Consider the following 118,418-nt stretch of genomic DNA (forward strand, 5'->3'; position numbering starts at 1 on the left):
CAGTCCCAGTGCCCCTTCCCTCAACCTCCCCAAGGCAAGAGCTAAAACAACTAGCACCCCCACCCACCCCTAGCACAGAGGGGCAGGCAGACCCCAATCCCGGAGCTGCTTCAGCCGCTTGGAGCGGGCATCCTCTCCAAGCTCACCTGCTTCACCCAAACAAGAAAAGAGAAAAGTAAAGTTTTAGGAGGCATTTGTGCCTGAAGCAACACCTATCCATTAGGAAACTCTAGCCTCTCTATTCGAGATGATGTTTTTTCAACTTTTTTGACTTTCAAATATCCCTTCTTTTATGAAGTGAAGCTGAGAGCCAGGGGTGGCTTTCCTTCAGCACCCTTCTGTGGCAAAATTAATAGCGGACAACTTTATGCGGGACCCCACATAAGAGGCACAAAACTGTCCCCACCCCTCCTCAACAACACCTGTGGGCCCCCAGGCTGGACTCAGATGCTGGATGAAAGGGGGCACTCCCCTCATTTCTGCCTCAGCTCTGCCAGCAACTTGGAACGACCCAGGACGAGCTCCTTTCTCTCCCCAGCCCTGGTTCGTCTCCCTGTCTGCTATGTGGGCGGTTGGACAAAGGTTCTTTCTCAGCCTATGATTCTAGACTCACTCTGACCTTTCACCTGGGTACCCCCACCCCTCCTGCACCCTTCACCCCCAAGCTGAGAGGACCACAGGTGGATGCTGACCTGCCAATAGAGCAGGCCAGCCCTGGGGGGTAAGCTCTAACTGGCCTGAATGCCCTTTTGCCAGACTCCATGAGAGACATCTCCGAGCTGGGGGCAGAGATGGGAGGGGAGTCTTCAACCTTTGGCTAAGGGGACCTTCTGTGATGCGCCAGGGAGGGAGAGAAGGATTTGTCTCAGGGGCTCAGGGGAGGCTGAGTTCTTGGGACCCCCTCCTCCCCCTGCCCCCAAGGCTTGGCTGGAGCACAAGGGGCCCCTTTGTGGGGCCTAATCTCAAAGCACGGCGGCTTTAGCGACCTTCAGGGATGAAAGCGCCAGGAGCTGGCGGCCGGGAGGTGGTGCGGGGGCAGCCCCACTAATCCCCGAGCTTTCGCCAAACAAAGCTGCCAGGAGGGGCTGGCTCCCAGGAGATGATCCAGGGAACCAATTCCTGGAGCCTAACCCGCTCTGACAGCCCAAAAAGGAGAGGCCTGCCACCGCCCCAGTGGCCCCAGCTTGGCCATGGGGGATGAGGGAGGCCTGGCCTAAGACCTTCCGGACCTCATCCTGTCCACTCCTCTCCCTGTCCGTGAGGTCGCATTCTTCTACTTCCTCTCCCTCCCAACCCAGCTGTGCTGGCCCCTAGTTCCTCAGCCCCAAACACCTTAACCTCTGTTCAGGCCCTGGTACCCTAGTCCCTCAACACCTGGTTCTTTGCCTTTGGCCTCCAAGTGCCCCAGTATCCCATTTCTCAGTATCCCAGACCCAAATCCTTTAGCTCCCAATCCCCTGTCCCCTAATTCCTCACCCCAGTCCCATCTCCCAGGCTCCCAATCTCCACCTCTCCTGCCCCAGCCCCTAACTCTCCAAGTCTCATGGCCCTCTGGCTCTCATCCCCCTAGACCCCACCTCCCGCCAGCCCCTACTCTCCCAGCACCGCCCTCCCTTGTCTGACCCGACAACACCCCTGCGGTTCCACGGTGTGTCTGGCTGTCTCTGCCTCCTTCCATTCCATCTGACCGGTGCTCAGCTTGGCCATGGGGAATACTGAGGAGGGAAATGATTCTGACTCAACCTTGATGAAACCCCGAGACTCCCACCAGACACTCCCTCCAGCTAGGATCACCCTGGAATCCTGATGCTTCAGCCCAGGCTCCCAGGTGAGCACAGCATCATGGCCAGAGGAAAGGGCAGGGGCCCTGCCGGCTGAGGAAAGCTGCCCAGAGGCCTAGCTTCCCAGGGCAGGGGGTGTCGGCAGGGTGGGGCTCTGCGCTACTCTGTCTCTCCTCTAGGCTGAGAAGATCCAGGATGCAGAAATCTCCACCAGATCCAGGGAGAGCCAGGTGCTGGGGGTCACCCAGGCGAGGCAGAGGCCACTGAAGAGCCAGGATGACTTTGGGGCCTGCAGGGAGGGACTGGGCAGGGCAAGAGGGTTGAATTCCCAGGAGAGGGGTGGGGGCCTGGCCAGCCCAAAGCATTTTCCCACCACAGCCTCTGCCGCCTCCACTCCACTAATCTGATTACGATATTTACCAACCTCCCGTGGCCTGCTTAGGGCGGAGGGGGGTGTTGCATCGAGGATCTCAGCTCTAGTTCCCAGCATAATGGGAGGCCCAGAAAGGTGTTTTTGGGCCCTGAAATGACTATGCCAGGCCATCCCTCCTGCCCACCAGGTCTCAGGGCTGTCTAAAAGACCCCTCCCCAACAAGTTTAGCCTCTGTCAGTAGGTCTCCTTGGCCACCCTCTGTCTCTAGATGCCTGGGTCCTCTCCAAGCCATTTCTGGGCCCTTAGTGCTATCCCACCCAGAGCCATAATTATTAAGATATTATTGAATTCTCGAGGCAGTGCCTTCCTTCCTAAGTTTATGTGAGCTTTTAGGGACCAAGGACAAAGAGAATGGTGGTGCAGGCACCAAGAGGCTGCCCCTCGTGCTTGGAGTCAATGTCACTCACACTTGCTTTAAGTCCACACCCAGGTTCAGGCCCTTCTTGAAGGGGGGGTGTGTGTCCCACAGACCCTGGTGGGTATTTCACTGAGAAAAGAACCTAAGGAACCTTGCTGTCTCTCTCTCTCACACCACACACCTGTGCACACACACGCACATATTCTTTATTAAAATGTCACAGAGACTGCCACACTGTCACACAAGGAAGGTCCACCCGTCCCAGTCCCTCCCTCACTTCTGTACCAGTGAGCACCAGACAGGTCTGCTGGAGACACAGCAGTGGGGGGGGGGCGCTGGCATGGGCTTGCTCCCTCCCCAGGCTGATGTAGGTGTGAGAGTCCATGAAGGGAGGACACTGCCTGGAGATGAGAAGGAAGCACTCTTAAGGGGGCGAGAGGGGAGGTGCTGCCAGCCTCCCTAAGGGCGAAGGACGGTGCAGGTGGCCCTCCCCAGAGGAATGACAGCACCTCTTCCTCCTCCCTCTCCCCAGAGGTCTAAGGCCCCAAGTTCATTCATCCCTTGCAGGATTTCAAATAGAGAAGTTATTCTGAGCAACAGGCAAGAGTTTCTTTAAAAAGTTAACAATACAAGGCCAACTTCAGACGAGGACAAAGCTGGCCCCCTCCTGAGGGTTCCCACCCACGGTGAGCTCAACACTTACTTACCCTTTGGATTATTCTAGCTACGAGTGATTTCGGCGATGCGTTCTGAGACTAGAGAAAGCATTGGGCGCCCCCTGCTGTCTGACCTTCAGAACTGCGCCTTCTCCCTAGAGTACCCCAGCCAGGACTCTTCTGGAACCCACCCTGCCCCACCCCAATCATGCAAGACCTCTTCCTCTCACCTCCCACCTCCAGATGGCCTTGGCTGGGGCAAAAAAACCCTATCCTGCTTGGGCTCCAATTTCCCCCTGGAAGCCACCTGAAAAAGGGGATAGATAGCCAGGCTAAGGTTGGAGTGGTTGCTAGGGAGATGAAGTTCCAAAGGCTGAGTCTTCGCTTTTTGCTCCCTAAGGGACTGAGGGAGACTAACAGGAAAATGGCTAAGAGAGGAGAAGAAGGACTGACCCAGAGACTGGGGAGGAGGGGCCAAGGAGAGGAATCTGATGAGGGAGGAGAGAGGGGTCAGATCAGAGGGGCATAGGTGAGAAGAGACAGTGAACAGCACAGGTGAGGTGGGCACGGGTGATGGGAAAAAGAGAGAGATGTACAGGTGAGGACACGGGTGAGCTGGGGAAGAGCAAACCGGGCAGGAAGGATGCAGAGTGAAAGGAAGCCTCCAAGGGCTCATGAGCAGGAGTCAGCGCCCCCTGCTGCCCGCCATCTACTGGGCCACATCCCACCCTGTGTGTCCAGCCAGCCCTGTGACTGATGGCCAGGCCCCTGCTGGGGCACTGAGGGCAAGCACTCAGCAGAGGCAAACAACGGGGATGTCTGTGGCCTCTGGACTATGGGGCATGGCAGCGGCAGTGGGCAGAACAGATTTAGCTCAGTGCTGTGGTGAGAAGCCCAGACCCGGGGGAAGGGGGTATGGGAGGGCCTGTGGCTGTTCCTCTTCTTTCCCCTCCTCAGCATCTGCTTGGCCCAGGCAGGGTCAGCCTCTCTCTTATTTCAAAGCCCAGAGGGGAGCCTCGTCCTTCTGGGCAGGAGTCAGGGGAGCTTAGGCTTCTAGCCTGCCACTTACATTCAGGCCAGAAAAGATCCCACTGAGTGGTGTACCCCACTCAGACAGCTAGGCCCAAGGAAGAGAGTGTGGAGGGGGTCTTAATTAGACCATTCTTTGAGATAGTCCAGCCCAAAATTAATGAGTCTAGCTGAGCAAAGTGTAACTCTCCCATGGTCACCCACCCAGGAGAGAAGCCAGGCTAGGACTCGGGTGTCCTGCACTTGCCCGGGGCTCTGCCCCCTATCTCCTCTGCCTCTCCAGGGCCCAAGAGCCGGTCTAGCCATCTGCCTTAGAACCTTTCCACACACACAGTACACAAAGGCCAGAAGATCTATGGCCATGAGGAAGGGCGAGGACCAGGAGAAAAGACTTTGTACAGACCTTCTGTCTCCAAATCCCTTGAGGCTGTCTTGGTCATGGGGTAAGTCTTCTAAGGGGGTCTAGGGCCCTGGTACCAAGAAAGGCCAATCAGTGTCCCAGATGAGGGAGCACTAAAGCAATGAGGTAGCTGGGGAGGTGCTGAGCTTACCATGCCTGGGAGAGTTCAAGAAGAGGCTGGAGAAGGGAGGCTGGATGGGATGCTTCTTGAAGTTCCTTCCAAACCTTGGGCCCTGGGATGCTTCTAGTAGGAAAGGGAAAGGTCATTCACCTTCAGACCATCCCCCCCCCATTACCCCTCTCCTCCCCAGACACATGGTCTAGAGAAGTGTCTGAGTGGCCTCATTTCTCCAGCTTCCCTTCCCCCACCTCCATGTTCCGAAGGGAGCCCAGTGTCCAGGCTTAAAGATGTCCTAGCCTAACCCCTCAGCAGCCTCCCTCCTTGCTCCCCACTAGGCCCCTTGCTGTGCCTGGCTGAGTGGGGATGGGGACGCCAAGGGGCCCAGAAAGGGGCTCATCAACAGTGCTGCTAATAGACCATCTTCAGCCACATCCTATTACCGCACCGCCCCTCCCCAGTCCCCCAGCCTGGCTGGCCTGCGTCTCTCCGCAGCCCCGGGGACCAGGCATCAGATTGGAGTCAAGATTCCGAGAGTGTCATTTGCCGCCGCTGATGGTGCTGATAATAGGGATGGGCTGGCGGGCGGAAAGCAGAGGCACAGAGGCCGATTCTCTATTAAGGCTTCTCCCTCTCATCGCAGCAGCAAGTGGGAGGCCAGAGCCGGCACTGGGCAGACAAGGCAGGGAGAGTTCTATGATGGGCTGGGTGGCTTGCCTCTGCCATTAGCACAGACCAGGTAGGGAGGCAGGGAGGTAGAGAGGACTGGATAGTTATTGGGTCAGAGGAAGCCAAATCCCAGAAGGACAGGGCTGGAAAAATGGAAAGCCCCAGCCCAGCCCTCTGCTCCATGATGGCCTGGGAGTCTGCCTGTTTCTATCCCACTTCACTACTGCTGGGGACCTAAAGCCTCCTGCTGGGAAGCAGATGGGGAGGTCTTTGCTCTCCTGTCTGCTTGCATAGCAGAACTTTACAGAAGACCAGTCACCCTTACCCTCTGCCCAGAGAAACCTGGCAGAGCCTCTCCTGTGCTGCTGGGAGCCACAGGCCCTGCTGGGAACTCGGCTAGTGGGTATTCCTGGAGCAGGACCTCACTGACCTCACTCCCCGACACCTCCTCACCCCCTCAGAGAGCTCCTGCATGACTGCCATCCCTCACCTCTGTAGTCACCATTACTGGTACCCAGCTCCCTCCCTTACCATCCTCCACAGGCACCCAGCACTCACTCCTGCTCTCCCCAACTCTACCTAGGTCTCCAGCCAGCAAGGGGTCAAGGGCATAGCTCTGGAGCTCCTCCAGTTTCTAGCTGTGTTACCTTCGATCACCTATTTCAACCCTCCTTTAAAATGGGGATGGTATCAGCTACCTCTTAGGGTTAAAAAGGATTCAACAAGTTACTACATATGAAGTGCTTGGAATAGTGCAGGGCATATCGTCAGCACTCCATTAAACTGCACAGTTGTTATTCCCATCCCTGCTCCCACCACAATCTCACTGCCACCCTCTCTATCCGTCCTCATCATTACCATCCCCACCACCTGCAGGCCCTGCTCTAAGTGAGATTGTTATCTTTATTTTACAGAAAAGGAAACTGGTGCACAGAAGAGTTAAAGAACTTGCCGAGGGTCGTGCAGGTAGCACGTGTCAGAGCGAGGAGGAGTCAAAGGAAGGCCAAATTATTAGCTACTAGGCCAAGCAATGTCCCACCAGGGCTTACTTCCTTGCCTAAGCACTGCCACTGCCACCTTTTGGCCATTGCCATCACTTCCCCATCACCTCCACCATTATCAACACCCCTACGCCCTCCCCGTCTCTATGAGCACGTGAGCCCCACCACCATGTCCAGGGCTGTCTCTGTCCCATCTCCACAATCATCATCCCCATGTCAGTCTCAACCTCCATGAGATTCTCAGCACTGATACAGCCTGCCCAGAACAGAGTCTTTTTTCTGCCCTCCCTAGGCCCTAGGTGTGAGCGTTCACTGAGATGCAGATCCGTTAATATGGCCAGACTTGGAAAAGACAGAGAGAAATTTAAATTGCTACAAAGCTATTCGGGTGCCAGCTAGAATTTAAGGTCAGCCGGAGCCTGCAAGACATGCTTTGCAAAGCTGACTTCTCAGTTTCCCCAGGAGGCCCAGGATGGTTTAAACACCCTTTTAGCATTCTGAGAGCCTCTGATGTGGAAAGATACCTTCCATCTCACAAATAGCTTGGCTGAGAACAGATTTGTCAACACAGACACAATCCCCTCCATTTGGCCACTTAGAAGTCTGTCTTTTCAACCTATTGAAAGCCTTGAGGGTGGGGACACAGCCTCATTCCTCTCCTTGTCCCATTTCTTCTCCAGTACATCCCCAACCTCCATCCCCAACCCCAGCACACACCAGCACACAGGACAGATGAGCCTAGTTTAGTCTGGAAGGGATGGATCTTGCTGTCCATGGTACTGAGACAGTCTTGCTCTTTAGAGAGCAGCAGGTTCCTTCTTGTCCTTTACAGGTAAGAAAGAGTCTTCAATTTTTCCAAGGCCCTCACAACTTGCCACACCCATCACTATCTGCAAAGCACATTACCATTTGCAGAGCCTGTCCTTATTCACCAGGCCCATTATTGTTTGCAGAGCCTAGCACTGTTGGCAGAGCCTGAAATTGTATGCCAAACTCATCAGTGTTTGCAGAGTGCATTACCACCCCTGATTTCTGAGCCTATCACTGCTACAGATCCCATCGTAATTTTCAGAGTATCTTATATTTTCAGAGACTTCATGAAGACCATCCTTCTAGAAAAAATAAATTTATTTAGGGACGCCTGGGTGTCTCAGTGGGTTAAGCCTCTGCCTTCAGCTCAGGTCATGATCCCGGGGTCCTGGGATCGAGCCCCGCATGGGGTTGTCTGCTCAGCAGGGAGCCTGCTTCCCCTTCTCTCTCTCTCTGTCTGCCTCTCTGCCTACTTGTGATCTCTGTCTGTCAAATAAATAAAAGATTTTATTTATTTATTTGAATGAGAGAGAGAACAAGCAGGGGTAGTGGGGGAGGGCAGACAGAGAGGAAGAAGCAGACTCCCCACCCAGCAGGGAGCCCCATGTGGGGCTCGATCCCAGAACCCTGGGATCACGACCTGAGCTGAAGGCAGATACTTAACAGACTGAGCCACCCGGGCGCCCCTACACAAAGACCATCCTAATTTGCAGAGCCAAACTCTCTCCTAGAGACAGAGAAAGACAGAAGGAAAGAAAGGAGATGAGCAATGAGAAAATCTGTATTCATTCAACAAGACTCCTATGGGCTGATGCTTCTGCTGGGCTCTGGAAACAAATGGGGAAATGCAATAAAAATGACTTCCAGTTCTTTAAACCAGGCTCTGTCAAGTGCTTTAGTCATGATCTCATTTTGCCTTCACCACAATCAATCCGGAGACGTAGGCACTGACCTGTTCCTGTCCCCACTTCTGAGGAGAACGTCCCGGACTGGAAGAGATCAAATAACTTACCCATTCCCATAGAGTTTATTCATAGCAGGTCCAGAATTTGAACATGGGGTTGGTTGGCTGGTTGGTTTTTACTCCAAAAGCCATCTCTCCCCCTTACCCTGTGGTAGAAACAGAGGAAAAGGGAAGCTGGAGGATAACAGAGAGATGGGCTACCTTTCTGAACAGAGAAAAAGCCTTGCCTTTGAAACAGGCGAAAGCGGAGGTAAAACCTTTGAAAGAGTTCAGAGGGTCTCTGACCTAACTCAGACTGGGTACAAGTGCAAACTCTGAAGGACAAAGCCTCCCAGAGGGCGCACTGCCATCCAGGACACCCTGTCTCCCAGCCTCGGAACCAGCCAGCTTGAACTCTTGAGCTGCAGCAACCTTCGAACCTGACCATACAGACCTCATCGAGCCACACAGAGGCTTATCCAGGGTGAAAGGCAAGCCTGGAGCCGGGGTGGAGAGACACAGACGGAGAAACACCAGGATTCAGACACAGGAAATCAGAGAGAAGGCGAGACAAGCAAGAGCCAGAGAGAGTCGCAGATACAGAGAGAGATCCAGAGTCAGAGACAGAGACAGAGACACCGACTCACAGGGCCATGGAGAGATAGAGTCAAACATGGGGAATGGGGAGACACCGAGAGATGGAAATAGAGACCCAGAGAGACCCAGAGCCACAGAGCGGGGTGACAGGGGTTGGGAGGGCAGAGGTGGGACAGGGCTCATGGGCAGCAGTTGGGAGGAGCACCTGTTCAGGCCCAAATCAGGCTCTACGGCAGCTGGCGAAGGTGAGGGAGGTTCTTACTAAAGAGGTAAAAGAAGTCCTTCCCAGGGTGCTCTGGATGTAGGCTGTTAAGAATCTACTGGATATGACCCCAGTCCTGGGTAAGACTGCACACACAGCCCAAGCCCAGGGTTTAGGCTCACCTCTGTTCCCCTTGGGGGTGACTCAAGATATGGCCTCCTTCTGGGCCTGGAATTTGGTAGACAAATGCTTTCCCTGAGCTTGACCCCAGGGTAGTGCCTTGGGGGCTTAAGGGCTTTGGCCCTGTCCTTCATCACCAACAATGCCAATTCGCCCCAAACAGGCAGGCAGTCTTCATAAAACTGCACGCTTGTTTGCGAGGCAATCCCAGCAGGCCGGGTCTCACGTCCCACCCCTTCTCTCCAGTCAGCCACCCCAGCAGCCCCCTGTAGGGAAATCCTCCCATTCCCACTGCCAGGTCTTGCCCCCCAGGCTAGACAATTGGATGACTTTCTTGAAAAGGCCCCTGCTGGTTTCCAGCTGTGTCAAAGGCACAAAGTAAACAGGAGCCTCTTGAGGGCCTAGCACACAGTAGGTGAGATCAGTTATGGAGGTGCTGTGGACAGAGACCACTTACCCTTTGCCAATCCCGCCCCCCACCCATGTCCAAACTGGAGAAGAGCAGGCTAGACTCTGCCTTTTCACCTGGTCAGAGAAAGGGAAGCGGGGAGGCACCGAGGCCTCCGGCGGCCCTGGAGCCTCATTCCAATCTGTACTCCACTCGCTCCTGCCCCAAGCCTCAGATGGGCCACGGGCTTCTCTCTCCAGGAAGGTAATGGCTTTTGGCCTGAAACAACTGAGCCGCCGAGCCACTACAGACTGGCTTCTCTCTCCCCATCCACTCCTCAGACATAGACTTGGGCTGGAAGGGGGTAGTTCAGGCTCCCTTCCCCTCAGGGCAGGCTGCTCAGACTGACTCCCATCCTCTCTGTGTTTTCCTAGGTAATAAGCCTGAGTGGGGGAGGGAGGAATTGCAGTGGGGCCCAATGTCTCCCTTCTCCCCAGCCTCCCTCCTGTTTGTGGGGATGGGAGGGAACCGAGATACCATTGGCTGTTGGATCCCTTCTGCAGTCGGCTCTTCTGAAGGAATAATAATAATAGTAACACAGTGCTCACAGCGTGGGCACCTAGGATCTGTCAGCCCCTCTGCTACAGGCTTTACATTTATATGGATCCCATGAGGAAGGGATTATTTTATCCCCATTTTAAAGTTGAGCCCCCCCCCCAGGCCGACAAAGGTTAAGTACCTTACCCAAGGATACACAGCCACGAAGGGATGCAGCAGAATTTGGACCAGGACAGGCTGGCTAAGGACTCCTGAGGTGCCACCGAGCCCCCACCTGGAGGTCCCCTGGGTGTTTGGAGGCTGGGAAGCTTTTTCCTATCCTCACCCCCGCTAGTCCTACAGTCCTACCTGTGCACTGCTGTGGTGGGATTCTGCCCAGGAGGCTCCTCCCCATGGCCTTGTCGCTGATTATTTCTGACCAAGCCCTCCCTGCAGCCAAGGAGTGGGATCTGCCCCATTGGTGGCCAGAGGAATCCTTCGTGAGCATGAAACTGAGCCTGATTGCTGCACGAGGGGCTGGGCACCTCAATGGGGGTGAGGAGTCAGGCCTATTGGCAGGTGCTGTCCAGTGGGTCAGAGATGCCCTGGAGAATTTCTTCTTGAGGTTCTGACTACCCCAGCCTCTCCTCCAGTGGATTTAGGACCAGAAGGGATGGATCAAAAAAGGCCAGTGAGGGACTTGGGCCCAGACTCGGTTAGGGCTTGGCTGTGGTTACACAGGGAGGGGAATATCCCCCTACCATCCCCAAGCAGTCTGAAATGCCAGAGCACATCTCCACCCTACCAAAGACCCCCTCTCCCCCAACGGAGCAGGATCCAGGGGTCAGCCCTGACTACCTCTAGGGGGATCCCAGATTCTGAGGATAACTTTCTCCTGCCACACACACATATGCTCCTCCCAATGACAATGGTGTGTGCGATGGCCATGCAGTCACACATCTGCGAGCAGCATGCGGTGAGGGACAGCAGCCAGTGCTCTGTTTGTTGCAGATTCATTAACCTTGACCCCCACTGGCTGAGTCAGCCGCAGGGTAACTCTATCACTGCCTAGGGCGTGGGATGTGGTGCCCTCTGCGCCACCGTGATTGCCCTCTGCCACCCAGCCAGCAGCTGTGGGAACTGAGAAGGTTACTCCGCTTAGTGTTCACTACCTGTGTGTGCAAAGGATTGGCCTCTCTTAGAGCCTCAGTGTGTGTGTGCGTGTGTGCGTTAAAGTATGTGCTCATGGTCATTTCATGTATGCAGGATGAGTACCTGTCTGTGGACAGTGTGTGTCCACAGTTATTATATATGGCTGTGGTATTTGTTTGAAGGGTGTGAGGCTGGGGATACACATAGCAGCGACCACAAACACACACTGTCCAAAAGCATACACACGTTATCACGGACATACACAAGGACTGTGGACAGACACTGAGCATGAAAGTATGTATGTTCCCTGGACACACGCTGATCCCACACACTGAATATTTTCCAGATGAAAAGAGACTGGGCTTTCCTGAAATCCTGCCTTTGGTGGGCTGCTAGCTGTCTTCTGTGCCTTTTTCCCAGATATATAGATATAGATATAGATATAGATATAGATATAGATATAGATATAGATATAGATATCTATCTATCTATATATATAGCTACCAACCTCTCTCCAACCACCTCCCTTCCTGACTGCACCTCAAAGAAGCAGTAGGCCCAGAGGGCAAGGAAAGTCTTGGACTCCCAAGCCTGCAGAGAGAATCCCAGCACCTCCACACCTCCCCAGCCAGAGTAATCCAGGGGAATCAGCCTATTGCCCAGCTCATACCTCATTTGCTCCCTCCTGCCTGCCCTGAGAAGGCTCCATTGCAAAAGCCCAAGAGTGAGCCAAGACTCTAGACATATGGGCTATCTGGCAGGCTCACACTCAAACATACACACATTCACAGACACCAGCACACACTTGCCTTTAGGGTCCTTTGGAGGGAAAGAGTGGGGGAGGCCTGGAGAGAGCGCAAGTTGGGGGACTGTGCCCCTGGCCACATCTCTGAATGGGCTGTAGTGTAGCTGAAGTCATGGTCCTGTGGCATGGGGTTTCTATCCATTTATCCATTCTGCCATCTAGGATGGCAGGAGGCAGGGCATCTGGAGGATTGTGCGTCTGTGAGTGGTAGGGGGTCTGCCTGCGTCTGCGAGCGTGACATGACCAGGAGCCAGGGTTGCACGCCTGTGTAAGCAGTGGTGGGCCTGGCTTCTGTGGGATGCCGAGCCTGGGTGCTATGTGAGCACGCCTCCAGGTGTTCTCGACTGGTTTTGCCTCTTGGGAGGATAATGGTGGGGGGTTTTGTGTGCTTAGGGTTATTGTAGGCCGCGGTGTGCCACTCTTTGCGTGTGCGCGCGCGCGTGTGCCTGAAAAAGTGTGACTGTGGCTGTGGCCGCGTCTCCGTGGGCGCACGCCCCACCTCGGCTCCCCTCCCAGGCCCATCCGACCCGCCTCCCTGCACCCGGCTGGGAGCCGTGCGGCCGCCCGCCCGGGGGAGTCCCGCCCCCTCCGCCCGAGTAAACTTTTCCCAAATCCCCGAGCCGCTTAGGGCGAAGCCGCCCCCGCGGCCTAATCCGCGCCCCCCGCGGATCTGCATAATCGGGTTAGCGGCCGCGCTCCCTCCCGCTCCCGCCGCCGCCGCCGCCGCGCGCGATTCTCTCGCTGTCACTTAGGGAGGCTCAGCGCGATTTGCGGCCTAATCCCCCGGGATCGCTCGGCCGCCGCTCCCCGAGGGGCCGCCAGATTGTTCCCTTCATAATTGATTGACTCTATTTGCCGGATTGGGACTTCAAAGCGCCGGCGGCGCGGGGGCGCCTGGGAAGGAGCGGGGCCAGCGGCGGGTCGGCGGGCTGGGCCGGGAGAGGCCCCTGCCCCGGCGGGCGCCTGCCACCCCGCAGCCCTGTCCTCGGGCCCGGGAGGCCGGAGCACGAAATTCGCCCGCAGTGGCGGTGGCGACGGCGACGCGGACGGCTCGGATGGCGTCGTCACCGCCGCTGCTGGCGAGGTCTGGGCCGGGCACGGTGCCCAGCGCTTCTGGGGCCCGCGCTTTAAATCTCCCTGCCAGGCTGGGAGCCTGCAGGGTATTAATATCCCCATTTCACAGGTGAGGAAGCGGCTTCAGAGACGGCCCGCCCTTCCTTCTCGGCACACCTTCTGTGGGCAGCGCTGTTTTCGGTTCCGGGACCCAGCTGGGGCCAGACGGACCCTGTCTGTGGCTCCAAAGGGAACTTTATTCTGGTGAAGGAGGCAGGTGGCCACACAAGAAACAAGAAATACAGGAAGGGAAAACCACGCCAAGGGCTGTGCCAGTGCCTAGGGAGGAAAATTCGACTGAGAGCTCAGGGAAAGCTTCTGCTTCTTGGTTTCCCCTGAAACCAAGCCGTGAGGAGCTGGGGGAATGGCCTGCAGCAGAGGGGAAGGCCCTGGGGCAAGGCACGCCCTTAGCAGGTAGTAAAGCCAAGGGGAACGCTCAGGGCTGCTGGCCTGCAGATCCGAGAGGCTGAATCCCAGTCCCTTTTCCACCTGCCCAGCCTCGACTAACCACCAACTTCTCCACAGGCTGAGCCCCTCACAGAAATGTCTGGCCCGCCAGGCCCAGGCACCTGTCCAGCTCCACATAACCCACTGTGGGCTCCTCCTGTAAGTGAGGAGGATTGGCCTGTAAGTGCAGGAGCCCGTGGGTTTCCATATCCCATTGATCAAAGACCGCCTTGGTGGGCAGCCCTACACCCAGAGCCTTTTGGAGCCTGCTGCTTCCTCCACTCCTAAGGAGACAGGGGCAGGGCAGGGGGTGGAGCTGGAGGGGCCCAGTACCCTGCCCAGCCACAGCCCAGCTCCCAGGAATCCCCAGCCCAGACTCGGGAATCCTCGGAAACGCTTAATTAATTCTTGATTACCCACTGTCTCTGCAGCTGCCATTAGCCACCTTCCCAGCCTGGGCCCGGTTAGGCCAAGTAATTAAATTAGCGTAGGGAGAACTCTTCCAGGCAGGAGCAAGGTACTTCTCCCGCTGAGCCTCCTAGAAGTTGGGGGGTGGGGTGCGCTGAGGAGGAAGGCTCAGAAACACCAAGGGGACCATACAGGGTCACACAGTGGGACTATAACTGGGGCTCCAATGGAACTCCTCAAAATTAGTTCTGCCCCCCCATCCCACCTCTCTTGAGACCTCTACTCTCAGCACATATTTTAAACCTTAAGTGTCTTTAAAATGACAAGAGATTTGCTGCTGTCCTTAATTAAATTTATGCCGATTCATGGAGCTTTTGGAGAGATGGATTTGGGACAGGGGAGGGGAGAGCGCGATTTCCATGGGGTAGGAAGCAGAGGACTGGGGGTTTGAAGCACGAAGGCATCTCCCACTTTCAGGTCAAAGGGGTGGGGCTGGAGGAGGTGGGAGCAGCAGGGTGGTGGCAGGGGAAGGAGGAGAGGGGGACATTAGAAAACTGAGGCTCTGGCCGCAGCAGGTCCTCTAGGGGAAAGTGGGGCATCCCTTTCTTTTTTATGAGAGAGACCAGAGAGAGTAGCCTTAAAGACCGCCCTGAGGGTGGAAATGGAAGCCATAAACCAAGGCGGAAGGCTGAGGAATTGGGGCCTATACATAGTGAGGGGGACCTAGCCTTCTCTATGGCCACATCCCAGGAGCCAGGATTCCCTCCCTGCATCCTTCCCTCCCTCAATCCTGGGAGATGCTGGCTGACAGCCCTCCCTCCCCCCAAACCCAGCTCCTTGTCACTTCAGAAAATCAGAAATAAGCCTTAGTGATTAGAGGGAGACTCGAGTGAGATGGGGCTTAGAGGCCCAGGCTCAGGGAGGTGTTAAGAGGCGAGTGGGACTCAGAGTATTAGGGGGGCAGAGCTAATAGCTTCTCTGGATGCTCCTCCCCCCAGGACTGTAGTACTCAGGGGAGGAGGGGGAAGGAGAAGGGGACAGGCAAGGGATGAGAAGATATGGGGAAGAGACTGGAAAGAAGATGTGGAAGAAGAGACGGAGGCCAGGAAAGAGAAGAGCTGAAGGAGGGAGAGGGGAAGGTGGCAGTGGAATGGAGAAGGAGGTAGTGAGACACGAAAGTCAAGGTGAAGAGAAAAAGTAGGTGAGGTGTGAAAAGTACAAATTAAACAAGATCCTATGTGATTGAGGAAAAAAAAATAAATGTTATAAAGCTAATACCCAATGTTGATGAGAGTAGGGACATGGACACTTGGGGTACGCACCAGCACAACCTTGGAGGGTCTGGAGATGGAGGGCATTTGGGCGATAATCATCAGAATTTTAAAGATTTTATTTATTTATTTATTTATTTATTTGACAGAGAGAGACACAGTGAGAGAGGGAACACAAGCAGAGGGAGAGGGAGAAGCAGGCTTCCCACCAAGCAGGGTGACCTGAAGGCAGACGCTCAATGACTGAGCCACCCAGGCACCCCAATCATCAGAATTTTAAATATGCATCCCCAGAGGCCAACCAATTGCACATCTGAGCATCTGTGCCACAGCCACCCTGGCCCGTGTGCCGGGGAGGCACAAGGACAGAGACAGTCACTGCCAGGATGTGGTGCCCCGAGCAAGGACCAGCCACACACATCATGGCACAGCCTTCCCACAGAAGACTAGGTCCCCGGGAAGAAGGAGGAGCTAGAGCTGAGACTGGGCTTGCATGCTGGTCAGCCACTAGACTAGGTCATTAAACAATAGGAATAGTAGGGTTCCAAATGTTGTTTTTTTTTTTTTTTAAAGCACTTAAAACTCTATGGGAGATGTGTGTGTGTAAATATATGCAATCGACTATTTGGAAGAAAGGAGAGCCTTAATTACTGTCAGGGGCATATATGGGGTAGGTATGGGGGAGCATTTAGTTTTTCCACTTTGTATTCTTTTGCTTTATGTTTCTATAAGATTTTTTTTTTTAATTTAAGAGAGTGAGAGAGAGAGCACAAGCAGGAGGAGCAGCAGGCAGAAGGAGAAGCAGGCTCCCCATTGAGCAAGGAGACCCATGCCAGACTCGATCATGAACCTGAGCCAATCATGAACCTGAGCCAAAGGCAGACGCTTAACCGACTGGGCCACCCAGGCAACCCTGCATTATGGTTTTAGAACAAGTTTGTTTTTTTTTTCTCCTCAAACCATGTATTAGTATGTACACTTAAGAATAATGATTTTCTAGGAGGGGTGAGGAAGGAAAGGCAGGCAGGAGGAAAGAAGGAAAGAAGGTGTCAGGGCCAGAGGGAGAGCGGTGGAAAGCAGGCTGGCCCCAGGCAGGAATAGTGATGCATGGTTGGGTGGGGGGTGTTTTGCCTCCAGGAAGGTGGGTACCTCCCAAGCAGGCAGCGCCCCAAAGTGCCCAAACACATTCCTTACCCCTGTCCCCACCACAGAAAATCTGGCTGAGGCCTGAGTAATTGAAGGCTAATTGGGTTTTAGGCTTGTTAATGCTCCAGAGGATGTTTGCAAGAAGGAGAGCCAGTCGATCCGGATAAATGACTCCCTGTGGGACTCCGGTGCGGGAAGAAACACTGAGGAGAAAGGGAGCAGGAGGCAGAGTTTCTCAGCTCACTCCAGAGAGGTGTGGGAGGGGGTACTGTGCCCGGTGAAAGCTGAGGAGCCCTTGGACTTCCTGGGGCAGGGGAAGTGGATGGAGAAGCCAGTCCTGGGAAGTTCAGGCCCTAGTCCGGGCAGGATTCTGACACGCAGCAGTGGGGACTGGCCACCCCAGCCAGAACCCTAGGCACTGCAGCAGGGGGGTTCCTGTCTTCAAAGGGAGGGAGAGGATAAGTCAAGCTACCTGTGATAGGCAAGGGGGAAACACTGGAGATTCTGCCCTTCCCCAGGAGCAAATTATTTGTCTCACAAGGAGATGGGGACCCTCTCAGAACTAGCTCTTGGGCTATGCTGAAGGGCATCCCATGACCCAGCCCCTTTATACCCTCTGAAGCCTCCTGTACCTCCAGGCCTATCTCACAGCCCTCTCTCCCACACTCCCCACCACTGCATCCTGCTGCAGAGCCTTCCAGCAAGGAGACAGCTTGCCTGCTGGGCTGGCCAGTCTCTATGTCTCCCCATTCTCTGACCTGTGGACATCATTGGCTTCTGACTGTTGAGCTTTTTGGAGGCTCCTGACTCTAGCATAAACGTGTGGACGGCAGGGACGGACCAGAGGAAGGTGGCCTCTTTAGGTCTCCCTGAAGAGACCAGCTGAGGCCAGAGGAGCCCCCAGGAAGGGCAGCCAGGCCCAGGCAGCTAAGGAAGAGAGAGGGAGACTCTTAGAGAACATGAAAAGGTTGTGTTTTGCAAAGTTACAGCTTGAGGGGAGCTCCGTGTACTATTTGGGAGCTGGAAATCCCGACTCTGGAGGAACCCACGGTGAGGCCCTCCCCCCACCATAATCCCCACCCTCCATAATCCCCTTCTCTTCTCCAGGGGTCAGAAATACAGGATGTGCTTTTAAAGGATCAGCTGCACATTTGTTTCCTCCTCCTCCTCCTCCTCCTTCTCCTTCGCCTCCTCCTCCCCAGGCCTGACTCGGGGACTCAGGCCCCTGTGACAAGGCAGGGAAACATTTAATGAGTTTGTACCCCTGAGAGTCCAATGACTGACAGCCGCCCCGGGGGTCACCACTCTTCTTGTCCTGGAAGAGGATGGAGCAGCTGCGGGGCTCTGTGTGTGCATGTGAGTACACGCCTGTGCTCACTGGGCATGCACACCTGGGGCTCTGGCAGAAGGACTGGCCAGGACCACCCTTCCTGGGAACAGAAGCCTCTTTGAGGGTCTGGGGAAAAGGGAAGGACTTGGGGGACTTCTTGGGGTCCTTTCCAGGAGTGCCTCTAGCCACAAACCTCCACCCTCGCCCTGGTCTCCTCAGGTTACCCTCCACACACTCCACTTAGGCCAGGCTGGTGGGAGGGAGGCCTGAGGCTGCCCACAGTGGGGTTTGAAGGAATTGGGGGGCATGGTCGATGGGAAGGCCTGAGTCTGCATGGGTAATGAGGCCAGGGACTGGCTTGTCAATAGCATTTAAGTACTTTTCTCCCATTTTCAGGCCAGACTGAATTATTTATTCGTTTCTGGTCAATCGCTGGTAATGTCATTAACATTTGTCCATCAGAGGTAGGGAACAGAGTGGGAGCGTTCCCCCGCCCCTGACCCCCGCATCCCAAACTGACTCTCAGAGGTCAGTCCATCCAGTTCCAGTTCCCTGCCCCTGCTCTCAAGTTACCCTTGGACCAGAATTTCTCAGAGGCCCTGCATCCAGGATGGTCTCTATCTGCACATATCAGTGTCAAGCCTCGTGGAGCTAGGGAGCTAGGGAGCCAGGTCGTGGGCGTCCGTCCTATTCTTCTCACGTGTACGTGGGTCATTAACTTAGAAAGTCAGTTTTCCCACATCCAGGCATCACCCCAGCTGGCTGGCCCCTTGGAAGGCAAGCCAGGCCTGGCAAAGGAAGCTGTGGAGGGACAGTGCGGCGGAAGGCCCCGAGAACGGGCCGTCTACGTAGGGTCCTGCCTCTTCTCTTGGTCCATAGCCTTCTCCAATTCCTCCAACTCAGCACCTCACATGTTGTTCTTCCTTCCTTCCCCCTCAAACGAGGCTCCCAAGTCTAGGTTCTACTTCTCCCCTCAGACCAGGCTCACGGGAGGTGACCTGCCTTCTCCTTCAGATTAAACTCTCGGGCCAAGGTTCCTTCTCTTTCCTCAGTCAGCTCTCCAGACAGGGGAGCTTGCCTCCTCTTTCAGGCTAAGCCCCCAGGCTGGTCTCCAAGGTAAGACCTCCCTCCCCGCTCAGTCCACAGGACTGCCTACACAGTGAAACCAGAGGCCTCTTCCCCCCACCAGGATTCATCCTCAGGGAAGGGACTGCCAGTCCTGGCCTGGCTGAGCTGTGGGCCTCTAAATCAGAAACTCCTAAATTCAAACCCTTCAGTGACCAACTGAATCTTCCATCCTCAACCTTAGGACTTAAAAAAGCCAGCAAAGGGCAAGACTTCCTAAGGAGATCCGGGAAGAGACCGCACAAAGGGCTCAAAATGGCGGGAACAGGACTGGACAGAGGGAGAGGCCCAACCGTGGTTCAGTGGCAACAAGGGCCTCAGCCAGCCCCACGGGAAGCTTGAGGCAAGGGGCCAGAACTAGGACTCCTGTACCAACCAAGCCGCCCCCAGGGAAAGGGCAGAACCTGGGGTGAGGCAACTGAGGACCAGTCCCCACAGAGGAAGCTGACCCCAAGCCACGAGTGGCCAGCCCTCGGTAGCGGCCGGAGGAGGGAGGGGGTGGATGGAGCAGCAGGGGTCTCAGCGGGATGGCTCGGTCTGTGGAGATGTAGGTGGTTATAAAAGTCGGGGAGGTGGCTACAGAAGGCAGTTTGGATGGGCATGGCAGGATGAAAAGTTTTGGGGTGACAAAGAGGGCTGGGGTCGTGTGAGAGGACAGGGCAGAGATGGCACGGAGGAACAGCAGTGGACCCAAAGTTTGGAAGACAGAGGTGGTGAGGGGGTCTTCATGCTCCTCCTGCCCAGGCTGGGCCAGGGCTTGAGAGCTGGCCAGGTCCAGGCAGCCGGAGTGGAAGGAAGGCCCCTCCTCAGCACCGTAGGCTCCTCAGTCACTAAGCAGGATTAGCCTCCTCTTCCTCAGGAGGAGGGGCTCGGCTCCTGCCTCAGCTACCAGCTCTGGCCCTAATCCCCCTCGCTTTCTAATCCACCCACGACTTTCTTAGGCATTAACGCTGGGCTCTCAGCTCCCTAAGCGCCACCCTGAAGATGGGAGCCGGGCTCTGAAGGGAATTAGGCCAGCCTCAGAGGATGGTGTTGCAGACAACTGGAGGGAGGCCGAGAACAGCCCCCCACCCCAGGCTTTCCCCCTCTGCAGCCCACCCCCTACCCCCAACCCAACCCCCAATCAGGGTCCAGAGCTTCCCAGGGGTCTCTGCCAGCTCACTGCAGGAGTCAGGCAAGGAAGGGAGGTGGAGAAGGTCTGAAGAGAAAGTGGAGCTCCGAGAGTGAGCCCAGAGGTGGAGTCAGACAAGGACGTGAGGGTCACTCACAGCCTGGCGAGGGCAAAGAGATAGGAGAGTTCGGGACGCTAGGTGCCACGAGAGAGACCGAAAGGGTAAACCAAGGTCAAATTGTGTAGGGCCTTGGATGCCAGCTGAGGAACGTGGACTTTACCTTGGGAAGAGTAAGGAGTCATGGTGAGAACATGGTGGGATTCAGGGCCATTGGTCTGATGCCTGTGAAAGACTGGTTTGGGTGGGGGGAGAGAGACTGAGGGTGAGGAGGCTGTGATGCCAGCAACAGGCAATGAGACCCAGTGAGGACACCCAGCCAAGGTCCCCCAGCTTCAGCGCATAGTCCAGCTAGACAGCACGATGCTCCACGTGGTGGCATGGACAGGTGCAGCCCCCGTGTGGCTCGGGGCCTCTGTGCGTATCTGGGGGCCAGTGACCTGGGGCTGCCCCAGAGGCTGGGTGGAGCAACAGCCCATGGGCTGTTGGACGCTGCCTTGCAGGGCCTCTTGCTAACCACTATTCCAATCACTGGAAACAGGTTGCTGCGGCTCGGCTGCAGCACAGGCCCGGAGTGGCCGGCTGAGCAGGCCCTTCACCTGCCCCAGGACACCTCCCTTTAGGGCTAAGTTATCTGAAGATATTTTGGGGGTGGTGATGAGTATTCATTAAACCAACTACATACTAAAATTCTCCTCACCCTACCCCTCGGGCTGGGCAGCTGTTGTTTGCCCATTTTTTGACAGGCGAGAAAAATGAGGATCCAAGGAAGTCACTTTTCCTAGACCCGCACAGCTAGCGACAGCACTGAAACCAGGAAAGCAGAGAGGGCAGGATGACCACGCACTGTCCCAGAAGGCAAAGCAGTGCAGTGGTTGCAGGTGTAACTAGTGACGTCTGATGTGTTGGGGTCACATCCACGCTCTGCCTGCCGAGTGCTAACTGGGCAGCCTTCTGGAGTTTCTCCTTGGTCAGTGGGTTAATATTGCTAACTCCCAGGATGCCTACAGTGAAGGCGGAAGAGGGGGAGGCCAGGGGGGCAGTGGGTAGGAATACACACGTGCGCGGTTCCAGTGGGAACCCAGGCCGGCGGGGGGCACACGGCTGCCGCCGTTGCTGCCCAAGGCCACTGGGCAGACAGACAGAGAGGCAGAGGCTGATTGCCAGGTCTGTTGGCTTCTTGGATGCACCTTCCCAGAGGTAGGAGCAAGCAGCTGGAGTCTCCAGCCTCATCGAGGGGGGTGAGGCCACAGGGCAGGCAAGTCGGGGTGTTGAGCAAGGGGGGGGGATGTTAAAAGGCTGGGAGGTTCATCAGGGCAGGTTGGGTAGGCCCTCCCGGCAGGCCCCTCTCATTGGGCCCTGCTAATGAGCTTCCACTGGATTATCCGCTCCCACCTCCGCTCCGTTTACTCTGTCAAATCGAGTTTGCATTTTAAATGGGAATTTGACAAGACGGGCAATTTGTCTGCTGACGAGGTTAATGGGTGTTAGCCCAGCAGACTGAGGAGGGAGAACCCGTGCCCCGGCACGGCCTGGCCTCGGCCCAGATCAATGACCCTGGCTGCCGCTCCTCCCTCCATTGTAGCCCCTCTGGGCCTCCTGGTGGCCAGAGGTTGTCCCTAGCTGTCTGGCTCACCACCTCCAGGCAGTCTTCCCAAAAGCACCGTGCCCTGGGCCACAGTCCACTGCTCAGGCTGGTGACATTCCCCTCCTCCTAGAGGGAGACAGGGCTCTGAGACGGTGGACCACCTCACCCACTCTGAGACTAAGAACCACCCCTCTCAGACCCAGGTGCCCAGGGCAGGGCCAGGTTTTCCCTCACAGTTGGGCTCCAGGGAGCTGGGCGGTGTCACCTCCTTCCTGCTCCCCCCCCTACCGCCCTCTCCCATGTGTGAGTTGAAATGGAGCCAGGAGAGCTGGAATGGCCACATCCTGAGTCTCAGTGCTGGAATACGGACTGGTAGGCAAGGAAAGCTTTCAAAACCATCACCTCCAAGCTTGGGACCCCATCTAGACCGAGCCCCAGTGCAGGGGGCTCACAGGGGCACTGAGGAACCCTGCTGAGACTTCCTGGTGGGGCCCAAGTTGACCTCGCCGACATGGGACCCTTCCTTGAGCCATGTCCTTCAAGGGTGAGCCAGAGCCCTGGTCCCTGGGACCCCAGCCCCAGCCAAGAACAGCACCAGGCCAGGCAGGGTGGGCTCGGGCTGGGGAAGAAGATGCCCCCGCTTCCTCTCCTCCTGAGGGCCCAGCGCCCTTCCCCGCCCCAGCTAATGTGCCACAATTACCTCCTAAGTGCCCAGACAAATGTGGCTGCTGGGGAAAGTGACACGGGCTCCAGGTGATGGATTCGTGCCATCGGGGAGCCGGGCGGAGTGGGCCCCAAGCGGGGGGGCAACACTAATATTGTATCAGCGTCGGCGCTGGCGCCACGAGCCGGTGATGAATATGTGTCACTTTACACGGCGCACACTCGGGGGCCTGGCTGCGCAGGCATGGAAAATAGAGTGTCTGGGATTAATGATATTGAAAATGATAGAGAGCAGATTGGAAATGGCTTCGCCCGCCCGACCCGCGGAGATGGAAACGTACCTCACAGCTATCCGCCCGGCCGGCCCCCACCTGCCCTCCCCGCCCTACACCAAGGCCCACACGCCGTAAGGACCCCGAATCGTGTTCCCACCGGCAGCTCCTTGGGATGGCACGTGGCGGGGGCTGGGGTGGGTGGGAGACACACCTGTGAGCAGAGACACAGGACATCAAGGAAATCACGGCTTCTGGCTGACCTTTGACCTGGATCCCAGCAGAGCCTGACCGCAGTCACCCAGTGAAGCTTGACCTTGGCCACAGACCAAGTCCTGACCCCACTTCCAGCTGAGTCCTGCCTCTGGCCACAGACTGAGTCTGCTGGAGCCTGAGCCTCTCACCAGACCATGAGGGCTGGGGCAGCGAGGCCGGGGAGGTGAGGAATGAGGTGGGAATGCATGGGTCACTCAGCCTAGTGCCTCCTGGGCTAGAGAGCAGCTCACAGCCCGGTCTATTACCCCACGCTGTGGACTCCCGAGTCAGTAAGCGAGGGAGCAGGTATCTTCCCTACTGATGCCATTTTAGTGCTTAATTATGTCGGTAATTACCCACAAATGCATACCATAGGTATGGGTGTTTACGATACCTCTGTTTACAAATACAGCTGCAGGGTTGTGTCTAGTGTGTGCGGGAATGTGCGTGCCTTGGTGTGTTCAGACATCTGGGGGAGATTCTGTGAGTGTGGCTTGTCCTAGGCCACTCTGTACAGGGGTGTGAGGAGGCCTGTGGTGAGTGTGTGTGTGTCTGTGAAGGTGTGTGTATGGTGACCCACAGATGGAGAGGTTCTGGTGTGTGGGCTCTGGTAGAGGGAGACCCCTCAGTGAGGCCTGACCCTGTTTACAGGTGAAATTCCCACCATTAGGGCAAGACGCCTCTTCCTGTTGGAATGGAATCTAGTATACTGGGATTTCAGATTTGCCAGGCAGACAGCCAACCTGAGACCACCAGCCTGGCCTCGGCATCCATACCAACATCCATCCCGACATCCATCCCAACCCAAACCAAGGCGAGGAGGAGGCATCTACAGCAACACCATCCGTTTGTTCACTCACTGGGCTCATCCTGTGATACTCACTGTCTTTGAGGAATAGGACAAACATGGTTGTGACTTCATGCCAGGTCCAGCCACCAGAGGAAATAGACACGAAATGAGTGAACAGACAAGTAGACAAATAGTGACATGATGTAAAAAGTGCCACAAAATAAATAATCAGAAGGCCACAACAGAGTTAATGGGCTGATCCACCATCAGATGGGGCGGTCAGGGTTGGCTCCCCCAAGCTGAGGGGTGAGCACGACATCGAGTGTGCAGTCTGGACCCTGACAGGAGGAGGGGAGGGTGAGGTCAGGGGAGCAGCGGGAGAGGGCGGCCCCAGGACAGACTGCGCCTCTGAAACCAGGCTGAGGGAGGAGTCTAGGTTTTGCTGCCAGTGGGGTGTAGAGCCATCAGAGGGTTCGTCCAAGAGAGTGAAATGGTCTTGTCTGCATTTTTAAAAGAAATTAGAGGGGTACCTGTGTGGCTCAGTTGGTTTAGGGTCTGCCTTTGGCTCAGGTCATGATCCCTCTTCTGCTCCTCTCTCTCTCAAATCAATAAATAATATGAAAAAAAAAGAAAAAAAGAGGGGCACCTGGATGGCTCAGTGGGTTAAGCCTCTGCCTTCAGCTCAGGTCATGATCCCAGGGTCCTGGGATCGAGCCCCGCATCGGGCTCTCTGCTCAGCAGGGAGCCTGCTTCCCCCTCTCTCTCTGCCTGCCTCTCTGCCTACTTGTGATCTCTGCCTGTCAAATAAATAAAGAAATAAATAAATCTTTAAAAAAGAAAAGAAAACGAAAAAAATAAAAGAAATTAGAGGTGTTAAGCGTCTAAGCAGGAAAACTTCCGGGGTGGGGGGTGTTCTGGTAGCAGCCCTGGGCCTGGGGTCCGCATCCCTCCACCACCAGCAGCTCCCACACAAGCCATCGTTACCAGAAGCAACAGCAGGAGCGCCAACCGCTGCTTCCCGGAGTCCCTCCTGGCAGCGTCTGGGTCCCTTGGGTTCCCTGTCCACAGTCTCCACAGTACTGCCACACCAGCCCCACCTGGACCCTTCGTCTGCCTCACTTTCCAACCTATGAGGTCTCCTGGACATGCCTGCTCCCCCAGACCGCCTGAGTCTTCCTAGGTTTGTTCTCACCCCACCTCACCTGAGATAGCTAAGAGATCTTATGAAGCCACGAGTAGAGGAGGGGGCGAGAAGCCAGGTCCTAGAGACAGCGTCCCTCTCCCCACAACCCCCACTCAGATTCTTGAGAGAGAGGCCCAGCTTACCCTGAGTTGCGGGAACTCTTAACACCGCCCCCCTCCTGCTAATGTGTCTCTTAAGGTCTAGTGCACTGTAAGGCAGGGGGCTCACCTCCTGTCTGTCCCCTTGGCCGTGTGCCACTGAGGAAGGAGTCCCAGGTGTCTGGTTCACCACCAGCACAATGCTGGCACACTGAGAGGCCTGTGGGGAGTGTGTGGAGGGGAAGGACTTGCAGTAAGTCCCACCAGGTGGAGGGCAGAGCTGGGTGACCCGACTCCACCCCCAGACTCAGCACCGGGGCTCCTGGCAGGCAGGCACCTCATTGGCAGGGGCTTTTTTGTATTTGGAGGAGGTGGGAAGAGGGGGCTGCTACTCTCTCCCTCTCGGCTTCCATCTTCTGTCTTCCACTTGCTGCCTTCTCTCTCAGTCTCTCTCAATCTCTCTTCATGTCTCTCCCTGCTCCTTCCTCTCCCTCCTTCCCTGCCTCTCTCTCCCTGAGTCATTTGCTGAGCGGAGATGGCCTAGCCCATCTGGGAGCGAGCGCACGGCCCGGTGACGGAGGCGCAGGTAATAGCCGAGTGGAGGAGAGAGACGGGGAAATTTATGACATTGAAAATGACTGAGAGAGAGTGTGTGTGTGTGCGCGTGTGGCAGAAGGAGCAGGAGAGGGTGGAGAGGGAGAGGGAGGGAGCTCTGGCGCTGGCTGGCTCTCTCACACACACACACTCCCAGCCCTACCCGCCCCACCCCCTCCTGCCAACCTTGTGGAGAGGAGAGGACGTGGGAGAGTGGGCTGCCCGCCCAGAGAAAGAAAGACCCACAGACACACAGACAGACAGTTGGGAGGATACAGAGGGCATATGGGAGGAGGGAAAGAAGAGCAGGTGAGAGGAGACAGATGAAGGCTGAGAACCACTGGGCGGGAGGTGACCCGTGTCTGGCTGTGGGGCCTGCTTGTCTCCGTCCTGGCGCCCCCTTCAGGAGCTCTGGTCTGAGGGGAGGGGAGGGGCGGGGCCTCCCTTTGGCATGTGGTCACAGGGAGTCTGGGATCTGAGCCAGAGATTGTTTAAGGGATGATGCTCAGAAATGGCCAGAACATGCTTCTGGTTCCACGGCACATGTCCTTCCTCCCAGTAGGGCTATATCCCGGAAGGTGCTAGTGTGTGCAGAGCCAAGAAGTAGATGGACTAGATCGTGTAACCACACCCAACAACTCTTCCCTCTGCACCCTGGGAGGCAGGTGAATGGCCAGAATGACCTCCCCACATTCTCTTGCAGTCAGAAGAGAATCTGTTTCCTTGGGGTGCTAAGCCCATAATCCCCCCTGCTCTAGCCACCCCTAGACCACCCAGGATGTTACTGAAGACAAGAGTAATTAGATGCCCTTGAGAGAACTAAGCCCCCACCCTGACCTGTGGCCACCCCAGACCCAGCAGGCCATACTCCACCCACCCCCCTTCAGCCCCCTTCTGCTACCTCTTAGCCCTAATGCTACCGAGTCCCCTCCTAGGCACCATGTCTTAACCCAGAGTTCTGTTCTCAGCTCACATTCCTTCCTCCTCTGGGTCTAAGTTTCCCCATCTATAAAATGGGGTTACTAACACCTACCTGTGCCGGTTCTCCTTGGGTCAGTTCTCAGGGTAGACTCGGGTCCACCTGAGTCTTGAGATTCTTCTCCATTGGAGAATGTGGGTCATCTTAACTCCCCAGGAGCTCTCAGCAGTTCTGGCTGACGTTGTGGGTGAAGGTGGAAGAAACAAGACTCCCCAGCATCCCCACGTACACACACACACACACACACACACACACACACAGAGCCATCTCCCAAGGAAGCCAATATATCAAGTACTCAAAGGGCAGAAACCTCCATGCCCAGACAGGAGGCTGAAGCCTAGAGAAGGTGGAGCGTTACCCCAATCATAAGCTTCCAGAAGTCCTGAGCCAGGCCCTGGGCTATTAGCCCAGACCATGGGCCAGGCCCCTTATCCCGCCAAATGTGGACAGAACAGGCAGCTTAGGCCTCTGAGAGACCTTGCCCCCACTCCCAGCAGCTTGACTGTGAACAGGTGCCCAAGGTCACTTTCCAGTCCACAGCTCTGCCCCCTTCTCCCTGCCTGCCTTCCACTGAGGCCCCATCCCTCCCCTCTCTTCTCCTTCGTCCCCTGCTCTGTAGCCCTCTCCCTGAAAAATTTCTTGGATTAGCCCCTCCTAGCCCAGGCATCTGAAGAGGTGGCAGATAGAGTGGAGGAATTGAAACCACAAGCTTTAGGGCCCAAAAGGCCCACATCACAGCTCTGTCCTTTGGCTAGGTGACCTTGGGCTCTTCATTTAATGTTTCTGAGGCTTATTTCTTCATCTGGCAAATGGAACTGTAAAGATCTGGCTCCAGGACTCCATGGCCACCCAAGTGAGAATCGCACGAAATCATGGATGTGAAGTGCCATGCATAGAGGAGGGGCTCAGCCAAGGCCAAGGCTCTGGCAGCTGGCCCTGGTGCCACATCTATTTCCTAGCTATCTGCTGCACTTGGGGGGTTGAGGGTGTGAGTTCAGGGTAGGGAGAGGAGGAAGAGGTGGCAGCCGCTTCAAAAGATCCTTGCTGGGGCGCCTGGGTGGCTCAGTGGGTTGAGCCTCTGCCTTCGGCTCGGGTCATGATCTCGGGGGCCTGGGATCGAGCCCCATATCGGGCTCTCTGCTCAGCGGGGAACCTGTTTCCCCCTCTCTCTCAGCCTGCCTCTCTGCCTATTTGTGACCTCTCTGTCAAATAAATAAATTAAATATTTTTTTTAAAAAAGACTCTTGTTCATTGAGAAGAGACCGAGCCAGACCTACGGTGGGAGAGGCAGGTGAGCCCCAAGAGACACTTCCCTATTCCGAGAACCAGGGGAAGCCACATTTCAAAAGGCTTGTCCAGTCTGTTCCAAGGCCCATATCCTCATCCTAGAGGCAGCTCCAGGCAGCAGCAGCCACTGTCTGGGGAGCAGTGGGGGAGGTGAAGAGTTCACTGGGCCCGTGGGCTGCGCTGGCCTCAGGCCTCCCACCCAGCCCCCTTGCCCTGGCCTGGCCCACTGTGGCCACATAAAAGGTGACGGATGGTTAATGGGGGAGATAACGGGATTCATAAGGGAAATTTATCGGTCACTCTGGTGGTATAAATATGTTTATAGCAGACCAAGGGGAAATGAAGAAGCCCCAATAAATCATTGTGAAGCCACCAGCCACTAATAGGCGAGCAGTTGCGGGAACCCCAGCATTGGCGCCTGTAGACACCCCCGCTGACTGCCAGCTAATGGCACGGCAGGCAGGGCTGCAGCTTTGTCAGGCCAGACGCCCAGCCCATCCCATGCGGGGCACAGGAAGCCACGGGCTGCCTCTGCTGGACCTGAGTTCCTCTGCCCGCCATGCTACCGTCCCTTAAGTAGACCAGGGCACACTCAGACGGGAAGGGCTGAGAGAACAGGGTAGGGGACACACTGGGCCTAGTCTGGGAGGTCCTTCAGCATACTGGTTAAAAAAACTCCTGAGTCAGACCTGGCTTCCCAATCCCAGCCTCTCTTCCTGTTTCCCTTCCTGCAAAGTGAAAGTGGTTGGGAGGAAGATAGGGAGAATCCACGGAGCACAGCCCTTGGTAACCTGTAAGCCTCAATAAATAGTAGCCGCTCTGATTCTTTACTTTCCCTTCTGGGAAAGTGCTGTACACCTGTGAGAATGTTCTTAGAAAGTGGGTAGCACTGTCCCCATGTTCTAGATTAAGGAACTTGAAACTCAGAAGTCAAAGGGCTTGTCCCAGGTCACACAGCCAGAAGAGAAAGGCTTTATTTGATACCCCCAGCTCAGACTCTTCCCTCTGGCCCAGTTTAGACCCTGCTCCTTCTTCAGAGTTCCGGGGGTTCCCTGTCCCCACCCCTGTCCCCACCCCTTCCAGGAAAGGCCTACGATTCCAGGGACCTGGAAGTAGAGCCCTGGGAGCTCTGGCAGCAACCTGCTGGTGCTGGGGAGCTAGGCCTCAGTTCCCCCCATCCCACCCACCAGTAGCCTTGGTGCCCCCCTCCCCCTGCACAGCAAGGGCTGGACTCACGCCAGCACCGGGGTGGCTGGGAGCTTTCCACGTGATCTGTAGAGAGTGCTTTACACTCAGTCTTGCCCTCCAAACTTGAGCCTTGATCACAGCCTCAGTTCAACCCACGGTCCCCAGCCCCCCTCATTCCCGCATTCACTCATTCAGCAAATAACTAGGTAGCTCCCTGTAGCTCCCTGCAGAGGGCCCAGGCAGGCAAGGCCCTGCCCTTGCCGCACTCAGGGTCAGGTGGGGAAGAAAGGCCTGGATCATGGAATAGCACGGGGTGTGCGTGGGGCTGAGGCAGGCACAGGGGTCAAAGTGAGCAGGAGTCCAGCAGGGTCAACAGGACTTCCAGGTCGCACCAAGGCTGGTTTCACCATGCTGGGGCTCTGCAGACACCCACAAGTCGGACTCTATCCTCACATCGCGCCTGTTCCTCACCTGTCCCCCCTCTTCTCCTGATCACGCTGGCCGGCTCACCTCCACTCTGGACAACGCCACAGCCTGCTCCCCAGTTTCCTGCCAAAATTATGCTCCCCACCTTTCCCCCAGGGCTGCAGCCAGCAGTGCAGTCTCCCCCAGCCCTGGAGGGCTAGGGTCCCCACACAGACTGGGGGAGTGGAAACGGCCTTTGAGGTCCTGCCCTGTCCCCCCCACCAACCTCCCCTCACCTCTGACTCTCGGTAGAAGAGGGACCCAAGCTGCCTTTGCCTTGTCTGAGTCTCTGCGTGTTTCTTCAGACCTCTGCCTCTCCTTCCCCTCCCCGTTCCTATCTCTCCCTGTCTCTTCGGGTCTCTGGCCCTCTCCTCCCAGTCTCTCTCCCCGTGGCTCTCTCCCGGCCGGTTTCTGGCTCCATCTCTCCCCGTCTATCCCTCCCGAGGCCGGGCGGGGGAAATCGCTCCGTAAATAGGCGGATGGCCCCGGGCGCTCCGGGCGCAGACACTCGTTTTTAGAGCCGGTAATTGACTCCTTTCAGTTGATAATTCATGGCTTGCATATGCGCTTTAATGCGGGCGCCCGGGGAGGCGCGGCGGGCGGGGCGGCTCGAGCGCAGGGCAGGCGGCGAAGCGGCCGGGGAAAGAGCCGGACTCTGTTGGCCGGGGTACAGGAGAGGAGGAGGCGCCTCTGCGGGGGTCTGTGGGCCTCGGCCACCCGACGCAGCTCCGGGTGACGGAATTGGAGTGCGATGGGTTAGGTGGAGTGGCCGGCGGCCCCTGGGCCGGTGGGACCACGCGGGGCTGGCAGGCAGAACCTTCCAAATGAAGCGGGGAACGGGGAGACGCACGGATCTCCCCTTTCCCTGTGCAACCACTGGGGAAACAGGGGCCTGGAAAGAGGATAGCTCTTACCTGCATCCCACAGCTCAGAAACAAAACGAGAACTCAAGGCACCCCCTTCCCCTTCCCAAAGGGTCCTAGCGGGGGCTCAGGGCCAGCCTTTGTAGACACCTCCTCCTGTTTCCCAGCTAAATTCCTCCCCTGGTGTGACCGTCATCCTACTGCTCTAAGGCTCCTCCGGGAGGAGGTGGCTTTTCCTGGTGAACTCTGGACATCCTGCGACTGACTCCTAGGTTGGGGAGGGGACCTTGAGTCCTCTCCCACCTGGCTGTCACCGTCCGTGGCTCGGTCTCCTCCTGTGGCTGTGCCTGATGTAATCACTTCCATCTCACAGAAGAAGCAGGCTCAAAGTAGCTGGGAGACTTCCCCACCGCCCCAGAGGAGGCTGAGCCAGAAGCTGGACCCGACACGTGCGCCTTCTACAGTGGAAGTAGCAGCCACGGGAGGGGAGAAGGAGGCGAGGCCCTGACCCCGGACATCCCATCCACACCCACTCACGCCCTCAGCCACTAAGACAAAGGGCGCCGAGGAAGCCAATGACCTGCCCACAGTCACGCAGACCAGGGGCTGATTTCAGCTGAAGATGGTGCTGGCAGGTTACAGGCCAGAGCTGGAGCTGGAGCTGGGGAGGAAGGCAGTTGTTGACCCCAATTTCAGCTCAGGAGAAATAAGAGAAAGCCCAGCCTGGAGGGAAATCGGGCCTGAGGCTGGGCTTCCCATTAACTGGGCCTGCTTGGGCTGGTATCTGCCACTCTTTCCCTAGGCTCATTTCAGACAAGAATAGAAGTCTGCCCCCTATCTCTTATAATCTACTAATGTTTAAACAGCCAGCTTATTCCTATGCCCCCCAATCTCGGTCTCCCCACCTCTAGTTTTCCCATCTGTGTTTAGACTGGGGAAAGACCTGGAGACAGTGCATCGGAAAGCTGAAGGCAAGAGCCCTGCAGGGCTGTGTAAAGCTCAATGCTGACCCCTGGTGCCCAAACTGTTTGCAGCCGGTCGGAGTGAGGGAGGCAGCAGAACGCATTTGAGGTGGAAAAATACCTCCGCACCCCGTACCTCTTCCCCACTCACCCACCCCCGCCCTCAACCATTTTCTCCCAGCCTCTTAGACCTCCCTCTTATGGGGGAGAGAGGACAGAGCAGAAGCTCTACTAGCCCTGTGTGAGGAGAAACCATGAAGCTCTTTCTCCAGCAGGGATCTCAGGCTCAGTGGTAGAGCCTACAAGAGGCAGAGGCCCCAGTGAGGTCAGCAATGACCCTGTCTAATGTGCACCTGGACATCCCAGATGGTTCCTTCTGTGGTAGGTGGAGTCAGGACTTCCCTCCTGGTGCAATTCCTTCTTAGCTAAACCTAAGGGTCTTTTTCTGCCTGAAATTCCATCATTTGTGTTCAGAGGAGGTACTCAACAAATGTAGGATGGATGGCCACACAAATGGCTGGAAGGAAGGGTGAAATCTATTCCTCCACATTGAGGTTTTATTTCCAGAAAGTCTCTGCTATCGAGCACAGGGAGGAAGGAGTCCATTAGTTTGCCGAGCTGCCTGGAAGTAGTACTGTAAAGAGGAGTGAGAGACAGAAAGGGTAAGTTTTAATGGGGAAGGACCTTGAGAGAGTTCAGATGAAGGGAAAGTCATGGGAGAGTTGGAGGGATCAAAAAAGGCTTCCTGAAGGAAGTGGCATTTGATGCAGGGCCCCAAGGACAAAGAAGCAGTGAAGGCATTTGGGTGGAGGGAACAGTGTGACAGAGCTATGGAGGCAGAAGTGCGAAGTGGGCTCGTGGTGGCAGCAAGGCTCTGGGTTGAGGGAACAGAAGGAGTTTACACTGTGGGGGAGCCCTGGCAGAGGAGGTCAGGGAGTACCTTGGGAGCTGCAGAGTGTCAAGCCTAAAAAGGCGCTTTGCAGGCTAAGCACTGGATTATGAGCTTGGGTCTGCATCCCAACCCAGGATCTGTTCTCACTGGGTTTCACTCCCTTGGACCTGCTCTTTGGAATTTTCTCTAGGCGGCAGTGGGAGCCATGGCAAGTTCTTGATCAGGGAAGTGCCTAGAAGTCACAGGTCACAGAACAGTCAAGTTGACAGGTACCATGGACCTCATCTAATCTAACCCTTTCAATCTGTGGATGAGAAAACCGAAGTCCAGAAAGGCGAAGTAACTTGCCCAGCGTCACACAGCAAGCCAGCGCAGAGCCAGGACTTGGACCCGCGTCACCAGCCTCTCTCTTTGGAGCTCTTTCCCCTCTGCTGCAATCTGGGATATCATCTGGGGGGACTGAGCTGGAGGCAGAAGTCCACCAGGAAGCTACAGCCCCACCTAGAGCAGAGATCACAAAGCCAACCAGTCAGAAATGTTTATTGAGCCCTTCACCCTGTGCCCCATCTTGGGCCAATCTGAGGAATCCGTGTATTGAATACCCATGCAGAAGGACAAAAAAGCAAAGGAATCTGGTGGGCTTCTGGGAGGTGGAAACATGCAGCAGATAGAGTATTCATGAGAAGGGGCATCAAGAGCAGACTTGGATGAGGATGTAGGAAGGCCTTCGGGAGGAGTAGCCCATCACTCGGGTTCCCTGTGGTTCTTGGCCAAGGTCTCCACCTCCTTCATGAACCGGAGACACAGCTCCTCTTCCCATGGCAAAGCAACGCACTGCACAGCCACAGGAAGTCCCATGGATCCTTGTACCGCCTGCCCAGAGAGAAGGTAGATGAATTTAAGAGCCTGCTTTCCACTCTCAGGCCCCATGCCCTGCCTCCTTCACCACTCATAGGCATTATTAGTCCAAACATCTCATCCCCAATCTATATTAAGAGAGAGATGTCCTGGATCTCAGAGTCCCAGCCTTCCTCAGCTCTCAGTGAAACCTGAAAAAACTATTCTGACTTTGTCTATCTCTAGTTCTCCAGGGTTAAGATGTAAAATTTGCTCCTCGTGCAGACAGCCGACTACAATTATGAAATAAAAAACCGAGTATCCACCCAATGTTCTCAGCAAAGGAATAAAGAATATGCAAATCCCTGATCCCAAGCCTGGTCATACTTCCACTGTGAAAGAGGTACCCTGACCCCAAACACAGACTCAGGAACATGGGGACTGAACCTGAGTCCCGGCTATGAAATCCAAACATACTTTGAGGCATTCAGGAATGTTTCCATTGTTTTATGATGATAAGATACAAGTCCTTATTGTCTTCGTCACTGGAGCCAAGTCAACCAGCTTGGAGTCCTGGCTCCCTCCATGTGACCTGCCTGTGAGGTGTGGCAGCATGGTCGGTCAAGTCTCCTAACCTGTGTGTGCCCCCATTTCCAACTTCGTAAAACCTCACAGGACAGTTATGGGATTTAATGATTTAATATATATACAGCACTTTTAAACAGCTCCTGGAACAGAGTAAGAGCTCAAGACACATTAAATAGTATCATTATTATTATTTTCTCAGAATTCAGGTCAGCAGTTCCACTGGGTGACTCTAGCACTAAAATCAATTTCCAAAAAAGTAAGTTACTTAATGTCTGACTCAGACACACACATACTTTTCAGAGTCAGTCTCTCTCTCTCTCTCTTTCCCCCCTTCTCCCTGTCACCCAGGACAAGGTTGTTATTTTAGATCATGCATTAAATATGCACATGAAAATATTTCCTTTTGTGAGCCACTTCTGAATTAGTAATAAGAAGTATACACTTCCTATTTCCAAAGCCTTATACTGATTGCTTCACTGTTTTTCTTTTTTTTCTTTTTTTAAGATTTTTTTATTTGTCTGAGAGAGAGAGAAAGCGCGTGCACGCGCACAAGCAGGGGGAGCAGCAGGCAGAGAGAGAAGCAGGCTCCCTGCGAGCAAGGAGCCCGATGTGGGACTCGATCCCAGGACTCTGAGATCATGACCTGAACTGAAGGCAGACGCTTAACCAACTGAGCCACCCAGGCACCCCATGCTTCACTGTTTTTCAATTGAGCCTTTAGGACAACCCTGCAGGGTAGATATTTTAATTCCCATTTTCCTGGCAAAGAAGTTGAGGCTCAGAGAGGAGCAGGGTCCAGTCCAGTTCCCTAGTAAGCTCCTAACCAGGGGCATTGGCTCCACTCTTCCTGCCTCTGGGATCAACTTTCCCTAATGGAAGTGTCTAGAAGACCAGTGGTTTTGTATTCTCCCGGGGCAAGGACAGAGGCGGACTTGGAGCTCAGAGGGTGTGTCCTCAGAGATGGGGTGAAACCACGGTACAAGCAATAAAGGATAAACACTGGGAATGACTGACCCAACCCCACACCCACTCTCCCTGACTGGGATGGAGGCAAGACTCAGTCCTGGCTTGCGCCCCTGGGGGAGAGGCCTGGAGAGGGAAACCGACCTCCCAGAAACATTTGTCAGAACTATCTTCGTAGTATCCCTTGTAGAAGGCCAGTTCCTCCTCGTCCTGCAGCGTCACAGTGGTGACCGGCACCACGCCAGCGGGGAAGTTCAGGACGTTGTACAGGCTCACGTAGGAGGAGACATCTGTAGGCAGAGCCAGGCAAGCGCAGATCAGCGGACAAAAGACAGGTAGGGAAGAGTGTTGGGTGAGCGCCCCCCTCTGAGGTCATTCTCGGAACTGCAAGCCCTCTGGACTCGCAAGAGCGCCCCGTTTGGGGCCGGGAATCCACCTGACGGCGGCCCCCTGCTGCTGTCCCCAGAGTGGAGGGAAGGAGAGAATGGTCGGCTACTGAAGCCTTCCTCAGTGCCAGGCACTGTGCTGGCCTCTCTCCACAGCGGATCCTTGAATCCTCTCCACCCCTGCGAGGCGGAATTGACACTTCGTGTGAACAATAAGGAAACCGAGGTGGTGGACCGTTGGCTGGTTTTTCACAGATCACACAGCTGATGACCACTGAAGCGAGCAGGGAGGGTAACCCTGAGTTAAAAGGCATCTCCTCTACAGCAGCCACCTGTTTGTAGGGAGTGAGTGATGGAGGGAATGAGAAGAAGGAGGGAGAAGAAGGAGTGAGACAGAGGGAGTGAGAAGTTTGTAGGGAGTGAGAAGACAGTCAGTGATGTCAGCAGATGCCATGGGCACAGGACCAGGTGTGGGGTGTGCCTTTGGGCAGTCGCTGTGGGGAGACCCAGGGAAGGGGAGTCCAGGCTTGAGGTGGGTTCATTCTGCCTTGATAACACCTCTGAGAACTGCACCTGCGCTGGGCAAGGGCATCATCTCAGGGGGCCTAGGCCAAAGCCACCTTGTGAAGGAGAGCAGCAGGAAGCCAGTTAAGAGTGACTGTGTAGGGGCGCCTGGGTGGCTCAGTGGGTTAAGCCTCTGCCTTCGGCTCGGGTCATGATCTCGGGGTCCTGGGATCGAGCCCTGCATCGAGCCCCGCATCGGGCTCTCCGCTCGGTGGGGAGCCTGCTTCCCTTCCTCTCTCTCTGCCTGCCTCTGCCTATTTGTGATCTCTCTCTCTGCCAAGTGAATAAATAAAATCTTTAAAAATAAAAAAAAAGAGTGACTGTGTATGCCAAGTGAAAGAAGCCAGACACAAAAGTCTCCTTCCTTCTGATTCCATTTGTATGAAATCCTAGAAAAGGCAAGACTATAGTGACAGAAAGAAGATCAGCGGTTTCGGTTTGCAAGGGTGGTGTGAACTGCAAAGGGCCATCAGGGAAATTTGCCGTATGATAAAAATAGTCTGTATTTTTACTATGGTGGTAGTTACATAGCCAGATGCATTTGTTAAAATTTATCAAATTACACTCTGAAAATTGGTGGGTTTCACTGCATGTGAATTATATTTCAGTAGAGTTCGTTTTTTTCTTTTTTTTTTTTTCCTTTTTAAAGTAAGCTCTGTACCCAACATGGGGTTTGAACTCATGACCCTGAGATCCAGAGGCACATGTTCTATTGACTGAGACAGTCAGGGGACTCTCAGTAAAATTCATTTAAAAAGTGAATGGAAATTGTGAGTGTCTGCTAATAGGTACAGAGCTTTTCTTCTAGAAAATGGAAATGTTCTGGAATTAGATAGTGGTAGTGGTTTCATGGCACTCTAAATATACTCCAAACCACTGAATTGGACACCTTAAAATGGTGAAATTATGCTCTCTGAATTTTACCTCAATTTAAGAAATTTTTTATTTATTTAATTTTTCAAAAGATTTTATATATTTATTTAAGAGAGAGAGAGCACAAGCAGGAGGGGAAGCAGGCAGAGGGAGAGGGAGAAGCAGATGCCCCAATGAGCAGGGACTCCGATGCAGAGCTCAAGCCCAGGACCCTGGGATCATAAGCTGAGCAAAAGGCAGATGCTTAATGACTGAGCCACCCAGGCACCCCAAGAAATTTTTTTTTAAGTAGTGAATGGTGACAGAGGTCAAGGCCACAGAAGCTGTGGCAGAACTCTGGAGTCCGGGACTCCGGGTCTCAACCCCACCAGGACCCAGGTTCCTCTCACCTAATGTCATGTTAGAATAGCCTGTACAGAAGGCAGGGGCCAGAACTGGCGTCAGCAGTACATCTAGATCCAGGGACCTCCACTTGGCTATGAACTCTTGCTTATATTCCTGCAGGGACAGTGGTGGAGGGAGGGGTAAGACCAGCAGAGGTCACTGTTTGCAGAACAAGGTCAAGCACTACCACGCCCAGAGGCATTAAACCTCAGAAAGAATTCCCAGGCTGTGAGATGCAGATTGAGATACCTGGAGGGAGAGGTGGGGGGGGAGGGTCAGGGCCTTCCCAGAGGCTGAGGTGAAGGGATGGGAAGGGGAGTCTTAGGCTGCAGTTATCTGGGAACAATGTATCATCCTAGCCCCAAAGAGATGGACTAAATTAACCTCCAGGTCACCAAGCCTCCCCATCCAGGTATAGCTGGGCCTCCCCTGCAGGCCAGGCCAGAGCTCTGCCCCCACCCCCATCCCCCAGTCTGGCCACTCCTGTCACCACCCAGGTCTCTGCTGCCCCTGTTCCAGCTGTCCCTTGAGGTCGCTTCAGGCACACATCACCTCCACAGCTGTGTGATGCTCCCACAGTTTCTTGGGAGTCCTGGGGGAATAAATAAGAGAAGTCCAAAGATCAGAATGGGAGGGCCCCCTTTTATACAAACGGGGACATTACCATCAAGAGCTAGAGCCTAATCTCCATGCGGGCTGCAAATCAGCTGATGGGCCAGGAATGCCCCTGTGTCTTGTTCACTGCCCAGAACACCTTGCCTGCCCAGTGCTCGCAAGAGTCCATACCCTCTGGTCAATGCCCCACCAGCACCACCACCAGCCACAGGGATTCACAGGCTCCCCCCAAAGCCACAGGTTCTCCCCCTAACCTGTGAGGTCCCCACTCAGCCCTCAGGCCACTCCAGCCCCAATTCCAACCCTAATCCCAACCCAAACCCAAACCCAATCTCAACTCAGGCCCAGACTTCACCCCAGCCTAAGCTAATTCGAGCCTGAACTCAGAGATTAACTCTAAATCACACCCAGCCCCAAAGTAGCCCCAATCTCAACCCCACTCAAAAGCTTAAATTTAACCAGTGTCAGACATGACCCTAAAAACCTAATTAGATCCCAAAGCCTAAATAGCCCTCGCCCCCAGTGGATGCCAACTCTAGCCACATGGCCTTTGCTTAATTCCCCCCACCCCATGGAAGACGCTTGTGAACATCACCTGAGGACACTAGCACTCACCCCAGGCCATGAATCTCTTTCATCGTCTGGCTAGCTCGGGGCTCCTAGAGAGGCGGAGAAGAGAGACCCATTCAGAAACCACAGGGCAACACCTGCCTAACCAGAATCGGGGTCTGGGAAAAGCAACTCTCTTCAGCACACTGACATGGAAGCTTCTACTCCTTTCCAGCCTTTAGCCCCACCCCCACCCCCTCTCTAAAATCCCTTCTTCTTTCTGAGATGCACCCCTCTCTCTCTGAAAGCACCCCTCTCCTTTGGACCCCATCAGCCCTTTCAGTTCCTCTTCTCTGAGCCCCCACCACTCTCTGGGCCCCATTTTGAGTCCTTCTCCTCTCTGGGCTTCTCCCCTCCTGAATGCCTCCCCCACCTCAGGTCCACACTCACTATGTACTTCAGGATACAGGCCAAGAAACACTTGAGTGGGCCTGGCAGACGGAGCACGTTGACATTTGTCTTTATGCAAGGGTCCACAATGTCCCCCTCACTAAGGAGCCACAGACACGTATCCAGTCAGTTACAGCCTTTCAGCCATCGACCGGCCCTCCTACCCACCCAGCTCCCGCTCCAGAGGGAAGCCATAGAAGGAGGTGAGACCAAAGAAATGCATCTGTTCCCACCAGCACGGCTCCTGGAACACGTGCATCCTGAAGACGGAGCCCAGGTTGCTGACTTGCTGTTTAAGGTCACACAATTAACCAGAGGCATTCCACCAGCACAGGCCCACATAGCCCCTTCCTAGGGCTCAGGGCACCACCATCCCCGTCCCCAGCCCCACGCCCGACATCTGAGTCCCAACAAACATACAGCTTCTCCAGAACGGTGGCCCCTCCATCGCCAAACAGACCTCCCACAAACAGGTGTTGGACAGCATACTCTATACGGGGGATGGAGAAGGGGATGATCTGGGGAGACAGAGGCTGAGTCAGGGCCTGGAGTGCCACCCACCCCACCAGGGATTCTCAGCATCCCTCAGGACGTTTTAAAAATTTATTTATTTATTTATTTGACAGAGAGAGAGAGCGAGAAAGAGAGATCACAAGTAGGCATAGCAGAAGGCAGAGGGAGAGGGAGAAGCAGGCTCCCCTCGGGGAGCCTGATGTGGGGCTCGATCCCAGGACCCTGGGATCATGACCTGAGCTGAAGGCAGACACTCGACTGACTGAGCCACCCAGGTGCCCCTACATCCTTCAGGATTTAAAGAGAGGATAGGACATCACCTCTCCTCTCCATCCACCTGAGCCCCTCTGCTGCCATGCCACTCCTTCACCCACCACAGAGAGACCATGGCATTCAAGCAGCCCTCCTTTCCCACCTGCTTCACTGTGATCCTGTCCCAGACCACATGCTTCACTAAATCTTCACAGCAACCCCATGTGGTAGAAAACTGAGGCTCAGGGGGGTTAAGAGACTGGCCCAAGATTGCATAGATCCATGTGTCGCCAACCAGCAATTCTCAAAAGGGAGGCATGACCAGGACAAGCCACTGGCTGTGAGAGGCAGGGGCTGGGGTGGGGTGGGGGTGCGGAAGGTGATTTTTGAGGACTGAGATCTCCTCATAGCCATCTGTTGGAAGCAACAGAAACCCAAGCTATAGGAATTATAGGAGTGACTCCCTGAATCCCCACCCCTGAAGAGGGAAGCTGCAAAATCTTGATGCCTTCTTCACATTAGGGGAGGGGGCCCACTCTGCTCCCACCTGCAGCCCATCAGCTTTCCCCAGGAAGCATAGAGGAAACACAGTGATGTTAGCAGCTCAGACTCAAATATAACTTCCTTTCTCTCCAAGAATGGCCCAGCCCAGCATGCTCACCAGTCTGGCTGCCTACCTTATGTCCTGCATCCTGGAGCAGCCTGGAGGTGAGCCTCATGGCCCTGGCCATGCTAGGAGTTGGCTGGGTGAAGCCATCGGATTCACAGTAACCAATTCGAAGGAGCTGGTTACTGGAGTACACCTGTGGGCAAGAGGGGCTGGGTGGGGCTCTCTGAGGAGAGTGGGTCTCTTCAAGAGCCAGACCGGGACCTTGGGCCACAGCTGTGGCCCACACCTTGGGCCTGGGGGAATCTACAGAAACTCCCCAAGACCCCCTTGGAGCCTCTCTATATACTTTCCATGCTCTGGGTCCTCTGGAGAAACCCCTGGAAGGACTAATAGATAGGCAAATGATTGGGTGGATGACGTGGATAGGTAGATAGATAATAGATTCATGAATGAGTAGGTAGCCATACGTATGACATGGTGAATGGGTGGGTGGGCAGAGGGTTGAATGGATAGATGGGTGGGTGGAAGAATGGATGGTTGGAATTGAGTTGGGGCGGGGGACAGGTAAGTAAGTAAGTAGATGAATAGACACAAAGACCTTTAAGCTAAAAAACAGCCAGGAGAGGATGGAGATGGAGAAATTAGTAGAGGCAAATAATGGATGACAGAAAATGATCACAGGCTGATTGTATTCGGACATGTGTAGAGATCAGATGAGTAGACATCAACTGAATGGTAGACAGAGACTCTCCCTATGGAGAGGGTTCTAGAGCAGATAGGGCTGGCCCAACTCTGCCAGTTACTAGCTCTGTGATCATAGGCAAGTCACTCCATTTCCCCTCAGTTTCCTTCCCTGTAAATGAGAAGCACAATGCTTCTCATTCTATAGAACGAGTATTGGGATGAACTACAAAGAGCCTGAACATAGTAGATTCCAATAATTGTCATTAATAAACTAACGCATAAATGAAGCCCGCCAAAGCTGGCAGGGCCTGGAGCAATCTTCTGGTCCAACCTCTTTACCACACCACTGGGGAGCCTGGGGCCTAGGAAGAGATGGGACTTGGCCAAGGTTACCTAGAGGACCGGAAGCCCAGCTTAACCAGATACCAGACATGCTGAGTGTCATGTCTGTGTCATGTCTGGAGCCCCTCTCTGGGGGGCAGTGTTAGCTACAGTGCCAAGCAGCTGAGAGGCCAAAGCAGCTGGTGTCCAGCAGGGATGGGAGGTGAATATGTCTGATCATGTGGGCTTCTTGGTCACTGTACCTTGGGCTGGGGAAGGTGGTCTTCACAGAAGATGGTCAGATGGTAGACAGGTCAATGAGGAAGGAAAGGAGGGGAGATGTGGGAGCCCACCAGGCCCAGCTCACCTCCTCCCTGAAGGGCATAAAAGGCACGGTGGGGTCCAGCCGGTGCATGTCTTCACTCAGCAGGGCTCGCAAACACAGCGCCAGGCTCTCCACATCCCGGGCCATGGGGCCAGCCACTGAAGTCACTGAACAGAAACGAGGCAGATTCCTCTCATCCTTTCTGCTCCTGGGGATCCCCACTGCCTGGCCTCAGAGGGTGGGGCCCAGGGCCATGATCAGGTCACAGGGTCCTGGGGCCGGGGACAGGGAGAGTCGGCACACCCGCCAAAGCAGCTCAGGTGCCTGACAGGAGAATCTCAGCTGGGGCAGAGCGTCAAGAGACAACTAGGAGAGATTAAAGCTGGGTTGTAAGAAGCACTTCTCACGGGACTCGGGGGAGGCCGGCTGGGAGCCATGCTGTTCTTTCGGATTGCTTTATCACCAGTGGGGCAAGTCTGTGTGAGATAGGGCTGAGTGAAATGTCCTTGGGGGTGAGGAAGGCTGACAGGTCGTCTCTGGATGGGTGTGGCCACAGGCACAGCGTGTTGCTTACCAGATTTCTGGCCCTTGACAGCAGAGGCGATTCCAGAGTAGCTGCAAAACCCCGCCCCACCCAGAGCCCAGCTCAGCACTTGAAGGAACGGGCCAGCCAAGCACTCCCCCAGGCCCCAGCACCAGCAAGAGGAGTTGCTTCAACCTTGCTGTGACCCCTAGTACCCACAGCATCAAGTCTAGCCTCTTTGATGGCCTTCAAGGCTCTGCAGTATCAACTCCTTCCACAACGTCCCCTTCTAGCCCTTCCACACACACAAACTGCTCCAGGCAAAGAAAGCTGCTCGCAGGTTACAGCCTTCTAGACTCTACACCATCTCTGCATACCCATCCTTCAAAGCCACCTTCAGATTCTGCCTCTGCCAGGAAGCCTTCCCTTCCCTTGCCCTGCCTCTGAAGGTTTAAAATCTAGGCTTTTAAGAAATCTCTGTGAATCCTGTGAATTTCCACAAGCTTTGACCCTCTCCTAGAGCCCCATCACTTTCTGACTCAGCCGTTTGCATGTCTAATAGCACAACAGGGGCAGGGACCGGGTCTGAGACTGTTCTGTGTCCCCAGCACATGGGCTACCACAGTGCAGGTACTTGGGGAGGGGGGCCTGAAAGATGGGTGGATGAAGGAACAGAGGCAGATACGGATGGACAGATAGATGGCTAGATGAACAGATGGATGGGGAGATAAGTGGATGAGTGAATGAACTAATGAATGGAAGGAGGAATGTATATGAATTTGCCAATGGCTGGGATGTTTGTCCTTTTTTTATTGATATATCCCCAGTTCCTAGTACGGTACTAGTCACAGAGTAAACACTCAATAAATTTCTGTTAGATAAATTAAATGGTGGCTAAATAGTGAAATTAATTGATGGCTAGAGACTGGGATGATAACTGCATAAGTGGGTGAATGGACAAAGGATGGATAGATGGAAAAATGGATAGACCAATGAGCGACTAAGGGAACAGGTAGGTCGATGGATAGATGTAAAGATGAATGAATTCATGAACAAATAAATTAATGAGTGTGTGGAAGGCCTTTTCTCCTGCCACCTATACCAGACATGGTGTGCTGATCTGGGACCGAAGCCGGAGCTATTTGAAGCCCACCTACATTTAGCCGCTTCCCCGAGTACTAAGATGAGTGGATAAGAGTTGATGTACCAAGCAGGCCCCTCTACTCCCCCAGGCCTCTGTTCCTCTAGGCTGGGCTGAGTCTCCCCCTCCCCACCATCACCAGCACCAAGTACCTGAGGCGGTATCCGGTGGTCCTCAAGCCACAGACGCCACAAAAGCTCGCTGGTACGCGGATGCTGCCCCCACTGTCCGTCCCCATGCCCAAGATGGAACCCCGTTGTGCCAGCATGACTCCCTCACCCCCTGAGGAGCCCCCAGGTGTCTTCTTCAAGTTCAGAGGGTGCAGGGTTTGTCCGTAGATGGGGTTGCTGCAATAAAAGCTGACGGAAGCAGAAGAAAAGGAGCTGGGAGGTGAAAGTCTCCCCGCAGAGACTGACCCCCTCAGGAGTCAACCCCAGGCCCACTTTGGCTCCCCAGCTCCTCCCCAGGGCTTAGCCCTCCCAGTCTCCCTTACAGCTCAGGTGAGGGCCCACTGCTGCAGGGAAGACCAAGAGTGGACACCAGCCACAGCTCCTAACTTAAGGACAGGAGCCCCCAGCCCTGCTGTCAGAATTGGGAACAGGTTCCTCACAAAAGTAGGTACACTAAATGCCAAGGGAGAGGAGAGAAAAGCTGGGATAAACACAGAGATGAAACTCTTCAGAACCTCAGAGCCTGAGGGCCTGCAGAGACTATGAAGTCCACCCACACATTACAAGACGAGGAAGCCAAGGCTCAGAGGGCAGAAAAGACGTGCCCAAGAACCTCGGTCCTCACAGCCTGCTTAACTGGTCCGCACCTCACCCCTCCACCCTGAGCCAGGACTTTAAGTTGCTGTCAGTCCTGGGCCCAGCCCCAAACCCAGCCCCGCCCACCCACTTCAGAGACCTGAACAGCGTCTGTGGGATGTTGGTCTTAACGAAGGGAATAGCTCCCTGAGCCTTGAGCACTTCCACAATGACCCCGTCCTTGGCTGCTGGCTTCTCCAGGAACTGGGCCAGGCCGCACGTAGAATCATGGCCCTGCAAGGAAGTGACATTAAGGTCAGGCCCTAGGGATCAGGATGCAACTTCCCAGGGAACAGACTCTCCTCACTCTGCTCCCATTCCACACATTGTCATGACCTCTGAGATGCATGGACACTGCGCCCTTAGGAGGATTCATGAGCGGCGGGAGAACGTGGTGGGCCAGAGCCAGATGCCTGGGTTCAGATCCCAGCTGGCCACTTTCTAATTGTGGACCTTTGATTACGGAACTCGCCCAATGTCCCACACTCAGATGCTCACGGGCTCAGTGACGTAGGGGCACACGCACATACATGTACACGTGTGAACATACACCTCACAGCCCACCTTGCAGTCATAGGTGTCCTTCAGGCTGATGGGGACCCCATAGAGGAGCCCTCTCTCAGTCTTCTTGAGCTTCTTCAATGCCTGCAGTTGCTCCTCACACTCGCCCAGGAAATCCGTGAGGCAGTTTACCTCCTTATGTACCTTCAGTGCCTGAGCGACATCGAGGGAGACCAGACATCGGGCACTCAGTCACCCACCATCCTGACCCAGGGCAGAATAGAAATGGCGGGTGACTGTGGCATGCGCTCCCTCCCACGTCAGCCATAGTGCCACAATGTTATACCCGTCCCCCACCTCCTGTGAGGGGGACAACGGGTGAGAACCCCCACCCCCCTCCGGAGACAACCGCCACCTCCTCTAAGTAGCTACAGAGGACGCTCTCCAGACTAAGCTCGTCATCCTGCAGCTTCTGGGCCAGCCTCTCCAGGGGCAGCTCCAGGATGGCCTTGGGGTCCAGGGAGGGCTCCTGTGGAGAAGGAGGGCAGAGGTCAATGACTGATTCACTCCAGTCCACTCGCACATGCTCAACATCACATTCCCACACAGTTGGACACCCATCCATGTGCCCAGCCCGTGCCCCTGGACTCGCCCTTAGCATGAAGAACATTTCCTGAGCGGGCTCCAGATTGGCATGAGAGTCCTACATGGCAGATGTTCCCTCTGTCTCTGCCTCCCCAGTGCCCAGCCTGAGGCCTGGCACAGAGGAGGGCCTGCCCCCTCATGTTGCTACCCAGAAGGGGCACAACGGCAGTGGGAGTGACTCTAGTTGCACGTTTTGGGACCCGGGGGTTATGGAAGTGGGCTTCATCTCTGTATGGTTTGCCTTCGGGGGGGGCACCCCGACATCCCACCATTCCTTCCTACCCAGCCTTCTCACTCCTGGTGATCTGACCTGGGGAAGGGATGATCCAGCCTGAGGGGCAGGAGAGCTGGGACCCAGCCTTGACCACACTCTCTGCTGGTCAGCTGGTTCCCTTCCCTCCCATGGCCAGCGTCCCTCCAAAGAACAAAGGACTAGAAGCCAATCAGGAGTTACCCAGCTGCTCTGAGCCCACTTCTTCAGGGTATGAGGCAAGGCCTGACACCAGCCCCTCAGGACTCTTGTCAGAGGCAAGTGGTGGCATGACAAGGGCCTAGCACACAGCAGGCACTCAGGAAGGTGAAGTTGTCTTCCTTTGTCCTGCCGGGCCCCAGCTGAGAACTCTGATGCCTGCAAGCCGGAGTAGGGGGCTGGGTGGGAAGACAGCACGATGGTCCTTCCTTGGTCCTGGAGGGGTGGGGTGCCAGACAAGGGAATTTCCCTGGGAGGTTTGGGGCTCCCAGTCTTCTTGGTTGTTAAATCTCCTGGATTTTTCTTAAATCCCCATCTTGCAGTCCTTGGTAGCATCTGACTCTCAGACACTTTCCTTCTGGAAACTCTCTATGCCCTCAACTCTCCTGGCTTCCTTCTGTCCTGGGCAGCTCCTTCTCAACCTCTCCTCTCTTCCCTTCTATAAATAAATGTTGATGCTCCTCAGAACTTGGACTCCTCTCTGCCTACTGCCCACCCTTCCTGGGTGACCTCAGCCACCAGACGTGTCCCAAGGATGCCCAGATTTCCCTGTGTCTACAGCCCAGGCCTATTTCCTGCCATACCTCAGACCCATTTACTGACCCACATATCCACAGATACTCCAGGTCTGTTTGTCAAACCCGTTCTTCTTCATGAAATTCCCAATCAATGATACTCATGTCACCACAGCAAGAATCCTCAGAATCACCCTGGATCACTTCCTCACGTCCCAGCTCCAAAGAGAGTCATGATAGCTTATCTCAATCATACGGGACATGTGTTCTAACCCTTACTGAGTTGCAGGCTATATTCCAAGCATTTCACGTATATGAGCTCATGTCGCTCCTTACAACAACCTGAGGAGGTGGGGTGTATTGCTTTCTTTTTTTACAGTAGGAAAAGACACTGTGGCCCAGAAAGCTCTTTGCCCAAAGACACTTGGCTCATTAAGTGGCAGAGCCTGGATCTACATGAGATAGTCTGGCCCCAGTGACCATTCTCTTATCTACATGTGTCACTGTTTGGTGGTTCTGCCTCCTTCATATCCCCCTTCTCTGACTCTCCAGCCTCCTTCTTGCCTAGAACCTTCTCTTGTCTCTCAGTGTTCTCAGCAGCCTCCTCACTGGCCTCCCTGCCTCTGGTATCTACTGCTCCAGCCCAACCTCTTCACTACAGCCTAGGTGATATTCAGATAAAACCCATAGGTCCCAAGTGCCCTCAGAATAAAGTTGCAAAACCATTGTCCTCAGAGTGGTTTTCAGGGCTTTCGCCGTAAACATGTAAAGTGCATTTGCGTAGAGATACACCAAGATGCACGTTTACCAAGTACTTCCTGTGGGGCTGGGAGCCATGTTAAGCAATCTGCCTGCACATTAAATCCTCATGAAAACCTTTGGATAGGTGCTTTTATTATCATTATCTCCACTTCACCAATAAGGGCAACTGGGACACAGAGAGGCTAACTCTCTAGCCCAAAGTCATAAAAATGGAGAGACTTAAACCTAAGGTCTCTCCCCTCACCGCTACCCTCAAATGGCTCTTGGGGAGGAAGGCCTTTTCCGATGAAGCACTTCCTGGGTGCCCAGCATTATTCTAGGCCCTTTCCCTGCTGGGTGCTGGGAGGCCCATTTCACCAGCCTTCTCTCTCTCTGCCCCATTCCCATATTCTGCTGTTCTAGCCATACTGCCCAGTCCCTTGACTTGCTGTGCCATTTTGCCACCTTAGTGCCCCAGCGAGGAACTCCCCTTCCTGTATGCCACAAGGACTTTCAGAAGGGCCCAGACATGGATCCTTCTAGAATACGGTGGGCATTTGGCTAGAAGGCATCGCAATGGCTGCATTGTGGCTAAAATGAAATCTTTCTGAGTCACTTAGCAAAAAGCCACTCCCACAAGCGCCCCACCACCCCCAGCGGCCCTAGCCCCATGCCATGGGACTCTGCCCTCTCTTCACAGTCCAGCAGATAAAAGATTAATGCTCGGCCCAGCAGGGACACTCTAGACACAGCCCCTGGTTTGCTCAAGGACTGTGAAGAGCCAGTCTGTGCTCATCCCTCACCCTGCTCACCCCAGCCCTAAGGAGCCCCAGCAAGCCCTACCAGGGACCATCCCAGCACATGCTGACCCACAGGTGCCCACCAAGCCTGCATGTCAGCCCCTGATTCCTACATGTCTACCTGGAGAGATGACATCCCTGTGGGCAAGTGCCCACTGTCCAGCTGGACCCCTGAGGCTACCACTCCCCTGCAGTTGTCTTCACATGGCCGCTTGTAAAAATGGAAGCCTCTCAGGGAGCTGGGGAGAGGAGGGGAGAACGGGCAGAGGAAGCTACTGGGGGCCACTAGAGGTGGCCACTGGGACCACTCCTCTGCCAGCGTGGTGGGCACTCCAGGGACTTGGCAGGATGGACGGGGCTTCCGAGGGCCTGGCAATATATTCACCCACCCAGCTGAGTGTCCCTTGCACCTAATAGAACAAATTCATCGAAATTCACTAAACACTCGCCCAGCAAGGACAGCATCTGTTCTGTTATTACTGAAGTCAGACCTCTGGCATAGATAATACTTGTTGTGTACACCACCGTAAACATTAGGAACTCACGTGAGTACTATAGTTCTAATCATCACACCCCATTGTAGAGATGAGGACGTTAAGGCATGGAGGAGTTTTTTTTTTTAAGTAGAGGAGTCAGGGGTCCCTGGGTGGCACAGTCGGTTGGACAACTGACTCTTGGTTTTGGCTCATGCTGTGCAAGGTCATGAGATCCAGTGTCAGGCTCTGTGCTCAGCACAGAGTCTCCTTGTGACCCTCTCTCTCTCTCCCCTCTCCCTCTGCCTCTCCCCACTGTGTGCACTCTCTCTCTCTTTCTCTCAAATAAATAAATCCTTAAAATAAATAAAATAATATGTACAGATCAGAGTCAGGATTCAAACACAGTCCTGCCTTCTCTCAACTACCACACTCCTATTTGTCCTGTTACACAACTTCTCAGGAGGCTCGTAAGATTGAGAGAGCTGTAATTTTTTTTTTAAGATTTATTTATTTATGGGGCGCCTGAGTGGCTCAGTTGTTAAACATCTGCCTTCCGCTCAGGTCATGATTCCAGGGTCCTGGAATGGAGTTCCACATCAGGCTCCCTGCTCTGCAGGAGGTCTGTTTCTCCCTCTCCCACTCCCTCTGCCTATGTTCCCTCTCTCACTGGTCTCTCTCTGTCAAATAAATAAATAAAATCTTTAAAAATATTTTTATTTATTTGAGACAGAGAGAGAACAAGGGGGAGGGGCAGAGGGAGAAACCATCTCAGGCAGACTCTGGGCTGAGCGCAGAGCCCGACACGGGGCTCAATCTCACAAACCCTGAGGTTCCATGACCTGAACCAAAACCAAGAGTTGGAGACTTAACCAACTGGGTCACCCAGACGCCCCGAGATTGCTGTAATTTATTTTGACATTCTAAAGATTTTATCTATTTGACAGAGAGAGATAGAGAGAGAGCAGGGGTGGCAGCAGAGAGACGCAGAGGGAGAAGCCGAGGAAGAGACAGACTCCCCCCCTGAGCAGGGAGCCCAATGTGGGACTCGATCCCAGGACCCTGAGATCGTGACCTGAGCTGAAGGCAGATGCTCAACCTACTGAGCCACCCAGGCTCCCCTTATGATGACATTCTAATAACAATGTTTATGACTTAGTTGACAACAGAGATGTTCGATTATATAGAATCTCGGCGTTAGAATGGTTGGAGGACTGTGAGTACAATTGCTACATGTTTGGCAGAAATCAAGAAAGGACTCAATTCCAAGAAGTGCCCTCCCGCTCCTGCCACATCCCACGGCTCTATGGCCCCATCTGGCCTTCTCCACACTCACTGGTGCTGCCTCCTATAATGGTTTAAAAGTCAAAGAAAATATATTTTAGAATTTTAGTTAATTGATGTATTACCAGTATTTCCAAAGCAGTTGTGAAATATGTTTAATATTGTCAAAACTTCCAACGGTCGGGAGGCTAATGTCCCCCTGAGGTGACCAGAGCTTCCTAGTCAGAAGCCTGCTGCCATGAGTGGCTTGTCCATTTACCCCAGTGGACTACGAGTATTATTTTCTACATGCTCTACAGAAACACTGCCTTATCTCAGGCTTTTCTCTCTCTGGTATTGCCTTTCCTCTTCCTTCCTCCTTTTGGAAAACTCCTGCACATCCTGTAAGGCTCAGCTCCAACACCACCTCTCCATGAAGACTTCCCCAACCCACCCTCTGCAGATGGCCCAACGCCCTTCCTGCCAGGTCCCATAGCTCCACAAGCATTTGGCCCTCACCACACTCAGCTGAGCTGCCTCCCATCACAGTTTGCATAGCTCTGTTCCCACCATGATACATACACTCAGACCAGAAGCATCTTTAAGGCAGGTCAAAGTCAGGTGTCAGATTCATTTTGATTATGAATCTGTCCCCAGGGTCCAGCAAAAGGCAAGACCCAGAGGAAACCTCCGTCAGATTTTGCTAAGCTGAACTGAACTGGATTTGTTTGAATCCTGCCAGGGTTTGGCCTATGTCTCAGCCTCCTACCTCCCTGGGATGTAAAACTGGACACCTGAGGCCTTGAGGGTATCTTTGGCAGGGGGAAGGGCCCACGAGGACCTGTGTAGCTTTCTTGGGGAAAGAGTAAGGTACTGAAAGCCAAGAGGTCTATAGCCTTGGGGGGAAGCTGGAGACACCAGGGGTGACCTCCCCCCAAACCCTTCCACTCTTCCAGCCAACCAGACCCACACGCCCCCACCAGGTACTCAGCCCAAGAGCTCTACATACCAGATGCCCACACATACATCAAACACGCCCAGACCAACACAGAAACAGATATCCTCACACATCAGACACCCAACCACACAGGTACATGCTCAACCAAACATTCAGACCCAAACCTCAGACCCAAACCAGCCACCCATAGCTAGATGTACACATTCCCATCAGTAACACAACACATACATACCCACCCAGGCACACGCACCACAAGCCCATAACCAAACACAAGCAGCATGCACCCAGACACGCCACTCAACCAGCACACCATCAAAGCCAGCAGGAGACACCCACAAGCAGGTTCTGGTGTGTGCGGTAAGGGAACCCAAATCTGCCACAGTGCACGCACACATACATGCATGTTCACACGCACACGCACATACGCACACACACACACACACACGGGAATCTTTTCCATCACACTGATTCACCACAGCAACCCCATTAGCCCAGATTTCTTGTTCACCAACCAGGAAGGGGCAGCTGCTCTCGGGGGGCAGATTGATTTATCCAACTAATTAGCCCCAATTAATATTAATACACATTCTCAGAAACTGCAGCAGCTTGGGCAGAGAAGCTGCCCCTTGGGGCCATCAATCACCATCCAGGGGACGGCAGAGGACACTCAGGAACTCCAGAGCATGGGGATAGCTCCTCAGGCACTGTCCCCAACCCCCACTCCCAGGGCTCCCAGGGAGTCCACCACCATCAGCCACAGTTGGGGACCCTAAGATGCCATGAGCTCACCCCTCGTAAGGCAGTTGGGGAGCCCAGGAAGGGGCTGTCACGTCTCCCAGACCCCACAGCGGTCCCCAAGCACAAGGGAAGTTGGGCTGCCTCCCCTTCCCACCTTGCTCTCTGCTACTCTAGGCAGGTTCTGCGGCGACACCCATGGCTCAGTCCCTTCACCTTCAAGTCCGAGCCCAGCCACGGTGATTGTCCCAGTGCCTTGAAATATCCCCACCTAAGCTGTCAAAGTCTCTTTTAAGACACAGAGCTTCCTGGAAGGACCGTATCTCCAGTGACCGCCTTGTGCTTTGCATCTATGAGCTGCTCTCAAACATTTGCAGAACCCGAGGGCGGGGGGATGGGAGGGAGAACGTGTAGTCCAGGGTTCCTGTGTCAGTGGGATGTGGGGGTACTCAGGGGCTGGAAAGAGACCTGAAGGAAGACCTCCTGCCTCCAATTGCTTCCATCAGTTTATCTTATTTCAACAAAAACTCACCCACCACATTACTGACTCATGTGCGGGTGCTGGGAGGACAAAGAAAACGCACGGCCCCCAAACTCAATGGGTTCCAAGTATACGGATGGAGGAGGAACTGACGGCAACACAAAGAGCCAGCATGGGGAGAGCTGGGGGTGGGGGACTGCCCCCCTCCTGCCCCAGGCTCCTTGTCTTCTGAAGGAGATGGGGCAATAGTCCTGAGGTGGGATCCTCCTCTTGAGATGGAGCCCCCGGGACAGGGGAGCCCCCGGGACAGGTGTCCACTCACTTGCTGCCGGAGACGCTGGGCCAGAGCCTCCATCTGCTGCAGGACCACTGCCCTACGCTTCTGCGCCCTGGGGATCTTGTTCCGTGCAGGAGCACGCAGCCAGCAGAGCCGGGCAGCCCCCAGCAAGGTCAACAGGAGGAGCACCATCAGCCAAGCTACGTCAGGCATTATTGAACCTGTGCGGGTAGAGCCCCCTGCTTCCTTGAGAGCCCTGCTGGCTTGTCCGTCCACAGCTATATGCTCCAGCACCCTCCCACTGTGGGCCCATCAAGGGGCAAAAGTCACACATGACCCTGCACGTAGCAGAATCCAAGCTCCTCCCACCTAGTGCTTAGCCCTCCCTGGATTCCTGGGGCCAAAAGCCGTTGGACCTCAGGCCACGCGGAGGAAGAGGCTCGGGCAGAGACAAACCTGGAGAGGAGCCCGGGCAGAGACAAACCTGGAGAGGAGCCCAAGCCTGCAGCTGGGGAGGTGACCAGGCTCCGATCAGACCTCCTCACACCCTTCTCCCTGATCCCACCCCTCAAACACCCCACTAGCACCCTGATCTGACCCACAGCAGTTCCTAATAGAGTTGTCCCTAGGGGTTTCCCGTTCCTTCCAGAGTAATTACCCACCCCCTAAACACAGTTCACAGGCTGTATTGAGGTGGACTGAATAGGTTCACTCTGGAGGGCATCTGGGGTCCGGGCAGAGAAGCAAGCAGGGACCCCTGGGAGGCTCTGAAGGCATCAGCCTCAGGGGAGATGATGTCAGGAAGTGAGAATCGAGGTGGGCAGGCAGAGTCCTTACCCCGGCCACTGTTACCTTGCTGGGCTCTCATTCCTGACTGTAACACAAGGCCACATCCGTGATCCTGGGAGTCCAGGCTCCCCAGTCAACTGGTTCTCCCTTCCAGACTCATTTCCCATCGTCTCATTGTTCCAGGAGCTCCTGGTAGGCAGGGGTTTGAGGGGGGAGCGGTGGAGAGAATTATGGGGTTGGGGAGGTAAGTAGGCACCAGTGGTTTCCCAGAGGAGGAGCAGAAATAATGGGAAGTTATGGGGCTGCAGAGCAGGAGAGGAGGGACTCTGGGAGCCCTCTGGCTCTTCTGGATCTTCTGGCCCAGCCAGAAGGGGAGAGAGGAGTGGCTTCCCGGGAGAGTGACGGCCCCACCCTTGAGACTGCTTAGTTGGAAACAGAATTGGTGGGAAGGAGATGTTTGTGGTTGGTAATGTTGAGTCCGAGCTCTGGAGGGTTGCCCAGGGCCAGACGTGGAGTTGTCAGCTGGCCTATTAGTCACGACCTAAAGGGTAACCCCAGGTGATGAACGGGTCTCAGGAACTAGCCCCTGACATTGGCAAACTCCCCAGGTCCTTCTTCCTCCTTTCGGACTATTTCCTTCCCCCATACCAAGGCCTCCCTCACTGAACCCTCGCTCTCCCTGATGGCTCAGCTCCCCTAGGCCATCCGGCACCCGCACCCTTGACAACACCTTAATTGTGATCCCTCCTCAAGTTGCACCCATCCATTAGCACATCACCCCATTTTATTTCTTCATCACACTTATTAGCTGAAATCACCTTGTTTACTTATTCCTTACCTCCCTCCCTAGAAATTAAGTTCGGTAAGCAAGGACCTTGTCAGCCCTTTTAAAAAATGCCTGGCACAGAGCAGGTGCTTGGTAGTACTCCTTAAATGGAGGAACGATGGGCAGGCTGAGTTCTTCATTCCCACCTTTTCTTCTGTGTGTTTCTGCTGCCTCCTTCCTAACATGTGTAAGTCTCTCTCATTAAAAAAAAAAAAAAAAAAAAAAGAGGGAGAACCTGGGCAGCTCAATTAGTTAAGTATCCCCAAGGCTTGATTTCAGCTCAGCTCATGATCTCAGGGTGGTGATCTCAGGATTGTGAGATTAAATCCCATGTCTGGCTCTGCACTGGGCCTGGAGTCAGACTGGGATTCTCTCTCTCCCTCTGCTCCCCCAATTCCCCCACTCACTCTCTCAAAAAAACAAAAACAAAACCACAAGCCTTCACTAGGTACCTACTGAGTACCAGGCACTGTGGGGTGCTGGACACACAAGAGCAAACCCCACACATCCCGACCCCAAATGGCCTCCCCTGCCGAAGGCACCCAGGGTTAGCGCTCCCAAATCAGGTGGTTGGAAACTTGGGGAGGCAGCAGCCCAGGCGGGCTGGCAGGCTCAGGACGTGGTTATGCAGGAGTCTGTTAGAGGTGTGGCAGGTCAGATTGCTCCAGTGGGTGGCCTGGAATGACACACCCCAGGATCTTTCCTTGGCCCTGATCTGATCAATACATTTATTGGTGAGTTAGATGAAGTTAAAGAGGTCTAGTGCTCAGACTTGTGGATGCACGAGCTGAGAGGCAGAGCAGAAGGAGTGGCCCACAGAGCCAGGATCCCAAAGGTTCTCAATAGGCTGAAGCCCTGGGATGATCCTAGAAGATGTGGCTCAACAGGGACAAAAAGCAGCTATTTTCACAGTGTCCTAAATTCCAATGATCACAACCCCAGGGAGAGGAAGGGAGGGTAGACAGGGACATGACAGAACCTCCTAGAGATACACACTAGCAGAGGAGCACCATGAATGGAACTTGCTTCTGTGGAATGGAACAGTGTTTGTGGTCCCGAGCCCAGTACCTGGTTAACCTGGGATGTTGAGGGCGTGTTCTTGGGATGACTGTGCAAAAGAGGAAAGCAGATACTAGGTTTGGCTTCGTGGCTTCAAATCTCCGTGCAAGTCTTTGGCCTTGAACAAATTAGCAACCGTTTCTGAACTTGTTTCCCCACCTATAAAATGGAAGTAATAAGGCCCATTTTTTCCCATGGGATAATGGGCTAGCAACTCCAGAGGCTAACAGATGTTGGACTTTATTATGAAGACATGGCCCCAGGTCTGGAGTATGGACAGAAACACAAAGAATCCCTTTCCACACAGCCTGCCGGAGGGCAGACTACCTTCTCCTTGGATAAGTGGGAGGTCTGTAGGTGCAGATGTGAGGAAGAGCAAGTACAGTGAGCACAAGCAAACTGTGCGGGGGTGGAGCTGTGCTCACTGTCCCAAGCACCCCCCAAGGGCCACACTGGGATGTGGGCACTCGGGAAGGGGTGGAGACCAGAGTGCTCAGCCGCCTGGTCAGGAAAGGCATGGCCTCAGGGTCAGAACCAGGAGTCTGACAGAACACAAGTGATGCTAAAGGTTTCAAGCATGATCAGAATGGCTTTTAGAAAGGTCACCCAACTCCGATCGGAAGGACGGTTGGAGAAGAGCAGTCTGGAGCGGAGTGTTCCAAGTAGAGGGGCACCAGTATGACACAAAGGCACTGTAGCAGGGACCACCAGCTGGAGAAGATCCAGAAACGGAAAGGTGCTCATGTAGCTGGAGTACAAGGAATGAGAGGAAGAGACACGCTAGAGGAGGCTGGAGAGGTAAGCAAGGCCATGACCCACAGACCCTTGTAAGACACAGGAGGAGACTGGACTTTATTCTGGGTGGGATGGGAAACCACTAGGTCTTGAGACAAGTGACTCGATCTGATTTACACTCTCAAAGCATCCCTCTGGCAACTGCACGGGAAATGGACTGGGGAACAGGTGTGGAGGGAGGCAGGGAAGCCCAGTTAGGTTACTGTGTTGTCTAGGGGACAGTCAGGTGGCATGGACTAGAATGCTGGCATAGCAATGGAAACAGGACGCAGTGGCTGCTTCCTGGCCACAGCAACCACCTCCCCCACCCCTTGGCAGCATTTGTCCCCTTGTATAACCTTTCCCCAAGCCCTGATCCCCCAGGGAGCAGATGTGTTCATGTTAATGGCTAACCATCCCCATAAGTCCCCGAGCTTCTCAAGGTTGGGAGTCAGGCTTGGTAGAGCTCCAGCACCACTGAGCCCAGGGTTGGGTGAGGCCACACTGGGGCTCAAAGGGTGAAGCAGTGAAGCAGTGAAGGGAAGAGAACAGGCACCCGCATCTTACAGCCTTGTGTCTAAGAGCACAAGGATATTGGAGCACCTGGGTGGTTCAGTCAGTTAAGCATCTGACCCTTGATTTCAGCTCAGGTCATGATCTCAAAGTCTTGAGATCCAGCCCTCTGCACCATCCCCCACCCTGCCCCTGCCGTTGGGCTCCCTGCTCAGTGGGGAGCCTGCTTGAGGATTCTCTCTCTCCCTCTGCCCAACACCCCCCCACCCCACTCATGCATGTGTACTCTCTACAATAAGTAATCTTTTTAAGATTTTATTTCTTTATGGGGTGGGGGGGAAGCATGAGTGGGAGGGAAGGGGTAGAGGGAGAGGGAGAAGCAGACTCCTCGCTGAGCAAGGAGCCAGACTCTGGGCTCAATCCCAGGATGCTGGGATCATGACCTGAGCCAAAGGCAGACGTTTAACTGACTGAGCCACCCAGCTGCTCCCACCACCAATAAATAAATCTTTTTAAAATTTAAAAAAAAAAAGCACAAGGATATTGGTAATCAAAGAGAGAAATGGGGCAGGAGTAAGAAGCTTGGTGGGGAGGAGGCGGGTACAGATGATTCTAGGGAATGATACGAGGCAAAATGACACAGTAGTTACAAGGAATCTGGGCAGGGCCCAACAACCTGGCCATCCCGATCTAGGTGCCCGTGTAAGTTAGGGCCTCTAATCAGCCCTTGCGTCTACCCTGAAACCGGTCCTACCGAGGCAGGGACACCACTGTCAGACAGTGCAGTGGCCACTGGGCGCATAACCTGGTAGGAAAAGCCCCTCTGAAGGAGTAGGAAAGTCAGGAAGAAGGAAGCCTTGGGAAGGCAAGGTGCCCTGAAAAGAATCTGAAAAGAGCCAGGTAGAACCGGGCACGTGCCTGACCCGAGGGCTCAGGCTCAGAAACATCTTCTGCAGTAAACAGGGGAGACAGGGCAGGGGCCAGGGAAGAGTAAGTTCTGCTTAAGGGGGCGAAGAAGTTCCCAGATTAGTCACAGACTAGCCACCCTCCCACCCGCCAGTCAATGCAGTCGAGTAGGAGGGAGGTTGACAGGTAGGGCAGAGGTGAGACTCTGAGCAGAGACCACTCACTTCCATCCCAACTGTCAATTCCCAAACCACCTCTCTCCCTACCCCTGGGCCATGGCCTAGCTCAGTCTCCATGCCCCCTTCCCCAGACTAGGATCATGGACGTGGAACAGCCTCCTTGTCCCTCTCCAGGCTCTGGGTGCGCAGTCTACTCTCTTCACTGCAGCTGTGGGATCCTTTGAAAGCTCCCCGTTGCCCTTGAGACAGGATTCAAGTTCCTGAACTGACCCCCAAAGTCCACCTTGATTTGGCCTCCGCCTACATCACTGCTGCTTCTCCTTTGCCCATTCAACACTTCCATCTACTGAACTCTTCTTGAGCTCTGGGTGTATGGCTCCTTCGCCCTGGGATGTCCTTACTTCCATCTCAGCTTCTGGGAAACTTCCACACTCAACACAGGTCCTTCAGGAAGGCTTGCTAGAACAATCCAGTCCTTAGCCAGCCCTGTGAGCACTCTCTACCAGATCACCTTGTCTCATGCTCTCTTCCCAAGGCCTATGGGCCTCCTTCCCTCCCCCCTCAACAGCACCACCTCTTGGCCAGAACTCCAGACTCCCTGCTGCCCGGTGCCCAGCCCTGGTCACTAAGAACAAAGACATAACATTAGGGTCTCTGCAGTCAAGGAGAGCCAGCGTCCTAAGAAAAGCAAACCTGCCCACAGAGGCCCACCACACAGGACAGACTGGGAAGAAACAGCCCACCTATTTCAGGACCCAGAGGAACCGGGGAAGGCCTCGAGAAAGAGGGATCTGAGCAGGGCCTCAAAGGATTTAATGGCAGAGGAGCAGAAAGGGCCTCCTCGGCAGAGGGAAGGAGCAAAAAGAGAAGAGAAGGGCAATGCCCAGCAAAGTAGGGTTTAGTCTAAGTGCGGGGAGTGGGGGAGGGGGAGGTGCTGGGGCCACAAGAAGCCAGTGTCGCTCCTGTGGGGGCTGAGAACCAGGAGTCTGCCAAGGCCCGAGGCCAGAGTATGGCTCAACCCCCAGTGCTCTAACAATGACAGCCACAAAGTACAGAGACTAGAAACATTTCTTGACTGTTAGTGGGCTTCTGCCCATGTCATACCCACTGCCTGCCACAAGGAGGGGTGTCAGGGCAGAGGGAGGGGACCAGAATGGGGAGCAAGGTCCAGACTTAGGGCGTCTGTGCTTCTTGTAGGGGGTCGGGGGAGGGGAACAGGGAAGCCTCTGCCCCAAGCCAAACTTCTCCTCCCAGGGCAGCACCTGTGCCCAGACGAGGCTGGGCACAGATCGAGAGGGTCTCAGGTCCTCTGGAGCCAGGCGGGCGGGCAGGCCACAGTCAGGATGGCTGCTTTTCAGGGGTCATCAGTCGCTCCACCTCCCGCATGAACCGCAGACACAACTCTTCCTGCCAGGGCAGAGCCACGCACTGCACGGCCATGGGCATCCCCACGCTTTTCTTCATGGCCTGCAGGGGACACAGGCACCGGGATGGAAGGCGGTGGAGACAGGACCCCACCAGGGACCAGGGAGCACCGCAGCTGGAGAGGAGGGGCAGCACAGCAGAGCCAGGCGACAGTCTTTCATGGGCCCGCCAGGGGGCGCCTGGCTGGCTCACTCAGTAGAGCCTGCAACTCCTGATCTTGAAGTTGTGAGGTTGAGCCCCACATTGGGTGTAGAGCTTACTTAATGGGAAGGGGAGGGGAGAGAGGCAAGGACTGCTTATGCTGCATCCCTCCCAGCAGCCAGAGTTGGGGTATGGGTGGGAGTCCAGGGGAAGGGGGTGCACAGGGGCCAGGCCAGGCCCTGTGGCCTCACCTTCTGTACCACATTGTCCCAGATATCCCCAAAGTAGCCCCTGTAATGTTCCATCTGGGCCTCGTCGTCTTCGGTCACCGAGGTGACAGGCACCACCCCCGCGGGGAAGTCCAGGCAGTTGTAGAGCAGAGTGTAGCTGACTGCGCCTAAAAGAGACCACAGGGAGCTGGAGCCCCGCCCCCCACCAAGTGGGACAGACTATCTCCCAGAGCCCAGACTTGAGTGAATGACAAAGCCCAGGGGTCCAGATTCAGGGCAGGCTGGAGAGTCGGCTGAGCCCTGTCCTGTGCCTTTGCCCAGGAAGTTTCCCCACCTGGACCCTTGTTCCTATTTTTCCTGACTTTTCTAAATCCCATTTGGACTTTAAACTGCACCTCCCCAAACCACAGGCTCTGGATCTCAAGATCTCCAACTTCAGTGTGCTGAGGACAGGAGGTCATTCCCTCCCAGAGCTCCCAGATGACTCCCATCTCTCCAGCCAGTTGGACTGTGAGCTCCTCAAGGGGAGGGCCCTCCTGGAGGGGTGCAACCCTCCCCAAGGCTCCACTCGTACTTCCCAGTAGCCTGTTGGGTTCACTGGGCTGAACTCACAGAAGAGGAGAGACGGGTGGGAGTGTCCGAGATGTGTGCTGGGTCAGCAGACCTCACCTGTGGCCTTGCCTGGGGCATTCAGGTCCAGAGCAGGGCCCAGCATGGGAGTGAGCAGCACGTCTAGGTCCAGCGCTCTCCACTGGGCAATCACAGAGTTGCGGAACACCTGGGAGGAGGCCAGCACACCAGGGGAAGCCCTCAGACCCAGCCCATTGCTTGGACTCTTCAATGCAGGGATGGTGATGGGGCTGGCTGGGGCCCCAGCACCTGCCCCTTCTCTGGACTAAGCCACACTGGGATGGAGGTCCTCAGGGCACCTAGCACAGCTGCTTCTAGGAGGCCTCCATTGCTCTACCTCCCACATGAACTGTAGACATCATTTTTCCTGCCAGAGCAGGGCCACTAGTTCTGGACAGTACTGGGGGGGGGGGGGAATCGGGGAAGGGGGCAGTGAAGTGGGCATCCAGGACAGGAGCTGCAGACTGAGCCAGCCCCCAAGGATGAGCACCCAGGCAAGTGAGGATCAGAGAGGAGGGCCAGAACAGACCAGTCCAGGGAGTGGAAGGGGAAATGACAGACCACTCCAGGGGTTCAGAGGGAACCATGGCTAAGAGATCCCACTGGCAGGTGCCCTTTCCAATCCCACCCCATACCCTCCCTGACTCTAGTCAGTAGGGGGTCTGGCCTCACCTCAATCTCATGCTGCAGTTCCCAGAGCTTGCCAGCCGACCTGGGCAGAAGAAAGGAGGTCACTGGCCCTCAAGGTCACAGCCATGGGGAGTAGCAATACCAGACCCCTACTCTTAACACCTCCCAGATCTCACTCCTCCATGGGCCGTTCTCAACTAGGGGAGCTCCGAGAGGAAAGTAGCACAGGAAAGAAGTTCAAATCCCTAAGTTCACATCCTGTGGAGAAAATCAGGCCCCACGAGGGATTTAGACTGTGTCACTTGGTGACTTTACAGCAGAGCCAGGCCCAGATCAGACCCAATTCCCAATGACCCTTAGGATACCAGAGACCAGAGCTGTCAAAGGTCCTGAATGCCTAGCAGTGAGAGAAGGGGCAAGTCCGCGGGATGTCAGGGCCTAAAAATGAGGCCATTTATAGCCTGCTTTTCCCACCCGAGCCACTAAGGGGACAGCAGGACCCAGTGCAGCTCAGTTCCAGTCAGACCTCTAAGAGCAGGTCTCTCACAAGTTCCTCAGTAGCCCCCCTCTACCCTGGGCCTCCCCGATGCTTCCTTTCCTGGTCCTTTCTACCCTCGTCTAGCCAGGTCTTCTCCTCTCCACCCGGTCTCATTCTGTGACCTCCTTCAGGACCCTCCTCTCTAGCTGGACCTAGACTCTGCAAAAGACAAACATCAAGGTCCCATCTGAAAGCTACAGAGGTTGCCACCCTGGCTGGGCCACTTCCAGCCTCAGCACCCACTTCCCTTGGCTCTTCCCATCAGAAACCACTTAACCCCAAGTCAGGAGAGGAGGGGGGCAGGAACTAGGCACAGGAAATGTCCTTACCGGGGCTTCATGCTGTTAAGAAAAGCTGCCATCCTTGGGAGCTGCCGAAGGACAAAACACAGTGTCAGTGACTCAGTTCTGGGCTGAGAGTGGACAACAACCTTCTTCAGGCCAAGCCACCTGTGTCTCTTCCCTCTGTCCCTTCCCCCAGGTCCCAGGTCAGCACCTCTTTCAGCATGTGACTGGCTGAAGATGCAGGGCATGGGGAGAGGAGAGGAGTCTGGGTGGGGGGTGGAGAGAAGAGGAGGCCATGCTTGCCGAAACCAAGAGAGACTAAGGCGAGAGGGGAAGAGCCCCAGAGGCTCCCTCCCAGCACCCCCAGCCCTCCACTCCTGTGCCCTCACCAGAGGCTTCAGCAGGAAAGCCAGCAGTCCTTTCAACCACCTTGGTATCTTCAGAATGGGGATCAGGTCCCCTAGGCAGGGGTCCACGAAATCACCTTTGCTGGGAGACAAAGGGTCCAGTCCAGCACTACCTCCCCGGTCCTCCCTCCTGCCCTGCCCCTACCCACAGCACCCTCCAGCTCAGTGTCATCTACTCCATGAAACCCCCTCCTCGGCGAGACTCATAACCACTGGTCTCCAACCCCTTCATCTGCCTTCTTTCCCTTTTTTTTTCTTTTTTTTTTTTTAAGATTTTCTTGTTTTTCTTTAAGTAATCTCTACACCCAACATGTGATCCAAATTCACAACCCCGAGATCAAGAGTCCCATGTTGTATGGACTGAGCTAGCCAGGCACCCCTATCTGCCTCCTTTTGTTTAATTTTTATTTATTTATTTTTAAAAATTAACATATAATGTATTATTTGTTTCAGGGGTATTTTTTATTTTTTAAAAAAGATTGTATTTGTTTACTTGAGACACAGAGAGCGCCCCTGAGGGGGGGGCAGAGGCAGAGGGAGAAGCAGGCTCCCCACTGAGCAGGAAGCCTGACATGGGACTCGATCCCAGGACCCCAGGATCCTGACCTGATCCGAAGGCAGACGCTTAACCGACTAAGCCACCCAGGTGCCCCCTACCCGCCTCCGTTTAGACATATGACTTGTTTCTGCTTATCATTTGGGACGCCCGGACTCCACTCCATATCCCTGGAGCTTCCCGAGGCAGGACTCTGCATCTCCCTCCCTGGCTCACTCAGCTCAAAGTGATAAGGACTCCATGAGGGCAACATTTCCCCGGCCAGGGCCTGACACCAAGGGCATCCCCTACTGATGCAGATGCGGGCCTAGAGAGACGAGTGGAGCCGCCATGACTCTTATTTCTGAGGCTGTCTCTAGCTCTAGAGCTTGGGGAAAGGTCTCAGGAGGCCGACCCTAGGGCTTCATCCCCAGAGCCAGAGTGAGGGGCAGCCCCTCATGCTGAGGCCTGGACCCTACTCAGCCACAAGCGGAGGTCTCGTCATCCCAGGCACATCAGCAGGAGGTAGCGTCACAGGTCTTTCTTGCACCCCTGTCAACCCTTAAGGACTGGAAGCTTCTAAATGGAACCAGCTTCTCTAATGAGCTCTGGGACGCCTGCCTGGCTCAGCTGGTTAAGTGTCTGCCTTTGGCTCAGGTCGTGATCCCAGGGTCCTGGGATTGAGTCCCATATGGGGCTCTTCTCCCTCTCCTTCTGCCTCTCCTCCTGCTTGTGATCTCTCTCTCTCTCTCTCTCTCTCTGTGTGTCAAACAAATAAATAAAATCTTTTTGTTTTTTTTTTTAATGCGCTATAGAGGTGCCTGGGTGGCTCAGTGGGTTAAAGCCTCTGCCTTCGGCTCAGGTCATGATCTCAGGGTCCTGGGATCGAGCCCCGAATTGCGCTCTCTGCTCAGCGGGGAGCCTGCTTCCTCCTCTCTCTTTCTGCCTGCCTCTCTGCCTACTTGTGATCTCGCTCTCTGTCAAATAAATAAATAAAATCTTAAAAAAAAAAAGAGCTATAAAAAAAAAATAAACATGAGCTCTGCAAAGTCCCTTGAAGTAGGTCTGATCCAACCCACCCACTCTACAGAAGAGAAAACTACTCAAAAGACAGGCTTGGCTCAAGTCAGAGGAGCCTGAAGTCACAGCATGATGTTTAGACCTCTCTCTTCCTGCTTCACCCTTTGCTTATCTCTCAATCTTTCCCCAGTAGACAAGCAACTCCCCTGCCCACCCCCTTCTCCCAGTGAGTTTTCATCACTCGGGCTCTGCTCAATCCAGCCTCCCCTCGAGCTGGTACCTTTCTAGAGTCTCCCTGGCCAGGGATCTCCAGGCTCCACCTGCACAGTTAGAGGGGCAGTGAGGTCCCTGCCCAGAACGCGCGGACCTTCTTTGTGTTCAGTGGAGGCCTGGCCCCCATCTTCCGCCAGAGCGGCCCATCCTGGGAGTAACAGGACCCATCTGATCTCCCTGGGTCTACCCATGTCCTGACCCCACCCCAGAGCCCAAAGGCCAACATCACTCACAAGTTCTGCAGGAAGCTGTGGCCGCCATCACTGAACAGTCCACCGGTTGACAGGGTCTCCAGAGCATGGGGTATGTTGCTTGGCAGGAAGGGAACAAGCTGCAAGATTGAGGGGTATAAGGGCCCCCGAGAAACCCTTAACTCCCATGCCCCACCCCCCATGCTGCCCAGGCAGCCCTGAGGATGGGCTGGACCAGCCCTGCTGCCGTGGGAGCCCTCCCTGGAGCCACAAAGGCAGGTGTCCTGACCCATGCAAACTCCCTAAAAATTCACATCATGCGAGGAGTCAAGCTACCCATAAACTCGTCTCAGATGAACAGACAAAAACCCACTGGCACATTGTCCAGGGATGGTGGGAACCCCTGGACACTGTGCACCACTGTTTGTGGTGGACTGGAGCTTCCCAGTGCGATGCTCACTCATCCCCGGCACAGAGCTGAGCTCCCCATCCATCACGTAACCTCACACTTGTGATCAGCCCTCTATCTGCGGGTCCTGCAGGGACATCGTTCCCATCCCAACCACAAAACCATCCCCTGGGTGATGGGTGAAAGGACACCAGGGACAGGTGGCAGTCACGGGTACCAGGAAGGTTTCCCTGAAGGAGGGGCCATACCAGGACTTCCAGGTCCCCACAGCCATACCGTGTGGCCAGCAGCCTCAAGGCTCTGCTTCGTCTCCAGCACAGCCCGCCTCATGGCCGGGGTGGGCATGGTATATTTGTCGGTCTCATAATACCCCACACGAAGTGGCCGAGAGCTTGCGTAGACCTGGACCAAAACCCCGGAATCAGAATCGAGTCAAGAGGGTGGCCCAGTGAAGGGCTCCCAGAGATCAGAGATGCTACTCAGCCCCAAACACAGCTGCAAGGCTGCAGCCCGGATCCCCAGAAAACTGGGTGCCAGAGAGGCCGCCCCTTTCTGCATCTGACCCTTTCACAAAACCCCTTCGCAATGACTCTGCATTCCCACTGGCCATATGATGAAACTGAGGCTTCAGGTCTAGATAAGGAGATAGGCAAACTGGCTGGAGTCGGGCTGGGACTCGCCCAAGTCCACCCAGCGCACACTGACAATACTAGGTCCAGGACCCAGGGAACCTGTCTCCTGAGTCGAGGAGTCTACTGCCTCTTTCAGGATTGCAAGTCTTGGCTCCCATGATAATTCGTTCCAGACCGCATCACAAGGACCTTATTTCCTCCTTCCCTTCCTCTCAGGAAAGGTTTCTTTTGTTTTTGGTTGTTTTTTGTTTTTTGTTTTTAAGATTATTTATTTATTTGACAGAGAGAGAGAGAGATCACAAGTAGGCAGAGGCAGGCAGAGAGAGAAGGGGAAGCAGGCTCCCTGCTGAGCAGAGAGCCCGATGCGGGGCTCGATCTAGGGCCCTGAGACCATGACCTGAGCCGAAGGCAGAGGCTTAACCCACTGAGCCACCCAGGCACCCCAGGAAGGGGTTCTTAAACCACTGAGTCGTTAGAATAACCTCTGCCAAGGAGGGGGAGCTCACCCCACCCAGCCCAGATCTCCTGCCTGCCAAGAAACACCCTAGTTCTCCTACAAGTGGTTCTCAGGCTGAGAAGTGACTCCTATCTGTCAGGGTCGGCAGGGGAGGCTGAGGCCAGAAGGGGGGCATCTTTCCTGCGAGGAAGCCTCCTAGCCCAGCCTCAGAAGTCCTAGGGTTGCCACGGGTGGGCAAGGGCTCCATCTGGTGGCTTTCTGTGGAGCAGCAGCTAAGCCCAACTTCAGACCATTGAAGGGTGCTTTTCAAGAGACAGAGCCTCGAAGACTTGCCCACAGTGCCTGGGGCTGCTCTTTGGGCTCTGGAGCACCAGCAATAGACAAACTCAACCCCACACCCATCCCCACCTCTGCTCACCTCCTCCCTGAAGGGCAGCGGGGGCACCGTGGGGTCCAGACGGAACATGTCTTCACACAGCAGCGCTCGCAGGCACAGTGCTAGGCTTTCCACATCTCGGGCCATGGGGCCGACTGAGATCTGCACTGTGGGGGCAGGGAGGGGAAGGAAGAAAGATCACCCTGCCCTGATGGGCTCTGGGGCTGGGTCCAAGCAAGGGCTGGGCCATGGCCCAGGAGTGTGAGCAGAGACAAGGAGGTAGGAACTCAGACCTAGACTAGCCTGGGAGCCAAACACTGCCCCCAGGAGAGGCAGGGGCAGAGGTGGATCAGGCAGACCCCCCCTCCTCCAGGGCACTGAGGGAACCCCAGACCTCACCTGCTACCTGTCCATAGACACAGCCCTTCAGGCCACTCTTGCTGGATAAGAAACACAAGATGTCGGAAACAGGAAATGGTCACCCTCTGCCCAACCCCGAACCCACAGCAGCTTAGAACTCTCACCACTTTGGAAACTAGGAACCAAGGCCAATGGCACTGACATTCCCTCCCAGCAAAACCCCAGCGAGGGACTCCCTGCCTGGGGCCTAGAGAGTTTGGAAGCTAGGCCAAGACCACACAGCAAGAGACCCAGAAGCTCCTTCCACCCACCACCCACACCATACCTGATACGGTTCGCCGTGGGCTTGAGGCCACAGATGCCACAGAAGGAGGAGGGAAAGCGGATGCTGCCTCCAATGTCAGTGCCTAAGCCCAGCGGGGAGCCTCCAGCCCCAATAAGGGCTCCTTCACCCCCGGAGGAGCCACCTGGGCTTTTGGAGGGCTTCCACGGATTCAAGGTCTGGCCAAAGAGGGGGTTACTGCAGTCATAGCTGGGGGAAGCAGGAACGGGTCAGCCCGGGATGCTCTGGGGCCAGAGCCCCTGGCCCCGCCCATGCACGAGCCCACCTGAACATGGACTGAGGGACGTTGGTGTGCACGAAGGGCACGGCGCCTTGTAGCTTCAGGACCTGCACCACCACACTGTCACACTCTGCGGGCACGCTCTCGTTCAGACTCAAGCCCAGCGTGGAGTCATGGCCCTGGAGGGAGGGACCAGCACCAGAGGGCTGTGGCTGACACCTCAGGGGCCCTTCAGCCACCGCCATCCTGCAGGCCAAGGCTGAGCCTTGGAGGGCCCCAGGTAAGCCAGGAGGCAGAGCCGGCTGACAGGGACAGGGGTGCAGGAGTGGGGTGGGGGTCAGAGCCAGACAGGAGGTGGGGCACACCCTGTAGCTGAAGCACTCCTTGAGGCTCACAGGAACACCATAGAGCAGGCCCCGCCGTGGGGCCTGGGACAGCTGAGTCTCACAGTCTGCCAGGTAGGTAGTCACACAGTTGGTTCCTTTGTTCACTTCCCAGGCCTGGAGGAGGGAGAAATGGACACAGGGCAGAGTGACACTGGCCTTTTGTGGTCAAATATACATTATACAAAATTGGCCTCTTTAAGTCTACACAGGGAAAGGGTGACCAGCAACACAGCCCAGAGACAGGAGCATGGAGAACAATTGAGAGCCCAGCACCCACCTCATCCGGGACATCTAGCCCCACCGTCACCCTGGCAGCGTCTGGCCTCAACCCCAAGATGAAGAGAGCACCTCCAGGGCCAGGGCACAACCCAGGTACCCAAAGGAGCAACAAGCACTGGCCTCAGACACTCCCAGAGGGGATGAGCTGGGAGGGAGATGACCTTTGACCTCTAAGCCACATCTCTGTCAGCAAAGCAGACAGGGGGCAGGTCCCCACCTCAGGTCATGCTGGGAGTCAGCACAGAGCAGGGATGGACCCAGCTGCCAGCCTCCCAGAGGCCAGCAGGTTCTCTCCTGCCCTAGGCCTGGCCCACACCAGCCCCAGCTAAGCCTCCCCACCCCCGGAAACTCTTGAATCTGATAATCAAGTCACACGGAGCAACTGGCTGATACCAATCAGTTAAAAGGGTGGGAGCTTGCCTAAAAGGAAATGATACCGCTGTCCCTGTGAGGTATCTGAGGAAAACGGGTGTGGGCTGCACTGCCACACCTCCACCCCTGAGATCTGTGGATGACAAGGTCGTCGGGCAGCCGCTTTTCAGGGACACTGAAAGAGGAGACAGGCGGTCTGCTGAGCCTGCCTGTGTCCCCTCGGGGCATCCAGGGCAGGGGTCCAGGGTCCTCCCTCCATTGTCAGCCTCCCTCCGCCTCGCTCAGTAGCAGTCACTCACCCAGCTGTCACCCACACCCATGGATCTGCTTAGTGGTCATACTCATTGCCACACACTCTGCTTCAAGAAACCACAAGCAAGGAACTCAGAAAGCACAGCTCTTTCTTTCCTTCCCTTCGTTTCAAACAGATGCCTGGAACACTTACTACATGAAAAGACAGAGGGCCCAGCACTAAGTACAAAGACAGGTAAGACAAGCTCTGTCCACAAGGGACCCATGTTGACCCAGAAAGAGGCCAAGTGCAAGTGCAAAAACACCCAGAGAAATGTGTTAAAAAGTGAGCACTGAAGAGGGAACCCTAATTCGGGCTAGGAGGGGAGGAGGGTCAGATCCCTTAAAGACGATCTCCTCCTCTGAGCCCCAAAGGTTCAGCCGGCAGTGCCTGTTGCCTTGAGTGGGGCAAAGAGGGAGAAGAGCCTTCCAGGTAAAGGGAATCCCGCACAAGGCAGGGCTCGGCATGGCAACCTCTGGGTGCCAGGAAACCCCTGCCAGCTGAGCTACTGATGCCCATCCTCCAGAACGCCTTGGCCAGACAGGATGCTGGAGTCAGCAAGGAGCAGAAAAGCAGAGTTTGAAGAACTGGAAACCTGAGAGGGCATCCGGCCAGGAAGCTAGCGCTCCTTCGTGGAGGGAGATGGCTGCTGGGGGCATGGGGACCAGGGGTTGGACTGGAGAGAGCTATAGGAACAGAACAGACCACACTTGGTGACCGAAGGGGTGGAGGCGGGAGGGAGAGGGAAGTCTGGGCTGAACGCCAGGCTTTCAGCTAAGACAACATGCTCAGTGTCGCCCCCACAGAAGCACACACACAGAGTCAGCGCCTCTCTCTCTTTCTCCTCTCTTTCTCTCTATTTCTCTCTCCCTCATGCAGCTCCTGGTAGCCCCTGGCACTGTCCCACCCTGGCCCTCAGAGAGACGAACTCCAGGCCAGGTTTTCCCCACAGCCTTTGCAGAGAGAGGGAGGATCCCTGGCATCCAGACAGGCCTTACCTTTCCAACGTAGGTGAAGAGGGCAGCCTCAGGGGACAGCTCCCCACTGTGTAACTTCTGCACCAGCTGGGTCAGGGGCAGGGCCAGCAAGGCCTCTGAGTCCAGGTCAGGGTTCTGAAAAGACACCCCAGGTAAGTAACCCCTCCCCCCACATGCCCCAAGTGCTAACAGCAGACACATGTGGCCCAGTGCCCCTAAGTCCCCACACCGGGCAAAGCAGATGCTCACTGTCATGTGCCAATCCACGACAGATATGCCCACCTGCAGCTCTGACACCAGACATGTGGCCCAGCCTAGGCAGGTCCTTGCCACCTACAGACAGTACAGATATATCTCTTCCAGAAGGTTATCGGAGAGGCTGCCCTGGGAAAGGCCACGCCCAGGCTGAAATGTTATGTTATGAAAATGTTACGAAATCATTACAAACCCCCACCACTAACAAGTGCCTATAGCCCCCAAGCTGGTACACTCTGGGTGTTGATTAAATCTTGTTACCATTCCTATTGCACAGGTAAAGAAACCAAAGCCCTGAGAGGCTACATGCGTCACCTAGGCCCGTACAGGTAAACTACAGTTCTCTGCCCACTCAGCATAGCCCCGTCTACTGGCTATCCACCCGCATCTAGCCCCTGACAGGGGAGGCAAAAAAAAAAAGGGGGGGGGGAGAAAAAGAAGACACTGTCCTGGGCGGTTGGGGCTATAGCTAGAGGCTATCCCTAAAAAGGGATTTTTTTTTTTCCTTCTTTCCAGATATGTATTAGGTGTCTGCTCTGTACTAAGCACCAAACTAGGCCTGGGCCTGGGGATACAACTGAACAAAAAAGACAACAAGTTCATGCTTTGGGAAGTGAGCAGGTAATTAAAGTAAACAAGAGTCTGAGTCAGTGAGAAATATCTTGAAGAAAATAAAACCCGTTGTGGTGCGTGGGGTGGGGGTGCAGGGTGCACAGGTACATGCCATCAGAGAAGAGCTCTCAGAAGGAGAGGGGACAATTTTTCAGACACATGACTGCCAGGCCTGGAAGGCTCCCAGAGTCTCTGAGGTCAGCCCCGGCCTGCAAACCCAGCTCGCTCTCTACTCAAAGGTACTGAGCCAATTAGCAAAAACAGCTAAAGGAAGATCTCTGAATCACAGCCACCACTTCCCAGCCCCACTGCGGCCTGGGCTCTCCTCTCGCCAAATCCAAGAGATACTTGATTCTGTTCTTCACTCCATGTCTTCATCCGCATGAGGGATTCAAACGTACTGAGACCACACACTGGCTCCCTTCAACTTCCTCTGGTTTTCTCCTGCTTCTCTGCTACTTTTGTCATCCCTTTATTCAGTCGGCAGACATGTTCTGAGCACTTACTGTGTGCCAAGGACTAAGTTAAGGGTTATGAATTTGGAGGTAACCAAGACAGACAAGTCCCCGCTTTCGGAGAACCCACATTCAAGAAAAGAAACAAGTTAACGGATGATGGACAGCTCATGGGAAGTGCAAGAAGGCAAGTACACACTGCTGTGATGGACACAGCAGAGGACTGGCTCAGATGGGATGGTCAGGCCTGGGAGGTGACATTTCTTTCGACTGTGATCTGAAGGATGAGAAGGAGCCAGATGTGGGAAGAGACAGTTTCCTCTTGTTTCCTCCCTGATGCTGGGAGAAGTGAGTCCTCTCGTGGCTTCCAGTCAGGCTCTCCACCTACCCCATGGCCTCCGGATTCTCCATCCAGCCTGACCCAATCGAGCTGTGGTGTTCACGGGCCATTCCCATTGCCACCCACCCCTGTGTCCTTCCCCCTGAGCTCACTGCTCCCCTGCTTTCTGCCGGCTCCTGCTCCGTGTACCCTTGCTCAGGGAAGGGCTGCCATCTCTCCAGGTGGTACATGAGGACAAAGGAGTCATCCCAGACCCCACTTTCTCCCTCCCACCCACAGCCAAATCCAGTCAGTCACTGTGCCCACTAAGTAGCTCTGGAACATGGCCACTTCTCCATCCTCTCTACCAAGACCCTTGCGAGTGCCAACCCTTTTTCTCCTGGCTCACACAGGGGCCACCTAACTGGCTGCCAGGCCCAAGGCTTGCCCCACCCATCACCCTTCCTGCCAGGCCAAAGTGCAAAGCCAATCAGGCCTTGCCTCTACCCTGCAGGTCCCTGTAACACCACAAGCCCCAGGGCTGTGCCAGGAGGTGCTTTCAGGCACCGGTCAGACCCCTCCACACCCCTCCCTGAGACATCACCTACTCATGCCCTCCACATGTCCTTGGTACCCCGGCCTTAACAGCAAGAACACTCTACCCCCAGCCTTCATTTGTTAAACAGATATATTATTTACTTGGGGTTTTATATATATATAATACAGGGAGCCACAAAGAAGAAGAAAAAAATGAATCCGTGATCTCTCCACACACACTTGATAATCCCTGGTGATATATATATATATATATATTTTTTTTTTAAAGATTTCATTTATTCATTTGTGAGAGAGAGAGATAGAAAACACAAGCAGGGGGAGCATCAGGCAGAGGGAGAAGCAGGCTCCCTGCCGAGGAAGGAGCCCGACGAGGGGCTCAATCCCAGGACCTCGGGATCATGACCTGAGCTGAAGGCAGACGTTCAACCGACTGAGTCACCCAGGTGTCCCCGCTGGTGATATATTTCTTAAAAGGAGACACAAAATGAAAAATGAACACTTTCCCCACCCACCCCGAGGACCACCCTACCCACTCCCTCTTCTGAAAAAGGAAACCACAGTTAACGGTTTCTAATGAAAACTTAGAGAAAAAAAATGTTTATGAAAAACACACCATGTATGTAATTCTTTATATATGTAGGCACAAAGGAGTCATGCTATATGCACAATACTTACTAACTACACCTTACCTTGCTCACTTGATGACGAAAATAGCAAAATGGCTTTTTTTTTTCCTGATTATATAAATGTGCTCACTGTAGAAAAGAATGCCTAACAGTATGGCGAAGAAAGTAAAAGCCAGCGAAGAGCTCCCCCCCCACACACATTAGGGTAATTACCACCAACAGTCTGGTCACCACCATTTCCCACCTTGCGACAAGACACCAAGAGCCCCTGTGTGCCTCAGCTTGAAGCTGTCAGCAAGCTCCCTCCATTCCCAGCACAAATTTTAACTCTGTCCTTTGTTCTTGGATGTGGATTGCTGATGACACCGTTGCTAACGGGTTTTTTTTTTTTTTTTAAGTCTTCAGCTAGTTATCAGGCAGCTGTCTTTCACAAGACACCCAGGAAAGTCTGCATCTCCAAGAGGCCAGTCCACAAACACGGGGGCAGTGACATTTGAATGGAGAATGCAGAGATGTGTACAAATGAATTCTAACAGAGAACAGCAGACACCTGTAGCGTTCTTTTTCCAGGGACGGATACTAGAGCTATCGCTGAACGGCTGCCCCCCACTAGCTGTTTTTCTCCTTGAGGCCCCTACTGCTCTAATTTCTGGGATCCTCCGTGGTCCTCCATGTCTTTTTTCTTTTTCCCTCATGGTTTTTATCATGTCTGTGCTATTTCAAGATATCTTTTCCATTTGGTTACGGAGGCCATGGATCCTGGTCTCAACAAATAATTCATCTATTGAATCATTTCCCTTTAAAGTTAGGTTCAAGTGGGGCTTGGAGAAGGCCAGGAGATAGAACTACAGGTCAGACCCAATGGAAGGACGTGGTGCTTGTTAAGACCAGTGGGGTTCTGACAAAACGGGTTGTAAGCGATGAGGGCAAAGGCACAGAGGCGTGAGCAAGTGCTCTGGTATGTCTCTCCTAGCCATCATATTCCATGGGTGCTAGTCCCTCTCTTCGGCCTAGAAAGGATATTAAAACTCATTCAGGGGGCAGGGTGGGTGGAAAAAGGTGGCCAAAGGGTTGTCACAGATTAAGCCTCACAGGGTCAACAGAGAGTTACCAGAAGCAGGCCTTACTGTAGAGTTGCTCAAGAGTCGAGAGAGGTGAACTGTTTTGTGATGACTCAAGAGAAGCTTAGGATTCCCCCTCCTCCAGGGATGCCTGGGAACACTGGAGGCATCTGGGCTCTGAACTTCTGAGCTTTGTCAGCCGTCTGTCAGGCCAGACCTGTACTACCAGCTCCTGTAAACCCCCCAGGGCCTGCCCAGGGCCCTGCTGAACTTCCTGCCCCTTGCTATTTGGGGCTGGGCTGGAAAAGCCCCAAAAGAAAGGCTGCTAAGACAGCCTCAAATCCCACATCCCCATCATCCAGTGACTCCAGAGCCAAGCAGAAAGGCATCTGGGCACAGGAAGGAGAAAGAGCTAGACCCAAGGTCCCAAGGGACTGAGTTCAGCTAAACCACCTCCCTCTTAACTGCCCTCAGCGCCTTCAGAGCTACTGTCATCAAGACCCCATCCCTTTGGGGCACCTGGGTGGCTCAGTGGATTAAAGCCTCTGCCTTCAGCTCAGGTCATGATCCCAGGGTCCTGGGATCGAGCCTCATATCGGGCTCTCTGCTCAGCAGGGAGCCTGCTTTCCTTCCTCTCTCTCTGCCCACCTCTCTGCCTACTTGTGATCCCTCTGTCAGATAAATAAATAAAATATTTAAAAAAAAAAAAAGACCCCATCCCTTTGAGAATTATTCACACCAGTGAGACTACTGAGACACTGCTATCTCCCCCCACAGTCACTGGAAAATCAAAAGGTAAATTTCACTGTTTACCCGCCTGGAAAAGCCAAGCATTGGTGTTCTGAGGCCGGGCTTTCCTGCCCCAGGAAGGGTGCAAAAACAGCATTTTCTATTTCAGAGCCAAAACTTCTACCCTGGAAGGTTTTGTTCTTAAAAATAATGAAGGGCAGTTGCTCCAGAGGGAAACTGTAGATGCTGGTGTCTGGAGGTGAAGTGAAGGAAGGCTCACCCTTCTACGACCTCGCACTCCTGCTAACAGGTGGGTTTCTTGTGACGAGGAGGCAAGTTCAGCAGGTGGGAACCGTGGGCTGATCCCTGAAGCTGCCCCCACACAGTTCTTGCTAGGAGAACCGGCTGGCAGCGTTCTGGCTTTTGCTGCAGAACAGGGGCCGGGGGAGCAGCGGAGGGTACCAGGCCGAGCCGGGCAGCACTGCAAGGATCTGCGAGTGGGGCACCGTGGAGTTCAGCCAGAGGAGGAGGACTAGACAGTGAAGAACTTGGGCTCAGTTAGGGTCAGTGGCCTGTCTGGGCTGAAGCTCGAAGAACTGACTGATGGCTTTTCAGCCAGCTTGATGAACAGAGGCTGGAACCAGATACATATTTATATCAGCAAATAAATAAATACGACATATCCTGGCCCGGGAACAGTATGAAGTAAATTCATACCAGCTAAAACCTCACTGTGATCAAGGCTGCACCCTGGGCCTGGCATCCTTTTTTTTCTTTTTTTTTTTTTTTTTAAGATTTTATTTGTTTATTTGACAGAGAGAGAGAAGCAATACAAGCAGGGGGAGTGGGAGAGGGAGACGCAGGCTTCTCGCTGAGCAGGAAGCCCGATGTTGGGCTCAATCAGGGCTTGATCTCAGGACTCTGAGATCATGACCTGAGCCGAAGGCAGATGCTTAATGACTGAGTCACCCAGGTGACCCTGAGCCTGGTATCCCAAGGCCCGGTCTCCCTACCTATTATTTCCTCCCCTATTCTCCAGTACTGGAATGAGGCTGGAGAGTCCCACTGGGTGTCTAGGTTCTAGTTCCAGCTCTGCCCCAACTCTAAAATCACTTGCTGCAGCAGAGCATCTACTAAGTGCAATTTTCTGTGACTCCATCCTCCTGATTCTTATTGTGTCCCCAATCACCTGGAATGCTTTCCCACCTGTCAGATCTGAATCCTCTCAAACACAAACCCTCACAAATGATCGTGGCAAGTTTTTCCTCTCTCGGTATATAAGAACATCTCTTGGAATTTATCATTTTGACTTTTACCTGGGTCCTGTGTCTCAAACACTTGGGAGAGAAAGTCCCTCCTCTAGGCCCCTCCCTGGGGCCTAAGCACACACTGAGCTGATCCGGAAGGAGAAAAGCTTGTTGTCAGATCACCCAGGGAAGGGCTAGAATTACACCTGCTCAAGGAAAGGGGCCTATCAGGGGTTAGAACAACACCTGGGCGGCAGGAGCTGGGGAAACTGTTCCAGCCTGGCTGCCTTTGCACTTAGGCAAGTCCTTCCCTGGCTGGCTTTCAGGATCATCATGCACAATTAACCACTTCGAACTGTGAGTGCTCCACATTTCCTTGGCCATCACTCTCTGATTCCCAAGTCCTTTTGTTGTTTTTGTTTTTGTTGTTAAGATTTTATGTATTTGGGGGCGCCTGGGTGGCTCAGTGGGTTAAAGCCTCTGCCTTCGGCTCTGGTCACAATCCCAGGGTCCTGGTATGGAGCCCCCCATCCGGCTCCTCGCTCCGTGGAGAGCCTGCTTCCCCCTCTCTCTCTGCCTGCCTCTCTGCCTACTTGTGATCTCTGTCAAATAAATAAATAAAAATCTTTTTTAAAAAAATAAATAAATAAAAATAAAAAGATTTTATGTATTTGACAGAGAGAGAAGGAAAGACAGCGAGAGAGGGAACACAAGCTGGGGGAGTGGGAGAGGGAGAAGTGGGCTTCCCCCTGAGCAACGAGCCCCGATGTGGGGGCCCAAGCGGGGGCTCAATCCCAGGATCTTGGGATCATAACCTGAGCCGAAGGCAGACCCTTAACGACTGAGTCACCCAAGGCGCCCCATGATTCTGAAGTCCTAAACCCGAGCATCCTAATGGTTCTCAGGCTTGCATTTTAGTGTCCCAACAGTCTTGAGATTCTTTGGCACTGAGTAAAGCTCCTCTTTGACCCAGTGCAGCGATGTCCTTTATGACCTGCCCTGTCCCTTTCGTTTTCCTGCCTCTCCCCGCGGCTGGCTCTACCTGACTCGGAAAGAGTACGGAATGCATTAGGGCGTGGAGGGGTTCCGAAAGTAAAACCTGCGCTGCCCGCCACCTGCTCCCCCGCCGCGCACCAGCGCGCCTGAAAATGCTGCTAGGGATACCCCCGCCCTGTGACTCCCCCCACACCCTGGACCCGAGCGGTCACCTGGAGGCGGAAGCGCTGAGCCGCCTTATCCATGGTCTCCAGGGCTGCCTGCTGCCTCTGTCGCGCCCGGGCCGCCGCGCGCCGCGCGGGCCGGCGACTTGACCAGCGCAGGGCCACGGCCGCTGCCACGAAGCAGCAGGCCAGGGCAGCCCCGGAGGCGCCAGACAGCGCGGCCCACAGTTCGTCCAGTACCATGATCTCCTGCGGCCGACCGATGCCAGGAGCGACAGATGAGGAATCAGCACGCGCGCGTGCCGCCTCAAAACCCGGCCTGGATCTGCCCAGGATCCCGCGCCTGCCTGCGCGGAAGGGGCGGGAGGAGCGCGGCGCGGCCGCCAGCCCGCGGGGAAGCGCGCTGTTGCTTGGCAGCGGGCCGAGGCCGCACGCGCGCAACGGTCAAGGGCAAGCCCGCACCCAGCCGAGAGGGGCGGGAGGGGCAACCGCTTCCCCGCGCCGCCCCACGACCCCAGCTCCCGAAGACGTGACTAGCCGGAGCCCCCGGCGGCAAAGGACGGCCAAGAGGACAGGGAGCAGCGACTGACTGATGGGGTTCGCTGACCTGATTAATCCCTGCAAACAATTCAGAAGCATCTTTCCAGGAGACCTTCCCCGGGTGCCCACCTCTCCCATGCTCGGGGCTTCCAGGGGCACCAGAGGCGAGGAGCCCACCTGCTGCCCCTTCCGTTTTCCCAACCCTGGAACCCCATCTCTCTCTCCTAGGGCTCTTCATGGCCAGACTACCCATCACTTGTTTTGCCCAGCCACCTCCTGCAGACTGGCTTTCCCAGAGTCACCCTTCTCCAGTCATGGGCCCTCCTGGGTTATACATCCAGAGAGCAGAGAGAGGATTCCCAACCAGGCGGGGGGGGGGGGGGGGGGGCGTGGATTACATACACAAACAAAATACTCCCACCCAGGCATGTTTCAGAGGACTTTATGTGCTTTATCTCATTTGTCCTCCCACAGACCTACCAGGAAGGCATTTTTATTATCCTTATTTTATAGCTGAGGTAACTGAAGACAAGAGGGGTTCAATGACTTCTGTGGGCCACACATGTGGCTGAGTGAGGACTGAAACTCAGCTCCAGTCTCAAACCATTGCTCTTAACCATCATGCTTTACCACCATTACTGCTCCTGGAAGAGAAACTCTGTGGGGTGCGGGGTGGGAATGTGCTTTGTGGCTGGAAATGCTGTCTGCTGGTTAAGCGCTCTGCTGGTACTCCAGTTCTAGGTTTACTTCTCTGAATTTGTGCCTTAACATGTAAAAGGGGGATGGTGAAAATGCCTACCTCACAGGATTGTGAGCAGTATCTGAGGTCCTTTAGGATTGGCTCCTGGAACATAGTAGGCCCTCCATAAATGTTTATTGACTGAATGAAAGGCCCACCTGTGAAGAGCCTAAAAACTATCAGTGGGGCGCCTGGGTGGCTCAGCCGGTGAGTCCACTGACTCCTGATTTTGGCTCAGGTGGGGATCTCACTGTTGGGGGGATGAGCCCCACCACCACTGCCACACTCAGCTCAGAGTCTGCTTGAGATTCTCTTCCTCTCCCTCTGCTCCTCCCCTCCCTCTCTCTCTAAAATAAATAATAAAATAAATGTTTAAAAATAAATAAAACTTGGGGCACCTGGGTGGCTCAGTGGGTTAAAGCCTCTGCCTTCAGCTCAGGTCATGATCCCAGGGTCCTGGGATCGAACCCCATGTCAGGCTCTCTCCTCAGCAGGGAGCCTGCATCCCCCTCTCCCTCTGCCTGCCTCTCTGCCTACTTGTGATCTCTCTCTCTCTGTCAAATAAATAAATAAAATCTTTTTAAAAATAAATAAATAAAACTATCAATTATTTTAATAGCAAAATGGTTTATTCCAAATAGCAGAGAGTTGCAACTCCTGACAACCTAGTCAGGCCAAAAGCCACAGGCAAGTCCAGGGAACAAAGGAGAGGACAGCTCTTTTACAGGGAGAAGGGAGAAATTAGAAAGGGCTATTAGAAACAAAAAGTCCATTGGAGTAAACTGGAAATTTGAAGTATAGTGGCTTTTCATTGGCTGAGTTATGATATTCTCTCATTGGCTGAGGTGTTGCTGGGGGAGGAGAAAAACTTTTTTTCCTCCAGCTGAGTATTAAAATAGTGTGAATTGGTAAGGTATGTCACTTCTGGTTGGGTCTGCCATTGAGGAGAGAGAGGGTGTGAGAGCTCTGCCCTCTGGCCTGGTGATTCCACTTTAAATGAGATTTCCTGGGGCTCCTGGCTGGCTCAGTTGCTAGAGCATCCAACTCTTGATCTTGCGGTCATGAGTTTGAGCCCCATATTGGGGTGTAGAGTTTACTTAAAAAATATAATAACAAAAAATGAAGTTTCCTTTTATGAGTTTTCACACATGCATTGGAAGAATCTGGACCTCAGGGTCCAGTAAGTTGCTGTCAGGCTCTTGATTGTATTCTGGAGGGGTCCGAAGCCTTGTGTTTCTAAGTCTTCAACCCCAGTTGAATGCTGCTGAGTTCCTACTCAGCACTCATAGCCCTTTGTAAGTTTGCCTAGGAGAGCTGACAATGCAGGATGATGGAAACCCCAATCTGAAGTGGGTCTTGCAAGGTCATCCCACCCCATTTCCTGATAGAATAAAGGGATTATAGCCCTCAATGCTTCAATTTCCGGGTGACCTGAAGTGACTCAATTTCTGCCCCCCACCTTTTTAAAAAGATTTTATTTATTTATTTGTCAGATAGAGCACAAGCACGGGGAGTGGCAGACAGAGGAAGGAGCAGGCTCCCAGCTAAGCAGGACCCTGGAATCCTGGGACCCTGGGATCACAACCTAAGCCTAAGGCAGACGTTTAAGCAACTGAGCTACCCAGGTGTCCCTCAGATTTCCCTTTTGTAAAATAAGCATTTTTCCTGACACACATTCCCTCTCAAGAAAGAGAAACTAAGATTATAGTTACGGGGACACCATAGGCATTCTAAGGCTTAACCACCCAAATTTGTAACCTGCTGTGAGTTGGGCAAAAATTTGTTAATTTAAGAACACCGTTGGGGCGCCTGGGTGGCTCAGTGGGTTGGGCCACTGCCTTCGGCTCGTGTCATGATCTCGGGGTCCTGGGATCGAGTCCCGAGTCGGGCTCTCTGCTCAGCAGGGAGTCTGCTTCCCTCTCTCTCTCTCTGCCTGCCTCTCTGTCTACTGTGATCTCTGTCAAATAAATAAATAAAATCTTTAAAAAAAAAAAAAAGAACACCGCTGACATATATTTTTTCACTTTTATTTCTTGGCTGTGATGATGGTTGCTCAGTAGTAGCTTCCTGGAGGCATATTAAAGAGGATTTAATTTACAAAACAGATGTGGGGGGATCTGGGTGGCCTCTGGAAGCCACGGCAGCAAGTCCTGGACCAATTCTAATGTGCAGGTCATGGTGGGTGGCCACTTCATTCCTCTGAGAGAGGATCCCTTCACCTTCTGACATTCTGTGATTTCATTCAACAGGCTGCCACTGACCCTGCTACTATTTGATAGGCCTCTTGCTGTGAGCTGGGGAAACTGAGGCAAGTACCAAACTTCAGATCTGGCCTTGTGGAGCTCAAGGTCTGGTTGGGAAGGAAAAAACGTGCATAAACCAAGAGACAAAAGAGATACTTCAGTGGAAATGCAGAGATCATACTGCAGAAACCCAGAGAGCCTTTGGATCCTTGGCCCTTGGGCTTGGGGCAGCAGATAGTACAGATGTATGAAGCTTGGCTCTGAGGTTAAAGTGCCTGGCAACCCATCCCTGTTGTGTAACTGTGTCTGTGTCTGTTTCCTTACCAGGAAAAGGAGGACAATAACGGCTCTCCCCCCCACCCCACCGGTGTGCTAGTACTATTATAAGAATCAGATGAGTTAATGCACCTAATACAGCCAGAACAGGACCCAACATACAGTAAGGATTCCATGCATGTTGATCATTATATTATTATTGTTATTACTTATTATTAAAAAAAAAATAGAGACCCACAGAGAGGGGTTTTCTAGCCTGAGGAGCTCAAGCTCAGGAACCAGACTGCCTGAGTTCAAATCTGAAGTTTGCTACTTGCTTACAAAGTAACTTACAAGTTACTTACAAGTAACCTTGAATACTCACTTTAAGCTCTTGTGCCTCAGTTTCTTTATCTGGAAAATGGGGGGGTAATACCAGCAACTACCTCACAGAATTGGGAAGATTAAATGAGTTAAATCAAGGGAAGAGCTTAGAACAGCACCCTGCCCATTGTCAGAGCTCAATAAACATCAGCTCATGAGTAAGGAGGAATGTGATGAAATCTTAACAGTGTTTGGGGAAGGTAACTTAGAAGAGGAGTGGGAGCAGAGGCCATAGAATGGAAGAGCAGGCAGATTCGAGGATGGGGGTGGGGGTGGGATAGATTTCCAGGGCTCTGCCTCTGTTATCCAAAAAGCATCTGTCAATCAACACCATACCATTCTGGGAGCCACATATCAGGGGGTATGGTGTCAGGTGAGTTGCTCTTACAGGACAGCCCCTCAGGCAGGTGCTGGTGGGTTCCCTGAGCAGGATTGGGGGGTCCTCCCCCATTAGTTGGTCACCTTCAGCAAGTCATCCTTGTGTGTCCTCAGTTGTTTGGAAGACTGGTAATACCCTGCCAAGTCCCCTTGGAGGTTGCAAGAAGGGGAAGGAGAACTTGCAGAAGGGAAGGGAGCTTCTCAGATTCCAGAGGCTTTAAAGTCTGTCTTTGTTCTGGGGGTGAGAACACAGATTGTGCCCCAGTTGCCAGTAACAGCTCAGCTCCTGCATTTCCTTTTACTGAGACTTTTCTCAGTCCCAAAGGGGTGAGCAGGAGAGGGACACAGCCCTACTTCAAGGAACTCACCATCCCCCCACCAGGTGAGGTGGGATACCACACCCAGAAGCACTAATTGCAGGGCGCTTTATCATTTCCCAAGCATTGTCAAGCCTTTGACCTCAGCTGTCTGAGCCTCCTTACCACCTTAAAGGCCCCCACTACCCCAACACTGTGCTCTGAGTTAGGGGAGTCTATCTCCTGCGGTAAGTGGATTACATAAATGATCCCAAGACTCCACCCCTTTCTAGATCTGTGCTTTTTGCAGAATCACTTCGTAGCTCCTCCCTTCAAGAGGTGGAATCTATTTCCTCACCCTTGGAAACCTGGGTCGACTTTTGTGGCTTGCTTTAACTAATAGAAAGTGTGCAAGGAATGTTGTCCTAGTTCTGAGCCGAGGCTCCAAGAGAATTTTCCCTCTCTTTCCTGAAACTCTACCACTACCATGAGAACAAGTCACAAGCTAGACTGCCAGATGATGAGACCACATCTGGTGGAACCTACTCGCCCAGTCGTCCCTGCTCAGGCACTTACACATGGGACAGTACCCTGCCAAGATAACCAGAGCCACTTGCGAGCTGATACATGAGTGAGCCTAGCCAAGTCCAGCTTAGCTCACCAGAACCACCAGCCCCCAGGTAGACTCAGAGAATAAAAAATAGTGTTGAAACCACTAATTTTGAGGTGAATTTGTCACAAAGCAACAGCTAACTGATCTACCTCCTGATCCCCATTGCCCACACGAATAACCAAGGCCCAGAGACAACTAGCGACTTGCTCAGTGCTACATAGCCAGTGCAGGGGGCGGGGGGATAACCTTTAGGCAAACCTGGATCTTTGAGACCTGCTGCTGCCTCTGGAATATGGACACAGACATCTAGACTTTAGGACTGTTATTAAAAGTTCCTGTTGGGGAGCGCCTGGGTGGCTCAGTGGGTTAAGTCACTGCCTTCGGCTCAGGTCATGATCTCAGGGTTCTGGGATCGAGCCCTGCATTGGGCTCTCTGCTCAATGGGGAGCCTGCTTCCCTCTCTCTCTCTCAATACCTGCCTCTCTGCCTACTTGTGATCTCTGTCTGTCAAATAAATTTTAAAAAATCTTAAAAAAAAAAAAGTTCCTGTTTGTTATCTTGGAAACACATCAACCTCATCTCCCCTTAAATCTGCTTTTCTCAACCCATTTTAGCCCATGTGCTCCTTGGACATTCACACAATGCTACGCTTTCTCTCTCCTAAAAGTATTTGAAACTGTGGGGTAAGTTTCCTCGCCATTCTGTCCCTGAGTTGCCTTATCTGTAACATGGGGATACTGCACTACCTCATTGGTTATGAGAATTAAATGAGTTAATATTAGGAAAGTGTCTAAAACAGGGCCCGACATCTAGCAAAGGTTGTAGAAGACAAAATAATAAAACGTAACTAGAAATAAGCCATAGCAGTAGCAATTATACTAGGGGCAACATTTTTATTTTGATCCTGAAAGCTGCATGTTTTTCACTTGGATCTGGTGACATCAGTATGAGGGTTGAGTCAGCTCCTGTGCCATAAGCTCCTCTCTCCAAGATGGCGTGGGAGACAACACCTCGTGGGTGGCAAACCAGTTTCTGAAAGCCAGACGTGCAGAAAAGCACATGCCTCCCTTCCTGAGAAGCACTGGTAGTTAGGCCATTATCACACATTTACCTCTTATCTCACAGACAGCATATTCTTGGTAGGTTGCATGTAGATAAAATCCTAACATAAATTTGTGTTAAAGCTCAACTGGGGACTCATTTTGCAAAGTGAAGAGGGCTTTTGTAAAGCAGATCAGTATCCCTTTGAGGGACATTCAAAATTTGGACCAGAGATGGATCGAATTTCTTTGTGTCTAAAACAAATCTGCCACCCAGGGTTCCCTCAGGGGAGTCTGGTCCTTCTCTCTTTCCAGCATCCCCCCCCCCCCCATAAGTTCCAGGGCTGCCTGCTGATGAGCCACAGTACAACCCCAAGAGTCTTCCTCTCACTTGGCTTCTTGCCTTGGCTCTCCAGGGCTGGGACCTGTGTGATTCCTGGCTCCACCGATGTGAATCCCCTTGAAACCAGCAGGGGCAGAGCTATTGTCTACAGGGACTCTGATGTCACCCTGCTGGCAGTCTGGACATGCAGCCATGAAGCCCTCTGGCTTCTTCCCTAGTGGGCAACCACCTGCTTAGAACTTTCTTCACCAAAAGGGGCATTTAGGACAGCCCACGGTTCTAGCAAATGCCCACATTTGGTTCTGTGGGTTGGGTAAACCTACAGAGAGGGTTAAAACTCAGTAGCTGATGATTCTGGCAAGCTGATGGAATGAGCACGAGTATGAAGAAAGGTTAACTTCTCAGCCTTCCTCAAACACTTGGCCCCAGTGTTGTCCTGTGCCTTTGAACACACTATTCCCTTGACCTCTAATGCCCAGTGTTCCTCGGTACTCTTCTTCCAACTACCCCTACCCTGCAACACACAATGCCTGGTTAACTTCTATTCATCCTTGAAGACCCATTTCAGAGGTCGCGGTTCCACATGGCAGATAAAGCACACAATTACCTTCTCCATTAAAATAACAGAAAAAAAATATTTTAAAAGAAAAATAGGAGGTATTTATTGGCAAACTGGAGAAAAAAGTAAAATTCTTAGAATACCGAAAGCAGGTGATATCAAACTGAATGAAAGGGAGAAACAGTTCAAGTTACCAGGGGGAGCCCAGGTCTTCCCCAGGGGAGCTCTGGGGAAGATCCAAACAGGAATGGGCCATGAGGACAGTCATGGGAATACAGACAGCACTGCTTGGAACTGTGGAGACTTTGGGGTCTATCCTTGCACTCCTGAATAAATAACAGTCCAGGTTCAAGTCTGGAAAAATACTCTGGAAATAAAGTGCCCCAGTCTGGGAAGGGCAACCACTAAAGGCATCAGAGCTTGAAAGGAACAGAACAGAAAGGAGCTGAGTGACTCTGGTCCACTAGAACAGACAAAGAGCAGGGGAAAAAGAGAAAAGGACATTGATATTGTAGGAATCCCAAATTACCTGCCCACTTCCTGGTCACACTCCCTCTCCTGACCAGTCAGCCCTCAGGATCAGGGGAAAGGTTTCCCGGGAGGCCATCTGACTCCACTCCCTAGGAAACGTACACCACCAGCACCTTTACTGACTAAGGTTTGTTCATTGTTCCATCCTGTATCCTCAGATACAGATGACTGAGTTCCTCACGCTCCTCAGTTTCCAGTACATAATCATCATGGATCCATCCAAGTCCCTCTCATATTTTATCTGCCCATTCTTTTATCTTTGCTCCCCAATCTTATCCTCCCCCAGCCCACCCAGTCACCCACTGATCTGCTGCCTGTCACTACACATTGGGGTACTTCTGGTATTTTCTATTCTAATCTCTTTCACTAAAAATGAGGAGCTGGTCTGTGCCCGCTGCAGGATAGGCTGTGATCTACTTCAGTCACAACACAAATTCTCAGTGGCTTCACACAACCCCAGCTCTTTTTCACTCTCACCACATGCCTCATACAGGTCCATGGGGGCTCCGCTTAACACAGTCACTCGGGTACCCAAGCTGATGCAGCTTCCATCTCAACCAATGTTCCCGTGGTGGGAAGGACATGGCAAATCTGAGGCTCGCGCTCAAAGGTTCCATCCAGAAATGTGGGAGAAAAATACCGTTTCTGCTAATATTTCATAAAACAAGTCACATGGCCGTGCCTAACTGCACAGGGAATGTGGAAGGCAGCTCTGCTGAGGACCCAGGCAGATGAGTAACTAGGTGTCTGTGAAAAGTCCTACTGTCCTCCATACCCACAGAACGTATTTCATAGCCGCTGATGAGTCATAGTTGTGAACCACAGCTCAGAAAACACTAGCTTGGGGCTGCCTGGCTGGCTCAGTCTGTGGCGTGTGTGACTGTGGAATTCCCTGTGGAATACAAGGTTAGAGAAGCAGACAGAAGCCAACTGTACCAGGAGCCCTATGTTGGGTGTAAAGGTTACTTAAAAATAAATTCTAGGAAAGGGGCTCCTGGGTGGCTCAGTCGGGTAAGCATCTGCCTTTGGCTCAGGTCATGATCCCAGGGTCCTGGGATCAAGCCCCACATGTGGCTCCTTGCTCAGCGGGGAGCCTGCTTCTCCCTCTTCTTCTGCTGCTCCCCTTGCCTGTGCTCTCTCGCTCTTTTTCAAGTTAATAAGTAAAACCTACATAAATAAATAAACTCTGGCATGGGGGAGGGGGAGAAAACACTAGTTTAAAGATTTCTTACAGTGACCTGCAATCTGGCCCTCTACACCTTCTCTCCACTGCCCCCAGCTCTGCCCCTGGGGACACTTAAAACACCTCTGCCCACTCTGCCTCAGAAGAGTCGTACTGAGAGATGGCATCTCCCTTGCCCAGGTGTTCCCCTCTCCTGGTATAACACTCTCAATTCCCTCAACTCCTCTTCCCAGGCTGAGACTTTCAGTTTCCTCTCCGTCCTGGTCACTCTCCTCAGGCTCTGCCCATTTGCCAATGTACCTTCTAATATGTCACCTCAAAATGCAGTCTGAGCTGCTTGGCATTCAGCAATTCCCACTTACTCAGAGAAAAGAAGGCTGCGTCAGCTGAAGAAGAGGACTGACCTTCAGAAGTATGCTTCGTTCAGCCAGTTATCGAATTTCCTCATTCAGCAAATACTATTGATAATTATATTCCCAGTGGGAGGCCAAATGGAAATCTGATCAGATCATTTTCTAGCTTAAAAATCCTAGGATGGCTTCCCATCACTCAGGATAAAACACCTGCTCCTGGTACAGTTGGCTTCTGTCTGCTTCTCTAACCTTGTATTCCACGACCATCACCTTCTACACGTCAGCATACTAGACCTCCTTCAGTCTGCTTTAGAGGGATCAAGAAAGAAGTTTCTGATTGTGTGTAATTTTTTGGAAGTTAGTAAGTGGTTGGGGGTGGAGGGATAGGATAACTGAGTAAAGAATAAAAACAATAATTATACATACATACATACATAGTTTGGTTTTTTGAAGGAAAAATTTTTAAAAATAAAAACAAACCCAGCCTCATTAGCAATCAGACATAAAACCACCTTGTATCAGCTCACAGAGAGTCAAGCATACAATGGGTTAGAGACTATGGCAAACATTTTGTTAAGGGGATTACTGAAAACTAGTATAAAATAAGTAAATTAGCAGGGCACCTGGGTGGCTCAGTTAAGCATCTGCCTTTGGCTCAGGTTATGACCCCAGGGCCCTGGGATCAAGCCCCACATCGGGCTCCCCATTTGGCAGGGAGTCTGCTTCTGCCTCTCCTCCCCATTTGTGCTCTCTCTTGCTATCTCTGTCTCTCTCTCTCTCTCTCAAATAAATAAATAAAATCTTTTTAAAAAATGAGTAAATTATCTATGGAAGAAAGTTACCTTAGGAAAGCCATTGGTGAGATGAGGACATCCCCATATTTTACATAAAAGCTGAAATGTACACAAGGTCATATCCACAATTAGACAATCATTGCTTCCCTAACAAATTGTGTATCAAAATATGAGTTGTGGAAGTTGTTTTTTGACTAAAAGAATAAAAGACCAAAAAGAAAAAAAAAAGTTACTTAAGTGGTCTAAGCTTGGTTCTTGATCTATAAAATGGAACTAAAAGAGTACCTACAGGGGCACCCGGGTGGCTCAGTGGGTTAAAGCCTCTGCCTTCGGCTCAGGTCATGATCCCAGGGTCCTGGGATCGAGCCCCGCATTGGGCTCTCCGCCCTGCATCCGGCTCTCTGCTCCATGGAGAGCCTGCTTTCTCCTCTCTCTCTGCCTGCCTCTCTGCCTACTTGTAATCTCTGTCTGATAAATAAATAAAATCTTTTTAAAAAATTAATAAAAAGAGTACCTATCCCTCAGGGGTTTTGTGAGGATAAGAAACAATGATGCCTATAAAGCAATGCTTAGCATCGGTCTGGGCAGACACCTGCTCAACACGCAAGACCCATTACTGCCACTGCTATTACAAATGAGGAGGCAAGGGTAGCCGCAGTCCGGCCTGGGCAGCAGGGCCCATGGCAGCGCTGTGTTGGGAGGTGAAGAACGCCCATGGGGACAAAAAGCAGGTTGGCAGAAGACAGAGTGGTGATTTGAGTTAGCCATTGGGGTTCCGCCTGCCCCCCTTGCCCTCCTCTAAAGACCCTCAAATCCTGAGCCCTTCTAATCCAAAATTTTTGGTGGGGTTCTTTTCCTAAAGGTTTTTAACTTGGGGTTTGCGGATGGTCTTTACGGAGTGCCCAAACCCCTAAGACTATGTGTAAAATGCATTTTCCCCCTGAGAATGCCAAAGATTTTACCAATCTCTCAGACAGATTTATGACTCCTGCCCCTCACAAGGTGAAAACCACAGACTCAAGCCATCTCTCCAATGTGACCCCACAGCTGCCCCAACACTTGGTCCTCTGCCAAGGATGGGTTACTGGAGGTCACACAGAAAGGGGAAGCCACAGGAAGACTGAGGCAACACTGCTAAGCTTCCAGGTTTCCAGATATAGCCCCTCCCACAGCCCATATCAAGCCACATTTGGCACTATTATACTTTAGGAGCTGGTTTTCTACCCTCTATTTTTTGGTCATCATGTGCACAAAATTGGATTAATCATAATCCTTTTTATGACACATTTTAATCATTTTTATCATGTACAACATACTTTTATGCATAGCTTTTTACTAATTTAATTGACAATAACCTAATCTAACTATATGTTTCCTCCAGCTCCATCCTATCCCTCTACCTGTGGGAACCATTATCCTGAATCCCACAGGGAGAACCCTTCTGTCCTTTTTACAGTTTTATGGCGTATGTGTTCATTAAAAATGTTTTTAAATTCTTTTTTTTTTTTTTTAAAGATTTTATTTATTTGACAGAGAGAGATCACAAGTAGGCAGAGAGGCAGGCGGAGAGAGAGGAGGAAGCAGGCTTCCTGCTGAGCAGAGAGCCCGATGTGGGGCTCGATCCCAGGACCCTGGGATCATGACCTGAGCCGAAGGCAGAGGCTTTAACCCACTGAGCCACCCAGGCGCCCCAAAAATGTTTTTAAATTCTTAGTTGCGTTTAACTCTAAAACATGAGATAGGTACAAATTAAAACCACAATGAGATACTCAGAGACATCCACTGGAATATAGTTTTAAAAACTTACAATACCAAGTATTAGCAAGGATGTGGAACAAAGCATTCTTTTGTTTGAATCACCATGATCTGTGTAAGGAATCTTGGCTTTGAGAGAGTTCAAATTCTAGTTTCTGGCTACTCTGGCCATGAAATCAAGCCAGACACAGGTAACCACTTAGGCCACTCATAGACCATTAGTAAAGTAGTAGGTTTACTTATTCACCATAAGTAAACAAGTAAAGAAAGTGACTTTGGGAGCCATCAGGGGAGCTTCAGACTTTAAATGGCACATTAGGACTTCTAGAATAGGTTAAATTATAGTGACAGGAAGCAGTGATTTCCTGGGACCAAGGATGGGGGAAGGGGATTGACTTCAAAGGAACATAAGGAAGTTTTTTTTTTTTAAGACTTTATTTATTTATTTGACACAGAGAGAGACACAGCAGAGAGAGGGAACACAGCAGAGGGAGTGGGAGAGGGAGAAGCAGGGTCCCCGAGGAACAGGGAGCCCAACGCAGGACTTGATCCCAGGACTCCGGGATCATGACCTGAGCTGAAGGCGGACACTTAACTAAGCTACCCAGGCGTCCCAGGGAAGTTTTTTAGAAGACAGAATTATTTTCTATATTTTGATAGTGATGGTGATTATATTATTTTCAGATTTTATTTATTTATTTATTTATTTGACAGGCAGAGAGAGAGAGAGGGGGAAGCAGGCTCCCTGTTGAGCAGAGATCCCCATGAGGGGCTCTATCCCAGGACCCTGGGATCACGACCTGAGCCAAAGGCAGTGGCTTTAACCCACTGAGCCACCCAGGTGCCCTGGTGATTATATTATAATTGTCAAAATTCATTAAACAGCACATTTAAAATTGATTAATTATATTGTATGTAAATAATAACAAATTTTTATAAGTTTTTCCTTTTTTTTTAGGGGCATCATGCTACATTTAATCTTTTGGGACTGAACTTTTTTTCATTTAATATTATAAAGATTTATCCATATTGTTATGTGTCACTGGGGTTCATCTGACAGCCATATACTCTTCCATTGTGTGAATATTCCAGTTAATTTGTCCACTCTGCTGCTCATGGACATTTGCGTTTCCTTTTGGGATTGCTATGAACATTCTTGTACAAATCTTCTGATGTCCTTCTGGATTTATCCCTAGTACTGGAGTAACTGGGCTGTAGGGTAAGTAAATACTCAATTATAGGAGATAATCAACTATTTTCCAAAGTAGTTCTTTGCTTTTCCAACCTGAGTCAGTCTGTCCCCAGATGGACTAGGACCCCAGGGGCAGGAGACCCAATCTCTTCTTGAAATAGCACTGCTCAGCATTCTGTCAGCACCAGGCTGGATACCCGGGAGGCCAAGGGCAGAAACCCAGGGACCTGACGCCTCCCAGCCTCAGCCAGTACTGAGAGTAAACAGCGGGCAGGGGCCACATACCACACATGGAGGCTAATTACAGTCCTACTCCCTGGAGCTCCATCTTCCTAGTTTCACTCGACTTTGAGTCAGAAAGATCTTTTAGGGCCCTCAGTGACAATGCAAATCCCAAGAGGAGAGAAGGCTTAACCTTATTCAAAATCCTTCTCAGCTGACACCTCTAATACCAAAACAAGGATTAGCAGGAAAGGCATAAAGAACAAAATGAGTGACAGAAAGAGGAAGAGGAGGGATAAAGAAAGTGGGAAGCACCAAGAACATGAGTATTCTAAAATTATGCTTCCTTTTCTGTACAAAAACCAGTTTTTCAGAAAAAAAAATTTTAATTAAAAAAAGCAATATTTTGCAAGTGATCATAGGCAATTTTTAATACCCCTGCCATTGAGGGATTACCTTCCTTATGCTGGGTTACAAAGACAATATAGTTAGCATGCAGTCAGCAATGATGTAATATTGCCCCAAACCTTCACATCCGTGGGGAGGGGCGGCCCTGTGCTGCTGGGGAACAGCTCTGAGGGATTTGGGGCTGGGCCAAACCACTGGAACCAGAGCTCAGCGACAGACCAGGAATATAAAAAAAAAAGCATAATATAACAGAAAAAGATATCAGGAGATGCCTGCCTATGTGCTCAGAAAGTAAGAGGAGGAGAGTTCCCGTGAAGGAGGAAGAGGAGTCTCAAGGCCCACAGTCCCATCTACCGCTCCACCTCCAACAGCTCCCTGGCTACCTGTCAGACGGAAGCTCCAGGAACGCTTGCTACATGAATGAACAGGGCAGAAACACACAGCAGAGGATCACAGTCCTGGGGCGGCGGCAGCTTCCCCAGCCACACGGGGCAGCAGAGCTGTGGACCACAGGAGGAATGGGCAGCTCGGGAGAGCTTTCTTGGTGCATGTAAGCAGATTATCACGATTGGCTTACCATTGAGAGTTGTTAGTTCCTTAAATTAGATCATGGGCCGGCTGAACTACGGAACTACAGAGGTTTGTTTGGGCCCATCAGTTGCTGAAGACTGATCACACACAGAAGTCACTTCCAGTGTGAGAGGTGCTCTGTAACCAGAGGTCTGCCACCAGGCTGAGTTCCTGGGCGTTGGGCCCTAAGAGCCGGTGCTCAGTAACAGGAGCTGGTACAAACGGCACTAAGAGTACTCGCACTGACAGGAGGCCCCAACTACAGCCTCAGCTCAATGGAGCTTCAACAGTTTTATTGGCTAAATGCTTCTTCCCAAGCCTACAGCTGAAAGTGTAGGCCTGCTCACTGCCTCCTCCTTCTAAGTTCTTAATGGGGCAGGAACTTTAAGCACAGGCTTAGAAATGGGGGGAGGTATAATAAGGGAGTTAAAAACCTGCTCATGCTCCACAATTGGACAGCAGGACAGAAAAACTCCTACTTTCTAACGCTGAAAACTGTCTATAGAAAGACTTGAACAGGATGGAGACAGGACCCAGAGTGCATCTTTGCCACTGGTCTCAGTTTCTGGTGCCTCCATGGGAGTATACCCTTTACCTTCCTACACCGGGACTTGGGGAACAGGGTGATGCTACGTCAGTCTACACATTTTGCAAAAGTACATGGGCCCAAAATTGGCCAAGAGGTTTGGGATTACCAGCTCCCCAACCTGGCAGGATGGGAAGAAAGAAAATGTGTCCATGAAAAGCTTTCGGAAGTGACTCAGATCTTCCACCTGAACCTTGATGCTGTACTGATTGGCCAGGAACTCGACGGTGCCTTGCACTACATACTCGTTCTGTAAGTGTGAGAGCGAGCAGGTAGAATAGACAACATGGCCTCCTGGCTTGGTGGCAAGCAGTCCAGCCCTGAAACCGGAAACAGAGAAAAGCAGTGACTACTGAGCTTCCCAGAAGCAGAAGGACAACAGGGGGAGCTGGAAGCGTGGATAGCGGAGTCTACTGTGGGATGGGCAGCTGTGTTAGCTTCTCAAGTCCCTTCCACAGAGATACCACTGGAAGAGTCTTTCTCAAAGCAGAGAGCAACCCAGCCTTACTCCATGGGCTCTCCTCTGGAAGCAATCCCCTGGACTCTGATTCTGGTTATGGTCCAAATTCCTTTTTTTTTTTTTTTTTTTTGAGATTTATTTATTTATTTGTCAGAGTGAGTGAGTGAGCACACAAGCAGGGGGAGTGGCAGGCAGAGGGAGAAGTAGGCTTCCCGTCAAGGCAGCAACCTGATGTGGCACTCGATCTCAGGACCCTGGGATCATGCCCTGAGCCAAAGGCAGATGCCCAACCGACTAAGCCTCCCAGGTGTCCCTATGGTCCAAACTCTGATGCTAGCTATGCACTGAGCCCTTACCAACCCTACAGACCCTTGACGTTAGTCACTTTCTCAAGCTTTCAAGCATGTGCTACTCCCTGGGAATGGGACTAGCATGGAGGTAAGGTAACGTAGTGAATTTGTGCAACCCACCACATGTGTGCCCTACCGCATAGGCTTTTCATGCTCCAAAGGACCCTCCTATCATGTCTGTCTCTTCCAGGTATTCTTCAGTCAGAAGGCCCTTCTGTGGGCGATGGTTGTGGCAAGAACTTCCAATCACCCAGGAGACCAGCCCCCCGGAGCACTGTGGCACAAAGTCCCGAGTTTCTGTAAATCTGTTACTCACGCTAGCAGCTGCAACTGAAGCATAGGCAACATCTGCCGCTCCTTCTTCCTCGACCGCTGAAAGATATTGTTCTCCTCCTCATGAAGGGAGTGGCGGTCTGTGGTACAGGGCACATCCACCAGCACCTGCCCAGCAGTGGTAAAGGGTACAGTATTAGAGCTCCTTACAGGCTCCCTCCCCTAGGCCCTAGCCCTGAGAGGCTTCCCACAGTGCTCCCTCTGCCCATCCTTCTGTTGCAGAGTAACCGACAAAGCTTCTCATTTTCACCTGGTAGACAGCTGTGAAATAATGAGTGGGAAAACAGTATATTTAGGTCTACTCATGGCTGGTCAAAAAGCAAAGCCAATACCCAAATAACTATAATTAAATAACTGATATTGACCTAGAAAGACATCTTCCTTTTCTTTTCCAAGATTTTATTTTTAAGTAACCACTACCCCCAACATGGGGCTCGAACCTACAACACTGAGATCAAGAATCCTGTGTTCCAGGGCGCCTGGGTGGCTCAGTCATTAAGCACCTGCCTTTGGCTCATGTCATGATCCCAGGGTCCTGGGATCAAGCCCCACATCAGGCTCCCTGCTCAGGGGGAAGCCTGCTTCTCCCTCTCCCACTCCCCCTGCTTGTGTTCCCTCTCTCACTCTCTCTCTGTCAAATAAATAAAAATAAATTTTAAAAATGCTGTGTTCTATCAACTGAGTCAGCCAGGTGCTCCTAGAAAGAAGTCTTTCATGCTTTAGGCCTCTGTCCTTAGCTATTTGAATGAAACATCCTATTTACAGGTGATAGAATGCCCAGAAGGTAGCTGATAGATTGAATAACAGGGTCAGGATTCAAAATTTTTTGCTGAAACATCATATCCAATATGGAAAAGCTTTAAAGTAATAAATATAAAATCATTCATGCATTCATTATGAACTTATACTCTGTGCTAGGCACAAGAGACAAAAACAAAAATTAAGACAAAAGAAAAAGTCCTATATTCACATTTCCAAAAAAATCAGCTATGGCAGACATCTGTGCATTTTAGTTAAGCAGAAACACAGGCAAGAAGCAGGCCTCAGGGTTGCTGGGGGGTTGGGGAGGAGGGATAGGGTGGCTGGGTTATGGACATTGGGGAAGGTATGTGCTATGGTGAGTGCTGTGAAATGTGTAAGCCTGATGATTCACAGACCCGTACCCCTGGGGCAAGTAATACATTATATGTTAATTTAAAAAAAAAAAGAAGCAGGACTCTTAAGCCTAGCCAAGATTCTATAAGCCTTGGTCTTTCAATTTCTTAGAGTGGTTGAACCAGAATGGTGAGAACTGGACAGATTAGATCAATGAGTCAGATGATAACAGAGAGACAATAGCTATATATTTTTTATATTTTTAGAAGTATATGTTTTAATAAATACCTTTAGAATATGCCAATTAAAAGAAAATGCAAATAACTTTAAAACAGGAAATGACTTTCAACATCATTCATAATAAGAGAATGTAAATTAGATGCTTAAGAGTTTGGCAAAACCCAAAACATCTAATAACACGAGTGGTGGCAGGATTTGAGAATGCAGTACTCTTCCGCATTACCAGTAGAAATGAAGCCGATGTAACCTCCACAGAAAGTGATTTAGTACCCTCTGTCCAATCTTAGATGCATATAAACTTATCTAGCAATGATACTTCAAAAGCATAAAACTGAAAAGGATTGAACCCCAGGGTACATTATTAAATGAAAAAACTACAAAGACCAAACAGTGAGAATAATACACCACCACTCCTTTTTTCGAAAATACACACACATTGGGGCACCTGAGTGGCTCAGTCAGTTGGGCATCCGACTTTTGATTTTGGCTCAGGCCATGATCTCAAGGTCGTGAGATTGAGCCCTGCATCAGGTTCCGGGCTGAGTGTGAAATCTGCTTAAGATTCTCTCTCTCCCTCTGCCCCTTGCCCTGCTCACATGCACACATGCATACACTGTCTAAAAAAAAAAAAAAAAAAAAAAAAAGAACCACATACATTTGTATATCCACAAAGGATACATTTTTTTTTTACTATTTTATTTTATTTACTTATTTGTCAGAGACAGAGGGAGAGAGAGGGAGTGAGCACAGGCAGACAGAGTGGCAGGCAGAGGCAGAGGGAGAAGCAGGCTCCCTGCTGAGCAAGGAGCCCGATGTGGGACTCGATTCCCAGGATGCTGGGATCATGACCCGAGCCGAAGGCAGCCGCTTAACCAACTGAGCCACCCAGGAGTCCCACACAAAGGATACATCTTAAAGGATACAGAAGAAAATATAAACAATGGTCATCTGTGGGAAGAGGAAGGAGATGGCCCTGAGACAGGAGTAAAAGTGAAGGATACCTCTCACTAAATACCCTTTTGTACCTTCTGAATTTTGCACCATGTGCTATATTAATATTCAAAAATAAATTAGCTTATTCATACTCATTTAAATCAGAGTTTCTGAGCAACCAAGTGAGTTGACAGTCTACTAACTCTTTTCCCACTCAGTCAGGTTCAACCTCTTTCCTGCTAATTATCTCTAATGAAGATATTACCAACAACTGTGCAGACAGCTGTGCTCTCCCAATCACCCATGGAGAGCTGGCCAGGTCCAGAAATGGCTCTCCATCCTCAAATATGGAGGGCTGGGCCCTACCTGCTGAGGGTCTGGAGCTGGAATGGGAAGGCCAGATTTGGCTAGGTGGATGTCTCAGGTCAGGAATCACTCACCCGGTCATAGGTGTCCCCCTCCAGTTCTCCCCACTTCCTGCCATCCCATGAGGTGACTCGAACTCGATTTCTATCCCTGATATCTTGAGGCACATAGCTGTGAAGGATCCTCTGAAGTCTGCCTGTTCGAGAAGTGGACAGATCATTGGCAGCGAGATTGCCTGTGGGAATATAAATTTTAGCATTGTTTTTTCTAATTCTGGAAAAAAATGTCACTGGAACCTTGATAGGGATTGCACTGAATCTTTAAGTGGTTGTGGGGAGTAGGGATAGTTTATAGCTGTGAGAATAAAGAAACTCCAAGGCCATGCCCCAACAAAACATCCTACCAGCAATGGTGCTAATGGAGAGTCAGACCAATTCTTGGGCATAGCCAATCAATGCAGACCCCAGGGGCAGAGGCAAGTGGAGTAGAAATGTTTATTATGTATATGGCACAGTACTAGACACTCTCGAGTAGGAGCTGTGAAGGCAATCACAAACCCAGGCCAGAAAGGATATATAAATAAATAAATAAAGCAGACCAAGTATGAATATTTCTAAATAAGTATGCCCTCTCCTGCTTTTCTGAAATGTGTCTCTCTCTTCATCTTTGGCAGATACTACACATTTACCAAAATTTATTTTCCTCATTCCTTAGTAATATAACTCCCAATTTTATCTGAGGGAAAGGGGAGCAATGTGCCCTATTCCTCAGCCTCCATCTATAACTAAGTTAGGACTAAGTTTCAGTCAATGAGTTGTAAGCATAATTATGGTGTGGGACTTATGGGAAGATGTTTAAAAGAAGCTAACACTATTTGGTGTGCCCCTTTTACCACATCTTTTCTTCTTGCCTTGAATCTGAATGTGATAACTGGAGTTCTAGCAGCCATCCTGGACTATGAGGCAATCCTGAGAAGGGAAGCCAGAAATAAAATAGGCTGCAAAAAGAAAGAGGGAGCCCAAGTCCCTGATGATTGTGGAGACTCCATACCAGCTCTCTATGTCTATGTCCCAGCTCTCTTATATAAGAGAGAAAAACTTTTCTTCTTTAAAGTTTTTTTTTTTTTTTTAATTTATTTATTTGTTAGAGAGAGCGAGTGAGCACAGGCAGACGGAGTGGTAGGCAGAGGCAGAGGGAGAAGCAGGCTCCCCGCCGAGCAAGGAGCCCGATGTGGGACTCGATCCCAGGACGCTGAGATCATGACCTGAGCCGAAGGCAGCTGCTTAACCAACTGAGCCACCCAGGCGTCCCAAACTTTTCTTCTTTAAACCAGTCATTTTCTATTGTATATGACCAAACCTAATCCTAACTGATTCACCATCTATCTTTCACTTTCCCTTTTGTGACAAACACAAAGTTCAAGAAATAGTTCAATTTGCTCTTGGCTCTCCTGTAAGAAAAAACATTACCGCAAGCTTGATGATAAATGGTGATTGATACCTGGCCTCAGAGTCAAGAAGTGAAAGGGAAAGTCAGAAACAATGGTGAAAAACTAGAGTGCATACCTTATACCTCATGGGAGCGATCACTACCATGAACAAGCTTCATGTTCCCACAAAGACATAGAGTCTCAATTTTTGAGGGCACTTAAAGTAGTAAAAATTGGATTCTCTGCTCAGGAGGAATTTGCAGAAGGACATGAACGGAGAACAGAAAGCTGGGTTCCAGTTCTGGCTCTATCTCCAACTCGGATAAAAGTTAAATTATTTACTCTCCTCAGGATTCAACTTCCCCTTTCCTAAAATAGGAGGGCTAAACTAGAGAAACTCGAAGTTTCTTTCTTCCACTGGGATGAAGGACTCCCTTGGATAAGGAGTTGAAGTGGGAGCAAGGTGCTGGTAATTTAGTACACCTTAGAAGAGCAACTCTCAATGACTTCTTCTCAGCCCTTCTCCTTCCTCTTAGTGCAAGTTCCTCCTCTTCCAAGTAACCCCACCTTACTCATCCCTTTTCTCACGGATTCCCACAGCACTCAGTCAGATCAGCACAGCCTGGCACAGAGGCTGGAACCTCCTGCACTGGACTCATTAAACTGTATCAACACTTTTTCTCCTCTCCCTCTGCACTTCCAGAAGGTAAGATCAAATATGGTACCTTGCAATCACCCACAGGGCTGACCATGAGGCTGGAAGCCAACCCAAACTGTACAAGTTGGCTGACAAGAACTGGAAGAGAAGGGGTCAGCACCCCAAAAAAAGCTAGGGCATAAGGCAAGAGGAGCCTGGCTGACCTCCAGCATGAGTGGAAAAACAACAGCCCCCGTCTGGATATTTCTCAGGTCTCCATGGAAAAAACACTGTCTTTTTAAAGATGGGATGTCAGGGCGCCGGGTGGCTGAGTGGGTTAAGCCTCTGCCTTCAGCTCAGGCCGTGATCTCAGGGTCCTGGGACTGAGCCCCACACCGGGCTCTCTGCTCAATGGGGAGCCTGCTTCCCCCTCTCTCTCTGCCAGCCTCTCTGCCTACTTGTGATCTCTGTCTGTCAAGTAAATAAATAAATAAATCTTTTTTAAATAAATAAATAAATAAAGGTGGGATGTCAGCCAGTAGATAGCTGAAATGAACACTTCCAGTGCACATGGCCCAGGCCAGGGGCTGCAGTATGAGATGAATAAGACTTGGGCCTGTCACTAAGGAGTTCATTCTTGAAGAGGGAGAAGATGCATACCAGGTAAAGCTCTGATGCAAGGCTAACAGTGCTAACAGTTGCAAGGGTGACACCCACCGCATGGTAGCATAAGGAGACAGGCATCACTTTGCAGAGGTCAGGAGGGAAGACTTCCAGGAGGTGGCACACTTGAGTTGAGGCTTGAAAGCTCAAAGGCTACAGGCAGGCTAGCTGGGATAGGGTGGAGGGTATTCTAGACAGAAAATGGAACATGAACAAAAGATGGAGGCTGAGGGGCGCCTGAGTGGCTCAGTGGGTTGAGCCTCTGCCTTTGGCTCAGGTCATGATCTCAGGGTCCTGGGATCGAGCCCCGCATCGGGCTCTCTGCTCAGCAGGGGGCCTGCTCCTCTCTCTCTCTCTCTCTCTCTCTCTCTGCCTGCCTCTCTGTCTACTTGTGATCTCTCTTTATCAAATAAATAAATAAATAATCTTTAAAAAAAAAAAAAAAAGATGGAGGCTGATTCAAATAACACCGAGTAGCAGAATGTGGCTGGAGCACACAAAGTCTGGGGAAGCATTCTTCTAAAGCTATAAAGGGAGGCTGAAGCCAGATCTTACTGCTTTCGTTGACAGATGAAGGAAATGAACTTAATCTCAGAGACGAAAGTAAACAGATACAGAGGAATGAAGGTGTCATGTGTAGATTGATCAGGGCCCTGCTTGAATCTGCCTTTAGAGACCTTGCTCGGCTCAGCAACCTTCCTTGGCCAACTGACAGAGGAAGAGAGGAGAAAACTGCAAACAAAAATACACCACCTTAGCAAGCAAGCACTATACCCTCTTTGACCCTGGGACCATAGAGCCCAGCCTATTCGGGAGGTCCCTGGCTGGGTGAGGTAAGGATCCCTCCTACCCCAAGGCACCAGCCCTCTGACTTACGGCAACAGCCAGTCTGAAGCAACGCTAGTGTCTTTCCCCCGGGCGCCGCACATAGGTCAAGCACGGTGTCGCCGGGCTGCAGGCCAAGGGCCAGGACAGGCAGCAAGGAAGCAGCATCCATCAGGTAGTAGTCCATGACACCCAGGCTGCCAAGCCTAGAAGAGAGGAGACCACCTGAGAATCTAATACCAAGTCAGGAGACCCAGTGGAAGTCAAGGCCACCAAGTCCATGCCCTTAGGGGCTACTGAGTTCTACTACGCAAAAACTCATTTCTCAGACCCACTCCCTCACTCATTCATCCCCACTGCAGCCAGAGGGACCCACTGAAAACACAGATCGAGGGGTGTCTGGCTGGCTCAGTCAGTAGAGCACGCAACTCTTGATCTCAGGGTTGTGAAGTTTTTTGTTGTTTTAAGGATTTTATTTATTTATTAGAGAGAAACAGAGAGAGTGCATGTGTTAGGGTGTGGGGGGAGAAGCAGGGTGGGAGGGAGAGGGACAAGCTGACTGGTGCTGAGTGTGGAGCCAGATGTGGGACCCAATGCCAGGACCCCAAGAAGCCAAGAGCTAGGGGCCCAACCAACTGAGCAACCGAGGTGCTTCCGGGGTTGTCGGTTTGAGCCCCACACTGGGTGCAGAGATCACTTAAAAATAAAATCTTAAAAAAACCCGCAAAGAACAAAAACCAACCCACGGATCAATTCACTCCAATCCAGCCAAGCTAGCCATCTTGCCCTGCCTTAATTAAGCCAGGCACACTCCAGTCTAAGGCTTTTATAGCTGCTCTACTTTCTGCCTGCAAAACTCTACCCAAACAGTCCTGATTTGATTCCTCATTTTTTTTCAGTCTCTCCTCAAAGTTCTCTCCACAAAAGTTATCTCATCAGAGAGGCACTGACATTCCCTGACTATTCTATCTAAAAATAGCACCTCTTACTCCCATCACCTCCTATCTCTCTATGTGACAGGACTTTTCTTTGAAGCACTTGTTGTTCACTTTACATGTGCAGATGTGTGTGTGTGCACACTCTCCTCCCTCTCCCTCTTTAGAATGAAGGCAGAGACTTTGTTCACTGAATAACCCCAGCACATGAAACGCCACCTGGCATAGAGGAGGAACTCAGTCTTATTGGATCACATATTAAGACACAAAATGCTTTGTGGGTTTAGAGAAGAAGGCCATCAGTTGTGCCTCTCACAGCTACCTGAGTCAGGCCTGATGAAGAAATAGGCCCTCATTAGGTAAAGGAAGGGAAGGAAGGGAAGAAGGGAGGAAGGGAGGAAGAAACAAGAGCATTCCAAGAGCAGAAAAAAGAACAAGCAAAGCCATGGAAGGAGGCAAACTCAAAGCTCCTTTCAAAAACAATGAGAAATCTGGTGTACTAGAAATACAAGGTAAAAGAGATTGAAGTTGAAAAACAGAGGCCAGGTTATAAAAAGCCCTAAACCGGGGCGCTCGGGTGGCTCAGTGGGTTAGGCCTCTGCCTTCGGCTCGGGTTGTGATCCCAGGGTCCTGGGGTCGTAGCCCCACATCGGGCTCTCTGCTCAGCGGGGAGCCTGCTTCCCTCTCTCTCTGCCTGTCTCTCCGCCTCCTTGTGATCTCTGTCAAGTAAATAAATAAAATCTTTAAAAAAAAAAAAAAAGCCCTAAACCCTATTTTAAGGAGTCTGGACTGTAACGGGCAGGCAGTTACCAAAGTCTGTAAAGAAAGGGACATGATCATCTAAATAGAGTTTTAGAAAGCTAGGCAGGCTAGAAAGAACAAATTAGAAATAGACACCAGTGAGAAGGCTGTGATAAGAGTCCAAGGCATGAAGACAAGCAGGAACCATATGAGTAGAGACAGAGGGACAACAGATAGTAACCTAATGGTCACAGGACTCCTCACTCCCAGGCCGGTTGTCATAAGCCACTCTACTGCCTGAGACACAGCTCAGCCACTGGAGACAGATTCAAGAAGACAGAAACCTGCCCTGACAGGAAGGCTCTGGGAGAAAAATGCGACAAGACAAGAGACATAGCACCACTGAGGCTCCACTATAAGAGCTACAGTCCCCAGGCTTGAGGTTGTGACACCTTCACAAGTAAGCTCAGACTATGGTGGGATATTTTCAAAGTCAAATCACACTTGGATTGTCCCTGAAACTGTGTGCCTCATGCCTCATGGAGGAGAATGATAAGTAATCTTAGAAAAGCACCAAATTCCTGTCACACTAGCACAGATCTAAGAAACCCATTCTTTTCAGTTCCTTCCTTTTGGAAGTATCACTCAACTTTTTTTTGGTTCAGAGACAATTTTGAAATCTGCTGAAAGCTAAAGTCCCTCTTTCCAAAAAAAAGGGGGGGGCACAACACTTTTTCAGAAAAATTCAGGAAATTCCTGGACTCCCTAAATACATCTTTGACCTCCTGAGAGATTAGAATTCCCTTGATTTGTACAGAACCTATCAAGACAAGAAGGAAACCCAAAACCCTCTGAGTAGAAGCCAAGGGCCTCAGGCAACTTGGTAAACCACAGGTGCTGTGTCCACGGTTCTGCCTAAAACTGATGTCTCCCAACTGATCTCCAGTCCTGCCCCAATCTACCTCCCTCCCACCCCAATTTACTAACATGATCTTCCTGAAGCATAACTTTGATGAGAAGAATACCGGCAACAAGAGGTACTGTTTATGAGTGCTACACTGTAGGTGCTGTACTAGTGTCTCAGATCCATCACTTAATTCAGTCCTCACTAGGACCCTGTGAGGCAGAAGAACACAGATCCCAGAGCCAGACCGTCTGGATCTCAAATCCAGCCCAGCTGCTCAACAACTGTGTGCCTTCAGCAAATTATTCAACATCTCTGTGCAGCAATGTCCTCATCTGTAATAAGAGTGCCTACCAGGGGCGCCTGGGTGGCTCAGTGGGTTAAAGCCTCTACCTTCGGGGGCGCCTCGGTGGCTCAGTGGGTTAAAGCCTCTGCCTTCAGCTCAGGTCATGATCCCAGGGTCCTGGGATCGAGCCCCGCATGGGGCTCTCAGCTCAGCAGGGAGCCTGCTTCCCTTCCTCTCTCTCTGCCTGCCTTTCTGCCTACTTGTGATCTCTGCCAAATAAATAAATAAAATCTTTAAAAAAAAAAAAAAAGCCTCTACCTTCAACTCAGATCATAATCCCAGGATCCTGGGATTGAGCCCCACATCAGGCTCTCTGCTTAGCCGGGAGCCTGCATCTTCCTCTCTCTCTGCCTACTCATGATCTCTGTCTGTCAAATAAATAAAATCTTAAAAAAAAAAAAAAGGGGGGTGCCTACCAGATAGGATTATTGTGAGGATTAAAGGAATTAATAGAAGTTAAGTGCTTAGAACAGTAGCCGAAATATGAGCTAGAGTATTGGTGCCATTATTTTCCCGATGAGTTTCCAGTAAGGAAACCAAAAGTCAGTTTCCAAAGCTACATGTCTAATAAGTGATGAAGGCAAATTCCAAATCTAGGTTTTCTTGACTCCAAAGCCTATGCTTATAACCACTGTACATTATTGTCTTTCCCCTACTCAGAAACCCTTTCCAGTGGTTCTCTAGAACAGATCTTGGCAATTTACCACAACAGGCCATCCAGCCCTGGAAAGTCCAACCATTTAGAAGCAACCCTGGGCCATCAAAATCCCCTTCTTCCAGGCATGTGCACCCCAAAGTTTATAGCAGGAATATCCACAACAGCCAAACAATGGAAAGAGCCTAGATGTTCATCAACAGATGAATGGATACAGAAGATATGGTAGATATATACAATGGAATATTATGCAGCCATCAAAAAACTTGAAATCTTGTCATTTGCAATGACATGAATGGAACTAGAGGGTACTACGCTAAGCGAAATAAATCAATCAGAGAAAGACAATCATCACATGATCTCACTGATTTGTGGAATTTGAGAAAAGAAGCAGGGGATCATGGGGGAAGAGAGGAAAAAATGCAACGGGAAGAAACCAGAGAGGGAGACAGACCACAAGAGACTCTTAATTGCAGGAAACAAACTGAGGGTTGCTGGAGTGGAGGAGGGTGGGAGGGATGGGGTGGCTGGGTGATGGATACTGGGGAGGGTATGTGCTATGGTGAGCACTGTGAATTGTGTAAGACTGATGAATTACAGACCTGTACCCCTGAGATAAATAATTCATTATATGTTAATAATAATAAAAAAAAAATTCCCCTTCTCCCAACCTGTAGATTCCCACACATAGCCCCCCTGCTACATACTCTTCTACCCTAACCTCCTAGTTTTCCTAAGCATGCAGCCTTCCCTCAAGCCAGTAGCTAGAACCATTGCAAAAGCTTCCTAATTTATATCCCCATTTCATCTGTCATACATGGACTTGCCCCTCTCCAATCAGTTTTCCACACAGCAGCCAGAATTTTAAAAATCCAAATCTGAGCATGTCATTCCCCACCTTAAAACTTTACACGGCTCCTTCTTTCTTTTAGAGAAAAAGTCCAAAATACCAAATGGCCTAGAAGACCTACAAAGCCTGGCTTTTGCCAGCTTCTATAGCCTCCCATCCCCATCCCCATGCCACCAGCTTTAATTCCTACTCATTCTCAGGTCTTAGCTTAAATTTCATTTCCTCAGAAAAGACTGGGTTAGAGCTCCTAATTATAAAACTTCATAGCATCTTGTACTTCTTCTTTGGAGCACTTATCACAATTATAAATAATTTCTTAATTGTTGTCTTCCTCACTAGGAAGGCAAACTGCTCCATGAGAGCTTCAGCTGAGCACTGGATAAGAAGACCAGAAGTCCCCTCACCACCAACCCCTCTGGAACTAACTTTTGTGTCCCTAGGTAAGTCTCACTCGTTGTCTTATATCAGGAGGTTACTTGTCCTCACCTGGATGGGTGGCTATGAGGGCAAAATGAGAAGGCAGTTGTAAAAAAATACACATTTTAACTGCAGAGGGTACAGTAAGTGCGCAAGTTAGAGATGGCTGTCTTCCATAGGGTGCAGCAGAGTAGGTTCTGCGGTCAAACTGCCTAGGTCTAAGCACGAGCTGTACCAACCTGCTATCTCAGGGACCTAAAGCAAGCAAGTGCCTTAACTTCTCTGCACCTGTCTCCTCAAATGGAAAAGAGAAATGATATTACCTACCTCAGAAGGCTGCTGGCAGAACAAAAGGAGATAACGCACATACAACACTTAGAGAAACACCTAGCGTGTATAAGCACTCAATAAATATCAGCAATATTATGATCCTTATGAAACAGGACAAGAGCTGGGTCTCTTTCTGTCAACTTCCAGCACACTCAGGACAGCCCCAGATCCTACCTGGCGGGAGGGAACCGACTGACATCCCCTCTGGCAAAAGTGAAGCATCGAAGGTTCGGGCTGTAGGCCCCAGAGGCTGGAGTTGGAGTTTGGTCACCCTGAGGCTCCAGATCCCCGTGGGAGATGGCTTCCTTCACAAAGTCCCTGGCCCTCAGTTGCTCCAGCTCATCACTCACATGATCCCAGGCGGCAAAGTTATTGACCAGTGCACCATACTTCTGCTCTGAAAGGAGACTGACCCGGATGGATGGCCAGAGATCACCAAATTGCATGCTGTAGGTCATGTCAAAATTCTGCAGAGCCAGTTGAGTGGCAGGAAATTTGGGCTCTGTGGCAGCCTGAAAGGAAAAGAACAGGCTTATTGATCTTCCAGACTTGCCTCTCCCCTACCACCTGACCTCACCAATAGCTCAGAGCCCTGCAGCAAACAGGGATCCAGCCACTGCCCACTCCCATGTTTGCATTCTGCCTCTGCCGTCCAGAAAAGAAGTATGAAAGAGAAAAGTATTAGGGAGCAGGCCTTTCTATCTCAGACTGTGAGAAAGCAAGCTGCAGCTCTCACAACGGCATATGCGGGTGGGTCACCAAAAAGGGGGGAATCCTTGAGGCCTGGGAGTAAGAACTTAAGAGAATGGGAGCTCCGGATAGGACTCTTGAGGAGAGCCTACAGAAGGCTAGAAGAAACTATGAAAGCCCTGGCGGAAGCCTCAGCCTTAAAAACAAAAGATGCTTTCTCTCTGAACAGCCGTTTCCATCCTCTAAAGCACTTTCTTGTCTCCTAGCTTATGTGAGCACCAAAAAAGGCAGACAGCTCAGTGGCATACAAAAGATATCAACGTTCCACATTTGATGGAGAGAGAAAGGTAACTTACCTAAGGTCATGCGGTGACTAACTCCAGGGTTGAGGGTCATTTGGAGAGAGTTCCTAGAGCCTAGGAAGGTGGGACAAGGAGAACTCCTAGAAACCTTGTGGTGTAAACCAAAATGGGGACTTCTAGGGGGGAGCAGAGAGAGACGGGATTTGGGCTTGCAGAGCATAAACACAGATTAAAAGGAAAACGAAGATGTCGTCTGAGGGGTCCTCAGTTCTGTCCACGTTGCCACAGCCGGGACCCTCACTTGGGCTATTACTAGTCCTATTGGGCTAGTCCTATTACTGTCTGTTCATTTCACTCTGGCCCGCATTTTGGTTTGGGCAGAAATCTTCCTCTGGCCCTCATTTCTTGTTACGCCGGGGACTCTTGTTCCGACCATGACTTTTGGCAGGGCGAGGACTCTTGCTCCGGCTCCTGCTCTGGTGGGGACTTTTGCTGCGGCCCCGCCTTTTGCCGTGGCGGGGACTCTTATTTCCACTCTGACTTTTGTCATGGAGGGTACTCTTGCCCATGCCATGACCTTTGCTCCGTTGAGAACTCTCACTCTGGCCCTGATTTCCACTACATTGAAGACCCTCGCTCTTATCCTGACTTGGGCTTTGGTGGGGACTACTGCTCGGGCTCCGACTTCTCTTGCTACTGGGACTCCCATTCCGGCTCTGACTTCTTTGAGGACGGAGACTCTTGCTTTGACTTCGACTTCTTCTGGGGTGGTGGGTATTCTCAGCCTGGCTCCGATTTCTGCCTTGGTGGGTATTTTTGCTCTGGTTGTCACTACTCTGGCACTCACTGATAACAATAGCTGAACTACAGCTGAGATCAGTGCTACAGCTGGAAGTCTTCGTCGAAGGCAAAGGACAACTATAGGGAACCTTGGGGGGCTCTTTGCAGCAGCCTCGAGGAGCCACAGAGTAGACATGGAGGCCACAGGGCATAGTATCACAGGCCACAGGATGGCCCCGGGCTTGGGGAGCAATGGGTAAACTTTGAGGATCAAAGGGTGTTCGCAATGGGATAAAAGAATAGATGTGGGTGGAACAGGGAGGTGGCACAGGCTGGCGATGAGGTTGGGGTGGGCCCCTGGGAGCGCTAAAGATGCCACAGGGGGGCACCATGGTCAGTTTATGACACTGAGGAGGACCAAGGAGTGGGCAAGGATCAGAGGTTGGGGGAACCACAGAATATATATGGGTACTACACGGGGGTCCTACAGGAAGTCCGCAGGAGGTGCTCTGAACGCAACTACTGGGTGGGACGGGACAAAAAGGAAGGCGAAGGGGAAGACAAGTGGGAAGAACAGGTTTAAGAGTTCTAGGGATCACAGTAGGTAAGGGAGTTCCTTGGGGAAGTTCTTTAGGGCAGGGATTTGAGCAAGTGGTAAAGGATGTCACCGTACAAGAAGGACCAGAAGGGTGGGAGGGAGGTGGAGGAGAGGCACAGGCCTTAGGGGGTCTGGGGAGGTCAAGAGTAGTGTGCTGGAGAGGGATGATCAGGGAGCGACATCTGTGGAGAGCACGTGGTTGTTTTAACTCTGCAGATTTAGGGGACTTCACTTGTGGGCCAGCTGGGGTAGGAAGAGGGGGTTCGTTATAGCTTCTGCGGGGGGGTGACTGGGGTGGAGATATAAACTGGTTGCTCAGGGGTGAAGGGAAGGAGAAGACAGAATAAGGACAATGAGAGGACAGGGAAAGAGGTGGTTCCTGGGGGCAGGGGGGACAAGAAATCGTGGTGCCTGGCTCTGCAAAGAGGCAAGAGTTCCCACCAGTCTCCCAGGTGAAAATGGACTCAAAGCAAGGCTTCACGGGAGCCTGGGACTGAGGTGAGCAAGGAGAACAAGTACTCCGAGCAGGCAGGCGGAGGGCACAACACGGGCTACCAGGGGCAGGTATGTGGGTCTCTTGAGAAATATGGGAATAGTGAAAAGAGCCCTCCTGAGGTGAGCTGGGAGAGCCAGATGTGCCTGCCTGAGAAGAAAGTGGGGAGCCACAGCAATTTTTCCCAAGGGGCAGGTCAAGCCGTCGTTTAGGTTCACAAGGGTCTGGAGGCTTAAGGAGGCTATGGCAAAAGCTGTCAGTGAGTGGGGAAGATGTTGGGGAAGGTGGAGGGTCACTACAACTTCTGCCTGAAGACCAGGGACAGAGCACAGGGGAGATCACGGGACCAGTTTCCAAAACCCTGTGAGAAAGGGGTGGGGAAACTACAGATCTAATTTCCACGGCCCGGTGAGCAAGAGGAGGTGAAATAACGAGGGCAGTTCCCAGGGGCCTATGAGTAAGAGTAGGTGAAATGATGGGGCAAGTTCCCTGGGACCCAGGAGTAATGGAAGATGAAATCATGGGGCCAGTTTCCAAAGGCCCATGAGGGAGGATAGGAGAAGTCCCGGGACTGGTTCTCAAGGGCCGATGAGCGAGAGAAGGGGAAGTCCCCGGGCTGGTTACCAGGGCTGAAGGGCATCCACCACAATAACAGAGGTAAGTCTGCTGGTCAATGCAAGGGCTTCGGGGACAGGGACGCGGTATTCTCGGGGGACTGATCCAGCTGCAATAAGGGCTCCGTGGACGAACAGGGGGTGACCCCAGAAGGCTGAACCGATCAAAACAAGGGCTCGAAGGGGGCGAACACGAGAGGATAGGCTCGCGGCAGAAAGGCCTTCCAAGGAGTGGAGAACAGGGTTCAAAAGAACATCTCCCGGGGCGCAGGGGAGGCTGTGGAGGTGGGGAGGGAGGCGGTGGGGGTGGGGAGGGAATCAGTCGGGGTAGGGAGGGGGGCGTGGCGATTAGGGAAGAAATTCCAGGCCTACAGGTGAGGCCACAGAACGGGTCTCTGGAGAAGTTGGGAGAGTCCAGGGGGAGAGGGGAGTCGCTGCACGCTTTGCCTGGGTTTGGGGAGAGGCCAGGAGCGTGGTCAGGGTGATCGCTGTAACCTTTCCTGGGCGCGAGAGGCAGCTCGAGGGTGAGGATGGGGTTGAATCCTTTCCCGGAGGGCGGTGGAGACCCAGGAAGGTAGGGGCTGTCGCTAAAACATTTTTCGAGAGGTGAAGGCGGCCGGGCCGAAAGTTCTAAGAGGAAAGGCGGAGAAGAGGTCATGGAGGGAGGGAGATAGAGGGGAACGGGGTAGGAAAGAAGGGGAGGGAGGGAGGGGAGAGGGAGGAGGGGAAGTGGAAGGGGTAGTGGGGGCCAAGGGGAAGGTAACCGAGAGCCGGGGAACAAGGGGCGGTGACATAACTGAAAGAATGAGGGCGGCGGTGATGACGTAACTTAGGGGGGCGGAGTCGGGAGGGCTCAGACATTATGCGAAAGACCACCCAAGCCTTGTGAAGAAACAAAAGGGCGGATAGAAGCGAAAACGTAACAGACGTGAAAGGGAGGAGCCTAGTGACGCCCCCTGAGGGGCGGGGAAAAGAGGGTGAAGGCGTTGCAGCGGCGCCGGAGTTGCAAACCAGTCCGAGTGGGGTGGAAGTGCGGGGCTGAGCAAGTTTCCCGGCCAAAGGGCGCTGTCGCTGTTCCCTCCTGGGCCAACGGCCGGACCTTACCCATTTCTTCTTATGTCGATGTCTTCGCGGGATGGTCGCGAAGTGTGCACGTTTCAGCACGTCCCGAGCGCTTCTCACAACCAGCGCAGCCATAGCAGCGTGCGCCGCCGAGTAATTCCGACCGGAACCGCGACGGCGGACTCGCGGGTTCCGGAGAGATGGTGGCGCCAATCGGGGCGAAAAGAGGAGGGAACTGCGGCGGTCTCTCTTCCGGGACTCAGCCCACCTTTGCAAAACAGGTGCAAACCCCGCCCCGCCAGGGATCTGTGGGTGTTGGGAAAGAGCAACCGCTGGCACAGAAAGAGATGCCTCTGCCTGGATGCTTGGAGCATTGGGAGAGACTCCGTAAAGGCCTCTAATGCAGTTAGGGAATCAGAGAGGACTAGGAGCTGGCAGTTGAGTACTGAAAGAGTTAGCCAGGCAAAAAGGGGCGGGAAGGACCTTCCAAGCAGAAGTTGCACGAAGAAAATCTGAGGTGGAAAAAAACGAGGACAGATTTGTGGGCTGAGGCGGATTTATAGAGAAGCTAACTAAGCTTGAAGTTTCAGAATCTGTCATTTGCAATGCCCCTTCCAAGGCCCTGTCCTTAATATTGTATTGTTTTTCTTAAAGAGGGCCCTCGAATTGCGTAAGCTGTAGGCGCCACAAAAGTTGACTCCACCATAAGGAGCCATTAGAAGGGAAGGATATGATCAAATAGGTGTTTTTAAAAATGATCATCTGGGAGGTTACCGGTTGGTGAATATACCGAAGGGCTGGGAGAAAGCATGGAAGCTCCGTGTCTTATCCCTATCTATACCTTGGACTGTGCATCTCTTCCATCTGACTGTCCTAAGTTATATCCTTTAATAATAAACCAGTGATCTAGTGAGAAACGGGTCTCCTGAGATCTATAAGCTCCAGCAAGTTGCTAGAGCCCAAGGAGGGGGTCGTGGGGACCTCTGATCTCTAGGTAGTGAGTCAGAAGTACAGATTTGAGCTTTCAGCCAGTGGAGCTTAAGTATTCAAAAGTAATCAGCCACTATCTCAAACTCAAGAGTCACCTTTTCAGAAGGCAGGAAATTTGAGTACATTTTTACTGGAGTTACAGGAGTGATGAAGCAAGTGTGAATTTTAAGACAACAATCTCTTCAGTGCCATAGAAAATTAGAAGTAGTGAAGAACCCTTGTAGCACTTGAGCTTTTCCAGTATTTTATGGATTGTGAAATGTCAAAGCTACATATGAATGAGGGAATTTTTAACCTTTGCTCAAACTTTATTATTCTTTTTTTTTTTTTTTTTTGAGATTTTATTTATTTGGGGGCACCTGGGTGGCTCAGTTGGTTAAGCAACTGCCTTTTTGGCTCAGGTCATGATCCTGGAGTCCTGGGATAGAATCCAGCATTGGGCTCCCTGGGGAGTCTGCTTCTCCCTCTGGCCCTCTCCCTTCTTGTGCTCTCTCTCTCTCAAATAAGTAAATAAGATCTTTTTTTAAAAAAAGATTTATTTATTTGACAGGGAGAGAAATAGCGAGAGAGGGAACATAAGCAGGAAGAGTGGGAGAGGAAGAAAGCAGGCTTCCTGCGGCCCAGGAAGGTCCTGAGCCAGACCCTGGAATCATGACCTGAGCCCAAGACAGAGGCTGAACGACTGAGCCTCCCAGGTGCCCCTCAAACTGTGTTATTCTTAATGTGAGTTGTAAAGTTCCAGTGAAAAACATACACCTTTATTTCCACATTTACAAGAGTAGTTACCAAAACCTTAAATATCACAAATAGAATCTTGTGTTTATCACTAAAAAAAGAAAAACCATCTGACAGTAGATGATTGGAGTAAATAGGATTAGGTCAGGGGGATCAAATGAGAGAAGTTCTGGATTAGTGAAGATAGAAAAGGATTGATTCCACTTACAATTCAGAGAGAATTACAGGACTTCTTGATTGACTGGCCCCATCTATTTAAACTAGTACATGCTACACCACCAGTAAACAGTTGTCCTCTTAACCTGCTTTTTTTTAAAAATTTTTTTTATTTTAATAAACATATAATGTATTTTTATCCCCAGGGGTACAGGTCTGTGAATCGCCAGGTTTACACATTTCACAGCACTCATCATCGCACATACCCTCCCCAATGTCCATTTCCCCACCACCCTCTCCCGTCCCCCCTCCCCCCAGCAACCCTCAGTCTGTTTTTTGAGATTGAGTCTTTTATGGTTTGTCTCCCTCCCAATCCCATCTTTTCATTTTTTCTTTTCCTACCTCCTCCCAACCCCCCCGCATTGCATCTCCACTTCCTCATATCAGAGAGATCATATGATAGTTGTCTTTCTCTGATTGACTTATTTCGCTAAGCATGATACCCTCTAGTTCCATCCACGTCGTCGCAAATGGCAAGATTTCATGTCTTTTGATGGCTGCATAGTATTCCATTGTGTATATATACCACATCTTCTTTATCCATTCATCTGTTGATGGACATCTAGGCTCTTTTTAACCTGCTTTTTTATTATATATATTTTTTCACACAGTCTGCTAAACTATAATTTTCAAAAGATTTGAAACATAAATCTTATACAAAGATAAAATGAACACATCCCAAAGATTTTATTCATCATAATAAACTGTTCCTCCGTTATTATCGTAAATAATGAGGGAACCAGTTAGATGGTAAGACTTGTTCAAATGAAACTTTGAGTTTCAGAGATTTAGGTTATCAGCCAAAGGAATACTGAAATGAATTTGCTAATAGTTGCAAAAACATTAATATCTTATTAAGTAATAAACTGTGGTGTTTGGGATTATTGCTTCTATGACATAGAAATCAGTTCCATCTCTACTGATGAAAATTCAATTACATTACCATGGCTAGGAATCATTTGCATTGCCATTGGTTTTCGACAAGTTTACCTTTACCCCTACAAAGTTCTGCAGTAGCCTGGTCAATATAAAATCTATAAAAGGTGTACCTTAGTTCTGTGGTGAAGGAGCCCCCAATAATTCTCTTCTGCCCATTTACAAATTCTGGACAACTTTTCTTACTGTTTTTCCCCTCACTAGGATATAAGATTTTAAAAATCAAGGATTTTGTTTATTCATTGTTGAATTATCAGCACCTAGGACTGTGTATGGCACATATTTGGGTCTCAATAAATATTGATTGAATGAATGAGTGAGTGAAAGATGAGAAGTTTATTACAGGGACCTAGCAGTTGTAAGATGGAGGGAGATATGTGCGTAGAGAAAAGCCTTTTTTATTTTATTTTATTTTTTTTAAGATTTTTGTTTATTTATTTGTTAGAGAGAGAGAGAGAGAGCGTGAGCGAGCACAGGCAGACAGAGTGGCAGGTAGAGGCAGAGGGAGAAGCAGGCTCCCTGCCGAGCAAGGAGCCGGATGTGGGACTCTATCCCAGGACACCGGGATCATGACCCGAGCCGAAGGCAGCCGCCCAACCAACTGAGCCACCCAGGCGCCCCAAGAAAAGCCTTTTTTAAAAAAAGTTCATGGCAAAAAAAAAAAAAAAATTCATGGCAGCTCTTTCTCCCCACCAGTCCTGTGGGATTATATATTATTATATTATTATAATATCACTATATTATATATTATTATAGCATGGGGATGCTATAATAAAAACACCTTTTTGCCCCGAAATAAAGATGGAAATAAAAAGAGAAAGAAAGAAAAGGAGAGGAAGAAAGAAAGGGAAAAAAGAAAAAAAGGAAAGAGGGAAGAAAAGGAAATGGAAAAAAGAACTATTCATGATATTTAAATCCAGATATGGATCCAGGGAACAGCTCGAATACACTAAACAGGAGGTATCCTAGAATACCTGCTCTCAAAGGTTTATACCAAATATGGAGTGTCAGGACCACAACCACCATTCCCTGTGAAGGACCCCTCCCAACCCCCAGCCTCCTCAGTTTGCCCATCTATAAAATAAGGGATCAAGAGAGAGAGGGATAGGCTATATCAATCATTCTCAAAATTTTGGTCTTGGGACCCCTTTACACTCTTTAAAAAAAATTTTTTTTTCAAGATTTTAATTTACTTGAGAGAGAGAGGGCATGAGCGGGTAGGAGGTGGAGGGGCCGAGGGAGAGGGAGAAGCAGACTCCTCACTGAGCAGGAAGCCCTATGCCTGGGATCATGACCTGAGACCAAGGCAGATGCTTAACCAACTGATCCACCCAGACGCCCCCCCTTTACATTCTTAAAAATTAAGAATTATTAATTTTTATTTGTTTCATCTATCAATATTTGCCAGATTAGAAATGAAAACAAAAAATATTTAATATTCATTAAAAATAACAATAGTATGGGGCGCCTGGGTGGCTCAGTGGGTTAAAGCCGCTGCCTTCAGCTCGGGTCATGATCCCAGCCTCCTGGGATCGAGCCCCGTATGGGGGCTCTCTGCTCAGCAGGGAGCCTGCTTCCTCCCTTCTCTCTCTGCCTGCCTCTCTGCCTACTTGTGATCTGTCTGTCAAATAAATAAATAAATAAATAAAATTAAAAAAAAAATAACAATAGTAAACCCATTGCATGTTAATATAGATGTCTTTATGAAAAGTAGAGTTTTCTAAAGGAAATTTAGTCAGAAGAGTTACAAATTCATTATTTTACAAATCTCTGGCAAATTAACGTCTGGCTTAATAGAAAGTTAGATTCTCATTGTTGTTCTAGTGGAAGTATATGTAGAAAATCCAGCCTCACACAGATAGATAGATAGATAGAAAAGAGAGGGGTATTTTTTTTAAGTTTTTATTTGTGTTTAGGAATCTCTTTACCCAACATGGGGCTCGAACTCATGACCCTGAGATCAAGAGTTACACACTCTTCCCACTGAGCCAACCAGGCACCCCAAGAGGAATATTTTAATAGCCTAGGTAGATAACTGAATATTCTTATATGTCAAATATAAGACATATTCTTATATGTTATATTATATTCTTATATTATATTATATTCTTATATTCTGACATATTCTTATATGTCAAAATTTAACATGTGGTAGTTTTCTTAAAAGTCAGTGGCAGGGGCGCCTGGGTGGCTCAGTGGGTTAAGGCGTCTCCCTTCCGCTCAGGTCATGGTCTCAGGGCTCTCTGCTCAGCAGGGAGCCTGCTTCCTCCTCTCTCTCTCTCTGCCTGCCTCTCTGCCTACTTGTGATCTCTGCCTGTCAAATAAATAAATAAAATCTTAAAAAAAAAAAAAGTGGCAGTGTGGAATCTGAAACCATATCAAAGGACTTTTCATACTCTGTTACAGAGATCCATTGATCTGTCTTGTAGTTAGAATGAATGTTTTACCCAAGCTTGATTCTGTCACATCATACAGTGGTTATTTGGAAATTACCAGGTTCACTGAGTCCTGCTTATCTTCCATATGTTTTCACATTTCATTATACAATATCAAAAACCACATTTGTTAATATCACTACTGATCTCATCAGAAAAGAAAAGTCTTGAAATATTAGAAAGCTTTTAAGTTCACAATAATGGGTGCAAGTTTTTCAAAATCCTAATTTATTTTATTTTAAATAATCGCTACGCCCAACATGGGGCTCAAACCCACAATCCTGAGATCAAGAGTTGCACACTCTACCAACTGAGCCAGCCAGGCACCCCTCCAAATCCTAATTTTGCTTGAAAGCTCACTTTTTATCTCTAGTAACTAGTACTATCAATTGTTTTCCTTGAAGTGACAGGCTGGCTTTGTTCATTTTTCAAGAAAATGCCATTAAAATGTGATTGATTTTTGTCTATTGATCTTATATCCTGAGACCTTGCTAAGCTAAATTATGTTTTGGTAACTTTTCTGGGAATAGTTTCACCTTTTCTGTGCACGAGGTTATGTCTTCTATAAAGACACTTTTACTTCTTTCCAGTCTGAATTCCTTTTTTTTTCTTTTGGATTATTTTACTGTTTATAATTTACAGTACACTGTTCAATACAGGTGGTAATAGTAGACTGACTTTTTTTTTTTTTTAGTGGACTGACTTTTGTGCCCATTCTTTGCGGGGAAAGCATACAGTAGTTCATCATTATATATGATATTAACTATAGCTTTTTGGTTTTTTTTTTTTACAACAGGTGTCCTTTACTAGATTGAGAAAGTTGCCTTCTTTCCTAATTTGCTAAGATTTTTTTAAAAACCATGAATGGTTGTTGACTTTCTTCTAATGCTTTTCCTGCATTTATTGAGTTGATCATATGTTTTTTCTGCTTTATTGTTAATATGTTAATATGTTAAATTATATTGACTGATTTTCAAATGATGAACCAACTTTGCATTCCTGTAAAAAAAAAGTACAAATTCACGATGTATTATTCTTTTTATATATTGTTACATTCTTGCATCTGTGTTCATGGAAGATATTGACCTGAATTTTCTCTTTCTGTAATATCTTTGATTTTGATGTCGGGGTAATGCTGAACTCATAAAAATGAGTTTGGGAAGTATCCCTTCACTTCTACTTTCTGAAAGAATTTTTATAGAATTGGTATTCTTTCTTCTTTAAATAATAATAATAATAGCCATTATTATTATTATTTTGGTTTTATTTACTTAAGTAATCTCTCCACCCAACACATGGCTCAAACTCACAATCCCAGGATCAAGAGTTGCATGTTCTTCTGACTGAGCCAGTCAGGCACCCCTCTTTCTGAAATTCTTGTGAATTCAGCAAGTGAAATCTTTGGGGCCTGGAGTTGGGTGTTTGGGTGTTTTTTGTTTTTGTTTTTATTTTGCAGGGGTGGAGATTACAGGGTGAGGAGGAAGTGAAGGTTTTTAATTATGAATTCAATTTCTTTCATTAATACAGGGCATTGATTTTCAACCAGAGATGATGCCCCTTCCCCAAGGGACACTTGGTAACCTCTGGAGATATTTGGGATTATTATAACTAGATGGTGCTTCTGGCATCTAGTGGGTTGAAGCCGGGAATACGGTTGCAAACCCTATCCCCCCACATAAAGAATTTTCTAGCCCAAATGTCAAGACTGCTAAAATTTGAAAAACCCTGATATAGGGCTCTTTGGATTTTCTAGTTCTTCTTGTAAGTTTTAACAACTTGAGACTTTCAAAGAATTTGTTCATTTCATGTAAGCCAGCGCATTTCTTCCTTTTGGTGTTTAGGCAAGGGGTGTCAAACTACAGCACAGGCCAAATTTAGCCTGCAGCCCATTTTTGAAATACTGCTTTATTTTTACACAGCCACACTTTTCATTTACTGTGGTTCCTTTACTACTACAACAACAGAGATGAATAGTTGCTCTAGAGATCATAGGCCCCACAATCCAAAAGTATTTGCTATCTGAATCTTTACAGAGAAAGAGCTACTGACCCGATTTGTATGATCTATAGTAATGTCCCCTCTCTCATCACTGATATTGCTAATTTGTGTCTTCCCTCTTGGGTACCTTTTTTTTTTTTTTTAAGATTTTATTTATTTGACAGAGACAGAGAGGGAGAGAACGCACAGGCACGCGAGCATGCACAAGCCAGGAGAACAGCAGAGGGAAAGGGAGAAGCAGGCTCCCGCTAAGCAGAGTCGGATGTGGGGCTCAATCCCAGAACCCTGGGATCATGACCTGAAATGAAGGCAGACACTTAATGACTGAGCCACCCAGGCACCCCTCTCTTGGGTACTTTTATCAGCCTACTCTAGAGGTTTATTTTATTGAACTCTACAAAGAAACAGTTTGTGGTTTTGTTGGTTTTCTCCTTTCTTTTCTATTTCATAGATTTCTTCATAATTTCTTTCTTTCTACTTAATGTGTTCTTTTTATTGCTAACTACGTTTTTTTTTTTTTAAAGATTGTATTCATCTATTTGACAGAGATCACAAGTAGGCAGAGAGGCAGGCAGAAAGAGAGGGGGAAGCAGGCTCCCCGCTGAGCAGAGAACCCGATGTGGGGCTCGATCCCAGGACCCTGAGACCATGACCTGAGCCGAAGGCAGAGGCTTAACCCACTGAGCCACCCAGGTGCCCCTATTGCTAACTACCTTTTAAATAAATTTTTTAAATTAAATGTCTCTTCTGTTTACCCTTTTTTTTTTTTTTTAAGATTTTTTTAATTTGTCAGAGAGAGAGCACAAGCAGGGGGGAGCAGCAGAGGGAGAGGGAGAAGCAGGCTCTCCACTGAGCAGGGATCCCTATCTGGGCCTCAATCCCAGGACCCTGAGCCAAAGGCAGATATTTAACAGCTGAGCCACCCAGGCACCCCTTGTTTCTTTCAAGGTCTTATTTATATTATATATATATAAACACATATAATGTAATACTGGCTTCAGGAGTAGAATTTAGTGATTCATCACTTACATATATAATGCCCACTGCCCCTCACAGCAGGTGCTTTCCTTAATGCCCATCATCCATCTAGCCCATCACCCACCTACCTCCCCTACAAGAACCCTCAGTTTGTCCTCTATCATTAAGACTCTCAGGGCACCGGGCACCTGGGTGGCTCAGCGGGTTAAAGCCTCTGCCTTCAGCTCAGGTCATGATCCCAGGGTCCTGGGATCAAGCCCCGCATCAGGCTCTCTGCTCAGCGGGGAGCCTGCTTCCCCTTCTCTCTCTGCCTGCCTCTTTGCCTACTTGTGATTTCTGTCTGTCAAATAAATAAATAAAATCTTTAAAAAAAAAAAAAGAATCTCAGAGCACCTGGGTGGCTCAGTCGTTAAGCGTCTGCCTTTGGATCAGGTCATAATCCTGGGGTTCTAAGTTTGAGACAGCATTGGGCTCCTTGCTCGGCAGGAAGCCTCTTTCTCATTCTCCCTCTATGCATGCTCTCTCAAATGAATAAATAAAACCTTTTAAAAAAAAGTAATTTTGGTAAAAAAAATTTTTTTTCTCTCTTCCCTCCAACCACCCTCTCCTCTTTTCTGGGCCATTTGATATTATCTCATAGCTTACCTTTTCTTTGTTCATCTATTTTTAGTGTTTTTCTCTTGTGTTTCAAGTTTTTATAGTTTCTGCTGCTGTGTCTTCAAGAATATACAAGTACACCTATTTTTCTTCTTCAGTGTGTAATCTTTTACCAGTCTTAAGTGAATTTTAAATTTCAGATATTGTACTTTTTTTTTTGAGAGAGAACACTTAGAGTCAAGGGCAAGGTGAAGGGGGAGAGAGGGAAAGGGAGAGAATTTTTTTTTTTTTTAAGATTTTATTTATTTGACAGACAGAGATCACAAGCAGGCAGAGAGAGAGGGGAAAGCAGGTTCCCTGCTGAGCAGAGTCCGATGCAGGGCTCTTTCCCAGGACCCTGAGACTATGACCTGAGCTGGCGAAGGCAGAGGCTTAACTCACTGAGCTACCCAGGCGCCCCAAGGGAGAGAATTTTAAGCAAACTTGGCGCTGAGCGAGGAACCCATCTGGAGCTCAGTCTCACAACCCTGAGATCATGACCTGAGCCGAAACCAAGAGTCAGACACTTAACTGACTTGAGCCACCAGGATCCCCCAGAGACTACTTTTAAGCTCCAAAAAAAAAAAATTTTTTTTTAAGATTTTATTTATTTATTTGACAGACAGAGATCACAAGTAGGCAGAGAGGCAGGCAGAGAGAGAGAGAAGAGGAAGCAGGCTCCCCGTGGAGCAGACAGCCCGATTCGGGGCTCGATCCCAGGACCCCAGGATCATGACCTGAGCTGAATGAAGGCAGAGGCCTTAACCCACTGAGCCACCCAGGCGCCCCTAAGCTCCAAAAATTTTGATTCACTTTATGTTTTCCACTTCTCTCATTATGTTCATTTCCATTAAATCCTTGAGCATATTTGTAATAGTGCTTTCAAAGTCCTTGTCTACTATTTTATCACCTCATCATCATGTGTCTGTCTTTATTGACTATTTTTCTTATGGTCACATTTGCCTCCTTTCTTTTGCATGTCAAGAGATTTTTTAGTTAATGCTTGGTTTTGTGAAATTTACATTGTTGAAGGCTGGATTTTGTTGACTTCTTTTAAAACACCTTGGACTTTGTTCTGGCAGGCAGTCAGGTATTTTGTGAATCACCTTGGTCCTTTCAAGGCTCCTTTTTAAGTTAGGGTATAGCCTATCTTGAGCGGCCTCTTTCTAGGGCTAACTTTACCCCTACTGCTGATGCGCCCTCTTCTGGAGTTCAAGTTCAATGCTCCAGGTGTTCAACAAGTTCAATAGGAATTTCCCACATTAGTTGGTCAAAACTCAAACATCTCCCAGCCTTCTGTTAACTTTGGGAATTATTCAGTTAATAGGTACCCAGTAGTTCATTAACTGGCTACGCGGAGTTTTGCCCTATTCATTTGCAGCTTATTTTTTTTTTTTTAAGATTTTATTTATTTTTTTGCCAGAGAGAGAGGGCACAGGCAGACAGAGTGGCAGGCAGAGGCAGAGGGAGAAGCAGGCTCACTGCTGAGCAAGGAGCCTGATGTGGGACTTGATCCCAGGACGCTGGGACCATGACCCGAGCCGAAGGCAGCTGCTTAACCAACTGAGCCACCCAGGCGTCCCTGCAGCTTAATATTTAGCAACAGAGTCAAGCATCCTCTAAGCAGAATTCTGGAGCTATTTCTCTGGGTAATTCCTCCTTTCTCTGGTAACACTGATGAATACATTACTAGCCATTCACTAAAATCTGAGTAATGAGTTTAGGAATGTTCCCCATAAAATTTCAGCTTTGTCGTATGTTTGAAAATAATCAGATTATATACAACAAATACAATGCCACCATTTTATAAAGGTGTTTGTGAGTAATACATCACCGTGAAATGGGTTCTAAATCAGAAATGGCTGGGAAATGCTGGTCATTCCTGTAGCTAGGACAACAGATTGGAAGAGCTTCTAGGTTCAAGTGGCCCTTTGCTGCATTTTTGCAAACATATTCCCTCAAACTGTCTCCTTAGTGGCAAGGGAAGCTTTCATTTATGCTATAGTGTATATATTCTCCTTCTGTAATTAGTATGTATCACCTTCCTCACCTAACTTTTGATTCATTTATTAGTATGGATTCATGAATTATTATATTCAGTGAGTTTAAATCCAGACTATCATATATTTTCATGCTCACATTGTTCTAGATTTGGCTAGTGGCACTTGTGTACTTCTGATGTGCCCCTCAAAGAAAATGTTCTTTGAGCATTTTCTTATTTTCTGCAACAAACAACGAAACGTTCCAGGCTTATCTTGTACTTTGCCAGCCCTGGAATCATCCATTTCTCCAAGGAGCCCTGGTTCCTTTTATTAGAGAGTGAAGCCCTCTTTGTGGGCTGAGCTAGAGAAATATGTATTCCCTACATACACACTGGCCTCTATATTTACTTACATTGTAAGCTATTTATTTAGTCTATAAATACCTCACCACTGCTGGGTTCTTTCTGGTTTTTTGCCTTTCCCCTATTTGTATCTCTGTTCTCTGCTAGCATCTATTAACTTCCAGTGTATTAACTTACCAGGTGACTCCCCACCA

At 51.3% G+C, this 118,418-nt stretch overlaps 4 protein-coding genes across 4 annotated transcripts; all 4 read right to left on the bottom strand.

Annotated features, from left to right (window-relative positions):
• Positions 1-32,731: 32,731 nt before the first annotated feature.
• Positions 32,732-51,743, bottom strand: FAAH (fatty acid amide hydrolase). The gene is made up of 15 exons (XM_080802874.1): positions 51,495-51,743; positions 44,508-44,621; positions 44,156-44,305; positions 43,692-43,825; positions 42,938-43,144; positions 41,696-41,736; positions 41,164-41,288; positions 39,859-39,984; positions 38,837-38,934; positions 38,417-38,516; positions 38,033-38,076; positions 37,355-37,394; positions 36,808-36,916; positions 34,740-34,885; positions 32,732-33,080 (listed from the first exon to the last, which is right to left on the bottom strand). The coding sequence occupies exons 1-15, from the start codon at positions 51,660-51,662 to the stop codon at positions 32,952-32,954; spliced, it is 1,731 nt and encodes a 576-aa protein (XP_080659000.1). The 5' UTR covers positions 51,663-51,743; the 3' UTR covers positions 32,732-32,951.
• Positions 51,744-55,931: 4,188 nt separating this feature from the next.
• LOC308341116 (fatty-acid amide hydrolase 1) lies at positions 55,932-75,249 on the bottom strand. Its single transcript, XM_080800782.1, has 15 exons — positions 74,973-75,249; positions 67,924-68,037; positions 65,962-66,096; positions 65,642-65,775; positions 65,359-65,565; positions 65,073-65,113; positions 64,716-64,840; positions 63,485-63,610; positions 62,842-62,939; positions 60,763-60,862; positions 60,419-60,459; positions 59,594-59,633; positions 58,961-59,069; positions 58,313-58,458; positions 55,932-57,962 (listed from the first exon to the last, which is right to left on the bottom strand). The coding sequence occupies exons 1-15, from the start codon at positions 75,165-75,167 to the stop codon at positions 57,834-57,836; spliced, it is 1,740 nt and encodes a 579-aa protein (XP_080656908.1). The 5' UTR covers positions 75,168-75,249; the 3' UTR covers positions 55,932-57,833.
• A 12,115-nt stretch (positions 75,250-87,364) lies between these two features.
• Positions 87,365-107,123, bottom strand: NSUN4 (NOP2/Sun RNA methyltransferase 4). The gene is made up of 6 exons (XM_080800783.1): positions 106,999-107,123; positions 102,592-102,929; positions 97,291-97,445; positions 93,760-93,920; positions 91,035-91,159; positions 87,365-90,228 (listed from the first exon to the last, which is right to left on the bottom strand). The coding sequence occupies exons 1-6, from the start codon at positions 107,089-107,091 to the stop codon at positions 89,952-89,954; spliced, it is 1,149 nt and encodes a 382-aa protein (XP_080656909.1). The 5' UTR covers positions 107,092-107,123; the 3' UTR covers positions 87,365-89,951.
• LOC308340731 (sperm head and tail associated protein-like) lies at positions 103,808-106,552 on the bottom strand (the record flags this gene model as incomplete). The annotated part of the gene is made up of 2 exons (XM_080800062.1): positions 103,808-105,166; positions 105,905-106,552. The coding sequence occupies 2 exons, from the start codon at positions 106,550-106,552 to the stop codon at positions 103,808-103,810; spliced, it is 2,007 nt and encodes a 668-aa protein (XP_080656188.1).
• Positions 107,124-118,418: the final 11,295 nt, after the last annotated feature.

This window comes from Martes martes (assembly GCF_963455335.1).
Source record: "Martes martes genome assembly, chromosome: 4".
NCBI lineage: Eukaryota > Metazoa > Chordata > Mammalia > Carnivora > Mustelidae > Martes > Martes martes.

Bases quoted from the DNA above. Each gene is read 5' to 3' on its own strand.
- FAAH (XM_080802874.1), bottom strand. From the start codon at position 51,662: ATGCCTGACGTAGCTTGGCTGATGGTGCTCCTCCTGTTGACCTTGCTG. The intron at 44,306-44,507 runs GTGGCGGTTGTC...GATGTCGCTCAG, and splicing joins TCTGTAGCTACTTAGAGGAG to GCACTGAAGGTACATAAGGA. The intron at 41,289-41,695 runs GTAAGCAACACG...GTTTCTGTTCAG, and splicing joins TGTCAAGGGCCAGAAATCTG to TGACTTCAGTGGCTGGCCCC.
- LOC308341116 (XM_080800782.1), bottom strand. From the start codon at position 75,167: ATGGTACTGGACGAACTGTGGGCCGCGCTGTCTGGCGCCTCCGGGGCT. The intron at 68,038-74,972 runs GTGACCGCTCGG...GTGTCTTTTCAG, and splicing joins CTCAGCGCTTCCGCCTCCAG to AACCCTGACCTGGACTCAGA. The intron at 59,634-60,418 runs GTAAGGACATTT...TCTTCTGCCCAG, and splicing joins CTTAACAGCATGAAGCCCCG to GTCGGCTGGCAAGCTCTGGG.
- NSUN4 (XM_080800783.1), bottom strand. From the start codon at position 107,091: ATGGCTGCGCTGGTTGTGAGAAGCGCTCGGGACGTGCTGAAACGTGCA. The intron at 102,930-106,998 runs GTAAGGTCCGGC...TTTTCCTTTCAG, and splicing joins ATCGACATAAGAAGAAATGG to GCTGCCACAGAGCCCAAATT. The intron at 91,160-93,759 runs GTGAGTGATTCC...ACTGCTGGGCAG, and splicing joins AGGGGGACACCTATGACCGG to GTGCTGGTGGATGTGCCCTG.